Below are 144,179 nucleotides of genomic sequence, written 5' to 3' on the forward strand. Positions count from 1 at the left end.
TATTTTCCATCTTGCAGTTAGGTAATTAAGACACAAGAGATTCATTGCCCAATCTTTAAAGCTTTTCTACTAATAGAGGAAAAAGAATGAATAGTATTTGCATTATCGTAGAACTGGAAAAAAAAACTTAAAGAAAATTGTTCATAGGAAACTTAGAAATTAAATCAAATGCTCCTGTTATAGTATTAGAATGTATCACATGTCCATGATTTCTCCCCATATCTTAATATATTTTAAAACCTCTTTTACTAATTTTCCATTGTTTGGAAAAGTGTATTTTACACACATTTCAAATTATACAAAATGCTATTTTAGTTTGCTTGATGTATCTGAAAAAATATATTGGGTCATACATTTTATGTAATGCAGGCACAATTGTAGGAAAAATCTGTAAAGCTGGATTATTATTGATCAAAAATAGCATTCCATATATGAAATGTTAAATGTTCTTCAAAAGCCCTTTTAAAAAGTATATTCAAATCCTATTTAGTGTAGATTTATTTTCCATAGCAGTTAACAACCTACATTTAAGAAATGGCAGATGACAGGAGATAATCCTATGTTGCTTAATGTCTCAGTTTACTTAGAACATACACAATAGTACTATGATGGAACTATATATCCTTTGCTAAGAAAACACAAATTAGCATCTACTTGGACATTTTTATTCACAAGGTGATAGAGGAGATATGGGGTACATATGTAATGGCAAGCATTGCTCCTTCCAAATATCATTTCCCATCAATGTGGACTCCGATATAGGACAGACAACTAAGAAGAAACCTCACTTGCATCCAGATGCTAAAATCAAGGTTCTAGATTTTATAAGCCTAAAGCCTGTAATGGAACACAAGCTCAGCAAAGGTAAGGGGGAGATGGTGAATGGAATAGAACTATCACCTTTACATTTGCTCTTCCTCTTCAATTTTTGATTCTTTGCACCATTGAAACATAACGTATTTTTCAGAGTATAAGACACACCTTTTTTCCTCAAAAAAAAAAAAAGCTGAAAATCTGGGTGCGTCTTATACATCGAATACAGCATTTTTACCTCCCGAAGCCCCGCCCCCTTCACAAAAATGGCCGTGCATACTCTTATGGAGGCTTTCAGCGTACTCCTGGGGGCTGGGGAGGGCAGAAATGAGCAAAAAATGGGCCATTTTTTGTCCCCTCCCAGCCCCTAGCAGCACTCTATAAGCCTCCATAAGGCTATGCATGCAATTTTTTTTTGACAAAAAAGGGACCCGTTTTCTGCTTGTTTTTGCCCCGCCCCCCCATGCTATTCATGCCTTTTATTTGAAAAAAAAAATACCCGTTTTCATGAAAAACGGTCCGTTTTGGGGAGGTTTGCAGAGTGCAAAAACTTTTTTTCCCTTTCAGAAAACTCTTTAGTTAGAGTGATTGATGAGAATTACATTGATCAAGTGCTGTGCCAGCAAAAACAAGTCTTCAGTTCTGTAGGTTGTCAGTGATTTCCTTCTCCAGCACAGGGATAAATACACCTGGAAACATCTACCTACCTACCTACTCTCTCCCTACCTACCTACTGTATTTTTCTTTCCCTCTATCTACCTACCTACTCCCTCCCTCCCTCCCTCCCATATTTCTCCATACCTCTACCTCCCTACCCTCCCTCCCTACTGTATTTCTCTATCCCTCTCTCCCCCTCTATCTACCTACCTACTTTTTTTTAAAAAAAATGCCTCTTCAAAACCTTAGTGCGTCTTATACTCCAGTGCGTCTTATACTGTGAAAAATACGGTACATCAGAATTGTCGGCAATATCCTTTTTCAAACCATTAAGAGCATAATTATAGATGACTAGGTAGAATATTTGGTTCATAGTGAAGAATATTTTTTTCTCATAGTATTTGACATTTCTAGTTTGAAATAATTACAAAAAGCTAAATTTAAGAAAAGGAAAATTATGTGAGAAATATGTGATTGCATAATTACTTTGTACAATAGTTATTAGAAAATTCAGTTCTAAGAAGCAAAGATCCAAACAGCAACTAATGTAGGTGGGCCTCACTGATGAGAAAGTCAAAAGGAGAAAATGTATTTTTATTTTTATAAGATCGAGAAAAGATCAGAAAAAGTTGCAAATTAAGAAAATAGGAAAACTCTACAATTAGTGAGATTAAAAGGAACTGAATGAACTTTGAATATTAAGGGAAGTTTATAAATCAAAATTACAAAGATAACCACAAAACCTCACAATTGAGAGAAACAGTATTAGAACTAGTTGAAATCAGTGTTCATAAAAATAGACCTGGAATAATTTTCTCCCTGATACTAAGTATTAATGCATTCCCTGATACTAGGAATCCTTGAAGGTTTTTTTTCTAGAAAAGAGACATTACTTGCATAGCAGGGAACATCTGACTAGAAGCAGGGTAGACAAGTATTTTCTGTTGATGGCAACTCAATAGCATTGTTTGCCTCAGATTAATTTCTCTGGACAAACAATTCCATTTGTGTCATATCACAGTCAAAATTATCTAAAATTACTGCAGCTTTCAGACCTTGGATAGCAGGGATACCTGGATCACTTACTGTTAATATGCAGTTTTCTGTAGCAGAAAATATCCAAGTAACATTAGTCCTGAATTATATAGGGTTTAAAACACCTGTATTTTGAATTAAAACTGAAATTGATCGGTAGCTGGAGAATTTTTAGCAGTGTTAAAGATACTATAAATACAATTATCCATCTCATTTTGAGATTTAAAAAACATGCTGGCGTGAAATGTATGCTGTAAGAAATTTGGCATAACTGTAAATAAGAATTATTAAATATCCACGGCTTTAATAATCCATAAAAGAATTTTACAAAATGTGAGAGGTAGGCATTATTGGAATTTCTCATTTGAAGGTGAAGAGACTAATCCTGAATTTGCCAAAGTATGCATCCATTGTTACCAAAGTATTTTACTGTACGGAGGACGAGGAAAAGAAGGAGCACTCCACTGTCCTACTCTGCTTCCGAAATCCCTTGCTGTGGCATTAAGGGAACAGGAAGACACCAGACTCCACTTTATCATCTGTCTTTCTAATAAGGGAGCAGGTGCTGTTTATCTGCTTCAGCTTTGCATCTCTGCTTTTCTGCTTGAAATAAGTCTCTAGCCAGATGCATTAATGCTTTCACCCTGGGAACCGCTACAGAACGGAAGTTTGAGTGTAACTGCTATGTCAATAGGGATGTCCATCATTATCTTTTGCTTTATTTGCAATCCAGATATATGAAGCAAACATACATTCAACTGCTTATGCTCAGTGCCAACTATTACTTTGCTTACCATCAAGATTTGTTTAGATAAACTTAAATAATTGCTTTCAAGGTAAATGGTTAACATCTTTCAATAAGTATGTGAAAGACTAAAGATCGCAAAAGCTGGTCTTGTTCACAAGATTATGCTTTACTTCCTGGCAAGATTACTAGTCAACCTTCACAAATTTGTATCCAATTTGTATCAATTACTGTATTTTGGCCCTCAGCTAATGCATTCTTGCAGTTTCCGCATCTCCTTTGTTATGACATTTCTCTTTTAAGTAGTTAATTCACTTTATTCATTTTGTTGCAAGTATGTTGCATGTAGCAGACTTAATTCTCATGATGGGTTTTTGTATCATCTAGAATGCTGATATTTTAGGACCCTATTATAAAGAGAAAGTGAAAATTATTAAGCACTCTACAAGTGACTCTATTTAAGAAACCCTTATGGTCTTCTTTAATACAATAATATTTCCTATTACACTTACATAGGTAAAATATAAACAGTTGCACATCATTAAAATGGGCATAACTGGGCAGCTTCATGGAGTTGTACTAGAACATATATACATATTTTGTTACATTTTTAAAACATTGATAAAAAAACAAATTTCTCCATATAAATTAAATTTCTAATAATATGTAATAGTTTCTTTTTCTATAACAAGCCTTCGAATGTCGATGTCTTTTCAGTTAAGCAGGGAGTCTACTATTTTAGCAAAGTTATTTAGATCACAGTGATTAATTTATCCATTACATTTCCATGTTACGTTTCTATATAGTTAGTATTCCTTTAAGCAGACATCACTAGCACAATGTACCAAACATAAACTTTGGTCATTTTTTTTATTTTTGAACCTGATCACTTTTAATGATTCAAATGCTTGAATGTACTATAATTGTTGTCAACTAAAAGAATTTTGTTTTATTATCACACCCATGCACACACAGAAAGCAAAAGTCTCCTGAAAACATGATTATCCAAATAAGCATTCATGAAAAGATAGCATTTATCACTAAGGCTAGTAATTCCTAGCCTACCACATTCCAGATGCCTGGGATTTCACCTTCCATAATCTTCAATTCGGCATATTAATTAACATTTAGAAGATAGCAATTTGGAGAAGGCCATCCTGGCTAGCTCTGATTTTATTTCTTGTTCACTCACAAAATGTAGTTGAAAAATCCATCATTATTACCAAGGTGTAGTGCAGTGATGGTTAATCTTTTCGGCACTTAGTGCTGAAACTGGACTGTGTCCGTGTGCCGGAGCACCAGAACCCGGAAGAGCAGCTGGCGATGATTTCATTTCATTCATTTCATTTCATTTCATTTTATTATATTTATATGCCGCCGTTTCCCCCCGAAGGGGACTCAGGGCGGCTAACAAATCAAATCAGGGAAGGGGGGGTACAGCCAAAAAATAAAAAACGAAACATAACAATACATAATTTAAAAACACACAACAGTCATACCATTCGAAACAGGGGCAACAGCTCTTTAGCCCCAGGCCTGTCAGAACAGCCAGGTTTTAACGGCTTTGCGGAAGGCCTGGAGGGTGGTGAGGGTTCGAATCTCCACGGGGAGTTCGTTCCAAAGTGTCAGAGCAGCCACAGAGAAGGCTCTCCTCCGGGTAGTTGCCAGTCGACACTGGCCGACGGATGGAATTCGGAGGAGGCCTAATCTGTGGGATCTAATCGGTCTAGTGGAGGTAATTGGCAGCAGGCGGTCTCTCAAGTACACATGCCCATAGAGAGGGCTCTGGGTGCCACCTCTAGAACGCATGCCATTAAGTTTGCCATCACAGGTCTAGTGTCACTAATTTAGCCTTAACTGTAAATGCTGAATGTCAAAATAATCCTCATATGCTATATTGAAGGTGAATATTAATATTTTTAGCATGGATTTTTGGCTACCAATGCTTTCTGTTTAAGAGGAAATATGCAGTTCTTAATTTCTGACATATTAGAAAACAAAAAGTCAATTGTGGCTAGGAAAGGCACTGGATTCTTGTTTTTATGATTTTGCTGTTTTAGTTGTATTGCTGGTGAGAGTCACACAGGGTTGTATTATAATACGGCAGCCATGCGGATCTTTTAAATAAATAAATAAAACTAAAAAAGGATGGTATATATACACTCGTTTAGAGTTCAAGTTTTATTCCACTGACCAGATTACTATGCAAAATGTGTGTGTGTGTGTGAGAGAGAGAGACACACACAGAGACAGACAGACAGACAGACAATCTGCATGGAGACAATCTGTAAACATTCCAAAGCTGGAAGGGGGGCTGCAGAGGAGGATGCCTGGACATTTATGGCATCTGGGGAAATACTGTTGGAGCCAAAGGGGGTTAAAAGGGTTGTTTCGACACACGGCTGGAGAATACCAAAGCAACCACCCCAGTGCCGACCAGATGATTGGAGCCTCCCAGACCAACTTGTGCAGCTAAACATGACTGAAATCAACCCTTGCTTTAGCCCAGGACCACCTAATTGGGCCCTGGCTCAACCTACATTCTCCTTCCCTAGCAGAGGCTCTGCAACACACTGGAGTGGAGATTTTTACTCCTTCCACACAGCGACAAGTGAAATGACGCATTACCCTGCAGCTGAGCTGCAGATGGATCCCCCATCAACATGGGGAAATTAATCCAGCCAGCAGAAAGGGGCTTGGGCCACAACTTCCCCTAGCCAGCCATCGATGTTTGGGCTGCAGCCTGTGAATCAAGCACCACCGGGGTGGGCTTTCTTCCCAGATCATGGATGGGAGAGATACCGGTGGCTGCCTGCTTGGCCACCAACATGGGGAAATCAATCCAGTCAGCAGAAAGAGGCTTGGGCCATATCTCTCCCTAGCCAGCCACCGATGTTTGGGCTGCAGCCTGTGAATCAAGCACCACCGGGGTGGGCTTTCTTCACAGATCATGGATGGGAGAGGTGCCAGTGGCTCCTGCCTTCCCTCAGCAGTTGGCACCATGTTAGATAACGGGCAGGGGCCAACCCAGGGATTGACCCCTCCCAACCGATTCCAGTCCCAATGCCCCAACAGGCTCTTACCCCACCTTCCGACAGAGAAATAATATCAACAGTGGCAGAAGGGATGAATGAGGGGAAGGTAGAGGATGGATAGCGGAGCATTGCGATGAGGCTCATAAATATAGAGATGCAACTGGGTTCCTTCCTTCGGGGTGAGGGGGGCAATAAAATGCTACTGTTGCTGTCAATCTGGCCACAGAGCGTCAGAGTGCCTGGCTCCGGTCCCAATCTCACAAACTCGCACACCAACCGCCAGCATGGTAAAGAGAAGGCCCCAGAAGCCACCGGAAAAGAGTCATCTGGGTCAACAACCTCAGAAAGCTGATCCCCAACCTAAGGTGATGAAAAGCCAACCAATGGGGAAACCCCTTCCATCTTGGAGGAAGAGAATAGTATAGATGACCCGATGGTGAGTGCATCCATCCGTCCCTTCGCCATCCAAGCCAAGCTCCAAGTACCCAAAGCGGGGGTGGAAGGGGAAGTTGAAGCAGTTGTGGACACTGTCAGCACCTGTTACTTAATCAGCATGCCATTAGGAAATTGATTATTGTATTTAGGCCGCTATCACCAGTAAAACCAAAGGGCCACGCAGGGACGATTGAATCCAATAGCCCAGAACCTGCAGCACCTGCAGCAGAGACAAAACCTCCAGGGATCCAACAAGTTCCCAAAAGACTATTGGGACTTGGTGGAGGTGTTCAGTGAGGAAGATTGCAACTATCTTCCCCTTCACCAGCCCACAGATTGCACAATAAAATTCAAACCTGGGGCTACCCTACCAAAGCCGAAAATGTACTCCATAACTCCCAAGGAGATGGTTGAATTGAGGAAGTACATCAACACCAATTTGAAGTGGAGCTTTATTGAACCAGCGAAGTCGAAAGTAGTGGCCCCAGTGCTCTTCAGAGAAAAGAAAGATGGCAGTGTTCATCTCTATATTGACCTGCAAGCCTTGAACGCGGTATGCATGAAGAACACCTACCCCCTCCCTCTCATGACAGATATATTGAACCACTTGGCTAAAGGCAATGTGTTCACCAAGTTGGACTTGAGAGAGGCGTATTACAGCATATGAATCAGAGAGGGAGATGAGTGGAAGACTGCTTTTAACTGCCCCCTCGGCAGCTTTTAATTCAAAGTCTTGCCATTTGGGCTACAAGGAGTACCCGCAGTCTTCATGCAGTACATAAATGAGGTGCTACATGAGCACCTGTACCGCGGAGTGCTCATTTATCTCGATGACATCTTGATCTCTAAAACTCTGGAACAACACGTGAAGCCAATACGGCAAGTCCTGGAAAAACTTCTAGCCGTCAAACTATACACAAAATTATCGAAGTGTGAGATCCACAAAACCTCACTAGATTACCTGGGTTATCTCCAATGAGGTGATAGAAATGGATCCAGGAAAAGTGAAAGCTGTGTTACACTGGAAACCTCAAAGGACTTGCAGACAACTACAGAGCTTTCTTGGATTTGCAAATTTCTACAGGCAGTTCATTCCGGCTATCGCAGAGATTGCCCTCCCATTTACTGAACTATTAAAAACGGGACCTTCCCTGACAAAGCCAAAAGCAAACCAACCCCTAAAGTGGACAATGGACTGTCAAAAAGCCTTTGAGAAATTAAAATGGCTCTTTGCCCAAGAGCCCATACTGCAACACCCTGACCCAGAGTGACAATTCATAATCCAGATGGATGCCAGTGATATAGCAGTAGTGGCAGTGCTATTGCAAAAGAATAAAGAAGGCCACCTCTTGCCGTGTGCTTACGTCTCCAAAAAACTCACCACTACTGAAAGGAGGTGGGCCATTTGGGAGAAAGAGGCCTATGCGATCTGGTGGTCCCTGCTCACTTGGAGACATTTCCTGGAAGTGGGGAATGTGCCGTTCGAGGTCTGGACTGACCATAAAAACCTCAAAGCCCATCAAAGACTATCCCCAAAACAAGTTCCCTGGGCATAATACTTCCAAATGTTTCAGTTCGAACTGAAACACATCCCTGAAGGGAAGAACTTGTTGGTGGATGCCTTGTCAAGAAAACTGCAGTACAACAGTAAGAAGGAAAAAGTTGATCACCCCATCCTTTCTTCCTCCCACCAAAAGGCGGCCCAAGTTACCACCTGAAGCCAGGATAAGCTGATGACAGTGATGAAATCGGTGCTCCCGGCAGACCCATGGCTCAATAATAACAAGGACATCCTAACGATGAAAGATGGCTTAGCCTGGAAGGGGTCCAAACTTTATGTCCCCGCGGGGTTGAGGCTGGAAGTTCTACAACGAAGAATGATGTGAAACTAGGAGGCCACTTTGGATTCCTAAAAACACTCCACCTCGCCAGGCGCCAATTTTGGTGGCCAAAGATGAAATCGGAAGTGGAAGATTATGTAAAAAGCTGTGCTACTTGTGCAACAATGAAAATACGGCTGGGGATGCCCCCTGGGGTTCCCTGGTCATAGTACTACAATGAGTGGCCAGCTCTAGCTGACCATGGGAAGAGATCGCAAAGGACTTCATCATCAAGATCCCAGACAGCAGTGGGAATAGAGTAATCTGGACAGTTATTGATTTGTTTTCCAAGCAGGCGCATTTCATCGCTTGCTCGGTGTTGCTGTCAGCAAATAAATTACTGAAAATGTTTATGAAAAATATTTATCGCCTGCACGGAGTGCCCAGGAGGATCATTTCAGACCATGGAGTCCAGTTCACCGCCAAGTTCTGGAGAGAGTTCCTGAGGTCCATTGGGTCCACACAAGGACTGAGTTCAGCATTTCATCCCAGCACGAACGGTGCAGCAGAGGGGGTCAGTGCAATGGTGGAACAATACATCCCGGCACGAATGGCGCAGCAGAGGGGGTCAATGCGATGGTGGAACAATACATCCCGTGTTATGTGGATTATCAGCAAGACAACTAGTCAGACTTGCTACCCTTTGCCAAAGTGGCATACAACAACATGGTCCACGGTAGCACTGGATTAACTCATTTCAAAATTACCAGTGGCATGGAATTCGTTCCCATGCCTGAGCTGTCTAGAGAACCTCCCTCCTCCATGTCTCTGACTGAATGGATGGACATGCTAAAGAAAGGATGGGAAAATATGAAAAAAGCTCTAGCAGAAGTGGCAGAAGCCTACAAGAAGCAAGCTGATAAACACTGCTCGCTCCAATCTCCCTTTCATGTGGAGGACAAAGTTTTCGTATCTACCAAATACATAAGACTAAGAATGCCTAGCAAGAAATTTGGCCCAAAATTTCTAGATTCATTCCCAATAGTGAAGATAATTAACCCAGTTACATTTCAACTCAGTCTACCCAGAATTCTAGGGAAAATTTACTCAGTATTTCATTGTAGCTTGTTGAAGCCAGTAATTGGGTCCAGCATAAGACCGTCCACCCAAGCTCCCCCTCCTCCTGTAGTGATAGAAGGGGAAACACATTATGAGGTGAAAAAAATCTTAGACTCCAGGCTGTGTAGGGGTCGCTTACAGTATTTAGTGCAATGGAAGGGGTACCCTTTGTCCGAAGTTACTTGGGTGAACAGCTGGAACTTAAGAGTGAATAAGTTAGTAAAACAATTCCATGATAAGTTTCCCAATAAGCCAAAGGGTCTCCCTGGGGCGGGGAGGTGGCTAATTCTGTTATGTTAACCCCTACATTATTCTCTTTTCAGGAAATGTTTTTCTTCTGGGGAGAGGCCGCCTGTCAGGCCTGCAGCCGGTTCCTTTTGGGATCTTTGGCCTGCCACATTTCTATTCTACTATGCTGTTTCATTAGTGGGGAATTGGGAGGGGGAATAGTAAGGAGTAGAATGTGATGTTGCCAAAATAAAATTCCTTTCTAGAATCCAAGGTCATCCTTTGTCTCTGCACCTGACCAGAAATGGATGGGTGGAACTGCCAGCATGGCAGTAGAAGATTGGACCATGTGATGGACTTGTGGGTGTGGGGGCAAGATCTTGAACGTTCAACTGGGTGGGGAAAACTGGGAAGCTTTCACATTCTGGTTTTCCCAGATGTGCCAACATGACTCTTAATAAATTGGAACTTCGAGCATACTTTGCCTTGGACCCTGATTTAATTTTGGATGTTATTTGGAACCCTGACACTATCTTTCTATCTATCAATCTATCTGCTGATTAAGAATTTAAAACTAAATTAGATGACTTCAAAAGTACACTATGTAAAATAGTTTGCTTAGACTTCTTTTATTATGATTTATACATGTCGGAAGCATTGAAGTTAGCTGTTCAACTCTCATCTTTCTTTGGGCAAGTGTTTAGGAAATCAAACGATTAATCCTATACATGTGTACAGTGGTACATAAAATATTTTTCTAGCAAAATCTAAAGAAACCTAGTAGAAGTGACAAGGAGAACATGATTGAAAATGACAAGGTAGCTTGTCATGCATGAATGAAACTTGAAAATAAATTTGGAATATTAGGATTTTAGAAAAGTCTGTTGTTGAACTACGAATGCTTAAGGCAAGGTTAAGGTGACTTCGTTCACCAGCAAATCATTTATCACTTGAAAATCCAAGTGATCCATAGTGGATTTTGAACTCTGTTGTGGCCAAGAGGGTCTTGACCCATCTAACATGCCAATTGCACCCATTCCTAGAGTAGGAGCATATTTAATTACTTACATCCAGACTCCTGCAATGGTCTCTATGTTGAGCTGCCCTTGAAAATTACTGATTCAGAATACAGCAAAACATCAGTGACATGCCAAAATATTCCCGTGAGCCAGCACTGCTTTGTAAAATAAGCTGGTTACCATTTGGCTTCCAGGTGCATTTCAAAGTTTGAGTTATCACTTTCAAAGCCCTTCATTGCATACGCCTCTTATTTGAGAGACTTCCCACTTTCAAAAATTTCTACACATAAGATTAGGCAGAGTGGATGCATTCCGGATTCTTTCAACCAATGTGTCCTATCAGACTCTACACTTTTCTGTACTATGAGAGTCCCAGTCTGCAATCATTTTAAGAGTCTTTGGAAACAGGATTTTATCCCCATGTTTAGTTATCCTTCTGTTGTCATTTTCAGTCAATTCGCAACTCAGTTTAATTATCATGTATAAAAGTGAAAAACAAACCTCTGCTTTACAATTTTCCCCAGGCCCCCCTCACAAGAGTATTTTATAATTTCAATTTTCTTTATTTCACTAACAACCTCCAAAACCACTTTTGTCTGCGTTTTATTTCCTTTTGTTGGGACACCTCCTCTTTTTACAGTTTTCCCTATACCACTGCCAAGACTGATGGAATTTTTTGTCTGCTTTTTATTTCTCTCCGTTTCTCCCCCTTTGTCTTGCCCCCCATTCTTCTTTAAATTCTTCTTTAGATCTCTGCTTCCCTGGGTTCAGAATTCTGTTTAGGCTTGATTTTAATGATTTATGCATATTTTTTATAATTTCACATAGTTCTAATTCCCAGTTTTCCATGATGTCCAGTTCCAAAGTTATAGTTAGTTATACAATTCTTGTTTCAGAGTTCTAATCCACCTTAAGTTTATCTAATTTACCTGCTGTGAAGAAAAGCAATGGGAGCTTTGTTCTTCCTTATTATCCAGTTCTAAGATTGCAGTTAGTTATACAAATGTTATTTCAAAGTTCTAGTCCATCTTAAATTTAGTAAATCCAACTACTTTGAAACCAGAAGAGAAGCTGATGCCATCTTAAACTTTTGCAGAAGAGAAGGGGGAAAAAAGAAGAGAGAGGAGAAGGAAAAAAAACCCTTCATATTTCCCAGGTTGAGTCCAATGTTTATTCTTTCCTTTAATAACTGCTCAACATAAATCAGTTATAGCAAGCTTGTAATCAGCCAGAAATTTCTCTTTGCCTCCTGCTTTTCCAAATTCTGATTTATGACAGTTGGTTAATTAAAACTTCCTGCACAGTCAAGGTTAAGTTATCCGTTATCAGTAAGAAGACGTGCTTTTTTCTTGATTATATTGGCTAGAAGGAATTCAAACAAAAAAAGTAAACCCTCTGGGGTATTGGTTTCTATTTCCGATCCATACTTTGAAGTATGCGCTGAAAAGTTGGGGAATTTCAGAAGATTTGAGATGCACATAGGGAGAGTAATGGAATTCCAGCTGTAGGAGGTGAAGTCCTCATGGATGTTAGATGTAGCTCTATAACAAGTAAAGTATTACAAGATGCACAAAATTTGTAAAGATCAAACCAGATCAAATCTTTATTTGATCATAGACCAACAAATAAAATGCAATTTCTAAAAAAAGTCTGAATTTCTGATTCATCTCTTAATTTACTGAGATTTGATGGTTTTTTAAAAGAAACTTTTGCAACTAATCATAATCAATGACTGCTGTTAGAAGTGCCAGGATTTTAAAAGGAAATTAAATGGCTTATATAAAATACAAAGAAAACAAACAGGATATTAACTATAGTTCCTCTCTTTAGATTTTGATAAAGGAAATGCAAGATATTATATCAAACTTAACTTTTGTTCTACTTTTTAATATGAATAATTCATTTATACTTTTTTTACATGCTGTTTTTATTTTTTTCCAAGTTAGTTGTTTTAATACATTACAAAAATATGAATAATACATTATAGAATACAAATAGTAACTAAATATAGTGTTTATACAATGGAAACTGGAAGTATTAGCTCTGTGATTATTTATATCAATTAAATATTAAAAAATGAGTCAGAAATTAGATCAGCATTAATATGGCTTCTAGGACATTGATTAACATAAGTTTAATTGTATTAATGTTACATGTGATTGATCAAAAGTTGCAAAATGTGTTATATTAGATGTTTAAACTTAATACTAAGTCTCTGCTATGTTAATATTTATTGTTGGGCAAAATATGGCGGGGGAAAGGAAATTAAAAAAGGAGCTATTTGAAATTTATCCCTAACTTCCCTTTCTTTATACTTCAACTGATTTACAATGTAGCAATACATATATATATATTTCAGCTGGACTCATTTGAAGAGTATAAAGAGGTTCTGCTCTACATTGACAATTATAGGGAATCCTCAGTTAACAATGGCAGCTGGGATTGAAATTTCTATTGCTAAGCAATGTTGCCATAAAGTGTGAAGTCACATGGCCATGCTGCTTAGTAATGGGAGTTCAACAGCTGTTGATAAACCTGTTGTTCTGTGGTTGCAACTTCCTGCAACCAAATGACATCATGCTTAACAACAGCTTCCCAGCAAGTTTCCCCAGTGACACTGCTTGTTGCAAAGGGTGATCACATGACCATGGGACAGTGAAACATCTTAATTGTGAGTGGGTTGCAAAGCACCCAAATAACAATCATGTGACTGTATGTTGCTAACAACTACGAATATTGGTCAGAAGTGCCACTTGTTCAGTGCTGTTGTAAGTTCAAATGGTTGCTAAACAAGTGATCATTAAGTGAGAATCACCTAGATTTAATACTGATAAATGTATGTTTATTAAACAGTTTATTTTCAATTAATGATAAGATTGTGAAAAAGTATTAAAATCCATATTTACCAATAAATAATGCTACTCTGCATAATGCTAAACTGCGTTGGACCTATTAAGTATTTTTGTATGGGAGAACATCAGGGATTTCAGGACCATAGGATAGACTAAGAAGTTGAAAAATATTCTAAAAAAAGCTAACAGCAAACCACAACTATGCTGCTGCCAAGAAAACAACATGGACATATTTATAGAGTCATCAAGAGTTGACTTTGATCCGAAGTTGTCTCTATCTTTAAATTAAGCACAACAAATTATTCATATTTCCATCAGTTTTGAATGGGAATTCCTTTTGAAATTAATGGGTTTGCTTCTGAATAATTATGTTTATGATATATTGCTTGATAAATTATTCACATTACGATTTCATTTTATTCTAGGTTCATCAGGTAATTTTCTACCTAGAAAAAATTTCAAACTGGAAAATTGTTCCAAATTATGAAAACTTAAGTAAAAGTCATTGATTTTAACATAATTTCTGTAGTTAAATGCTCAAAAAGTGATGGAGGCCTTGAACAAAAGCTAAAAACTTTTATTGCTTTTTAAAAATTCTAATTCATCTCACCTAACATTTGAGGACTTGATGTCTTTTTCAGTTCAGAATTCAGGACAAGAAGTACTTATCCACCCAACCCTCTGATGGCACTGTGAACATATGATGCATTACAGTGGCATTGACTTAATAACTTAAAAAAATAGTATGATCATTTACTCTGCAAAGAATAAATTTATATATAGGTAAAATGCTTCACTTTTTGGATAAAAAATACAACTGAAATTAAAAAAAAGAGGCAGAAGCAGCAGATTGCAATTTTAAAACTATGTTTGCAGTTGCATAATACAGATATTCTCTGTTATTAGTTCATTTATGTAAATACACTGAACAAGTGAAGAAATAAGCTTTGAATATAAATGCAGCAATTAAGACTATCACGGAAACTTCCAATATAGATAAAGGAGCAGTTGAGAGGCTGCTCCTTCTTATTAGTGCATGGACATGTGTGGTTAAGACAAGGACAACCTTCGCACATTGATTAAACACACACATTTAAAATACTATGTTTGAAGTGGCCAATAGGGATAACACATATATTACTGTATTTTGTTCATATGTGAAATATATCACTAGTTTTACAATATTTTTGCACTGAAAATTTATCTCTAATATTTAACCTGTAACATGCACTAAATATTAAAAGCACAGTCCTTTAGAAACATTTTCTTTAGTATGCCTATTACACAATAAGTATAAAACAAAAATACTAAAATAGTTATTAGGACAAGTCATCATTGAGATCAAACTAAATGTTCTCAGAATTTCTTCAATATTCTAGGGCAACTTTAAAGATATATAAATATAACGGTTTTTTTACATTATTTAGGTCAGATGATTGTCTAACAAGCTTTAATGGGTAGATAACCCCATATATAATTGATTTCACAATGACTGTAGGAGTTAAATCTCCAAAGACAGCAAATGTAAACAATAGAGCCAATAGCAACTGATTTTTTTTCTACAAATATTTTGTAAATCTTATAATAAAGTACTCTTGCTTTATTATTTGTGATATATATTTTATATTTATTTTTGCTTTTATTTAACAAACACATAAGCTTCATATTTAAAGATACACTAATCTTTTAGTGTTTTAATGAATTCTAAAATAATTAAAATGGACTTCAAGTCTTCTGGCATATATCTTAGAATAGGTGACTTGTAAGAAGTTTGGTTAGATAGAATCAATTTGTTATATATGTATGTATGTATGTATGTATGTATGTATGTATATACATACATACATACATACATACATATAAAAAAACTTACTTTGGAATAAGATATAAACTAGAGTAATTATTTGATTACACTAATGTTACTAAGGGAAAAAATGAAACCAGGCTTCTTCAAACATTTGACTGGTCTTGAAAATGTGAAGGTTGGTATATAATTTGATGGTGAAATCTGCAATAAATAATCCTTCTATTAATGCTTACAAGCACCTCCTAAGTATGTAAAACTGTGGAAACATTTCTTCTCAAGAAATACCTCACCATGTCTATAGAAAATGCTACATTTATTTATTATTTCAATTTTCTGTTCCTCTCCTCAAATCCAGGCAGTTTAAAAGTAAAATTTAAAAAAATAACAAACAGTTCAAGATGAAAAAAAGAAGATAGTTAATTAGACTGTGTGCCCTAAATCTCAACATTTGAAAGTTTAATGCAGAATCAGAAAAGTGAACCACCAATGTTTATAATCTTTATTTTTGAATAGATTAAGACTATTAAGAGGAGTTTTGGGATCTTATAAGCACACTAGTGCCCATTCTGGGGCCCTCCCAAAGTTTTTGATGTTGTTTTACCCTTCTCCCAGAGTTTCCACAGGAAGACAATTTCAAATGTAGCAAAAATATAATAATCATATTAATTGTATTTAATTATATTTAAGACAATGCTTGCATGGTCCTCACCTTTCTGGAATGCAGTGTAAGCTTCACTAAAATGTAACTGGCAACTTCTATCTGAAAATGATTGTCTCTGTTCTATACACTATAATTATCTTTCCAAAAAGCTATCTATATGTATGAATCTTGATATAGAAAGTCTAACCATTTACAGAATGAAGGAATAAAACACACTTGAAAGATAGATCAGATAGTTAATTCTTCCTAAATTAATCGGGGTTATAATGATTGTTTCCTCCTTCTTCCTATCTCCACTTGTATATTAGCTCAGAGGCTTCAGTCTGAACATATGTTAACCAAAATTGATAACCAAGAAATTCTGGCTTAAAATTTCATATAGGCAATTTATGATGTTGAGATAACAGAAGTTGAAGCAATAAACAGATTATATGACAATTGTGTGAACAAACTTAAATCACAATAATAGTGCATAACTGTTATTTGCTAATGGCATACAATGGAAACTATTGATATATGTAATAGCAGCATAAAATATCATAATGTTCTATTGCATGATACTACAGCTAAATGATTGCATTATTGGGCAGGCCATTTTTCAACCCTTAAATGCTACATAAATGTGATGATTATTTTAAAATATTTAAAATTATCATCCTTTTGTGAAAGATAAATAAGTTTCACTTCTTAGATAAGGCTACGTTTTTTGAAAACGCTTTCTGGACCCATTGGAATATTTTAAAAATGATTCCAAAGTGATTCTCAATAACTCAAAAGCTATGCAATAAATTTTCAAATGATGTTCTATGGCTCATTAAGTTTTATAAGCTAAGAACTAGATAAATTTCACTTGTTTTGTTCATTGTATTTATTGGATAGAAGTGTATGATTTCATTTGCCCAGAGAAAACTTAATGGAATTACACAATAAACAAATAGATAAAAGGACCAAAATTTTAAATTGTATTGCTATGAGTAACATTTTATGACTATTATTGAAACTACCATAATAGTTTTAATTTGGGATTCCCCTCAGAATCTTGTGTTAGTAAAGAAAATTCCCCTCTTCTAAAAAAAATAAAAATAAAATAGAAACTTAATCTTGATTTTAAAAGCAGACATGCTGAATCAGGAAACATCAGGAACATTTTATTATACACTTAAGTCTTTATCATTACAATGTTTCATAATATTGGTTTACTGTAAGCTATAATACACTGCTGTTTCTTAAATTGTCATGAAGTTTTTGTTCCTTCTGCTTTTTTTGGTAAACACAGTGAAATATGGTAGGCAATTGCAAGAGGCAAAAAATAGCATGAATCACAATCACTCTTCACAGATGCATCAAAATGTAAAATGTAGATCACCTGGTTTACATATTGCATTCAAATGCATCACCTTGCAAAGAGAAAAATAATATAAAAAAATAATATAAAAGATAATTGAGAAAATAAAAGCAATTGGTATCATACCTGATTGCATAATTTATTTCTTGAAAATAAAATCATATCTCTAAAATAATACTTCCAGGTATCCTTAGTTTGATTGTTTTGAACTTTGCAGATTGATTATCACTTGTTCTTCATTATAAAATGTAGAAATTAAAAAAATGTAATTCATTTCAGGTAAAAGATAATTTTTTTGCAAAAATATTTTAAACAATTTTAAAGCATTTATTGCAAGAATCTTCATTTCACAGTTTTATAAAGGATTCTTTCTTACAAAAACCTTATCCTCAAAATATCCATTTTACTTATTAAAGTTCATAATTATGTAGAAATATTTTCTCAGAAGTATTAGAAGTGATTTTGACAGTTCAAGTCTTGAACAACTGTTTAAAGTATATACTGTACAGCCATTTGCAATTTTTAACTACTGTAATTTCTCTAGATTAAATCAAATGTCCTAGAGGCTGAATTGAAAAGGACAAGCAGTTGCTACACACAGAACAGGGAAGCATAATTGATTCTCTCTGGACTAGGCAAACATCTGGTAGAGAAAGTTAGACATTTTCTAAAACAGCATGGGATATAGAGCAAAAATGTTGGAGGGAGGTGGAATTGGCAACAAATATCTCTCTTCATTGTCCCTTCAGGATTTGCTAATGTATCAAAATTCTTCCCTTCACAAAAAGACTTTTTATCCCATATATTTAATAGTTCACTGCTAATATCCTATTCATATTTGTAAAGCAAATCCAAATAAATTAGGTCCTGCAAGTTCCTTATTACAAAGCAAGCCATAAAAACTGTGATATAATTACTTCTGCACTGGAAAGCAAATCATGCAATGCAAAATTGCATAAATCCCTAATTTTCTGTAAGACTTCTACAATAGACAAAGTATTTAAACCAACATTTATTCCTATATGTGGCCCTACAGAACTATCATATGATTAAATACATCATATTTAGATACTATGCTATAGTTTAGATAATATGTTTTGCATGACAGATCGGATATTAACGAAAGAGTTCATATAATGGTCCTAATTAAGTGAATGCAAGTTCATTCATGAACTTTATCCTAATATTCTTCAGAAAATATCCAAAATCAATTATTCACCATGAATAGTTAGGAGAAATAAAAAATAGTAAATGTTATTTTATGATTAATATTTCTAATTTCTTACTAAAAATAAGTCATTTTCTTTATAAAGTAAGCTGTTATCCTCTAGCAGTACTATCATGGATTGGGAGATGATAAATTTCCTGAGTATATTAATGACTCCAAAAATGAGATGCTCATATTTAGCAAAGTTAAAACAAAATCACATGTCAACAATAGATTCCCATTAATTACAACATGATTTTGTAGAAAATTATAAAATCACAATTACAACATACTATATTTTGAGCAGCCATTTTAATTTAAAAGAGACAATGTTCTTCATATAAAGCAAGGCTCATTTATAACAGAATTGGCTCACAAAGAATCATCTCATCACAATGAACCAGTACAACTAAAACAATGATGATAGAAATGAAAATTCAAAAGCAATACTTTGTACGGAAAGCTGGAAAATCTTACTGAGATTAAGTACTTTACACTACTAAATTACATTGAAAACTGAATTAATATAATATAGTTGTAATTTCAGAACTGAATAATATCACTAGTAATCTTAGTTTCTTACAATACCAAAATAATACTTGACCTTCTATGAAAGAAAAAAGAAGCTTGCATACAAGAATAATAAAGAATAAAAGTTCAACTTGTCTGTAACTCTTCACTTATATGATTAGTATTTTTGATACAGAATCATTTTTGTATATTAATTCAGATTATGCAATATGAATTCAAATAGAATTATTATGCAACATGCAATACTAAAATAGTAATTTCAGAGTAAAAAAAATCCATATTAAATAATGAAATATACCCTCAATCTGACATAGTTTGTTAGAACAAGCTTATTTTGCATCCATAAGCAATTAAAAAAGCAGGTATGACCATTTTTTTAAATTTATCCACAATTTCTGAGAATTGCTTTTTATATTCTGTATCATAAACAAAAGAGTTACAGAATACTTTATTAAAAGTAAATCTTAATGGAAAAAGAGCAGTGGAAGTAACATTTGTATTCATTTGAACATTATAGGCAGATATTAGAACCTAGAATCAAATGGAATCCATAAAACGGTAGTACAAAAATGATTGATATAATAGGTTTATTATACTACCAAAACTAGTTAAAATGTCACAAAAGTAACAATCAAAATGCATGTAACTTTAGTTTATATTATCATATTGATCAAAGTACCATGAATGCAATGTAACCTAAATTGTGTTGGACTAGCTACATGCAATAGTTTATTTAATTTTCCTGTACATATTTTCTAGTGTAAAATGAAGCTGAAACATTATTGCTATAATTCCTCTTAAAGCAACAGTTTTATGCTAAAACAAGCATTTATGTAGTAACTGTTTCCTTTTGTGGGCCCAGTTCTGAGTAACTTGATCTATAACTTCATTTTAAATCATCGCAAACAGGCTGCAACACTATAACTGGTTATTAATTAAATGCTATTTGGCTTGCATCAGTTAAACACTTTTCTAGTAAGGAAAAAAGAACATTTTAGCTTAGTTTTACTGTTAAGTATCAAAATGTATGTGTAATTGGCCTATAACTAAAGTAACCCAATTATTCCAATGGCTACGTATCATTCTTATTGCAGGCAGAATACATACACAAGTATATATTATTTTCAATCTCCAGTCATTGATTCTTCACACAATCAATAGGTACCGGTATGGTTTTGGCAGAACATAAACCTGCTCTTTACAATGAAACAGAACGGGTCATTTTTGGCAGATTTAAGTCCATTCATTGCATGAAAGACAAAAAGGAAATGTGACTATTAAGCTTGCCTAACGCTTCTGTTTGTTATTGATCCAGCTGTAAATTACCTCACCTCAAATCCAACCATACTTGCATCTCATTCCATTCTTCTCAATGTATTCATTTTCATAAAACTGTATTGTTTGTACAAAATGGGGGGGAGAGCCCACCATCTCCCATTACTAAACTGGCAGCGACTAGGAAGAATATTGAAGCTAAAATTAAGCACAACTGATAACAACAGGATATTTATTCATCATCTCAACCAGAGAGAGAAAAACAACAACAACAAAGGACTATTTACAGAGAAAACGCTTAGCAAAACTAGACATTTTATTTTGTCACTCACCCCGATTCTCCCATTCATACTGAGGAACACTCACACAGGAATATATACATATAACTATATACATATATATGTATATATTTATACATGACATGGTAACTTACAAGCAGATGGAAAGCTGTACCATATAAAGGCGGCAAGGAGGGCCATGAAAGCAAGAGCGCCTGGCAGGACTCTGCTCAACCTTCCTCCCTCCCTCTTTTCAAAAGGCCCCTGATAACGAGGGCTAAGTGGAGCTCCTCATGCCCGCCTCACCCAGTGAGGCCTACGATCCCTGGGGGCATTTTTGCCTCATTTGGTTCCTATTTCGGCTACATTGAAACTAAGCAACTTCCAGCGCCACCACCGCCAACGGGCCTCTTCCCCTCCCCCTCTCGCGCGAGGTATCCCTCCGCCGAGGCCTCCCAGCTCTTCACAGAGAAAGCGCTTTCTGCCGAGCGAGCTTTACCCGCCCACCCTCCACCCCGCCTCTGCTGCTCCGACATCTTCTTCTTCCCTCCGGTTTTGGAGCCGGCACCCCCCCCTCGTCCTTCTCGCCTGCCCCAGCACGCCGAGGACCGGCACCCGAGCCCCTTGGGAGGGCGGCTGGGAGGTGGAAGGCGAGGCGGGCCAGGGGTTCGCGGCCAAGGGGGTGTGCGCGCCCTGAGGGAGGGGGCCGGGACTCTTTGTCGCGGCGGAAGGATCGCGCTCGCTGGCGCTGAGGCAAACGGTCAGGAGCAGCAGCAGCGGCGGCGGCGGGTTTTGCTGCGAGTTGTTGTTTCCTCCTCCTCCTGCCCGGGGCTCGAATGGTGGAGCTCCGACTCTCGTTGCTGCTGAAGAAACCGTGACAGCCACTGGGGGAGCGTGCTTTTCAGCTGCAGGGCCCCATCGCCGAGGAGCTCGGCCTGAGAGAGCCGGGCTCCTCCGCTCGCCATGTCCGGGGACGGCGGCTCCAGCAGCGGCGGCGGCGGCAGGCACTCGGCGGAGCTGCGAGCGGGTAAGTGGGGTAGCCGGGCCGGGACTGCCGCCTTACAGGCCGCCTCGCCTCGCCCGGGCTTTCACGCTGTGTGTGTGTTTTCCCCCCCTTCTCCCCCTCCCCGCTGCAGAGCTCTATTTCCTCATCGCTCGCTTTCTCGAGGACGGACCCTGCCAGCAAGCCGCGCAGGTAAGGAATCGCCTCCGGGGCCGGGCCTGGGAATATGGCTCCTTCCCCCGCGCTGCCCCCTGACCCTCTTCCCCTCTTTTTTTGTTGCTCCTCCAGGTCCTGATCCGAGAAGTCGCCGAGAAGGAGGTAAGTGGTGCGGCGCCTTCCCCGCGTTGCTTCCCTTGCCCGCCCGCTTGCCGGAGTGCCAGCGGCTGCGGCGGCCTCGCCTCCTCCCCCCCTCGCCGGGGGGCGGGCGAGCGCTCCGGGGGCTGCTTTCTGGGCGGGGGGGGAGGAGAGCAAGGAAGGGGGTCCCTTTTAGTGACCGGCGATATCTTTTTTCCCCTCCCCAGCTGCTGCCCAAGCGCACGGACTGGACTGGAAAGGAGCATCCCAGGAGCTACGAGAGCCTAGTAAGAGAAGCGGCCAGGCGGCGTGTTTCGGTGTGATGTGCTGGGGAAAGTTTGCAAGCAGCCCTTTAAAAATTGAATTTCCCGCAATTTTTTTTTTAACAACTTTAAAAAAAAAAATAAGGGCAATTTTTTTTTTTAAACTCCTGCTTTCTGCCCGAGAACAGGCGAGTTTGTTTTGTTAAGTCGGGCAGGTGTTGTCTCTGGAGTCATCTGTCTGGGGTCCTGCAGTTAGGGTAAATAATAATAATCCTACTAATGCGAGAGAGCCGTAGAGTCACTATGCTAGAAATAAAGGTACGTCATGGATGTTGTGCAGGGAGAGCAGGAGGCGGGAGGGGAGGAGCGAACGAGGCAGAGCTTGTGTGAGCCAACGGGGCCTGTAGGAGCGCTCTCTTGTATGCAGTCCTATTCCACATAACACAATAGGGCTGTGCAATTATTGAGGAACTATAAGCAGTCTTTATAGACGAAATCTCTGTTTTCCATTTCTTATTTTGCTGAGAAACAAAGCAAAACAAGCTGGAAGAAAAACTGCTTGTTTAACCCTGGCGGATAATGTTTAAATTATGATCGCACAGCCAACAATTTCTGTCTGAATTTGGTGGGGGGCAGAATGTTGTTCTTAAACTGATATCGGTTTGACAAAAACAAACACGTGAACTGTTGTGTTGTTTTGAGACACAGTATGTTGTGTTGTTTAGTTTTCAGTATGCACAATTGATCGGTTTATGGTTCTATTTGTCCGTTTTTGATTAGAGACATTTTTTTGTTCCACATTCAGGAAGGAATATCTATGGAACTAAACTAGAAAACTTATGGATCTGTGTTAGACTATTGTTTGGGATAGTTTTGAGGGGGATTTTTTTGGATATTTCAAGGAAGTTTTTACTGGCATACAGAATGTATTTCTCTTTACCCCCTGTGCAGCAGAAATGTCAGGAGTTTGATTTTAAATGAAGGGGAAAAGCAAAAGGATAAAAGCAAAATATCTCATTCACTTGTAGAGCAGGCAGGGAAATCTGATTATGGATTTCTTAGCACTTTCCCCCTTGAATTATAATTAGTCATATGTCACATTTTTAGCCAAATAAATTTTATTTTATCATATATAGACAAGCAATGGATTGGATCTAGACTTCTTTCAAGAATCAAGAAAGAGACAAATTTTGCTTGATTCTTTTTCATATGAGTATACCAATGCCTTTAGTTTTTTTTGGTATATGTTGGACAGCGAATTGTGGAAGAATTCTCTCATGGGACATACTGTTAAAAGCCACTAGCCTGACTAGATTCAGTTTCTTCCTCCATCCTCCCTCTGATTCATTATAATGTCCTTGTCTGACAATTGGAAGAAAGTCGCCTGAGTATAAGCTCACATAGAGATATAATGATCTGGCACTTTTGAAGACAGATACAATGTTTCTGAAGCCAATACCTTTAGGTAATTTAATAATATTCACATGAATTTTGTGGTAGTAAAGGCTGATTGTAGAATATATGGCAAAGCAGAAAATTATAGTTTAAAGGGCCTTCTTTCCAATTGGGCATCCTTCTCACAAAAGCTTTTAATTTATTGTTTGTGACAAAGTAGTTTCCTATGAACTAAGTTTGGGCATTGTTGGTAGAAAATATTTGTAGAACATGAACTGCTTGCTAAAAATTGGTAAAGATTAAGGGATTGGGTTTATTTTATATTACATCTAAACTTAAGTATGAAGTTAAACTACATGACTTTTCATATATTGGTCTAATTTTAAGGGTTGTACAATTTCACACATTTAGAAGAGGTAGTTTTTGAAATATATTGCCTAGTGATACTACGACTTGAATAGAGTACATAAGTACTGTAAAAAGGAAAGCGAGAAGATAAATGCAAGGTAAAATTTATGTACAGCTGCTTACATTTTTAAAGCAATATTTCGTTGCTGGTTACCTGCTTCAATTTCAGAAATCAGTGATCAATAAGGTGCTTATTTAGTAAAAGATACATTTTAATTTTATTTAGGAATTGTATCACTTCAGTCTAGTTCGCTTAGCCAAGCTGATTGCAGAGCATATTTTAATGGTTATTTAAAACTTAATTTATTAAGAATTGTTAGAACAAAATCTGTAACTAAAGTAATATATTTAGGTCAGAAGTTGTACATAGAAGATTTATCTTTTGATTTTTTAAAAATGCATCTTATAAATAAATGCTACTAAAAGTGGTTTTAATCATTGAACATTTTTATGCATTTTTGAGACATCAATCTCTATTCTTATATAAATGTTATAATTTATCATTGATTTAACTTAGTGCTAAATTGTGCAGTTCATGTTAAAAGTTTATTTCAGTTGAACAGCAGTATTATGATCTTTCTTATATAAATAGCATAGTTCTGACTATAAAAATCAAACGAAAGAGCATATATTGCTTTTTAAACAGATTATTTCAGTTTAGCCAACATCTTAATTGGTGTTTGGATTGTCACAAATGAATTAATGTATTCTTGGGCAGTAATACTCAGCTTTACTAGCAAACTTTAGAAAAGTTAAAAGAATAGTGCTGTGTTACATCTATTAATTTCTTTTCACATTTATAAGTATTTTATTGATCATATTACAAAGGAATCATGTTGCAGAAAACCATAAATCTTAGCATGCTACTTAAAATATTGATAAGAACCAGTTATCAGTTCCAAGTTAAGTCAGTGGAACGTTTAGAATATTAGGACAGCTGTTTTTATTATTATAGCTCCAAAATTATAGAAATCTGCAGAATTAAAGTATACATTGTTAATAGATGTTCATCTTCTCATAGATCTGAATGTTTTACTTAATTTTTTAGCTTAGTGATCTGGTTCACATGACCTGCTGAGCAATAATACGAGTTATCTGGGTTGATATGTTGTCGAATTCAGCCACTATAATTTGTAGATCATGGTATAGTGTTTTTATGTTATGTAGTAGTTTTGTCCCTTAAAATTATTCAAATGCTGAAAGTATTCTAATTTTTTAGAGGATTTGGACACCCATTTTTCTCTTCTTTGTCTTTCAAACTTGGTATGATCACCCCCTCCAGGACATGTTACTTTTTTTAAAAAGCAGCAATGTGTGTGTGCATTCCACCTTTTTCCAAAAGTTCAAGGTGACATACATACTTTCCATAGTTCTACAGGTCTTCGTATGTCACCATTGTAGAGGCTGAAATTCAGAAGGGATTATATAACATACCAATCCAAAACAGTCCTTTTTTTTTTCTTTCTTTCTTTTTGAAGCGTTGGAAAAATTCCACATGCACTGAAGTACTTGTCTTGAAGTGTTAGATAAACAGTTGCATGGTTTTAATGCAACATCTACATTAAATATTGATAGTTTTCTTCTGTAGGCAGGAAATATGTATTCTTTCTTAAGACTGGGTACTTTAAAGTGGTGAAAATGAAACTAATGTAAAATAAGCTTTTAGGAACTGTTATCAAAGTTAATAAAGACAAAAAGTATGAAGAGAGCTTAGGTGTGAAAGCTAAAAATCAGAGTATATAAAGCCTAGTGGAAAATCCATTTTACAGAAAGTACATTGTTGATAATCTGAAAAACACAGTGAGGCAAAATACGTACTACCACTAAAACCAAACATGACTGCATAGACATGGTCTCCCCCTATGCATCATTTTTAAGCTTTCAAAATATTTCCTAGTATTTCCCAGTGTGTTTTGTTGTCTATGTGCATTTTAAAGCAAAAGGCTTGTTCATATTCACCTACCTTTTTTATATTCTAAAATAGTTTGAGGCTCCATGTGGGATCTGGTAGCATGGTTGGAAGTAAACAGCTTTAGACTTGAGCTTCACTTTGATGTATTCCAATTACTGCCTAGTTATTTTAATTTCAAGAAAAAAGAAATGGTTCAGGAACTCTATTAGAACCTAGGGGGAAGTACAGAGATGCAGTATTGCCCATAGACACCAGATTAGGTCTGTATGTTTGTGAATTGGAGGCTTGTTACTTTTTATGTAGTGTTCACTGCTGTTAAATTCTTTACAGATATGTTACATTGTAATAAAAGGAAATTGTGATATGGAGAGTAATTTACTTATTCTAAATGAATAAAATACTGCTACTGTGAAATATTGCTAAGAATACTTTTTATCTGCCAGTCAGTGGAAGTACAATATTAATTTAAATGTAACTCCCTGGACACTTAAAGTTTGAGGTTTCAAGAGATCATTTTCGCCATATTTTGAGAGTGTATGTAAGGAAGAAATAATTATTCTGTCTGGTTCCGTGAGTAGATTTGGCTTTACAGATATTTAGCTTCAATTCTTGACTTAGAACTTTTTGAATAGCTAGCAACTTTTTTATAACTTAAAAGGTAAATATAGAATAAGTACAATCTTGCACATGCTCACATTATTTAGAGCCAATTTCTTGTAAAATGTGATTTAATACTATGCATGCATCATGATTTCATTTTTCTTAAATGATTCACAGTCTACAACTATTCTTGCTTATTATAACAGCAATTGATAAATGAAATCCAAACCATCAGCTTACATTTATAATTTGGACCTCTTGATTATGTTTCCTGAGGAAAAAAAAGTTTTCAAAGTGCATCTCAGATCTTGTATATTAGTTGCCAAATTTTGGGAATAGACATGGACAACAGGTAGTTGAGCTGGCCAGAAAGGAAAACTTAATCCTTTGGTCTGGAGTTTGTGCAATAGAAAGAACATATTGGACCAAATTCACACTAGAACGTTTCATTATGTCCCCCTTATTGTGAACAAAATATGAACAAATGGCATATCCATAGCATTTCTTCAGATCAGCTAGCTATTTACATATTCACAATCCTGCTTTGCAAGGAAATCCAACAGCATCTGACAATTTGGATTTATGTAGGGAAAATCTGATCCTAGTAGAGACCCTAATTAGGTGAAATGCTAAATAGATAGGACCTGGGCAAGAAAAAAATTAAGACTGGCAAGCTAAGCTGAGGATAGCTGAAAATATAACTAAGGGCAAAACTTGTAGTTCACTGAATTTCTATCATATAATGAGACATTGTTTCAATGCAAAAATAATCTCAGTTGGATTATATGTTGGGCCATAATCTGCAGTTTATACTTCCACTTCCTCTGGAGGATGTGGCTGGATTGTTTAAAGGACCCTTATCTGATTTTATTATTAAGCTTCCCTGAATCTTGGTAGAAGATTAAAAAAATCTAAAAAATAAAAAAGTATTATTGTCATAATAGAAGATTTTAAAAATCCTTTCATATGCTTGGAAGGACCCTCAATATGGCAGAAACCATCTTGAGAAAATGATGGGAACCTTCTCCGACATAGTATTTTGCTTTACTATGGAATGTCCAATAGCTAAAACTTAAGGGATAATTAATTCAGTAACTCACAAATCATATTAACTATGAGAGATTGGGGAAAGTCAGGGAAGGAATTGGTCAAAAATAAAGAGATGGTCATTGGCAGCTTATTTCATAAACTATGTAGCCCAGGTAGAAAGAAGTCTGGAATAAACATAACTCGTTATGAATGTAAGTGTGAAATTCCTTTTTCAGTTTCTAAAATTCTATTTTACCCTATATTGACACAGTAGTTCCTGCTATTTTGGTCGTGACAACTGTAGGATTTGACACTAATTCTGACATTTATTTGAGTGTATGAAACCAGCTACCATGGTTTGTAAATTTGTATATTTAAATTTGTGCAATAGTGGTTTATTTAAGTAATCTAGTCCTTTTTTATTTCTTGGAGATGTGTGTTAAAATTTCAGATATACATTAAAATATTTGATTATCTTTAAATCATGGATGGACACCCTTTAATTTTACTTCTTTGTGAGTCTGGTAGGAGCTCATCCCACTTTTTCTCAATGTCTAACAGAACAGTCATTAGCTTGACTTTGGAAAAATATCCAGCAGTGTAATGGGTGAGGTGGGGTGTAATGAAGCGCCATAATCACTACTGAGGCCTAGAAGTTACAATTTGCTTCATCTAGGAGAGTTGAGCAGGGATGACTGAAAGGAGCAGCACCCTTCTCCCATGTACAACAGAAGTTCTGTTAGTACAGCCATAGCATGCTATGGTCATGGATGGTTGCATTATTTAAAAAGTCCCCCCCCTTCTTTTTTTTTTTAAAAAAATCCTACTTTAGGACAGCCTTTTGGCATGCCTGGGCTTCAATGAGTGAAGAGGAATTAAATAAGGCGTATAAAATACATATTAGAGTTAATGTATGTAAATAACAAATGTATATGTGTCTGGGTTTGTGTGCATACATATACATTCACATACACAATATACATATACATCAGGAATGGAGACTATAGCTAGGGAAAGATGGGAATAGATGTGACAGTGTGAAAAAAGTATGTAGAGTTAACGCATAAATTTCTGCTGGCCTGGGACCAACTTTTTTCTTCTGGCCTCTCTTGCTACATGGTTATGTTTGGGAAGAAAGAATTAGTATAGAAAACAAAAATATTTTTCTAATGAAAACTTATGGCATGTTCTAAGAAGAGTATGGCTCAATAGAAAATGCCAATGGTCAACAGCTGACTCTTAAATTGCATATTTTGAATATTGAAAATAGTTTTCATTATCTTGACCTGAAGAAACACTATGTAGATGTGTTTCTTATTACAGTATAAGTAGTACAACTTGTCTTACGACTGCTGTTGAACCCAAAATTTCTATTGCTAAGTGAATTTTACCCCATTTTATGACCTTTCTTGCCACAATTATTAAGTGAATCATTGCTGTTGCTAAATTAGTAATGAGATGGTTAAGTGAACATAGCTTCCATATTATCTGCTTGTCAGAAGATCATAAAAGGTGATCACATGACCCCGGGATACTGCAACTGTCATATAAATATGAATCAATTGTCAGTTGGCATCTGAAATTTGATCAAATGACCATGGAGATGCTGCAATGGTTTAAGTGTAAAATGGTCATAAATAACTTTTTTCAATGCTGTTGTAACTTTGACTGGTCCACTAAATGAACTGTTGTAAATCAAAGAGTACTGTACTGGAATTCAGCCTTATTAAGCAATTTATTACTAAGTAGATAGTGTAGATTATTCCTGTACTATATAGCAGTCCCAATTTCACTCCCCCCCCAATCCATTTCTCTTCAAAGTTAATTCTAATATGTGAGTATGGCTTGCCTACCAGCTTACAGCTTATCGTGTGTGTATGTGTGTGTGTGTGTGTGTGTGTGTATACATGTTTAGCACCAATATGTATCTGAAATAAAAATAATATTTATTGAATGTATGGATATAGATCAAAATAGTCAGTGAGAAATCCCATTAAGAAAATTAACTGACTCCTCATGGGTCAATTAATTTTGTCTATACAGAAACAAATGTATATGTGCATGCTCTACAATAACTCTCATTGAGATTAATAAGTCCAGCTGCTTTTATGTTGGGAGTGTATTAGGTTAACACAGATTTCCCTTTTAGTCACTCTTTTGAAGTTCAAGAAGAGGATGCAGAAATGCCTAAGTGATTTATTTGAATTTGTCTAATTTATGGTATTCCTGTTCTAAAGAAAATATTTACTCCAAATGACATGGCAGAATAGAAAAGATAAGGAAAAGAGAGAAAACAAGTAAATGTGCTATATTTTAAGTTTTGAAAGCAGTTTGTTTTGTAGTTTACATGATAAGAAGAAAAGTTGATGTTTCATATTCTTGAAAAATGTAATGTGTTACAGATGGTTAGAATCCTGCAGTATTCTTGTCATCTTAAACTAGCAGAAGAAATAATTGAAGGCTTGTTTTGGGTTTGAAGTCATAATAGCAAAGATTGGATTTTCATGTATGGCAGAGCAAAAACTAGCTTTCAGTAAAGAGTCAGTGGAATGTGCGTCTGTATGTGTGCTTTTTAACCCGCCTCCTCATGGCAGCATTTTGGAGGATTTGTAGTATTTCCTTCTATACTTTTATATACCACATCAATAAGGGTCATTCCTATCTCTTCCCACTTGGCAGTCTGACTTAAAAAAGTGAATAAGTGAAAAAAAAACTCTTTGATTGATATGTGTAAAAGAGACCTGAGATGAGTTGAGAATAGCTATCTATATCTGTTGTTACTTTTCCATCGATATTTAGTTCAAAAACTACCATTGCTTGAGATGGTTCTGCCTTCAGAGAGGTGGCTCACCATCTTTGCCATCCTACAGTTGTTGTTTATCTGAGTCTGGCAATCGTGCTCTTTTTTCTTCTTCAAGCACTTGATAAAGGCTGGATAAATGGATGCTATGATTATAATTGCTTAGATGTACAGATGTGCGCCAATGATACTTTAAAGTCTATGGTCGAATATTATTTTTCATTCTATACCAGATTTTACTTAGCACCAACCAGGAAGCTGTATCCCATATCAGAGGTCTTTTGGTGTTGGAATAATGGCAGGATGTTCAGTAGAGAGTTACAAAACTTGGCTCTGTTGGAAAGTCAGTTGGTATTTTGGCCTGTGGGAAATTGAGCCTTTTCAGAGTGATGAAAAGTTGTTTTCATTCATGCAAAGTTATCAGTGTGCTAGTAGTGTTTGTTGAGCCCAAGTATCTAGCATTTTTTTCCATCAGTGTGTACCAGCTAATGCTGCCTACATCATGCTCCTACTTACAGTCCTATCAGGTTTCTTGTATTTACTTTTGTCAGTGAATTTTCTTCTTTGTTGAGATCACTCCTGGTTTTGCTTAAGGTTTCTGAAATGAGTTGAAATTTAAGCATCATGGTGGATTCCAATGTTTTTGAACATTGGTATTAGATCAAATTTATCTTCTAGGGGTCACTTGGCATATTCATATTGGTTTCAGACATGGAAAAGGGAATATTTTAAAGTAAAGAGGTAGATTGCTTTAAACTCTGAGTTATGGGAAAAATCCTTCAAGGAAGGGAATTCAGGAAAAACAAAACAATGTGGAACAGAAAGTATACACAGTTTTAAAGATACAAATGCATCTTCAGAGATCTTCCATAGTCTTGTGCTTTGAGGCTTGTTTGCATTTGGGAAGAGAAGCCTACGAACAAACTTAAAAGATTGGGTTCTTCCGCCCCTTGTGAATACTTAGTACGATTGCCCTTGCATTCAGAGGTTTTACCAAAATGTTTGACAACATGTATGGGAATTTTTTGATGTTGTACTGTTAAAATTCTAGTTATATCATTTTGGTTATGTACTATATAAACATTTTATATCTTTTATGTATCACTTAATAGAAAGTACTATTTTCCTAAATTTGCTTTTTTTGTGGAAAAAATAGAGAATACCAAAGAAAATAATTCCCTTTCCCAGTGTTTTCATAGCAGACAAATCTTGATTTCCATTTTTCTTGTGGCTGAATCTGTTCGCTTTCCAGTTTTTGTGCTTTTTACCACAAGAGCTGGAATAACTCTTCCTCCATGCTGTATTTTTGGGAGTATGAAATTCTGTTCAAAAGACATCTCTAGTTTATGTTTTGGACATCTGTATCTACATTTTTAAAATGTAAAGAAAACTTGTAATAAAATCTTACTTGATTTTATTGGATTGAGATTAGCAAAGTTAGCCTCTGTGTACAGCAATTTAAATTTTCAGCTGCCAGGCCTGCTTGTCTTTTGACGATCTCTTCTTCATCTGATGGTGCTAATCCCAATTGTCATGGGTCATATGATCAATATTTTTGTATTTTTTTTAAAATGTACAAATTCTTTACATTTCATTCATTGTACAGCATTCTAAAAAGAAGCTATTTATATGTCATGTGATTTATATGCACATGAGTTTGTGGTAGTTTGCACAGATTTCAATAGAAACATAGCCAACATGTTTTAAAGAAGTAGCTATTTTGAATGAGCTTTACTTATTTTGCTCTTAATATTCATTTGGTTTGATCAAATTGGGTCATTTGGGCATACAATTCAATGATAAATTTAAAGAAAATTGGATTACAAAAGCAATAAATAATAATAATAATCTGTTAGATATTCCCTTTTGCTTCAGTTCTGCAGTGTGAGAGAGCTTAACACAGCCAAACCCTTGGGAGGGAAAAGCCCTTAAAGAAAAGGCATAACACTTCTGGAGAAGAGAGTTTCTGATTATAATGTAAACTGACTTCACTAGATATCTGATCCACTTGGATAATTACATTTCCATGTGACAATTAAAATAATAATGAACATTTTTTTAATCTGGAAAGAAGTGTTGCATTTTCTTGGATTCAAAATACATTAACCTTAGAACTAAAATGCTGTTGGGAAAAGAGACATGCAGATGTGCACACATTTTTTAATATTTGTTTTTTTATATAATTGTTCACTCAGGGAAGCCATTTGTTAAAAGAATATCAAACCAAATATTGCTCAATGTATACGACTGGTATGATGCCAAAGGGAACGAGAGAAAAAGTATTTCTATAGAACCCAGTATTGATACAAATTTCACCCTTTTTGTTATTACATTGTAGCATAACATGTACATAAAGGGGTAGTGCATGGTTTATGACATCACAATGCACATTTTTTTTTACTTTAACAATTCCTTGACTTGCTGTAATGCCTTGAATAAATGGATAATATCTACCATTACAGTTCACAGAATTCTAGACTGTGAATGAATGTAATGGATGTAAATTAAACTTTCACTTATGTAGGAAATTGTACAACTCAAATAGATACATTTAAATAAATTCGTTTCTGCCATTTTAATTGCTGTTGAGTCTTATATATATATACCCCAAGTTAGTAACCTCCTTAGTGTAATCATCTACCTCCTTTTCTTCTGAAATTTGGGAAGATATGTCTCTACAGAAGAGGTAGATATGCCAGCAGATATTGTCTAATTCTATCTTAAAAAGTATGCAATTAATACAAATGTTAACTGCTAATAATGTTTAGAACTTAAATAAAAGTGAGTCTAAATTCTGGTTCCTTTGTAATTAGTTATGTAAAATTTTGTTCATATGGCACGTTTATAATATATAAAACTTTTATAAGTGTTACGCATCCAGAATCAGGCAGGATTTACAGACCTTGTTCAGCCATGAAGACTTCCTTAAAATATCTTGCCTGTCAGAAATTTAATATAGTTAATCTGTAGAGAAGTAGTTTAGCCAGCAAATGTAACTTCATTCTGCTGAAAATCCCCCACAATTTTATTGGTACTTTACTTCTTCAGATAAAAGGTTTTTCTAAAAAAAAAAAAAAAAAATCAGTGTTTTCCTATTCTAGATTATAAAGGGCAAAAATCTAATCTCAAATGGGCTCCTGAGTCAAAGGAAGTAACTTGCAATTTAGTTTGAGTAAAATTCTGCTTATTCACATTGGGTCTGATTGAAATTACCTAGTCAACACAAAGTTTTAACCATAGAATTTGTATGTCTTCATATAAGAGAAAATTCACTTATAATAGTAACTATTAGAATATGTTATGGTATTATATCATGCAAAATGTCTTATAAGAATTTATTTACCTTTATAGCTTACACTTTAATATTTCTTGCGAACATTGTCAAAAGGATTTAAACTGAATCTTGAAAAAGGAGTTTTATTTTCAAGAAAACAATTTATAAAATATTAGAGAAACGCAAGCATCCTTTTATTATGTAGGATTGTCATTAATATAGTGTAATTACTTGGAATGTGTAATAGAAACTAGGAACTTCGTAGTTAAAATTCATGAATTTCCATGAATTTATTAGATTATTAGTAACTATCTTAACTCCAGTTGTTGTTATGTAATAAAGCAATGGGACTGCTAATGAATGTGCATCATTTTATAAAGATTATGCACATTCTTTTAATGATACAAATATTGTCAATTAATGTTATCCTATATTTGTTACTACTTTTGTAATGATTAAAATGAAAATGATGTTATGATTTCTGAACTGTTAAAATAATGGTTTTTAGCAAATTATTTATTTAATATGTATCCTGACTTTATTATTTTTACAAATAACTCAAGGCAGTGAATATATTCAATACAACTCCTCCTATTTTCCCAACAACAATCCTACAAAGTGGGTTGATTAAATCACTGAGAGAGTGTATAGTTTGTTTAAAAATGGATGTTTTAAATTGTTCTCTCTGCAAGATGTAAAAACAATGTCTTAAGTACCAAATACACATATTCATTTTCAAAATATTTGGTTTTTTCACTTTAAAAAGTGAGAGTAAAACATTGTACAAATAATTTTTGGTTTATTAACAGGTAAAATATTATAGACACTTGGCACCTGATCATCTCCTGCAAATATGCCATCGACTTGGACCTCTTCTAGAGCAAGAAATTCCTCAAAGTGTCCCAGGAGTTCAAACACTATTAGGAGCTGGAAGACAGTCTTTGCTCCGCACAAATAAAAGTATGAGTATGCAAAAAAAAAAAATGGCTTGATCATCTTTTTCACTATGTTTTTATGCTTATATTTGTTTTTTTTAATATTTAAATAGGCTGCAAACATGTTGTGTGGAAGGGTTCTGCTCTTGCCGCATTGCATTGTGGGAGACCTCCAGAGTCACCAATAAATTATGGCAGTCCTCCCAGTACAGGTAAGAATGCTATTACATAATTGTAGAATGTTGGCAATGTAATACTGTATCTGTGGTGATAGTTTTTAGCATGTACTTTCTCCTATGTACAGTAGGTTTCTTTAAAAACTTGTGTATGTTAAATCTGATTTTAGGTTTTAAGAAACAGTCTTAAGCAACCAAAACTGACTGGATATTTCTGTATGTATTTAGGAAGCCTATCTGGGCAGTATAGAATTCTGACACCTCTCCCCCAAAAAACATTTTGGTATCGGGAGCCTTTTATAACATTCTGGTTTTTTTGTTGTCATATTATTGCTAAAAGTTTTTGAAGGATTGTTGAAATGAAGTTTATACCAATTTTTTCCTCTTGTTTTGGAAGGATCAGGCCTTGATTCTGAAGTTCCCCGAACTCTATAAGAATTGGGTTATATTTCACTACCACTCATTCAGCAATCATTTGAAGTTATGATGTTGTTGAACAAGGGGCACTTACAATTGTTTTTGTAGTTGCATCCATTGCAGTATTATCACATGTCCTGTGATTGGGTATTTGGCTATTGGCATCTTGCTCACAATTACAACATGCAGCATCCTATTATCACACGATTGCCATTTACACCCTTCACTGCCAGCTTCCAACAAGCGAAGTCAATAAGGAAATTGGCAATAGTTGCAATTGGCAATCATGGCACTTTGGGATGCTGGGATTACACATGATTCGTCTAACAGCTACTGAAACTGCTGGAACTGTCAGAAGTTGGTGCAATGATATGTCACCCCTTACAACTATGTAGTTTAACTTAGTTTCTGGTCCCAATTACTATTAGTAAACAAGGACTATCTGTACCTAGAACATTTCAGTTGGGTGTCTAACCTGGGTTAGCAAGATTTTAGATTTAATTTTAGATTTCAGGGCTCACTAGATCTGAGTATATTCCCTCCATAGTTCTGGATGAGGTTGCACTAATCCAAATGGAACCAGTGCACAACATGGAGGGCCTCCTGGATTCATAGCTCCTGCTTGAGTAGTAGGTGGCAACCATGGCCAGGAGGACTTTTTCCTGGACCAGGAGGTATTGTCATGATTACTTATGCCTTGATCCCAAGTAGATTTCTCAAAAGTGTTGCACATGGGGTTGTCCTTGAAGAACATGCAAAAGCTGCAGTGGCATGGGCAGTTGAGGGTAAACCTCAGTGTGCTTGGGCTATCCATCTGCTCTATGCGATACATTGGCTTTCATTGTGCTTCTGGATGCAAATCAAGGGGCTAATCAGCTGATTGTTTCTACTGATTGGCCAATGGGCAACTATATAAACTGAATTTAAAAAAAGACTCTGGAAAAATACTAGTAGTAAAATAAAGTAAATGTCCTAATGATATAAGAGCATGGTTTCATGTAACTTTACAGATCTGGTGTTCATGATCCCAAGATTTTTCTGTTCCATAAAGGATCAGGAAAGATATGACAAGTTAATAATTTCCTTAATAATTTTAACTGGGGAGGTAAAAAGAGGATTGTGCCTTTAGAATGCTTTCTTACACTGCAGAGAAACCTTCCTTGATATGCCTTAGAGCAGATTGTTCACTCCTGGTTTAAAAAACAACCAGAATTCATGTTTATGTCTGAATTGCAAGAATTACTTAATACAGAAATGACTTCCAATGACTGGTATTCCTGCCTTGGCTGAACTGAAGTTAAACTATGTTTAACTAATCACAATTTATTAAGCTTAGATATTCAGAACTTCATTTTGTAAAAAATTATAATATTTTGATTTTTTTTATCTTTGCACATGGCAGAAAAAGTTGGGGAAAAGTATTGTATCTTCATAATGGTTTGTGACTTCTGAATTATACTTTAAATTATATCTGAATAGTCTCTTGAGTAAGAAAACAGTTGGTTGCTGTTGTTGCTGCATTTATTTGTGGTTTTAATAACATTGAATTGGCATATTAATTACATTAGAATTTGCTATACAATTTGAGTTATAGAGGATTAATTAAAATTTGTCTGCTCTTAAAAAATTAAAATTACTAGCTGAGATAGTTGACATAAATTTCTTAACATATAAATGTGCCACTGGAGCATTCTATTTTAATCAATTTTGAACAAAAATATTTTAAGATTTTTTTAGAAATTAACAATAAATTAACAGAATAACATTGTTGGAAGGAACCTTGAAGATCTTCTGGTTCAAACCCCTGCTCAAGCAGGAGACCCTAACATTTCAGACAGTGTTGGGTTCCTGTATGCTGTGATCGGGCCAGATGTCCACCTTGGGCACGCACACTGCACACGTATGCGCACGTGACTGCCCTGCGAAGCCCCAGTGGCTTGGCGAGGTTGTGCAGGTGCCATACGCTTTTTCCCTAAAAAAGAGGTAACGAATGCAGGTGAGTGGATGGGCCCACCGAAACATTGTTCCGGTACGGTGGCCGCTGCTCCCAGCGGCCACTGGTACATCATACTGCCCGGAACCCACCACTGATTTCAGACAAAGGGTTGTCCAATCCCTTCTTAAAAAGCTCCAGTATAAATCTGGTTTTACTAGGCTTTATAAAGTGCTGCTAACATTCCATGTGATCTTGATTCTATTCCTCTATTAATGCAATCTTGGACTGCATTTGGCTTTTTTGTAACATATAGCAACAGTTTATATTGTATGTCAATATGGGATATGTACAGAATACATTACAGTTATGAAGTCAAATACGTTAATTGTAGAATATTTGATAATGTAACATATAAACATTGATCTATGACACTATTGTTTGGAAAAGTGGAAATGTAAAAGATCATTTTGCAAATGGGACATGTCAAAGGCACGGTGATTATTTCTACTGAACAACCAAAATAATAAATTGTCGCAACCATTTTAAAGAATAATTTCATGAAATTATCAGAATAGTTTGTCTTCAAATAGCTATTCTTTGCTTAAAACTAGGAAATGCTTTATTCTGGTTTTGGTAGTTTTTATTTGGTAAATACAAAAGCTGTGAATTTGCTCTTTGTCCTGATAAGATATCAACTAAGTATGATTATGATGATTTGCTAATACAATCAAGAATATATTGAGTTACATTAAAACTTATATAATTAATAAAATATTTTGATTTGTTAGTAATTATGCATTATTGTTGATATCTATCTATCTATCATTGGTCATATAGAAAAATCATAATATATCACTATGAAATAACCTGGGATTCATGATTTAAAATATATGAATTAGCAGATGGCAGTATTTGAAAAATTGTTTCTAACTTTGCATAAGTAATTAAAGAAAGCCGGAAGAAATAGTTTCATTTGTTTTATCCCAGGATTATGTGAAGTATGTTTAAAGAAGCAGAATTACAGAAGCCATCAGAAAAATTAGATTATGATCTTAATATAAGCTTAGATATAATATAAAACATTGTTTTTGGTGCTTTAACCAGGAATGCTTAAGGTAAGGCTCTATAGCCCACATGTGCTTGTTTATTAAACAAGGAGTTTTGGCTTGATATGGCATGCAAGTATATAAATAAAAAACCTTTTTATCTCCATTGAGCAAATTCAATCAGTTACAGTAATTATAATGGCATCATAAGTAGTAGGAGAAAAAACTGGTAATAATCACTAAATATTTAGTGATTTGACAAATCAAAGTGCCATACAGGTAGGCCTTAAATTACAATTCTAATTGGGACCACTAAGTGATGCACATGACTGAATTACTAAGCAATGGCGATCCCATCCACTCCCTTTTCCTTGTTAACTAAATCCCACCAGTCATTAAGTGAGGACACGCCATTATATTAGCCATTCCAGGCTTGGTTGCTTCCTGCCCTGAGCCTTGGTAAAGCAGGGACTGCATCCCTTGCCTCCTCTTCCATTCCACCCCCTCCCCCCCAAACTACCTATGTGCTTGTCTGGTAATCAAGATTTTAATCAGACAATCTGTATTGAAATAATTGCACACATATCCAGGCCAAATTAAGCTGTGGTTTTACTTGCAAACCTCAAGTCTAAAAGAGCATAGGCATCTATATAGGCAAAAGTACTTCCTTAAGTTGTCTTGGACTTGATCAAATAGAACAAGAATTTAATTGTTACATTTTAGTTACATGCATTATTCATTGAATTATACTCAAAGGTATTTTCACATTATTGCAGTCTATTTAGAAGTTGATAATTGTTTCTAGTCCCAAGTTCTCCTTACACAGATGACTGCTAATAACTGAGCATCTTTCACTCTAAGGGAAATATATTGGACAGATCTGTGATTTTTTGAAGTGCAATAATTTTTCTGTTTATTTCCATTGTTGAGACCTATGAAGTGGTATGTATAGGTAGTCCTCGACTTACACCAGTTCATTTAGTGATCGTTCAAAGTTACAACAGCACTGAAAAAAGTGACTTAAGACCATTAGTTACAATTATGACCTTTGAAGCATCCCCATGATCATCATGCGATCGAAGTTCAGATGCTTAGCAACTGACTCATAGTTATGACCGTTGTAATCACCTTTTGCAACCTTCTGACAAGCAAAGTCAATGGGGAGGCAGAGATTAACTTAACAACCAGGTTACTAACTTATCAACTAGCAGTGATTCACTTAACAATTGTGGCAAGAAAGGTTGTAAAATGAGGCAAAACTCACTTAAATGTCTCACTTAACAACATAAATTTTGGGCTCAATTGTGGTGGTAAGTTGAGGACTACCTGTATTTGTTACATTCTGACAAATTACTGTGTAACAATATGTTTAATGACAGAGATTTGGGGGAGATAAGATGCCTTCCTAGAATGAAGTTATGATAGATTTTATTCGTAATCTACTGCGGTGCTTATTGTAATTGTTCATTACAAACATAATTTATTTACATGAATTATGCATACAAATAACACCTGAAATCTTTATTTATTACTTAACAAATATATCTCTTTTTGAATATATATCTAAATATACATATTTTTTATAGCTGAAACTATCTTTTCAAGAAAACTTAATGGAAAATACAGACTGGAACACCTTATTCCAACTGCTGTGTATCAGCATATGAAAATGCATAAGCGAATCCTGGGACATTTGTCTTCAGTGTATTGTGTAACTTTTGATCGGACTGGTAGACGGATATTCACAGTAAGTGCAGATTCATTAAAATATTTAAAAATGTATTTCTGCAGTGTAAGAGAAGTAGAGTGATGAGTACGAATTAAGAAATAAAATGAAAGAAAAATAAATGTTTTGTTTGACAAACCACCAGAAAGAGGGAGAATGTAATTGATGAGAATTAGTGGAATTGAGAACAAAAGGGCTGAAATAGACATTACAATATTTTTATTGACAATTTGAACTTACAAACAATATGTTCTGAAACTCAATGCATCCCTTGGGTCTCCTTTACTTTTCTTAACCAATATTATATTCTTCTTTCCCATACCTGTTTGGAGAGAGATATAATAAGCTTGAACCATTTGCTTTGGATAGTTGAAGTAAATGATGGTGGTTATAGTAGCAGCTGATGATGCTTCCAGCCAGCATTTTCTTCTGCAGTAAATGAGAGCAATGCTTGAGATGATTTTATTGTAATTTTTACTAGGTATCATTAAGATAGGTAAACAACATTTTCAATAAAGAACAAACGTAACACTCTTATTGAACATTGTACTGCTTTCCAGTGAAAGAATTAAAATGTACTGTCTGTCTGAAAAAAACATTTGTTATTCTTTGCTGAGCTACTTTCTACTTATCTGTTAAGAATGTATAAATAATAGTAGTGATGGGAAATCTTTGCCTTAATATACTGAGAAAAAAATATTTGCAGCCCTTCTTGGACAGAGTTTCTGACAATTAATGCAGTATTTGGAATTAACAGTATTTTTCTTCCCTAGTTTTTAGCATGTGTAATAGCTGTAATGAGGCAGGTCAGTGTTATATAAATAACTTTTTCTTTTATTTCCATGTAATTAGATTTAAGAAAATCATAATACTTCAAGGCATTTAAAGTACTTAAATTCAAACAGACCTTTATCTGTGTGCTCTTTTGAACACTCAAAAGTGAGAGAAAGGAGTCTAGTATATTGGGGAGGTTAAAATTATGCTATACAGTATACATGTGGGAGGATTTCAAGTAATCTTTCTTATCTAAAGGATTCCTTGGATCTAACGGAAGATCTCATAGTCTAGCTAACCTTATAAATAAATACATATTGATGATTAATCTCTTTATAGGGTTCTGATGACTGTCTTGTGAAAATCTGGGCAACAGATGATGGACGTTTGCTTGCTACTTTAAGAGGACATGCAGCCGAAATATCAGACATGGCTGTTAATTATGAGAATACCATGATTGCTTCAGGGAGCTGTGACAAGATGATCAGAGTATGGTGTCTACGAACATGTGCTCCTTTGGCTGTTCTACAAGGACACAGTGCATCTATAACATCTCTACAGGTAAAATCGATGAAATAGATGAATAGATTTAAAATTTTGGAGGCAAGTTAACCAATAAGGAAGTAAAACAGTTTATGCTACCTAATTCGTATTCTTTTTCATGTACAGTAGTGTAATTAAGTATTATGCATTGTCTAGACAAATTTATAATTGAATTACTTTTTTCCACTATTGTGAAAAAAATGAAACTAGGAAAGAAGGAAAAGCGTATGTGTGGTCATACATTAAAATATTATCCATGGGAGAGAGAACTATTGCAAAGAGTTTTCGGAGAGAGCATTGCATTTGGTTACTGCTAAATTTTTATAGAAGTGGTGGTAATGACACTTTAGTATATTCCAAATGACTTGATTATTCATTTCCTTGCTTATTATAAGTAAAAAAATTACCTAACAGCTTTTTTTTTTTTTTGCAGTTTTCTCCCCTGTGCAGCGGCTCAAAGCGATACTTGTCTTCAACTGGTGCAGATGGCACAATATGTTTTTGGTTGTGGGATGCTGGCACACTTAAAATCAAGTTAGTTTATATCTTCTATTCCTGTACGATTACATGTAGTATTTTGAAGAAACTGTTCAAAATCTGGAAGTTTTTATCAATAAATATTGATAAAATATTTTATCAAAAAGAGCAAAATTGGCTTTTTTTCTGTAGAAAAATGGGGGAAATTTCTGAATTACAAGGTTAGGATTTATAAATGCAGTAGACCATGCATTGATATTAGTAGTTGATATTATATCAACTATTGTGTCATATTGGTTACTTCTGTGCCTTGGAAAACACAAATGCAACTTAATTATCTGAAGGGCTGTGGAGCACTTCAGGTACGGCATCCAAAATATACTTTTGAAGGATGTCGAGTATGGATGTAGCACCTTAAATCAGCTGCCTTTGCATGATCAAATAGATCTGTTGCAGATTAAATGCTAAGCATTTTATAGCCTATTCTTTCTCCTGAAAACTTTTTGATGCTCAGCCAACCATTCAATATTGCTAAGTGGCAACACCTAGCTAACCTTGTTTGCTCTTGAAAATGAAATCAGAATTGGATCTGATTAATACTTGTAAAAGAAGATTGTCAGAAAAAAACATAAGTCTGTTGACTAGTCATATATTCTAGAAAAAACTTCCATTATGTTGCCAAGAAATCTATGTGGATGTGTGCATGAAATCATTAATTTATCTTAACTCTAAGTGGAGAGCCATTAGTATTTTTAGCTTAAACTCTTTTCAGTTTCTTGAAAATGCTGTGCAGTTTAAACGGAATGTCAACTGCATGACCATAGAGTTTAGTTTACACTCATTCTTTAGAAATATCTTAATTGCAAAGCAATACACTTATAGTATGCATTCCTGCTCAGGATGTATACTAATTATGAAATAGACTAAGTTGAACATAATTTAAATTAATGATTTAAATATATTTAAATGAGTAGACTTTAGTTTTCCTATGATAGAGCACTGAAAAGGTGGGGTTTAGATATATGTCAACAGATATTCAGAGATATACAATAGATAGACATATCAGAGAATATAAAAAGGCTGAAATCCTTTGTGGGTGTGCAGTGTATATAGTTCAATAGTTTTTATATCCTGCAGAGGTCCATGGGGTTTTAGTTTAATTCAATGGGAATAAATCAAAATGTTAATGCCAGTTGGGGATATTGAAGTTTCCTCCAGTCATAAAATATCTTTAAATCTAAGCTATTTTGAGTATAAAAATATTTCTAGTCCTTCTTGGACAATTAATGCAGTATTTGGAATTAACAGTGTTGCTCTTCCTTAGTTTTTAGCATATGTAATAGCTGTAATGAGGCATGTAATGTAATGAAATCCAAGCTATTTTGACTATAAAATACACTGGCTTTTGCTGTCTGTCTGTCTACCGTGCTTCCCCCAAAATAAGGCTCAATCTTATTTTCTTTTGCCCGATCCCAAAGCACTAGGTCTTATTTTTGGGGAAACATGCTTTCAGGGTGATCAGCCCAGCTGAGTGCCTCACTCCCTGGCACACAGACAATAGCCAGCAAGCACACAGGGATTGACGGTATCTGGCAGCAGCTACAGCAGCCTACCGGTCCCTTGGTTGGCGCACTCTAGGACTGCACAGAGCGGAGGGCATGGAGTGGAAGGCAGGCAGTCCCAACGCACTGTGCAGGCTGCAGGCAAGCTAAGAGATATGAAGATGAGCTTGTGTCTGCTTGCCGCTCTGGCCCACCACCACTTGGCTTTCTTACCTACACAGTATGTTTGGATCTCCTGCGCCTCTACTTCTGTCTACTGCTTTATAGGTACTCAGTTCGCTTGTGTTGCATAGGCTGCAGTTGCTGCCAGACACTATTGGCCCACGCCTGCTTATCGCCTGCTATGTTGACCACACCCACCCCTTTACTAGGGTTTATTTTTGGGATAGGTCTGATTTTCAGGGAAACTGTCTGTCTGTCTGTCTATATCTATCTATCTATCTATCTATCTATCTATCTATCTATCTATCTATCTATCTATCTATCACATTTTTATCTATAATAAATCCTATTATAAATGATAAACAAATCTAAAACAGAAACTTTGAAAGAGGTTCTCATTCACTTTCTCTCAGAAATGTTTGCTCATATTTAGTTTACTCTTGTAATAATTACTGTTTAATTCAGTTATTTTAAATCACTTTAATATATTTAATTATATATATTTAAATCTTTGCAGTCCAAGGCCAACAAAGTTTACAGAACGGCCAAGACCTGGAGTCCAAATGATCTGCTCTTCATTTAGCGCTGGTAAATTGCACAATTATTCTCCCCAAAATTAATTGTATTACCTGAATATAATGAAAAAATATAATTATTTATAATATATAATATTTATAATTCAAAAATTCCCACTATGATCTTATTCCTGTTAATCCCCAAATGATTCTTAACTGATGCATAAGCGCTTTACCTGCATTTCTATCCTGCTTTTCTTTGGACAGCTGAAAGTGACATACATATAGTCCTTCCACAGTTTTTTCACAACAATCCTATTTGGTAGGTTGTTTGACCAAGAGAAAGGCCCACCCATTGCGTTTTCACTTAACCTTCTGCTGGTTCTCAATTAGCTGGTGCCTATGAAAGTTTAGAAATAATTATGTAATAGTATCTGAATCCATCTTGCTATCTTGAATTCTAATACTTAGCTGAAAACCCATTGTGTAATAAAAATAATTTTAGTCATGTTTTGTTTCTTCATGGGAGAAGCACCCTGGAATAAATTAGGGGAAACAGATGTATGATTGTAGTAGAGAGTCAGTGTGATATACTGCATGTTTGCAGTTGAATGGAACTAATATTAAAAGAACATGGTTTGAGATTATAGTATTATAGTAAATCTCCTTGGCAAATTGATATAGTGATATTTCTTTTATGTTTGCTTTTCTTTAGGTGGAATGTTTCTGGCCACCGGAAGTACAGATCATATCATTAGGGTTTATTTCTTTGGATCAGGTCAGCCAGAGAAGATCTCAGAGTTGGAGTTTCATACTGTAAATACCTTCTCTAAATTGTTTAGCTCTTTGTTTGAAGTAAATTAATAACCTATAGTTATGTTGTTAATTTTTTTCTTGTTCACACAGGACAAAGTGGACAGCATTCAGTTTTCTAATACCAGTAATCGGTAAGCAAATTATTTATATATGAATCTCATGTTCTCTTGAACTACCTTTATGAAAACTGTACTGTTACATAATTGTTAACGTTCAACATGCTGATTTAATTATCAAATTATATAATTAGATATACTTTGAGCATTTTTTTAATTTTGCATACTGCAACATAGTTTATATAGTATGGAAGTTATTTCCCATTACATGTACGTGATATTGTGCTTTACTTAATAATTGATAGATTCAGTGTCTGATTTTGGCTGAATTACTGAAGTAGCCTAAGGTTTGTTTATGAGAAAGATACTTATAGATACATATTTCACAACAAACTTTGTTTCTGAAAGGTGTTGTAAGAAAGCCTTCATTAATTTTATTGATACTTTCTTTTTATTCTTGCATGGATAGGTAGGATTGTGCCAAGCTTGAAAAGGTGCTTTGATTTGAAAAAGCTTCAATAAAAGCATACTGTTAAAGCAGAAACCTGTTTTGAAGTCATACATCAAATCGGGTAGCTATAAAATGATATGAAGATTTGAGATCTTCAGTACACCAGGATTTGCAGTAGGCACAAAAAACATTGTAACATCATTTCTTTATTTAAAGGATGCCAAGGGGATTTGAATGATTTGATCAGTTTTATCACCTTGTTAAATCCTGCTTTGGTCTTCATTCAATTTTTCAGCTTACAACTTCTTTTCGGCAGCCTGTTACAAATCCTAATTTTGCTCTCTCTTGTGCTAATGGAATATTACACAACTGGGAATTTAATTTAACCCTCACTCTGAATATGGGTTGAAGGCTGTTAAACCTAGTCCATGCTATTGGATGAAGCCTCATTTGGCATGATTATGTTTGACCTTCTACCACTGTACCATAGTTTATTTTATATTATATATAAATATATTTTATATATTTTAACTTACTGCACCTGTGTATGGTTTGCCAATTGCGCAGTGGCAGATAGGACAGCACTCCAGAGGGTTAACATTATTGTCCAGATGATCATTGGTTGCCCTCTCCCCTCTTTGGGAGAGCTTTATATAGATCCCGCTGCCTTAAGAAAGTTCAAAACATTCTTAAAGATCCCTCTCACCCTGGTCACCTTTTTTTGAACTATTACCATTTGGCAGACGGTACAGGATAATAAAAACAAGGACAAATACGCTGAAAAACAGCTTCTATCCCAAGGCAGTAACTATATTGAATTCTACCGTATAGTGCAATATTAATGCAATATCGGGTTTTCAATTCAATTATATAGAATGTGAAGGATGTGTATTTGTGTTGTTATTTTTATAGTTATAATGTACACTAAAGATGGCATTTAACTTCATTGTACGAGATGCAATGACAAAGTAAATTAAACTATGACAAGGTTTATTTCTTATGGCTGTTCGTTTTTTAAAATATTTTTTAAGATTAGGGGTAACAAGGTTGTGAAATCTACTTTCTCTGTTCCACCTTCTTTGGATTACCTATATTTGTGAGATATTTTCATGATGCCATTCTATTAAAATATTACCATTGAGTCATGATTGCATATTTGAAGTATAATAGTGATGAAGGGATTTTCTCCCAAGAAGGTATTTGCCAAGCCAACTACCCCAAGTTTGTAATACAGGTAGTCCTTGACATATGACCACAATTGAGCCAAAAATTTCTATTGATAAGTGAGACATTTGTTAAGTGAGTTTTGTTCCATTTTGCAACCTTTCTTACCATGGTTGTTAAGTGAATCACTGCAAGTGTTAAGTTAGTAACACGGTTGTCAAGTGAATCTAGTTTCCCCATTGACTTTGCTTGTCAGAAGTTTTCAAAAGGTGATCACATGACCCCAGGACACCACAACCGTCATAAATATGAGCTAGTTGCTGAGTGTCTGAATTTTGATCACATGATCATGGGATGCTGCAGTGGTCGTAAATTTGAAAAATGGACAATCACTTTTTTCAGTACTGTTGTAACTTTAATGATCACTAAGTGGACTGTTGTAAGTCAGGGACAACCTTAATTGCCTAGTTTTTTATCCAATGGTGTCACGTTTCTAAATTATTGAACACTATTCTAGAAAAGCAAGGTAACTATTCACTCTCATGCCTAATGGTCACTTTCTTTCAGCCCAATTCACCTGACAGTTGTTATTGTGACAAAACTAGGAGGAAAGAGTATTGTATGTGCTCACCACCTTCAATTATTTTTTAAAATAAAAAGGCGGGAAATAAATGCTACTGTTACAAATCAAGTGGAAAATAATTTTTCACATTGGTTTTGAAAACGTTTGCTTTTAATTTGGAATTTTCTGCATCGTTTCTGCACAATTTTAATTTGCTGGTCAATTTCCAGACAATTTATCTTAGAAGATGTTAGGGAATGTTTTCAAAATCTATTCCAGGAAACCTGGAATATAGCAATAGCAATAGCAATAGCAGTAGACTTATATACCGCTTCATAGGCCTTTCAGGCCTCTCTAAGCGGTTTACAGAGAGTCAGCATATTGCCCCCAACAATCTGGGTCCTCATTTTACCCACCTCGGAAGGATGGAAGGCTGAGTCAACCCTGAGCCGGTGAGATTTGAACCGCTGACCTGCTGATCTAGCAGTAGCCTGCAGTGCTGCATTTAACCACTGCGCCACCTTGGTACCAAATAAGCAAGCTTATTTGGTACTTTTTTCATGCCAAAGTATAAGGCAACTAAATGTGTTTTACTGTTTCCTCAATATATCTTTCCAATGAATATTTTTCCCCCAAATTGAATGTTCAAGCAATTTGAATTGAATAAGTTTGCCTTCAAAACAGGAATCAAAACATGCCCTTTTCATATCTTGAATCATAGTTAATCAGGTCCCATTTACATGGACCTAGGAACATTTCTCTCCATATAGGGAAAATTATGTATTTTGTGAGTAAGAATTTTTCAAGTGGTTCATGCATGCTGTAGTTTGTGTTGTTTTACACGTGCATGTGCGCACACACACACTTTAAGAAGGATTATGATCCTTCTTTAAAAATGGGAAATGGAAATGATCTATGTGTGGGGAGTGTTATGCAAGAAACACATATTAACTACATGTGAATATGTAAAATTAAATTAAAAACTATTATGTTTTTTTTCTGCTGGTTTGTTCTTTTAAGTAGAAGGAATAGCAGTATTATATAAACATTGATAATAACATATTCTGTTAAAAATCTTTTTAATGTCTATAGTTGATTAGATACTTAAATAAATAATAATACTCTTGACTATAGTTTCAAGGTCACCAAACACAGGATAATCAATAGGCAAGAGTATTTCCCTATCAGCATTTCACAGCTTTAAAATATCTGGTGTGTTATTTTCTCATTTTCAAAAACCAAAATAATACTGGTCATGATTTCTAGTGAAGTGTTTAATAATAGTGTAGGTTTATTTGTAACAGGCAGTCTTTCATGAACCTTAGTATCAAAGCCACGATATGAAAAGCTGTTGAGGGCTTTGTGGGATAACACCTGCACTTTGAAATAGAAAGAAATGGAACCCAGGGATAATGATAAAGAATTGATCTTGAATTCTGTTGCTGGTAATTTTTCTGAACTAGCAACAGTTTCCTTATAATTACTATTTATAAACTAATTTTAAAAAGTTGTAGCTGCTGTCATTTAAGTAATTACCAAAGTCCATATGTAGTTTAATATCCTTACCAATTTCATAAATTATTGAAAAATAATAACAATTTAAAAAACTGTAATACAGGTAGTCCTCAACTTACAACCACAATTAAGCCCAAAATCTATGTTGCTAAAAGAGAAATTTGTTAAGTGAGTTTTGCTCCGTATTATGACTTTTATTGCCACATTTGTGAAGTGAATCTCTGCAGTTGTTACATTAAGTCATAAGATTAAAAATGGTCATGGCACTTTTTTCAGTGCCATTGTAGCTTGGAATAGTCATTAAGTGGACTGTTGTAAGTCTAGGACTACCTGTACTCTGTTGCCTTTTATGTTTCTGAATTCTTTTCTACACAGAGTCACTGACTCATTTCCTGGTACTTGTCTGTATTACCTTCTTTGATTTCCTACTTTTCTTCCAGGAGTTTCACTTCACCAGAAAACACTTGGATATCCTTGTGTTTTAATCCCACTCATTTGGTTCCTAAAATTTATGAACCTGTAAATTAATTATATGGCCTAATATCACTAGACTACATTTTGGATTTCTATGATCAGTTCTAAATGTTTTCACAGGAAAACATACACTGTATGAGGATATATTTTATCTCTCTTTTTAGATTTGTGAGTGGAAGTCGTGATGGAACAGCACGTATCTGGATGTTCAAGAGAAGGGAATGGAAAAGCATTTTACTGGATATGGCTACCCGCCCCTCAGGGTAAACTATTTTTGTATTTACCTACATATAATATAGTTTTCTGTTACTGATGTTAAGGTAGAAATAATTTTGTGATAAGGGAACAAACTAGGACTATTTCCAAGAGTTCTTTCAATTTTGAGTTTGTAGTTGGTGTAGTGAATTCCTGACTCTTAGGAAACAAGGTTGTTATCTTGAAAGCATGATGGGTGAGATGGAGAGATAAGTAGATGAGATTTTACAGAATTTAGAAGTTTTGTTCTACTTCTAGAATCACAGTTCCCTTGCTGTCATTTCAAGAAGAAAGAAAATAAGAAGGACCAAATATGACACAGCTTTTAGTTATGGGTGATTTAGTTAGCAGTAACACAAAGATGGGTTTACTGTCAATTTCATGGTGATGTAAAAAATACAAATAAACACAGACTGTTTAGATACGCTGCCGGGTAAAGATGGGTAGGAGGCAGTAGTTCTGTTACACAAATGCATTGGGGGCCCTGGAAGATATAGTTGACCAGTTCTCAAAGCCAGGTTTTGCCTGAAACCCAGCAGATTGAATTGCAAACTTGCCAAGTGCTCCAGTTCCTCTCACATAGGGCCATAGATAGGCACAGGTGTGAACAGATAGATAAGAACCTACTCTTCTACAGTAGCTTTATGAATGAATAAAAGTGCTAGTCTTGCTTAAGTCTCCATTTGCCATCTCTTGGGTAATAGGGCACAGTAATTACTGTATTTTTCGGAGTATAAGACTCCTCTCCCCCCCTAAAAGAGGGTGAAAATTTGGGTGTGTCTTATATACTGAATGTAACCCCACCCACCCACCAGCCCCAACCCTTTGGCCTCTGCCTCCCAACAATTTACCTCCTTGAAGCAAATGGGGGCTTGCGGAGGCTGCAATAGGCTATAGCAATCCCTGCAGCTTGAAACAGCTGATGATCTGGAGAAATTGAAAGTGAAACTTGCTGTTTGCTTCATGAGGCAAATTGCTTGGAGGCAGAGGCAGATATTTTTTCTTGTGCTAATCAGGCTGTTTGCTGCAAGGAGGTAAGTCAATAACTATAAATACCTATAGAATGTTCAAATTATTAGACCTATTTTTTAAAGACTGCTTTATTATTATTCTAGCCAGCTTAACAAAATGAAGAAGCTTTTTAAAATAAATGCTTGATCTGCAGAGGCCCAGTATTATTGTCTCTTCTTTTAAATAGCAGAGAATAATGTATACTTCCAGAAAGCCACATCAATTTTAACAGCATCTGTACAAGTATAGTCTGAAATGTAACACTACAAACAGTGTATATATTGTCTATACTGTTTGTTGTTTGTTGCAAGGAGGGAAATTGCTGGGAGACAGAGACAGATATTTTCCCCTTGTTTTCCTCCCCAAAAGCTAGGTGCGTCTTATACACCGAAAAATAAGGTACAAATTGTAAGCCATGGCAGCAGGGAACTAAATGCTTCCCTACTTTGATCCATATGAACTAGTGGGACTTGCATAGTTATGGTGATTGTTCTGTCCAGTAATCTTTTGTATCTCATTCCTAATATTGATATTGTTATAATCATCAACTAAAACTTTTAAAAATTTAAATATATTTTGGAAATTTTCTCATTGGTATAATGCTTCTATTTTCTGTTAATTCTTCATTGTAGACAAACCCTACAAGGAGTAGAAGACAAAATTACAAAATTGAAAGTCACTATGGTGGCATGGGATCGTCATGACAACTCTGTTATTACTGCAGTTAACAACATGACTTTGAAAGTTTGGAATTCCTTCACTGGTCAACTTACTCATGTTTTACTGGTAATGAAATAATAAGAGGATTTATTTTCTGGAAATAGCTGTCTTCAAACAGTAATTATAATCAATTAAAATGAGGTGTTTTGATTGTACATTTAGTATAGAATTTAAATTTCAAAGTATTATACAGTAAAATCTTTTTAAAAAAACAACACATTCTTGAGTTTTTTGCATGATTTTTTGGAGGTACAGTATGATAAACTTAACAGTTTATGTGTTTATGCATGAAAATAAACATTTTAGATATTGTATATATTGGAGGCAAAGCTAATTTACATGTAATGATAAACTAGCATTCTTTAGAATTCTAGCTTATTGTGATAAAATAAACATGTTAGTGTACACTGTTTGTTTGATTCTTTTTGGTGGTTCTTGCCAGCAGGTATAATTAAATGAATTGAGAATCCTTGCAATGGATGAGAATTAATGCTGGAGACCTGGTTTCAAATTCTGTCCTTTTACTAGAGAAACTGGATAGAGATTATGGTTTACCTTATTATTGAACTATTGATAGATTTTCTCTTATTTGTTTGGACAGTCCTGCTGGCAGGGGAACCAAGTTGGGGTAATTGTACATTTTACATCAGGTTATAGTGGAGGGTTCAAAGAACATTCACTATTAGAAATCCTACTATTTAATTATATTCTAGTAGTTCCTACAGCTGAAGTTCTTGCTGAACTGAACAGCATTTTGTTGATAAAAATTTGTATATTGCAAATAGGGAAAATTGACAATTGATACTTTTCTTCTATTCTTCTATCCTGCAATATCCCTTCTTTGGTTTATTGGCTGACTGGTTATTTTTTGATTTAGTAAAATAGTTCAATGTCTTTAACTGAATTTTATTTCTAACTTATAAAACATTATTCTAGGGTCATGAAGATGAAGTATTTGTACTTGAAAGTCACCCTTTTGATCCCAGGGTTCTCTTCTCTGCTGGTCATGATGGAAATGTTATAGTATGGGATTTGGCAAAGGGAACAAAAATTCGTTCATACTTCAATATGGTAAATATATTATTTGTATTAATGTCTTACAAAAGCTTGTTCTATCTGTTATTAATCTAATGCAAAATGACAGAGTTGTATGGTAAATGTTTAATCATTCATAGTAAACAATTTAAAAAGTATCTTTTTTTCTTTAAATATTTTGAATAGGCGATTAAACAGTTCAAATTATTAATAATAGTAATCCCAAGAATAAAATTTAATGCTACTCCTCTTGGGAGATCCTCTTTATCATTTGGGTAATAAGATATACCAGTAGAATAGCTAGCTCCAATTTTGTGTTCTCCCAAAATTGCCAGAATATCTGGAATGTGCAAAAGGAGGAATAATGGCTTTAGTCATAGTATTAGTTGAACTTTTGCATCCTGCTATGTATATTTAATCCCCAGTCTATTCAGATATAATTTATAGCTTGGATTAAATATGGACAATGTAAACTTTGGGCCTTTTTGTGTGTGAAAGAAATTGGGGAAAAAGTTGTGAAGCCCTCCCCCATCCTTGCCCAGTAAGTGATGAGGAGGAACTTCATAATTTTGCTCACTCTGTGAAGACCTGAACGGAGTGTCTTCATTTAAGTTGCACATCAATTAGCAATGTTTATAATTAACCCCAACTATAAGCACAACCACAATTCAATATATAATCATAAAAGTACAGTTTAACCCCTCACAACAATTTCAATTATCTTGGGAATGTGAAAGCATGTATTTTCCTGAGCCCAGGCAGCTGCCTAAAAGTTCAGGAAAAGATGCAGTTCTTCAAAAGGATTGTTGACAGATAAATACTGGGTCTGGTTATGAGCATGTCCATACCAGACCAATAGCATTTTTGTTTGCTTTAGATCCAAAGACTTTACACCTCTATTTGATAGCCATGGTTTAGGTGGAGCCAAGAAATTATAAATTGTTTAGGTTTCCTGTATTAACCATTGCTTACTCAAAGAATAAAGCAAATTAGCTCAATATATACAAAAAAAATAGTTCATGCTATGGCTTATTAAGCTGAGATATAATAGACAAAAATTGTCATGTTCTATTTGTCTAGCACAATTTTATTTCTAACGGTTTTAATCCAGGCACGTAAAGAACCACAACTATGTGTCCCCTTTCTAGTTTGTATATATGTATCTTGTATCTTGATGAATTCCATATTTAAAAAAGTGTTGAAATGTTATAATTTTAAATTGTCCTTGGATTGTACACTATCTACTAATTCAGAGCAAATGGGTTTTTGTAAATCAAGCAGAAGCTTCTGGTGCACAAGGTAATTCCTTATCTCATTGTTACTGACAAAATAGTTTGCATTTTTCACTATTTTGTTTTTTTGTTGTTGAGAAATATATACATATGAATAGGCAAAATAAAATTGTGTTTTTAATTGTAGGGTTTTGCTTTTGCAGTTGGGGGGTGTTATCATAAATTTGATGTAAATGTAGCAGTACAATTTGCTTTAGGCATGAACTATTCAATATTTTGATTGCTAATCAGTGTTATTAGCGCATTAATAATTGTAAGACATCACTTGACCTTAGTTCTGTACCTCTATTTATATTCCACATAAAGGGAAGGCCTGTTGCATTGAATATTTATGGTAAAGATGTCGTACTAAGTAGCTTGTATCCCAGTGGCTCAATGGTTATGACCATGTGATTTTCTTGGCAACAGTATAGAAGTGGTTTGCTGGTACTTTCTTTCCAGTATGTTTGTTTGCTTCCTAAACTGGTTTACAACCCCTGTATCCTCTGTTAGTCTCTCCCATTAGATCAGTAGTGTCAATAGGGTTTTGCTGTTTTCGACAAAAGCTGTTTTGCAAGCTCCACACAATACAAGTGGAAAGGTAGCTTATCCGGTGATACTGCTTACATTACGCTGGCTCTAGCCAGGCCTGACCTAGTTTTATCTTTCAAGCTATAAAGTTAGCCAGATGTGCCAAATAAATGTGCATCATCTTCATATGGCAAACGTCACATGAAGTTAAACTTATTAAACTGGGCAATCAGATGTATCTTCTGAGTACCACCTCAGTTGAAAATAGGAACTCTGAAATATGAAGTAGAAAAAAGTTCTTAATGGTTTTTTTCCCTTGGATTCAGCACTGTGAATATAAATGTATCATAGAGGAGAAATATGCTTCATAAACTCATCTGGATTCATGTCGTCATGAATCTGTTGAGTTTAGATCAAATTTGCTTGTTTTTTAAACATTTCTTTAGAAATGGATACTTGAAAAAGTCAATCATTTTAAGAAATAGCAGGATGCTTAGAGTCACAACAGGCTGAGTTTTGGAGAACACCACTACATTAAAATCTTGCCCTTATAATGTTTAGTCATACATATTACTTATGCTGGTGGCAATAGAATAGTTTAAGCTGTCAATATTACTTATAATACATCTTTATATTTTAATAATGGCTTTCCAAATAAATTACTGCAGTTATGAGCCCTAGCTTTTATATTAAAAATATGAACATTTCTTAAGTTCTTCACTACTTTTTATATTTATAAAGTTAATTCATTAGATTGCATTATAACAAGAATTTCTTAAATTTTACTGTAGCAGTAGTCACTATTTAGAAAAAGAAGCAGAAAGTAAAAAAATTAGTACCATATTTTTTGAACTATAAATTGCTCTGGACTAGAAGTGACACATCTAGCTTTTGGGGAGGAAAACAACAAAAAAACATCTGTCTCTGCTTCCCAGCAATTGGCCTCCTTGCAGCAAACAGCCTGGTCAGCTTCAGCACAGCCTGATTTAGCATGAGCAGCTGATTGGCGATTGGATCAGCCTCCCAGAATACTACTGACCAGCTGTTTCAGGCAGCAGGGATTGCTACCTCCCATTGCGGCCACCTCCCTGGCACCCCATTTTCGACCCCGCCGAATCTCATTTTTGGCCGCAGCGTGGAACAGCTGATTGTCGGTATTCCGGGAGGCCAATCCAACTGCCAATCAGCTGTTCGTGCTAAATCGGGCTGTGTTGAAGCTCACCAGGCTGTTTGCTGCAAGGAGACAAATTGGTGGGAGGCAGAGGCCAAAGGGTGGGGACTGGCAGTTGGGTGGGGCTTCAACAACATTCAAACTATAAGATGCACAGACATTTCCATCCAGTTTTTTGGGAGGGAGGAGAAAGTATGTCTTATAGACTGAAAAATACGGTATATGGAATGCAGTCAGTCTTAACAAGCTGAGACATGAATAAGCTTCCTGTATGTAGACTTATTTTCCTTATGTGTGAATATGCATTTACTTGGTTCATGTTGTAGGAGAAGAGAAGGAACTTGTTGATATCTCAATTTTAGTTTCTAAGAATAAAAAATTATTTTCATGACTTTTAAGAACCTTTCTAAGGTGTGTCCATAAACAATGCACTATTATTGAAAAACTGTTCTTTCTGCACTTTATTCACCAATCAGTACAGAAGATATAATGAAGCAATTTGATAGAAGGCAGTTTCTTGCATTATAACTTTTTAAATCTGGAGGATACTGAGAAGAGCATTTTAGGGTTTGTTTTTAAAAATTCATGGAAGAAGTTAGCCATTTTTATTTTTATTTTTTTTCATCTAAGAAAGCTCAGGGTATGTATAATTTTAAGAGATGAGGGAAGGACATTAAACTTGCCTTATTTTTCTTCATCTTTTGTTTCATTTTCTATGTGCGAGTTATAGTGGATATAAAAAGCTACATCCTTATTAAAATACCAGGTTTTTGAGATGTAAAAAAATTAATTACTTCAGAATTTTTTTATTTCTTTAACATAACATTGAAGCTTTACAATCCAATTTCAATTTTAAAAACTGAAATCTTTTAAGGATAACAATAATATATAATAATTCATTTGCATGAATGTGCATACTTAAATTAATACTTTATTGAAACACCTTTTGGTTTTGTGACAACATTCAATCTTCTGGGGTAGGAATCTTATCAGCATGCCACATCTTGCCTTTGGAATCTTTGCCCACTTTTTCTTGCAAAAGCACTACATGTTACATAGTGAGAACATCTCCTGTGCACAGCTCTCTTTAGGTCACCCCGCTGTTTTTCAATTGGATTCAAATCCAAGATCTGGCTGAGCCATTCCAAAACTTAGATGTTTTTCTTTGTTGATTCTTTGTTGATTTGGAGGTATGCTTTGGGTTGCTGTTGTGTTGAAAGTTGAAATTCCTCTTCAGCATTTTAGCACAGGCCTGGATGTTTTGTGCCCAATTTGACTAATATTTGGAACTGTTCATAACTCCTTCCACTTTGCCTAAAGCCCCAATTCCCATTGAGAAAAGCAGCTCCAAGTATAATGTTGCCACGATTGTGCTTCACTGTGGGTATGGTGTACTTTTGGTGATGTGCAGTGTTGGTTTCTATGCCTAACATACTTTTGGAATTAGGGCAGTGGATTGCAGGCAGTACACCCCGGTACGGGCATGCGGGAGCCTTCCTGGAGCACTGGGTACCGTTCCAGTACGGAGCTCCAGAGGGCCCGCCTGCCCGAGCTCCTTACCTGTCCTTTAAGCCTTCGGTGCTTCCGCACATGCACATGGCATGTACAGCGCTCCACTCCGCTGAGTAGCTGGAGTATCGCAGAGGCTTGCGGAGGCATCGCAGGCAAGTATGATGCATGCGCGCACCTTGCGTGTCCATGTGGGTGATGCCGAGCCCGTTGCAACCGTACCGGTTGGAACTTGATCCGGAACCCACCATTGAATTAGCGCCAAAAAGTTCAACCTTGGTCTCATCCAACCATAACACATTTTCTTATAGGTTTTTGTTGGACTTGAGGTAGGGTTTTGCAAAATGTAGACAAGCTTGGATGTTTATTCTTTGTAAGAAAAAAACTTTGATCTTTCCACCTTACCCTACAGCCTGGGTATATGAGGAATATCAGAGATTGTTACATAGTATATAACTAGTACTTGCCAAAAAATCCTGCAGCTGCTGTAATGTTGTAGGCCTCTTGATAACCTCTTGGACCAGTTTTTTCTTTTTCTTCATCAATTTTGGAGGGACATCCAGTTCTTGGTAATGTCATTGTTGTGCCATATTTTCTCTACTTCTTGATGGCCATCTTCATTGTGTTCCATGATATATCAAATGCATTGGGGGGGGGGGTGTTGTACCCTTCTCCTGACTGATACTTTCCAATAATGAGAGCCCTTTGATGATTTGTAAACTGTTTGCACACCATGGCTTTCCTGTAAAATGCAACTGAGAGTAGATGTCAGAAAAATCCTGACACAACAGCTGAACTTTTATGGATTTGATCAGAGTCACTTTAATTGTTGGCAGATGTATACTGACTATTTACCATCAGTTTGAATGTGATTGGTTAGTTCTGAACATAGCCATGTCCCTGATTGTAAGAGAGTATGCACACTTATGCAACTACACTATTGTACATTTTTTATTGCTGTTTAGCCCCCTAAAAGATTCCAGTTTGTTTTTCGGTTGAATTATACAACCTATATGTTACATTAAAGGTGGAAAAATTCTAAAGTGATTTATTTTGGTTTGATTTTTTTTAACATCTCAAAAAAACCCGGCATTTTAATAGGGTGTGTAGACTTTATATATCCACTGTAGTTCTCAATAGAAAGTTGTAAATTGTATGACAGATTGGACTGAATCTTTGGTACTTGGAACAATTTTTAAACTCCATCTTATAGATTAGAGTAATATAATGTGATCTATCTGCTCTTTCAACTTTTTTTTTTTTTTTTGGCAAAAATACTTTTCTATGATTTGCTAGGGTTTTTTTTGCAACTCCAAAATAAGTAAAAATAGCCATACAACTTTTATACAAATATGTGTACTGTAACAAAACCAACACAGATCACTTCTTGTTTTGTTATAGAGAGATAATTATTTGATTTTATTGATTTGTTGGAGCTATATTAAAATAAAGTAATACCTGGGCTCCAAATTATTTAAAAATAGGAAATTAATTACATTGCATAAGATGCGGCATAGGAAAACCTATACGACATGCACAGCGCATTTTATAGGCAAAAATGCTACAATTTTAAGGGATTTTTAAAAACTTCTGGTACACAAGGGAAAAATAAATCAAAATATGCCCCTTTCTTCCTATTAGGGATTTTTTTTGTCTGAGTCACAACTGGGAACTACATGGACAAGACTTGTAAAGAATAATGAATAGGAACTTTTTTTAAATCCATACTGTATTACTTGGAAATCAGTTCCATTTGATACAAGTAGAAATATGGTCTCTTTGTTACTTTGATTTATTGTTAACTTTGAAGCACACCTAACTTTCTTGCAAACTTCTATATATTCAGATATAATCTAGCATTATTAAAATCATGAGGTTTTAGTAGACTACCTGAATCTCACATAATATATAACCTAGTACAGTTTATTTTGTCAAATCCTTAACTTTATAGTAAGAGAAAGGATTCCTTATCATCCCCCCCCCCTGGGATTTTAATACGCACTTGATTAGAAGGAAATTTTTACTCCCTTTTAAGTGCATTTCTGCATTTCACAGCCTTTCCACAGATAGGCAGAACAAATACTTGCTTACTGCTACCAAAATTATTGGCAGCTAGGAATATTAGTAGGGTATGAAAGTTCAGAGTGGTGATTGGTCACCTGTGCTTGATTGACAGGTTACAGGGAAAAACAAAAACCCATTTGTTCTGGATTAATGGAAGTGGAAAACAGAAAATCAGGTATCAGGTAAAATTCTTTTTAAAATATTTGGAGTTCTTTAGATGGGTTGCAAGCAGTCAAATATAGAACTTGTATTAAACTGAAAAAACAACTAGTTCAGCTATGTACTTACCATCTCACTGGAAACATTGGGAAGGAGTAAATTATACAGCATTCCATGGGTTGTGTTTTTTTAACCAGAAAGGCAAATTGCTATTAATAATTGAATTCTGGCTAGAGTTTTCATTCAAGTATACAAAAACAAAATAAGAAATAGGCAATGGTTCTTTTAGGTTTAGGACAACTCACTGTGGCCACCTTACTATGGCCAACTCACTGTGTAACAGTTCATTGGAGCCATCTCGCAAGGAATAATTCCACGAAGGAAAACTGTTGTCCACCACAATTCTTTTGACATTATTTCCATTGAAAAAAATAAAAAGAATGTCAAAGAAACAAGGGGAGATTGAGTTGTGTTGTCCCATGGTGAGTTGGCCATGGCGAGTTGCCCGCAGCAAGTTGGCCATGGTGAGATGACTATGGCAAGATGGCCACAGCAAATTGTCCCATTCCAAGTTATATTAATCAAGGATGAATCCTCACCTTTTACAGCTTCTTATTTTAATAATGAATTAAATAACCTGATTCTAAACATGTTTACTTTGAAATAAATTTAGTGAGATAGGTTTGGTCAGAAGTTAATTTGATGAGTCTCCTCAATAGTTAATTAATTTTCAGATTTCTTACGCTATACATAATCAAATATAAGCATAGTTTTCCTGATTCTGGGAACTCGATTTCATTTACAAATCAAAATGAATGATATATTGATTGTTTCTATTTAATAGGATTTTCTTTTTAATAGGTTGCATCACATTTTTGAAAATGAGATAGATTTCTGGTGCTTAGTACTAATGCATGTGCTGCTGTATTTCAGATTGAAGGACAAGGACACGGAGCTGTTTTTGACTGCAAGTGCTCTCCTGATGGCCAGCATTTTGCATGTACAGATTCCCATGGGCACCTCTTAATATTTGGATTTGGTTCCAGTAGCAAATATGATAAGGTATTATACAAGAAACTGTTTGATTTGTAATTTTTGCATAAGATTTACAAGCTAGTTTTAATCAAATGACTGTAGATTTCCAGTATGAATGAAAGTTACATTCAAATTCTGTTCAAATTAAATCTTATTTTTTTTCTTTTTATAATGAATGGCTCAGAAATATGCTTCTGAAGTTCCACCTGACATCTCAAAATTATTTTGTTATATAATATTGAATAATAAATATTAGATTTAATTTACTATTACAGGAATGCTGTGTCCTATTACAGGAATGCTTTAGGGAAATTCTATGTTCTAGGCTGGAGTTGGGCAACTTAACGTCTTTCAAATGTAGTGCCTTCAAACCATAAAGAAAGGAATTACTAATGATATTTTAGAACAGTTTTTAAAAAAAAGATCTTTAAATACACAAACTGACCTCCATGCAGAAATAAGATGATTGGAAGAATCAGGTTCCAATTCTAAATCCAAACTGACTGACACTCTGGATTCTTAGGTTCTCTAAAGGAAGAAAAATATGCAAACATGGAAATAAATTCCCAATTACAAAATCCTTCCAAAAGAATCAAGAATTAATCAGGATCTCTCTTCTGCCCTCAGTTTATGAAGAAGAATTGCCTGAATGTGTTATACCAAGGATTTTTATAAAATTCAAACTGTTTTTAACCTTTGTTATAAAAAGATCACATCCTTATAAATGAAATGTCATTTCCCCCTATCTTGGAAACTGAACTTTTATTGATTTCTTTTTAATGACATAGTTAATTCAAAATGTCTACATCTCTAAAAATAAAAAAACACAATAATTTAGAAACTCCATTTTGCTCAAAAAGTTTGCAACTATGGAAAACAGGTTGTAATAAAGCTTGAATTTCTTTCATTGGCTACCCTCCTAATTCCCTAGGATAACTAATGCACAACTTTAAAACAAAACTTGATAAGCAAAACTTTAAAACTTTTATTTGATTATCATTATTGAAATATGCCAACTGAATTACAATTTTTTTAGGGAGCTAGTCTTACCTGTAACTATATTGAAACTTTTAAAAAAATGATAAGTAATTAAAATTCATCTACACTAATAGATGTAAGATTACTTGTTACTAAGATCCATTATATCACTTATAGCAATTTGCCATATTTTTCTTGCCAGAAATACTTTTTTAATATAAGGTTTTTTAATGTACAGATATATCATTATTCCATTATAAAATAAGATGCTAACAAAGATGTGAAAAAGGAGCTCACTAGGAACAAATTTTGCTACTATACAAGTTTATATCTTTATGGAGAATTAATAAGTATTTATTTATGTATCCCTGTGCAGAACTATTTCTCATTGTCTTGGAAGACCTTGGCTCTCAAATGTATAATTTCAATTTTAAAAACTGTTTTATAAAAGAATTGTGTAATTAATTCAGCTGCTATACTATAATTAGCAGTTTTTTGATCTGATGGCAATCTATATTTAATCATTTCTTAAATCTTAACTAGATTTGGTTTTTACAAAAGAAAGTTATCTATAAAAGGTTACTTTAGCAATATAACTATTTTGATGTTGAGTCACAGATGTACTTTATTAAATTTTCTTTCAATTACATATAGTCTATAATTCTAAAAATGTATTTTTATTTACAGATAGCAGATCAGATGTTCTTTCACAGTGATTATCGGCCTCTCATTCGTGATGCCAATAATTTTGTATTGGATGAACAGACACAACAGGCACCACATCTCATGCCACCTCCATTTTTGGTTGATGTTGATGGTAACCCTCATCCATCAAGATTTCAGAGATTAGTTCCAGGACGTGAAAACTGTAGAGAAGAGCAGCTTATTCCTCAGATGGGGGTAACATCCTCAGGTATGTACAACTTCTAACTTTGTATGGTACCTTACTATTTTCCAGGATTTTTGAGAGGGGCTTTTTTCCAGGATTTTTGAGAGGGGCATTCTTACTAGCTTCAGTTCCAAAGGCATAAGAATAAAGGTAAAGGTTTCCCCTGTCCAGTCTGATTCTAAGAGTGTGTGTGTGTTAGCTCAGCTTTGTTTCTTAGCCGAGGGAGCCACAGTTGTCTGAAGGCACTTCCATATCATGTGGGCAGCATGACTATACACCAAGGCACATAGAACATTGTTACTTTCCCACCAAAGTGGTACCTACTGTGTTTCCCTGAAAATAAGACAGACATGAAATATGGCCTTGGGATTATTATAAGGGAGGGTTTATTATTTTCTGGGGCAGGCGAGAAGCAAGGTACGCCTTTTACCTTTCCAGCTCCTCGCCATTGTGTCCAGGGAAGCCGCTGGTAAAAAAAAACCCCTTCTCAAGAGTTCAAACTACTTGAAGTTGCGAGAAGGATTTTTTTTACCAGGGCTTCCATGGACACAATGGCAAGAACTGTGATGGACCTGGAAAGGTAAGAGGCGTGCCTCGCGGCCCAACACTGCCCATCTCGCCCCAATGGTAAAGGCAGCCTGCCTGGTTCCCTTCCCCGCTGTCCCTTTAGCGAAGGGGGAGGAGAAGAGGCGCGCCTTTTACCTTTCCAGCTCTGTCGTGTTCCACCCCCCATCCTTCCCTCCTGTGCATAAACCCCGCTGCAAAAAGCTGCAGGCCAGCAATGCGATCACCCCCTCCTGCAGCTCCTGTAGCGAGGGGTGGCAGGTGGGGGGGAGAAGCAAGGCGCGCCTCTTACCTTTCCAGGTCCGTTGCAAACTAAGAAGTGCGCCTCACTTCCCACCCCTCACCTGCCACCCCTCACTAAATGGACCGCAGGGAAGGGAATCAGGCAGGCTGCCTTACCATTGGAGTGGGGTGGGTGGTGTTTTTTTGCATAAGAAGGAACAGATGGGAGGGGGTGATAGGATTGCTGGCCTGCCACTCTTTTTGCGGTGTGCTCTTTGCGCGGGAGGGAAGGGCAGGGGGTGGAAGCACTTTTCTTCGCCTGCCACTCTTTTTGCGGCAGGCCCTCTTTTTGCCCCGCAAGCTGTACTAATAGGTGGTACAGTGGTAATGGCGGGGACTGGTTGCACATACGCTCGAATAGTTGGGGGCGGGCTTATTTTCAGGGGAGGGCTTATTATGGCGCATGCTCTGAAAAGCCCGATTGGGCTTATTAGCAGGGCATGTCTTATTTTGGGGGAAACACGGTATTTATCACTGGGTCACTGAAAAAATGACAAGTTTCTTATTCATAAATCTCTTCCACAGTTTTTGAAAGAGAAAATTAATACAATTGATGTTAATGTATTAATTTAGTGGTATTAAAGAGGAAGTTTTGAAGGAATAGTGTTCATTTTCTCCAGTGTGTAAATAACAAGTACTTGATTCATTAACATTTTGACATATGAAAAAATGAACATAGTAGTGGATGGGTGAATTTGTATCTAAAACTATTTTATATATTTTTTCACAATTTTCACTAGATCAGGACCTGTTGAATAATATAAATTAGCCTATGTTATTGAAAGATTAATTACCATTTTTTGTTAAAATATATAAACATGTGTACAAGCTTAATTTGTACAATTGGTACTGATTTCTTAAAGATGGAAAAGGAATGTTTATTTTGTTTACAGACTTGTATCCCATTTACTGAGACAAGGTTTCATAGAACTTCAGTTTCAGGCAGTTCCAACAACCTATTTGGTGTAAGATATAAAGGATTAGAAAGTACATATCATTTATTCATTTGTGATAATTCACAGGTGGAAAATCTGAACAATTACACTACAAATTCTATCAGAAACTCAGATCTAGTTTATTGTGTCTTAGTGAACTCAAGTGAATTAGTCCAACATAGGAGAAAAAAGATCTATGTGTTACTTATTGATATAGATGAGCAACAAAACAAGTTGCATTGTTTGCATGACCTTAAGAAAGATACAAATTCAGGTGTTGAAGCTGTGCTGTTAATTTTAGTGGGCATGAATTGAATTGATATGGATTGTATAATTTTAAGAGAATTATGATAAAAACATTCATTCCAAATAAATGTTTTTAACAGTTGAACTCTTATAGACTTTATGCACTGTAATGGACTACATGCACTTTAAATGTAAAAGATATATTTTAAATTAACCAAATTCTACTTTTAATAGGACTGAATCAAGTTTTGAGTCAACAAGTTAGTCCTTTGGATAGCATGATACAGAGACTTCAACAAGAACAAGATCAGCGTCGGTCTGGAGAAGCTGGAAACAGTAATACAAATAGAATTGGCAGAGGTATTAAAAAATCCTTGTTTCATTAACTTTAATAATTTAATACAGTATTTTTCAACTTTGGCAATTTTAAGATGTATAGACTTCAATTCCCAAATTCATGCTGGGAAATTCTGAAGTCCACATATCTTAAAGTTGCCAAGGTTGAAAAACATGGATCTAAATTGACATGATTTTATCATGGAAATAGTATTTTAGCCTATTAATAGAATTTAAATTATTTTTCAATAATAAAATATGTGTGTGTTTATTAAGACATTTGTTCACAAAAATTTTTTATTCAGTAATAGTTTTAAATTTCCTCTTGGTTAATCAATACATTGTTTAAAAATGTTCATTTTTGTTTTGTTCTCTCTATTTATCCTCAGTAAACTCTACCTCAGAAGTACATTCACCACCAAATGTAGGATTAAGACGCAGTGGACAAATTGAAGGAGTTCGCCAGATGCATAGCAATGCTCCAAGAAGTGAAATGGCAACAGAACGGGATCTGGTAGCATGGAGTCGAAGGGTTGTGGTACCAGAATTATCAGCAGGAGTATCCAGGTAATAGATAAATCTAATGGTATTGTATTTGTAAGCTTGCACTATGAACAACAGTGATGCTTTATTTATGTTGGCACACAGCACAGTGTTCTAATTTTCCAGGCAGATTCCCCTGCTTTCCTCAATTCTCCCATAATGTTGAAAACTGTGTCATCTGATTTCTTTCTCTCTGGGCTTAGATTTAAATCTTGATAAGCATTCTGTTTAACAAGCACAAAATTAATGCTAGATTTCATGGTATGCTTTATGCTTAGTTTCATCAAACAAGTGATAACAAATATATTCGGTTAAAAGCAATTGCTGCAAATATATTTTTCTTTTCAGTTTGGTGTGAGGATAGTTCTGGTGAAACTTAATAACCTCATTTGCTCAAGAAGGCAAGAATCACATGACCCACATTTTGTTTCTAGCTTTCTTCAAATACTAGATCTTGAGTATTTGAATCTTTTCTTGTAACTATTACTCTTTTCCTGATTATATTTTCTATGTTTCCATGTTGGTATTTTCATTTCTAATAGGCCCTTTCTCTCAACTAACAGGAAGGGTATTTTAAGATTAGTTTAGCTTAGGACTCCAATATGTATTTTGTGCTACAATGTTATAGATAGGATTACATAGCCACTTTACTTAGGGTATGTACAGGTTTTTATATTTAGATAGAATTACACAAAATATGATATTTTAGAATTGTAAAGCAACCCTTGTTGCTGTTTGGTTTATGTAGATATCATTATTATGAAGCTGTGTACTCTCAAGGAGATTGGGATGCAAATGTGTGGCTCCTGATACAAAAATTGGAATAACGCATCTAATTCTAATACATTTAAATTAACTTTGTTGCTTGAATTTTTGGCCTGCAGTAGGCAAGAAGAATGGCGAACAGCAAAGGGAGAAGAAGAAATAAGAACATACAGAGCAGAAGAGAGAAGAAAGCACATTATAAGTCATGTTCCTAGAGAAAATAAGATACCAACTTTGCCCAAAGTAAGCAGTGTACTCTTGGCAAGAATGTAGAGTACAGGTAATCCTTGGCTTACGACCACAATTGAGCCCAAAATTTCTGATGCCAAGCAAGACAGGTTTTAAGTGAATTTTGCCCCATTTTACTACCTTTCTTGCCACAGTTAAGAGAATCACTGCAGTTGTTAATTAGAGAATCTGGCTTCCCCATTGACTTTGCTAGTCAGAAGGTGATTTGCTAGGCAAAAGATGATCATATGAACTGCAACTGTCATATAAACGAGTCAGTTACTAAGCGTCTGAATTTTGATCATGTGATCATAAGGATGCTGCAGTGGTTGTAAGTGTGAATAATGGGCATAAGGAACTTTTTTCAGTGCTACTGTGTCTTTGAACGATCACTGAATGGTTGTAAATTGAGGATTACCTGTATCATAAGCTTGAAAGCAAACAGTCTGGATGTGCCTAGCTTTGACCTCAAACTTCTGCTCTGCACAAATTGCTGCTCAGTCCTGTTACCTTCCCAGCTGAGCCCAGTGAGCAACACTTAGCAGATGAGGCTCCACTGCCCAGCTGCACTCACTCTGCTTCAACTCTTTCCACCAGCTTATTTATTGGTCCCTCTCCTGCCTTTTGATTGCCCTGCACTCTTCCATTGCTGCTGTCTGCTGCACCTCACTGACCTTCTTCCTCCTGTTTCCTCCTCCATGTACATCCAGACCTGAGAGCACATGGCAAGTCTCGCAGGGTGACAGAGCCTTGTCTGCCAAAGGCAGCTTGCCTGACCTAGCCATGGAGAAGGCAGGAAGACAGTGCAGGTCGCAGCCGAAAAGCAGAGATAGCGGGAAGATAGGGTGGGGGGAGTTGAAGCTCACGGTTTGCTTGTAAATGCATACAACAGCCATAATTGTGAGGATCAGTTCAGAGGTGGTATTCAGCAGGTTCCAACCAATTCTAGAATACCGGTATCAGAAATTTTGAGTATTTCGGAAAACTGGTAAATATCACCTCTGGCTGGCCCCACCCCCATCTATTCTCTGCCTCCAGAGTCCCAGCTGATCGGGAGGAAATGGGGATTTTGCAGTAACCTTCCCCTGGAGTGGGGAGGGAATGGAGATTTTTCAGTATCCTTCCCATGCCATGCCTGCCAAGCCATGCCACACCCACAGAACCTGTAATATTTTTTTTTAAATCCCACTGCTGGATCAGTTCATTCATTAAGTGCCATCATTAAGGTGACTGAACAAATGGTTATTCAGAGAGAACAACCTATAGTAGGAGGGTGCCTCTTGCCCTATATGAAAACCTTTTTCATGTGTTACTGTTTGCATCTCTATAGTTAACTAATGGAAGCTGGGGATTTTCAAATTGTGATCCACAGAGCTGAGAGTTCGTAAGAACTTGATGAGATCCCCTGAAAGAACAAGGGCAAAAAGAAGAAAAAGTTGAATATAGTTTTCTAGCATAAGGACTTTTCTGTTTAATCAGGGGTTCCAGGAATTTTCTTTTCTTTTAATTAACAAGTTCTTCAGCCTGAAAAATGATGAAAGATCCTGAATAGCTCTTTAGGATTTAAACATCTTTGCTGTCAGCTTGGAGAAAAAAACCTTTCAATTACCTGCAGTATCATTTCCATTTTTATTTATACTGAAAAGTTTAAGAAATGGACAAACTATTGGAAACGATAGAAAGTTGTAAAACGTTCTACAACCAAAGGACTAGTAGGGTGGTTTTTTAAATTGTACAAGGAATTAATCTCATAAGTATTTTAAAATATTTTTGCAGATATTTATTATGTTATATTTACATTTTTGCTCTTTTGGAGGTTGTTTAGTGAATTCTAATGAGAAGCCATTCAGATTGTAATATTAATGTCAGAATGTATAAGGAAGAGGAGACTTAGTTTATCTAAAGCTTTTTTATTTCCACTGATAAGCTCTACCTCTGTACTGTTTCACAGAGATTTTTCATGGTCCTGATTAATGGTCATTTTGTGTGTTTCTAGAACCATTCACATGATCATTTGTTGGATGTTGGTGATTCGAAAAAGCAACAGGCCAACCAACATAACTATCGAACCAGATATGCCTTAGAGGAAACTGTCAGGCCAAATGAAGACAATGAAAATGGAAGCAGTTCCTCAGAGGTAAGAGTTATATTGTGTTTCATTTTAAATGAAATGAACATGACTATTCATTGAATTCTGATACGTTAGATCGGGCTTTTCCAAGCTGAGATGTTCCTCTCTTTGAGAGCTGCAAGGAATCCAGGGAAGCGTGAAGATTTTTATTTTTTATGTTTCTATTAAAATTAAGCTTTGTTGTATTCTTTTCATTGCCCATTTTGGTGTCTGGACTTTTAGGGAAGGTGTGCACATTGAAATTACGTCACAGGGAGGTGTATTAACAGAAAGTTTAGGCACCTAGGTTGTTTGCATGCGAAATCATTCATAATTTCTCAGGTTACTTGACATTCCTTTCTTAAATACAAAAATGAGTGTTTTTCCTAGATCTAGTCATATATTACACATGTTAAACGCAACTTGCCTTTTTCAGGAAGAGCTTTTTAGTAAATGTTCAGAGACGCTTTGTTTTCCTAATGCCATTCGTGGAAAATCTGACTTCTTTTAGCAGAGAATTATTTATTGATCATATAAGTGGCAAGGCAGTTATGGTGATTTAAACTAAAAATATTGTAACTAAAGAAGCAAAAATCAAATAACATAAAAAAGAACTCAGCAGTCACAGATAATATGAAAATTCCAGTGCTGTGGAACCTTCTACTGCAGGTTCAAAGACGGTGTAGAACAGTGCGTCTCAACCTTCCTAATGTCGCGACCCTTTAATACACTGCCTCATGTTGTGACCCCCAACCATAAAATTATTTTATGTATTTTTTTGAAAATATGTGTTTTCCAATGGTCTTAGATGACCCCTGTGAAAGGGTCGTTCGACCCCCAAAGTTGTCCCGACCCACAGGTTGAGAACCACTGGGGTAGAAGTATTTCTCCTGAAATGGGCATTTTATGTGTTTTGTGTTGTAACCAAACCCTTGCTGTTTACAGTATGTTATACCCTGATTTATACCAAAGAAGACAGCCTTTCCGATGCTCTAGTTCCAAACTGCTTCAACTTTTCTATATTAATTACCTTTGGAAATCAATTATATAAGCTAATTATCTGTTGTGAGTCTGTGGGTAATAATTAAAGAAACAGTGTTTGGTTAAATCTTCTTTTTCAAGAAAGTTGTTTAGTGGTTACTTTTTAAAAAAATAAACTTTCAATGGTCAATTTTACTGGGTTTTTTTCTTTTTTTTTTTGGTGAGCCACCCAAAGTAGCATTAAAATTGAGTGAAATGAAGTCACTGAATAACTGCATTCTTAATCAAAAGTACTTAGTTTATTTATTAAAGAAATGCGAAGTACTTCATTACTTTTAAAGAAAATCTTAGCATGTCAGAAGAAATACCTAAATATTATATTGTTCTTAGGAAGGAGAAATTGTTGTCGCCAGTGGTGGAACATCAGAAGATGAAAGAAAAGCATGGCATAGTGATGGCAGTTCTAGGTAAGTGATGGAATATCAGGAACTATGCTGTTTGAACTTAAATGGGAGATTTAAGTGGTAAGATATATGTTAATTATTCCGATTCATAAAATATACTTTGAGTAAAAAAAATGTAAAACAAGGAGTTTAAGAAACCTTTATGGAAGAAAGAATCCAGTAAAAAATAAAAAAACATACATGTACAGAGATCTTTCAGCCACGTTTCTGTCCACCTTGAAGATCGGAGTCTCCTTTGGAATGACCTTCTGTCACATGGGAAAGGGCCACCATTAAACTCTCTCCTGAAAATCTCTCTCTCTAGGACTTAGTGTTGATATGTAATTACGTTTTCATTCATCACATTGAAAAATACAGTTCCCAGGTTAAGAATGTCTTAAGAATGTTTCAAACAACCCTGAGATACAAACAGACTGCCCATTACTAAAAATGGTGTACAGCGTTCTTTCGTGAATGAATGAAACACTGAAACCACACAACGTTTTCAAGAACCATTGAAGTGGTGCCCTTTTTAATATACACCCTATTTCTTCTGTAACTAATTTTAGTGGAAACACTAGCAACTACTTATTAAATAGCAACATTTGGACTTTGCACAAAGGTTTGTGGAATTTTGCTGGTGTCTCTTTTTACTTTAATTTTTTTACATTTGTTTTGTCAGACAGCGGGCTTGAACACATTTTTTTAGGGAAAAATGTCTTCTCTGCTATATTACAGCCTGTTTTTTCACGTTCATCTTTGCTTCAAAGAAAGCAGCATGTCATATAATTTAATCCTTTCTTGTGCTGGTCTTTGACCATAATAAAGATTGAATGAAAAAAAATGTTTTCTTTTTGACAAAACTGACTTCAAAATTCCCTCCTTGGGAGTATAATGATAATAATGAGGAGTTTATGAGCATCAAATTAACATTATTAGCTAATTCTTGTTTTGATTATTTTAGTTCTGGCCCACCTCGTTTTATGCTTACATTTATACTTTATGGTTCTATATGAAGTTGCAAGTAACATTTGTTTTAGTGCTTTTCATCTAAATGCATTCTAATTCCAGAAGAATTAAGGCAAAAATTATTTGTTTCATCATAGTTTGGTTAGCTAGTTTTTTAGTAACACACTGAAACATACTTTTTCTGATAGATATTAAATTTGCACATTAGTGCATATCTATGTACTGATTAATTATTTCTCTTCTAGTGATTATTCCAGTGATTATTCAGACTGGACAGCAGATGCTGGAATTAATTTGCAACCACCAAAGAAAGTTCCTAAAATTAAGACCAAGAAAGTAGAGAGCAGTTCAGAAGATGAAGAGGGTCCTGAAAAACAGAGACAAAAACAAATCAGAAAAGAAAGGAAAAAAGGTATTGAAGATAAAGATGGTCCATCATCTCCAAAGAAAAGGAAACCGAAAGAAAGGAAACAAAAGGTTGTACTATAATTATAAAATACTAATTTAAAATGCTTCTTTTCAGTAATGCTTATTCTTCACTACTGTAAATGCATGTGATTATACTTTTAATTATCCAGATAGCTAATATATTAAAATTACAAGTTAAGGAATATGCATTTTGCAAGATCTTTGATTCAAAGTTTGCCTATGAGGAAAAGTGTGTAGCGTTTGCTAATATGCTCTTTTATTCTGTTCATGAACTAGCAAAATTCCTCCATATATCCCTTACCCTGATGTCGTTCTCTCAAGGTGAACTCTTGTCCTTTTTATAGAAGAAGGAATATAGTAAATGCTTAGTTACTGTGTTTTCCCCAAAATACGAAACTTAACGCCTTGCCACATTTTTCGAGTAGGCTAAGATATAAGCCCACCCCTGAAAATAAACCCCCTGGACAATCCCCCCCCTCCGGCCAGGCAGAAGACCGCTCACCGACTTAGCGGTATCCTGAAGGCGCCAAGGCGCGGGAGCTGGAGGGGGAAAGGTGCTCATGTTGCTTGGTGCCTTCAGGATACTGCTAGGTTGGGGAGTGGCGTTCTGCTTGGCCGGAGGAGGGAGTTGCCGGGTGGCTGCTCCCTTGCGAGTGGGCTTCCGAAGAACTGGGCACAGCCTCAGGGGCAAAGCAGCCATGAGGTGACCATGCTCACGAGCAGCCACCCAGAAAATCCCCTCTCCAGCCGGAGAGAGCGCCATTCACTGACCTATGAGGTATCACTAAGGCACCAAGCCACGTGGCGCTCTGCCTGCCCCCCAGCTCCCACGGCTTGGCACATTCGGGATACCCCCTAGGTCAGTGCATGGAGCTCTGCCCGGCTGGAGAGGGGGGTTGCACGAGTGCCTGTTCCGCCCCCAGCCTCACCAAGCCCTTGCGCAGCTCTCCCAGGGCACCCCCACTGCTGCCATGCTCCGAGCATAACTTCCAAACTCCAAAACTCTGCTGCCGAGTCTTCCAGCATTGGCCACTCAAGGAGTGCTCTCTATGGTGGGCCAGCTGCTGAAGACTCTGTCCGGAAGACACTCCGTCCGGCAGCCAGCTCACCATAGAGAGCACTCCTAGAGCGGCCAATGCTGGAAGACTCGGCAGTGGAGTTTTGGAGTTTGGAAGTTATGCTCGGAGCGTGGTGGTGGGGGGGTGGTGGTGGTGCCCTGGGAGAGCTGCACAAGGGCTTGGGGCACTCGCAAGCCTTAGTGATACCCCCTAGGTCAGTGAATGGTACTCTGCCTGGCTGGAGAGGGGATTTGCCGGGCGGCTGCTCATGAGCATGGTTACCTCAGGGCTGCTTCGCCCCTGAGGCTGTGCTCGGCTCTTTGGGAGTCCGCTCGCAAGGGAGCAGCCGCCCAGCAACCCCAAAACAATAAGCCCTCCCTGATAATAAGCCCAAGGCCATATTTCGTGGGGCAAAAAAAAAAAAAGATCCTGTCATATTTTCGGGGAAACACGGTATTAGTCAAATAACATGAAGGATGCTGACATTTTCTATCAAATACTTAACACAGTTCACAAGTGATGGGCATATTTATTTATTTTGCTAATAGAAAATTGATTGTGATGCTTTAATATGCATGAGCCTCATGCATACCTTCCTATTCCAGTATGGCTGCAATGAAAAATTAAACATTTCATTCTCATTACATGAGTAGCTGATAAACTGTATTGGAATAGGAAAGAGAAATAAGCAGATCTGAGGTTCATTCCTGTATTGCTAAAACTGTGAATTCAAATGCTTTTGAGAACAGCTAAGCTCAAGTAAACCTTAAAATTGCATAACAAGTCCTAGAGTTTAATGTAGATATATGTGCATATTTCTTTTAGAGGTTGGCTATGGGAGTACTAACCGAAAATGGCTTAACATTAGAAGAGTGGCTTCCTTCAGTGTGGATTACAGATCCTGTTCCTCGACGATGCCCTTTTGTACCACAAATGGGAGATGAGGTATTTACTTTTTCTTTCATTTTTATGCATCACCTTTAGTTGCACATTCATCTTCAGTTTATTAAATGGCCAAGTAAGAATCTCTTCCCCTCTCTTTGTCAAATACTTTAGAATATTTTTTTAAAAAAATCCTGAAATAAGGCAGAATTTGATGGTCATTTTAAAATAAAAAGTTTTTTGTACAAATGTTTGTACTATAGTTATATCTCCCCCTATTTTTGAAACACAAGAGTCATGAATTAATGCCACTGTTAACATAGCTGTTCACTAATTCATTTTGTACTCTCATTTGGAGAGGAAACTAGGTATTTGCTCTTTAACTTAATTTAGGTTTTTCTATTTCTTTTATATCCACCCCATTTGCCTTCCTCTGTTACTTATTTACTCTCGTTTATTTCATTCTGCATCTTTTTTTAAAACTTTTTTTGTCTGTTGGATGATCCCATGGAGTATCTTTCCCGCAAATACTGGACAGAGAGTAAGAATTATAGAACTATAATTTGGTTGGCATCATGACCTCTGAGCAAGGAAACCTAGGTTCAAGTCTACCCTCGGCTGGGTGACTTGGGCCAGTTCCAGTCTCTAAGCTTGAACTATCTGACAGCATTGCTTTTGTGGGGAAAATGAAGTGAAATCTCAGAATGAACTACCTTAAGTTTCTTGAGTGAAAAAGTTGCCTATAAATTAAAGAAAGAATTATGAATAAGAAGAATTGCCAAGAAGGAGGTGGCAGTTTTTTGTACTCCTCCAAAGAGAATCTGAGTTGGCTTTCTATTGAATGTAAGAAATAGTAGGGAGCCATAGGCATTCATTGCTAAGTCTGGTAATTTCAGTTGAGGTGGTGACCTGAGGGAGACTCAACTCACTTTCCATGTTGATTAGGCAAGACTGTACCAGTAGTGGGGTTCCAGGCGGTACGATCCGGTATGGGTGTACCGGTGGTAGCTGGGAGTAGCGGCTACTGTACCAGAATGGTGGGCTGTTTGGCCTACCTGCCTGCCCGCTTTCCTTACTGCTTTTTGAGGCAAACAGGCCATTTGTGCTGTGCGCGTAGCATGTGTGTCCACCGAGGACGCCCAGCCCCATCGCAGAGTACCGTTTACGACTATCCGGAACCCACTACTGCTCTGCACCTTTGAAAAATGAGTGCCTTTTAAAAAACTTGCCGTAACATTAACAATATTGAGAAATGGCAATGTTCCAAGTTTTAAACACAATTAATTATATCAGCTATCGAGACTTCCAATGAATATGGCCAACTGACCAGTCGAAGTTTCTTCCAGACCAAAGGTTCTTCAACTACTAAGAAGAAACTGAGTTCCCTTTGTTGTTATGACTTTCAAAGTATCTTTGATAGTGAAATATAAGGAGAGAAATTGAAATTCGATTGTTTTGTTTTGAGTGGTTTAAGTTTTCCGATTTTTATGGCCAGAATTAACTGATTTGTAAAAAAATCTATTCTTTGACCACAAGAGGGAGCCAAGAGGTTTAAAAGTGTTTTAAAAGAAAAGTTTAGTGTTTTAAAATGGATGTTTAAAAAATGGTTTTTCTTTTAAGGTTAAAAGAATTTTAAAAAATAGAGTGAATTTTGCTAATATAAATGATGGCAGTCTATAAAGATTAATAAGTGTAAAGAGAAATGTTACTTTCCAAAACAAAGAAAACAAAAGTAGAGGTGGTTAAATTGATTGCCTCATCCAAAGAAGAGAATATATCTAATTTTGTTTTTATTTGGAAATTGCTTCTGGATTTTGTGTTTGTGATGGAAAAAAAATGACATTTTGGCTTTTCTGATTAGATAGGTTTGTTGTTATAGAAATGGCTAATATATACTCCTGTGCATACTACAGTTTGGAAACATTTGCATTAGATATATTTGTAAATCCGTATGCCCCAGGGGTGGGTTCCTACCAGTGTTGGTGCCAGTGGCTTTACGTGCTCTTCTCAATCAATCCTTCTGATCAATCAGTGGTCACACACATTAGGATAATTTTATTTCTGATGTTTTGTATGCTAATAAACAGAATGCATTGTAAAAGCCATGTAAGTATAAAATTCTCAGACAATTGAATCTTGGTTAATTTATAGTAACTGCTTTATGTTATATTATTAATGAAAATGTGCCATAAATATGCTACTCTAAACTAAACAAAGCTTCAAATCTTAAAATATATTCTCATAAAATGCTACGGAGGATTATAACATTCTAAAAGTTACTTGGCAACAGGTTACTACTTTTAATTGAAAGATTGAAAAATAACTGGTTTTGCTGAATACTTCCAGTTAGAGTTGTTTTAGATTTATAGGTATTTCATGCATTAATTGTGATATTTAATTTCTGAAGGTTTACTATTTTCGGCAAGGTCATGAAGCTTATGTTCTAATGGCAAAGAAAAACAAAATATACAGCATTAATCCTAAAAAACAGCCATGGCATAAGATGGAGTTACGGGTATGTGTCCTCCTTGCTCTTTCCTTTTTACATTCTTTGTATATATAAAGTTCAGATCTTATAGGTTCTTAGTTGGGAATAAATTCTACTGAACTAATATTTAACAGATGAATACCCCACATCAGGGGTGTCAAACTCAATTTCATTGAAGGCTGCATCAGGGTTGTGTTTGACCTTAGGGGGGGGGGCTGAGGGGTGTAGCCAAGCCCCCCCCCCAGCTCGATGTCACTCATGTTGGCGCCTGTGGTGGCCCTAGCACTCTGCCAGTGAAAATGGGCTCCCACTCCCACGCAGGAAGTTAGGCATTGTGGTCAAAGGAGATCCTCACTTAATGTCCTGCATGATCCTCATTAAATGATGGCAACAAGCAGCCTGCCAAATTGCAGAAATAGAGAATACAGATTATTTTAGGAACATTTTTGAAAACTGTTACTTTAGAAACTGTATAGAGACTATTTGTTTCTTATATATTTTGTCTTATGCAAGTACTAATTAATAAGAACGTTAGAAAAGATTAGTGTTCTATTCGATTATACTCTTCAGGGCTGCCAGACAGACTGATAGAAAATGAATTTCAGTCACACTACTAATATAATTTGGTATGCTATATATTACCGAAGCATTGCAAACAGTCAGCAACATCTGTTGCAGATGTATTTACAGTTGGCGTTTTTTTGGGGGGAGGGGCAACATATTAACTGGCTGGTTTCTAAAATCCCCAAAAGCTACAATTTCTGCTTGGTGGATGAGAATATTAGCGGGGAAGAGAGACAATTCGTGGTGTTATCTAGAAGAGAACCCTTTCCTATTTACCTGGATTTATGTGTAATAAAACTTTTAACTTTGTAAAAAAGAGCTGATTTGGGGTCATGGAGTGACCGTTGCATAGTGAAGGATTTTTTTAAAAAAAAAATAGCTGTAATATGAAAAGGATGCTTCAATTTATATTTATTATATTTAAGTACCTTTTTATGTCTGATTAGGTTTCAAGCAAAGTTATAGTGATGATATCATACACAATGATCAGCAGCCTCCTAGTAAGGGAGGATAGAACATAGTGTTCACCAGCTGCTCTTGCTCTATTAGTTGTTTAGTTTTTTCTGTTTGATTCAGAAGTGTAAGTTACATGAATTTCTTCTTTTTCTCTCCCCTTCTTTTTTTTCTACCTGAAAATTACTATCAATATTTTTATTTTTGTTTAAGGAACAAGAGTTGATGAAAATAGTTGGAATAAAATACGAAGTTGGGTTGCCTACACTTTGCTGCCTTAAACTTGCTTTTCTTGACCCTGATACGGGTAAATTGACCGGAGGATCATTTACAATGAAGTAAGAAAAATCTATGATCATATATACAATTTTGCTTATGTGTCTCTCTGTCTTTCTCTTTCACCCCCCTCTCCCACATATCACCTTTGAAACATATTTTATGCATATTCAAAATAAAATGTGTATCTAAAATTAATCTCACTTAATGAGCTTAAATAGTAATTTTGGGGTGTAGATTTGGAGATTTAAGAATATCTAATTACACAGTTTCCATTCCTATGCTTCGTCCCCCCATCCTCCAAGGCATTTCAAGTCCCCAAGATAGATTTGGGAAACAGATTGGGAAGAGAATCTCATCTTGCTATGATAGTTAAATGGGGTAAACATTTTATTATCTATTTAAGTTAATAGCATGGTGTCCAAAATACTCCTAAATCAGGGTGTCAAACTCGATTTCATGGAGGACGGATCAGCATTGTGGTTGTCCTCCAGTGGGGGGGTGGCGGGGATGACTGGGTGTGGCCTGGGGATGTGGCCAGCTTGACATCGCTCGTCAAGCTGGCCACATCCTGTGAGAGCTGGGTGGGGTTGGGAAGGGAATCCAGGGGTCTGCAGTGGATGGGGCGGAGGGTGGGAGGCTTGCCCCATGGGATGAGATGAGGCAAGGCAGGGGGCAGGGCAGCTACAGCCAGTGTGCCTTTAGCTGCTTTTGGCATCGCTTGGTTTCCCACCCCATCCCCACCTGGCTGATGTGTCTAGTGGGGGGAGATTGCCTTCCACTTTCACTGTGCCATTAAAGGGCCATCCCCCCAAGCCCTGCATAAAAGACCATCCTCCCAAGCCCTGCCACTGTCAAAGTAAATCCTGGGCGCTGCGCTGCAATGGACAGATGAAAAGTGCAGTTTTTGTCTTAAGGAGGAGGAAGAGCATTGAGAAGAAAGAGGGAAAGTGGCTGAGTAAGAAGCGCCTGCTGGTATGGGATGAGCTAGGCTGAAGCAATGTGGGCTGGCCCCTTACAATTTCCAGGATGGCCGCTTTGGCTGGATCTGACCTCATTGCGGGTAGGATTCGGCCCGCGGCCCTTGAGTTTGACACCCCTGTCCTAAATGGTTCCAGATACCCCCACATTTAATAAACAATATTTTTATTTTTTATTTAAAATGCTGAAGTCTGTATAATCCCAGGTGAGATTACTGAAATCTTTAAGGGATCAGGATTGGATCATTTTGGCGAGCAGCAGACAGCACCTAAAAATATTGCCCAGCCCTCAGTTTAGCATAGACAGAATTGGATACAGGCAATTACTGTTTGATAATAGAAATGTATTTGAGAGCATTGTTTATTAAAGCAAATGTCTAAAATGTGCTTTAAGAAGTTTTATTTGATTGTAATTATTATGCCTTTTTTCCAATACAGAGGGAACTCTCAGCAGGATAGATTTCTGTTCTTCCTGCAGCACTCAATAGTCCTGCTTTGGGGGATGAAAAATCTTTGAAATGACAGAATTTTCCATTCTTGCATGACTAGACATATCTACTTGTACAACATAAGATTTTACCTACAGAACTTTTCCCTAATATTGGACCATGTTTATGCTGAAAATGTATAACAGGATAGAATTAGAATAATAGCTGGCTTGAGAACTCAGGTTTGTGACTGATCAGGGAAAGGATAATAGGACGAAAAAGCCATTATTCTTATTCCAAAATTTATATCTATAAATAAGGAATTCTTGTTGGAAAAAAACCTGGCTGCTAGCCAAATTTTGGATAAGAAATTAGATGGTAAAAGTTAGCTATGGTTTTTCCTTTTATCCCCCACCCCCAAGAAAACAACAAATTTAGCTGCTTTTTCATTGAACATTATTATCAAATAAATGCTTTAGTCTCTAATAAAAATTAGTTGAGATTGTTCCACTATTTCTTTATATGTCTTTGAATGGATGAGTTCTCCAAAGTATTTGTTATGATAGGTAATACATTTTCCATACTATTTCATTTTGATTATATCTAGGTATCACGATATGCCAGATGTGATAGATTTCCTCGTCTTACGACAGCAGTTTGATGATGCAAAGCACAGAAGATGGAATATAGGTAGGTTCTCTAGAATACTTTTCAATGATTTCATGATCAAAATTCCCCGTGATTTCAATAGAACGTATGATAAACACCCTTTGGAACCTCACAGACTTCCATGTGTTATGAGTTTAGAAAACAAGATTAAAAATCTTTGCTATTTTAAGAAATGCTTGCCATAAGAATTTTCATTATATTCCCAAGTGAATAATATTTTTGATTCCAGTTGTAGTTCCTAGATTAGAAATAGCAGGCTGTTGCCATATGTATCTGGAATAAGTAGTACGAATGTGTAATATTTTCAGACACAAAATTTATAGAATTCAGATTTCACTGTCATTGGAGACTCCTCTTAGCTTTCTTCTTTTTCCTTATTTCTTTCATACTGAAATATCAGCCAGCCAGTTAAAAAACCTGCTTTTTAAAAATTAATCCCATAAGGTTTTGATCTTTAAACCCGGTCACAACACAAGAATAGGTTATTTGAGGAACTGCCCCTTCCCTATTACATCTACCCATTCCATCAGGTTGAGCAGGATGGATATCCTATCTACGAAGGAGTTCCATCTGGCAGGATCTTTTTTGCTGTGGCCCCCACCCTTTGGAACATCAACCCTATGAGGTTGGCCCCATTTCTGTTGTTCTTCTGGGGAAAAAATCTGATGTGGTTTCTTCATGAATAGTTCTCAGTGTTCAATTTAGTTTTACAACTTTTTAAAATTTGAATTGGTTTTATCTTTCTTTATATTTCATAAACAACATTTTAACAAAGAAAATGCTAACCTTGTTGGATCAAAGAAAAATAAAGGACTTTGGATATTTAAATTCTTTTTGAAAACCCAAGTTAATAAATCAAAAGTAGAAGTACCCAGGCTTGAAAATATTACACAGAATTAAAATAGTTTTTTAAATTGTGTACAGAATACAGACTAGTAGACCTATATTATTATCTTTCTGTATAAGCACAAAATATCAGTGGGAAAATTTGTATCAGATGCTTGAATGGTTGTAAAATAAAGCTGTATAATGGCAAAATAATTAAGTATGACTTGTCCAATGGTGCTGCTCATCTGTCTTGTTGCTGCTAAAATTATACCCCAAATTATTGTCAGTTTTTTAAAATCTGTTTTACCTCTTTTACTTAGAGGTAAAGCTATTCTATTCCTTTTCATTTTAAAGTATGAAAAAGAAGTATGGATTTTTTCCCTCTCAAATGAAAAGAGACCTTATAGTATCTTATCTTCTATTTATAGGCACCTGGTAAAAGCCACATACATAGAAAATGTATTTAGTCTATAATTAGTCTTTAGTGTATAATTCATGTTGCAGATTGGTGTCATGGCATAGGCACAATCACCCTCAGTCCCAGAGATTCCTGTGCTTAGAAAATTGTCCTTGTTTTTTGAAATAATGTTTCTGGGCCAACTCGATTTACCTTTATAGCGCATTTGAGTTTTTAATTGTATGAATCTTTGCTTGAAAGATTGCCGGCATTCTGTATCTTCCTATTCATGCAATTGTTGTCAAACCTATATTAAAAATAGTAATGCATATAAAGATGGTTAATTGTATAGTTTGGTATGCCTGTCCAGGTGATCGATTTAGATCAGTAATTGATGATGCATGGTGGTTCGGAACAATAGAAAGTCAAGAACCTCTTCAGCCTGATTATCCTGACAGCTTGTTTCAGTGCTACAATGTCTGGTTAGTATGTTGCCAATATAGTAATATTTAATTTCTCAGATTTTTTAAATTCAAGTGCATTTAATTGTAAAATAATGAATGTAATTGCAATAATTGATATCTACTTTTAAATTGGGAAAATGTATTCTCAATAAATATCTAGATAAATATTTAGATATTGTCCAAAATGCTTTTTTATCTTTTTTCCCTTGAAGTTGGGACAATGGAGATACTGAGAAAATGAGCCCATGGGATATGGAGCCTATACCAAACAATGGTATGTGCCTACTTTCTCCTAGATGTACAGAAAGAGGATATAGAACTTAATGTGTGCAAATGTGATAATTTGGAAAGGTGATTTTTCTTTAAAAGAAGAGAACTAGTTTTGGTTAGTGAAATGATTGTAGGAAAGTTCAGTAATTATATTTTGTTTAAAATGTCTGGTTTTCAGGACTGTTGAGGTTCATTGGGCCAAAGTATTGTGAACTCTTTAGAAGCAGTAGGAAGAAAGTAATAATTTTAATTGTTAAACCCCTGTTTTGTATGTTTAGATTAGTATGATTCGTAAATTGCCTAAAAGGTGTGAAAACCTACACATAGATGTGCTGGGCTTATTGGTTAAGCCAAAAATTCTGGTCCTGTATTGTTTTTATCTTTATAACATCATCTGATTAGCGTCCCCAATTTAGTTGCTGGAAAATGATAAAGAATTATTGGTGTAGCCTATTCAGTTACAAAATCATGAGGGAAATTAGCTATCTACCTTGGTAAAAATTACAAATGAAACATAGAAACTTGTTCAGTAATAGATTTCTAATTAAAACAATTCCTACATTTTTACAGAAATAATCCATAATTCAGTATCTCATGTGTAGAAGTGTGGGAACTGTTAGAAAGGAACAGTGATTCATTATAAGTTCTAAACAATACTTTACATTATTTAAAGTTGGGAAATTTTGCTATTACCTTTCCAAACTATGTTTTTTTTTTGGTCTGCTATTGTTATCCTTCAGGCTATTAAGGGATTTCTTTTAGTCAAAAATGATAAACTGAATTTGGCCTAAGGATCAAATCCAACTCCTGTGGGACCATAGGAGTAGGATAACAACTTCACATGTTATTTAAATTTAAAACTTTGATATTCATTTCTCTGGAGAGGACACAGGGAGCCATTGCTTCCCATTTTCTCTGGACAGTAATTGGATTTGCGTGTACTTTCTACACAAGTGGGGAAGGGCTGCTGCCAAAATTTTCCCCACTAGTTAACTTGTTAGTTCCTTCAGGCTTTGCCTAGAGTATACCTTTTCTGTAGTGTTTCAACTAGAGGCCCGCCCATCAGGATTCTTGATTGAGAAATAAGAAGGAAGCTTCTGTAGATTTCTCATAGTGAGTAAATTTTCAAGTAGAGAGAAACACACAAAACCTGCTCAGCCAGAAACAGTCAGGTGTGGTTCATTGTCAGGAGCCACACACTGGGCAATCTCTACTTCAACCATGGGAAAGTAAGTTTTGAATTTGGGTAAAGCAGATCAGATCCTGCAGAGAACAGACAAAATCTGGAAGACCATTGACTTGACAGGGAAGAGATCCTCTTTCTTATGCTAGGAGGATCTAGGTTTTTAACCTCTTTATCCAAAGTCCTCAGTATTTATCATCAGATGCCAAAGTTTTTGGCAATAATGTTTAACAGTATATTTGTTTCATATTGAGATAATTTGTTCGGATATGTTTCATCTTGCAATACCTTGCGCGCGCGCACATACACACAAAAGTGTATTTGATTATCATGATTTACATCATTTTAACTTTGTTGTTGCTTAAGTTAAAAAAAGCATAGTTTAGTTTTAATGCAGGTTGGGACAGTTTCTAACTTCAAGGCTACATATATCCTAAAAAAAACCTTTTCCAGTGTATGAGGTTCCTTTTAATAGGAACACCATTTTTCATGGCATAGATGTGGAATATCAACAATACAGTTTATTGTAATTTTGACTGGAAAAGCATGCAATTTTAATTGTTTTCATATCTCCATTTTTACTATATTGTAAGCTGCTCAAATTTGCCTTGGACAGCGAGATGGCAGTCATGTAAATTTAATACATAAATGCAATTTAATACATGGACTGTATTAACAGTTCCTTCTTAAAGAGTCATCTCCCACCTTTATTTTAACATGAAAAGTTTTGATTAAATTGTATGTTACTGGCAGAGGTTGGATAATACAGACTTATATGCTGAATGCATTTGCAATATTTCTATCACATGGCTATTATTGAGATAATACTGTGCTCAGTATTAACAACATTGCATTTTTTTAATTGTTTACTTTAGCATTAATAGTTACTATTACATCTCATGCTTTATTACAGCTGTGTTTCCAGAGGAACTTGGAAATAGTGTTCCTTTAACTAATACTGAAAGCAGATCTTTAATATACAAACCTCTGGATGGAGAATGGGGTTCTAGAACTCGTGATGATGAATGTGAAAGAATAATTTCAGGAATAAATCAACTGATGACTTTAGGTAATAATTTTAGTATGGCAGAAGCAATAAACACACAAACACACCAAACAAACAAACATCCTCCCCCCCCATATCTCTAAATGAATATTTCAGTACAGACACTTTCAAATCAAATTTAACTCCTGCTAACTTAGATGAAGATATCCATAAAGGTTTTTTTGGCATTAGAAAGAAATGGTTTGCAATTCCTTTTTCCAAAATCTGTACTATCTCCCAATTTAACCTTCATCCCTGGAAGTTTGTCCCATCCAATGCTAACACAACCAACTCTGCTAAACTTTGTGGATTACCAAGGTTGGCTAAACACTGCCACCTCTGGGCAAGTAACTATTTTTCTTATATCAGATAGTTATAAAATCCAAATCTAGCTGTGTTTAATTCTCTCTTTTTTTTAAAAGTTCTTAATTATTAACTGTTCTTTTTATTTTCATTTTCATTTTATACAATCACTTATATACTGTGCAATTAAAAAAACAATAAACACAACTCATCTATTCCACTATAGAAAACCAACATAACACTTCATCCTCCACACACCCTTTCTTCTCCCCCTCCAACTTTCATTTCTCTCCTCCAACATTCCCCTCTTCTACTTCCCCTCCCCCTCAAACATTCCTTTCTCCCCTTCCCTCCATCTCACCCTCCTTACATTCCCCTCTCACTCCCTCTCTACTCCTCCCTCTTCTGTGTTTAATTCTCTTGTTGCTTTCACATACAATCATTTGTTTATTTATTTGTCAAAGTGTTGTTTTTCTGAAATCTAAGAACATTTTATTGTAGATATTGCTTCTGCTTTTGTGGCACCAGTGGATTTCCAGGCGTATCCAATGTACTGCACTGTTGTTGCATACCCCACTGATCTCAGTACAATTAAGCAGAGATTGGAAAATAGATTTTACAGGTTTGTTCTAAAGTTCATTTTATTCAAACTTTATTTATGCCACTTGTTTTATATGCATTAAAACATTTATTATTGGTCTACCGCAGAGGTGTCAAACCCATCTCATCGCAGGCCGTATAGTGATGCTTCAGGATTATTTTTGCCCTTGTGGAGCTGGGGTCGACATGGCCTGTGCAGGCCGTATCTGGCCCACCAGCCATGTGTTTGACACCCCTGGTTCACAGCATAGATTTATAACTATAATATTTGCCACAATATCACGTAGGGGTATTCTTGACCTTGTATTTAATTTTTTTCCCATGTGATTTTGCTAGGATCCATTGATCCTAAAAGCAATGTTTTGAAACTGCTTAAAAGGTGATAGGAAGAAGGCTTTTTCAATGACACTGTTAAAGCAGGATTGTCAAACTCACGGCCCGTGGGACGGATGTGTCACGTGCTGGCCACACCCACCACAGCTCCTCAAAGGGGAAAAAAGTCACAAGCCATGACGATGCAAGATTTTCAGCCCTGTGTTAAAGCTTTAGAATTTCATTCTTATGGAAGCCTGTTGCATTTCCTCATTAATGAATTTCCAAAAATTGGTAAAGACCTTAATTTTTATATCTACTTTTAATTTGGTTTCCCTCCCAAATGTCATAAGTAGACCAACTTATATTGCCAGTTTATTATCCTGAAACTGGTTTTTGTGTTAAGGTTTAGTAAATAATGTTTTACTAAATGGTAAACAATGCTTTTAAATTGTAAAGTCTGTTGATACAAAAATGATTAAAAAGCTCTGTTCCCTAACTTTATTTAGCAACCTAATGTCATTTACCTAAGAGACTTCATTAACAGTATTTTCAGAAAACTCTTTTATATCAGCTTTGCACAATCTCAAAAGTCCCTTTTGAAGTGCTACCTTTAAATCACTTTGTGAATTTTAACAAATAGTATTCAAGAACACTTGAAGCTGTTCATATTTGCACATATATTTTATTCTTCTGGCTATTAGGAGAACACTTTTAGTTCTGTCACATCAGATAGGCAATGTTCTCACCAATAAAGCAGAACATTTGTAGCTCCGGATTGAAATGAGGGGTCCTTGATGCTCTCTGAGCTTGGTTGTTTTCTTGCAGACGTTTCATTACCTTAACTAGGTAACATTATCAGTGCTAGTAAGGAGTGCTGAGAAATTTTCTCAGTTTGCCAGATATTAGCTTTATAGTATTTCCAGTACACATTTTTCTTGCAAACTTTATTTTCAAATTTTATTCTTTTTATGTTTTAGGAACTATGAATGATGATGTATATCTCAGGGAATAAGAACAATATATAAAACACTTAAGTCAAAACATGTAGCTACATTTTACTTAGATTTCCTAGTTTTTGAAATATATAAATAAATCTGTAGCTATATTCTAAGTTTTTAGTAATTAAAGGGACACAAAATAACATATTAAACATTTGTATCATGAGTCACTGAAATTGTTTTTTTTTTTAAGTTCCAACAATGTAGAATTTTAAGTGTATAGTAATACTGTTTTTTGTTTAATTTCAAAGGCGACTTTCTTCCCTTATGTGGGAAGTTAGGTATATAGAATATAATACACGGACATTCAATGAACCAGGAAGTCCTATTGTCAAGTCTGCCAAATTTGTCACAGATCTTTTGCTGCACTTCATGAAGTAAGTTAATAAAGTTTAAAGAACAAATTTTAATTTAATTTAACATTTTTAATTTTTGTGGGAGGTGTATATTTTACATATTTCTAGTTTATAATATTTATGTTTACAAAGGAGACAATGCACTAACTGTGCTGATGAATACCTTGGGTATACTAGCACTTTCAACATGCAGACAGGTAAACTGAGATAATTCACACAGGCCTTAATCAAAGTCTTCTTTATTCCAGATTTGTCTCTCACAGTCAGTCAGAGCTTCAAGAAATGTCCACTTTCCTTCAATATTAGAGGAAAGAGAAAAAATAAGATGTTATTTATTCAGAAACTCCCCGATTCTTTAATAGTAGTAGAATCAAATAATTATTTGATCTTGTACAGAATCAATAAAGACTATTATACAGATTATTCCACTCCCATTACCACCAGTGAATGGATACAGACTACATTGCATCGTTAGACTAAGAAATCTAGTGTGAATTGCTATAATAGTATGTTTTGCCTTCTTGCTGTTATAGGTTCATTGAATTTCTTGGGCTCAGCAGATTCAGATTTTGGTGTAGCACAGGCCTTTAACTCATCAAGACACACAGTATCTACATTACTGTTTATTCTCTTAAAAGTACAACTTTCTGAAACTATCTCTGTATTCCTCCCAGATACGATTATTGCTCTTTGCACTTTTGTTTAATATATCACCTCTGGTAAAGGATGAAGATGCTGCCTAATGAAGCATTTATTGAGCATCTTGAATTGGTGAATATCACACATTTTCCACAACTGAATGGAATTGGTTCATCTTTTACTTTCAGCATTGCAGTTGCTTTCAATATTTATGGTTAAATAAAAGTTGCTAATAGCAGGTCAATTTCAGATGGAGTAACTGTGTCCCTTATCTCTTCTTCTGAAGGCCTCAAAGCCTTCAACTCTTGAGTAATGCATATTATGACCAGTGTACTTTGGGACATAAGGATATACTAATGTTGTTATTTTTTTCCTTGAAAATTTTTCATGTGAATCAAATGCTTTTTCCCCACCATTCTTTCTTAAATCCAGGGATAAACGTATATGTTTCCATAGGACCTCTACTCTTAAAATGCATGCAGGTTGTTTTTTTTTGTTGTTAAAAAAGACTAGTTTTTTTTAGTGTTTGTCAGAGACAAATATTGCTACTATTCACATTTGCTAAGCAAATACTTTTGAAGATTATTCCTGATTACTCTAGAATCTTTGGCAATATTAAGAGTGTCTTGCTACTGGAACTTTCCATGTTTGACTAGAACTTGGTTGTTACTGTCTTTTTTCATTCATTATTGCATCATATCTTTTGGAATGACTGTTTTGTGCCTTATTTGTGATAATTCTTAATACTTACATCTTGGTTACATTTTAAAAAACAAGGACTTGATTTCTTTCCTTTGGCTGAGTCTTTTGGTGATTTTGTTCAAAACTCAATCACTGCCCTGTGGCAAGTATATTAACTTGGAGCAGTTATGTATCAGTTATTGAAACATATCGATTTTTTAAAAACTGTAGTATACTGGAATACAAAAATATAAAGTAGTGGATGCAGATAAGTTCATTAATGCCTAGTATTTGTTTTAAACAGGGATCAGGCCTGTTATGATATAATCCCACTCTACAATACCATGAAGAAAAAAGTCTTGTCTGATTCAGAAGAGGTAAGCTAATTCAACATGCAATACATTCTTAAAGAAAGTGGTGGTTTTGTTTAAATATTGTATAATCTATTCTGCTTTTCAGCCAATACTGCAACCTAAAATTAATATTGGCAATAGAAATAAAATACAATACCTCATACAACAATCTATACTATAAACATTTAATGCAATATAAAATATGTATTGGGAATACAACTTTAGATAAGAATGCCAGTTATTTGTCATTTATAAATACCTGTTAATAGTTTAAGTCCAGTCCTTATTCACATGTATGGCTGTGCCAAATCTGATTTTAGGGACTACAACTGGGACAGAAGATCCCATGACCACAACTGTGCTAAGGATTTTATTTCAGTTTTCCTTCTGTTACCTTGCTGAGTGGAAAGCTCACCCCAGGGTTGGAAAATTAATAAGGAGGAAATTAATGTTTGTATTTACATTAATCAAAGAGGAAGGGGTTATAGGCCACAATGAAAGATACATATAGAAAGGAAACTGTCTGCCTAGTGCTCGCTCTCTCGCTCTCTCGCTCTCTCTCTCTCTCTCTCTCTCCCTCCCTCCCTCCCTCCCTCTCTCTCTCTCTCTCTCTCACACACACACACACACACACACCTTTACTAGACAAACAAAAGCTAAAGCTGTGATATGATTAAAATCTTACAAGCAGTAGCTGTGAGGTGGCTAATTAAGGTTACAGAGCTGAGCTTGTTAACTTGCACTTAGCACCTCTGAGAGAAGTGCTGGGGAGAAAAGCAGCTCAGGAGGAGATCACTTGTCTAAACAATTTATGCAAGGTAGGAAGAAAAGAAAAAAATGGGTCAGGCACAAGGTATTGTGCATTAGTTGACTGCAGTGGTGAACATATGACAAAAGTTGCAAAGGTTATAAATGTGTGTCTGGGTTGCAAAGTTATGGTTTTCAGAGCTATTGCAACTAGTGTTGCGGCACAAGGTAGTAGAAAAGTGGTAAGTCGGGAAAATCTGTATTACATCCCCAAGTATGTGAGCCTTAGGGGTTCTATCAGCAAACTGATTTTATTTCTTAGAATCTTATCTTTCAGATAGAATAGAGTAAAATAAAAAAATAGATGATCTGTAATTCCACCATTTCCACATGCAGAGTATAAATGTTCACAAAGGCCACATCACTTTGAAACAAATTACATGCACAGACACAGACACACACAGACACACACACACACGAGTCAGTACAGGCATTTATAAGAATTTCAAATTTTAAAATAATACTTATTTATACATTTATACATATTTTTAAAATAGTTTTTAAAAAACATAGAAACTGTAAACTCAGAAATGGCTTTAATTTGCCATGTATTTTTAAAAAATTGGCTCTATAGAATCCCAGAGTTAAGAAACCTGGAAGAAACCTTGAATGTTTATTCTGCATATTCACAATGTTATTTTCACATAGTCAATGTCTGCAATGATTATTGCAGATGAATTATTGCTTTATTATTCTTTATGGTGGTGTAAAGAAAATTAGATTAGTACCAAAGATCCATGTTATTTTTAGCCATAAACTAGTTTCTGGAATCCACATGTTGAAACTTTAGGAAGGCATTCCCTTGTTTTAGAATTAGAGAGTTAGAAGGGATCTTGCAGGCATTCTAGTCCAACCCCCTTCTCAGGGAGGAAACCCTATATCTTATATGTGTCAAAGTGAAATATTTTTCAAATGCTGATGTTTTCTACATCATATAATGGATATTTTGTTGCCCAAAGGAAGAAGAGAAAGATGCTGACATGCCAGGAACTTCCACTAGAAAGAGGAAGGTAACCTTTGTTCTAAATCTGTATTTCCGGTTTGATGATGTCCATTTATATCTTGTAAGCTGCCCCAAGTCACCTTGTAGGGGAGATTGGCATTAAAAACTTAATAAATAAAATAAAATTTGACATGGTAGGTCTCACATACCATGAATAACCCACCCGTTTCATATCTCAAGCATTTGACTAGTTTTATATACCAAGAACACAGAAGATAATAGTATTAGAAGTAACCTCAGAAGTTAATCCTTTCTCAGTGTGACTTCCACAAAGGCATTGTAATAGATGGCTATCCAGCTTCTGCCTGGTGAAACAGAGTTTGGGAACATAGAAGAGGCAGTATAACTGTTAAGGGACGGCTGTAAACAGTTATTACAGAACACGAATCAAGGGAAGGATAGAAGTGTGAACCAGTGTCAGGTGCCCAATAAACAGAGACCAAACGTAACTCTGTCTTAATTGCACTTGCTATAGGTTGTGTAGGAGAATTATTTTAATAGGCTTTCAAATTATATTATCCTAGCATTTAAGATATTTTCAGAAATCCAAATGATTCTTGTTTTCTGAGGTTGCAGCCTTGCTTTTGATATTTTTCTTCAAAGATGCCCAGGAACACAAATTATTCCACTGGTTTGTAACTCTTACAGCCAAGTGTCTATGGAGATTCTCAGTCATCCAGGTCATGGTTGTCCCAAAGGTGCTTTTTCAAGAGGCAACTTAAAAAAAACACACCAAAAAGTCAATTTGCCTCTTGAAAAAAAAGCACCTTTGGGTTTTTCAATCAATATATTTTCCTAGTTTCAATCCATTAGTTCTGATTCTACCCTCTGGGGCAACAGAAAATAACATGCATCTCTCTGTCTTCTTTAAACCGAACTTTATTCATTTAATCATCCTTCCTAGGATTTGGTTTCTAGTTTCCCCATAAACTTGCTCAGGTGTATTGATGTCTCTTTTATGCAGAACTTTAGGACAGTTTGTAATCTGGACCCCATGCTGCTTTAATACAATCCAAAATAGCATTTTCCATAGCAAATCGTTTGGTTCATATTTTTGGTTCATGTTCAACTACCAGAACATATAGATCTTTTTCACATGTACTACTTGTCTGTTTCTATATTTTGCCTTTGGTTTCCTTTCTCCCCAAATGCAAGACTTTTCTTCCTATTTTAGCCCAATATGCAAGCTGTTTTTTTAAAAAAAAATGTTATCTCTCTATTGTAGGGTGTTAATTTGGTCCTTGCAGTGTCGTGTCTCCTGTGGATTTAATAATTATCCCCTGAATGCTTTCATTTAATCCTTTAATAACATGTTTAAAAGCATATTACTTAGAACAACTGGCCAGAGTTACTTTTCAGAATGAGACAGGTCATATAAATTTAATAAATACTTTCTGCTCTCTGCCCACATCTGATATGGAGCTACTTAAAAGTACTTTGTAGTAATGACCAAGATGTCTCAATCAAGTGTTCCACCAACCAAGATTTTAATCCTTCGAACTGCTACAAAGGAGGTGGTGAGGCCTTCTCTTTAAAGAAAAAATATGTATTAAAGATTTTTTACACACTAAATATCTGAAACTCAAAGGCATATTTTTATGGTATCCCCAAAGAATCTATATAATTCAGAAGGAGCCATTAACTGTCACATCATATGGAGCGGCTTAGTAAAACTACAAATAAAGCTGAGTTAATTTTAGCCTAAATCAAACCTCTTTATTTAATTGGTTGAGTCAGCTAATAGCTTGAGTCTGTATGACATGCCTTCCTACTCCACATCTTTGCCTTTTCATATCTCATATTTATGTGTTTAGTAATTATAAAAGTAATTGTTATATGATAACTTGGATAATTATAAATTGGAATCTCAGCAAGGGAATGTGTAATAAAAAATAGTAATACAAAGCTGTTTGAAATTGCCATTACAGGATCATCAGCCAAAGAGAAGGCTGCGTAACAGAGCTCAGTCATATGATATTCAGGCATGGAAGAGGCAGTGTCAGGAATTGTTAAATCTGATTTTTCAGTGTGAAGATTCTGAACCTTTTCGCCAACCAGTGGATCTTATTGAGTATCCAGTGAGTATTGAAAAAAGCATTATACTGAAACATTCCTCTTAAAAATTGAAGTAGAAGAATATCCTATTTTTAAAGCAATCAACAAATATTTAAATTTGAAGAATTGTCAAGTATTTTACATGTGGATTTTGCTCTTGGACTTCCAAGGTTTGATTAAAGATTTTGTGATCTTTACAAAGATTTTAAATAACAGTGTTTTGCACTATTCTTACTATCTTATTTTTTGATATTAATTATTGACATTTGTGCTTTTTAAAAGGATTACCGAGACATTATTGATACACCAATGGATTTTGCAACAGTGCGAGAAACCTTAGAAGCAGGAAACTATGAATCGCCAACGGAGCTATGTAAAGATGTCAGACTGATCTTCAGTAATTCCAAAGTTTATACACCATGCAAAAGATCAAGGGTATAGCTTCACAGTTTATATCTAAAATGTATTAATATTGTGAAAAACCAAGAGATAATATTAATAGAATCGGAGAAAAGCAACTTTTCATCCAAGAAGCACCTCTAATAATTAAAATGGAAATGTTTTCCTTCTTTTAAAGATTTAGTTTTTAACTTCCCAGAATCTGGAAAAGGTTCTGCTCAGGTAGTCCTAAATTTGATAGTGAAGGTTTCTGAGCCTGTTTTGTGAGTTTGTACATTCTTTTCAGAGATAGAAGCTTTCTGTTTATATACACTCATTTTCTGAAACTACATTACTTCATTATCTTTATCTTCAATGTTGAATTCATTTAAATTGGAGTAATTAATAAGTATGAAGTTACTTCTGAATTAGACATCACAAAAAATTAAAATCGGGTTAGTTTGGGTCAGCTGCTTAATGCATAATACAGTAAAAACAGTTATGTGACTGCTCAAAATGATATCACATGAAACATCATATGAGCCAAATGATAAAAAATATTAAAGAACTCTAGAGCCAAAAGCATTTTCATTGCCCAAGATACTGTGGTAGGGTTGACCCAAGATCAGTCTGAAATATTTCCTGAAATGTTTCACATTGAAATGTTAACGGCCTGACAAATGTTAAGGACCTAACAATAGTTAACTATTAAAAATTATCCAAACTCAAATGAGTTACTGCAACTGTAAAATAGGTTAGAGTGGTCATTCTTGGCTGCTTCTGGCACTGTCAGAATGAAGTTTGAACACTTTCTTGTGGTTTTAGTAGGACTGATAAGGGTGAGAATGTTTTGACCTTGAAACATATTGCACATAAATAATTATTATAGCTACATGAATCATTTTACATTAATTCCTTTACACAGAATTATTCTATTTACTGGAATACTGTAAATTTTAAATTTATATCACTGTGTTAGTGTTTAACGTGGCACTGACAAATATAAGCAGTTAAATTAGAAAATAGGTCAAGACTCAGTATGTGTTTTATTTATGAAATGTCTCTCCCACATTTTCATCACTGAAAACATTCTGACACCATGTATTGAATTGAATTGTATAGTAAATATGTTTGTAATGGTCTATTGAGGATGTCACTGATATTAACAACATCAGCCTATTTTGCTATGTTCATGGAAGTTTGGAGCAGGAGAGAGATAACGGGGATCTCTTGAACTCTGGAGAATATGTATGTGTGTGTGTATACATACACACAGACACAGTGAATTTTGTAGGCAGTAATTAAAATTGTATGCATCCATTCAAGATTTATGTCATCATTTCTTGTTTAATTTTTTTAATAGATTTATAGTATGAGCCTACGCCTGTCTGCTTTCTTTGAGGAGCACATTAGTTCAATTTTATCTGACTACAAATCTGCCTTACGCTTTCATAAAAGAAGTACAATTCAAAAGAAAAGGAGTAAAAGAAGTAGAAGCAGTTCTCTTTCAAGTAGTGCTGCATCAAGGTAGGATACAGTTCCTTCAATTGTATCTGAGTTGTATCAGTATTTTAATGCTACTTTCTATAAGCCCTATATAATGTTTCAAAAGTGTGATGCCAATTTATTTCCTTGATTCAAGTCAAGTCCCCTTTCTATTTATTTAGGTACCACTATAATAGTAGAGATTTTGAAGGGTAGAAGGGAATCCTCACCCTTTTTAATCCTTTTATGAATAACATAAAAATAATATAAAGATATTATGAACACACCTAATACACCTCCTTCCTCCTGTTTTCTCCACAACAACCCTGTGAGGTGAGTTGGGCCGAGAGAGTGTGACTGGACCAAAGTCACCCAGCCGGCTTTCATGCCTAAGGTGGGACTAGAACTTCTAGCGTGATGCCTTAGTTACTAGACTTTCATATCATAACTAGCATTTCTGACCATTGACTCACCAAAGCTCAAAATACAGACACCGATGTAAATATATTTTAAGATATTTGAGTGGCAGAGTTCAGTGAGGAGATGGAATTGTTCTGAAATTGTCCCAAGTGATAAAAAATACGTTCAATCTCGGCAGCATTGGAAGGATAAAAAGCCTTATAATGGAAAGTTTAACATCTTAAGTTTGTGAATTACATTCCTGGGAACCCTTCTTAGATGGAGCAGTCTACAGGGAACGATAGTCTAGATGATTCTTTCTAATTGCTGTTAGCTGTCTTTCAATATCTTCCAATTAATCAATTAGGATAGGTTTTTTTAGGGTGAGCGTGAGGGACAAACATAATTCTAAGCCAGATATTGTGTAGTTGAGAGCATTTTGAAGTCTAGGGAGAACATAAGGAGAAAATTATTCTTAAGTTCTAAAGTGGACCACATCTGAATTAAATCTCCACTGGAATTTCCCATGGATTAAATTGGTTTATGACCAAAGCATATTATTAATATAAATAAATAAATAGATAGATAGATAGATAGATAGATAGATAGATAGATAGATAGATAGATAGATAGATAGATAAATATTGTTTTTATTTTGCTCTGTAAAATAGCATCAGTTATTGGACTTGTCATCTATTTTTAGTCCGGATAGGAAACGAAGATTAATAAAGCCGCAGCTGAAAGCTGAGCTCACTCCTACACCTTCTTCTTCTTCTTCTGCGCCTGCACGTCCTACTTTATTGAGAAACATAGCAGCTCAGATGAATGGGAAAGTAGTTGACTCTGCAAGTTTGGTCCGAACAAGAAGTACTAGAGCGGTAACTGAAACAACTACCAATGAACAACCTTCTACTTCTTCAGGTGCAAAGCCTGTAACTTTGAAACCTAACAGTGCTGCTACACCAGGAAAAACAGGTGAACTAATTGATAAAATAATTTTATCAAGATTTCTATTATAGAATCAGAATGTGTAGCGTATGGTTGTATTCATGATGTTCACTTACAAGGGATGATTGTTTTTGGAGATGGTAACTTTCTTAGAGAAGTTTATCAGGAACTTTTAAAATGGTTTTGGTTGGGACATTTCTTTGCCTACACTAGACCTTCTATTGTTGCTGTTATTACTAATTATTTCCTAATGGGCACCCTTACTATGAACCCATTGTAGTTTCTTAAAGGGGGTATTTTCCTGAGCTTTAAGGAAGCACTAACAACCTGATCCTGCCTCTATAATATCTCCTGAACTCAAATAATTTCCTGAACCTGCATATACTGTATGAGCTCAGGACAGGTTCAGCAAGAATGCTGGATTTGAAGCCCCTTTGCTTATTTTGGATCCAAATACTATATTCTACAACAATACAGTAATATAAAAATGTAATTGTGTAAATAGTAAAGTTTTAATAAAACTTATGAAAAGAGGATGAGGAAGAACAGCATCTTACTTTGTATGTACTTTATATGTATTCCATACATATATGAAAGAGCCAAGGTGGCGCAGTGGTTAAATGCAGCACTGCAGGCTACTGCTAGATCAGCAGGTCAGCGGTTCAAATCTCACCGGCTCAGGGTTGACTCAGCCTTCCATCCTTCCGAGGTGGGTAAAATGAGGACCCAGATTGTTGGGGGCAATATGCTGACTCTCTGTAAACCGCTTAGAGAGGCCTGAAAGGCCTATGAAGCGGTATATAAGTCTACTGCTATTGCTATTAAAATATTACTTTATTAGTGAGCAGATATATATTAGATTCTAATGAAAACTTACCCTCTTTTTTTGTCTAATAGTACTAGAAAATTCTACCAAACATTCCAAGAACCAGAATGTTTTGCCAGTCCCTAATCAAACCAATTATATCCATAACACTAGGAATAATACTGCAAGAGAAAATTTAGAAAAAGATAAACAAATTAAACGTAAACCAAAATCAGCTATGGTCAATACACAAGGTAAGTTTGTTTGAATTTCATTGGTTTGATCATTGTTTATTTGTAATATCTATTAAAAATATAGTAACAACAGAAACAACCAGAAAGGAGAAACATTACAAAATGGTGCTTTCTTCTCCCAGACTTTTACAGATGAACTAGAAGGACATATATGATCATTAATATTAAAGGCCACCCGGGGTCATACTGCCTTTTGTATCCTGGTGCAATTCCTCTTCAAGGAACCAGTTATCTACCTCTATGAATATCCTCCCTCTTTTCCTTTCTGTTAGATACAGGTCTTTCACAATCCTCAAATCTCTCAAGGGGCTGCATTTGCTGTAATTAGGTGATGGCATATGATGGTGAAAAATAGATCAATAGATTCAGTAGGTTGATCACACCAATTCTACATTTTAACCTGTAAATTTAATTAAGGCTTTGAAAGTTGTCTGTGCTGTTAAAAATGGCTGCTGTGAGTAACATTATTTTGTTGTTATAGCAGATTGCAAGAATAATGCAATGGCTTTGACCTTTGGAAGCATCCAAGTAAATGGACATGGCGAGCAATCTTCAAAACCTGTATTTAAGAGGGGCCCTGGGCGGAAACCCAAGATTGAGACCAATAATACATGTGAAGTGGTAGTGCACAAGAAAAGAGGGAGAAAACCAAAAACCCTGTTACTTGCTGAACAGAAACTTTCAGAGGAGCACAGAAACCAGACTACGAAAGGTTTGACAATAGAAGAAGCCTCTGTTTCTACTGCATGCAATTCTGTCTCTGAAAATAATGTGAAGGAAGACTTGTTACAAAAAAAAGGACGTGGTGGGAGAAAGCCTAAAAGAAAACTACAGGAAGATCAGCCAGAATTTGAACTTACTTTTACTCCCGATCCTAAGATTCAGACAAGAAGCAGGAGGAAAAAGATAGATGAGCCTGTTGAAGAAGAGGCTGAGGAATTTAAAGATTCTGAACCACATATGAGAACTAGAAACCAAGGTAGGAGGACAGCCTTTTACAATGAAGATGATTCAGAAGAAGAACAAAGACAGCTGTTGTTTGAGGACACTTCTTTGACTTTTGGAACATCTAGCAGAGGCAGAGTCCGAAAGTTGACTGAAAAAGCAAAGGCTAATCTGATTGGTTGGTAATTTTGGCATTTAAAAAATGCTAATAAATAGGTACAGTTGAGGAATTCATAGACCTAGGGGTATCTGCTTTCTGCTGCTATTTACGGATGAGAATATGTTCTAGTATGATAAAATATAGCAAAAACAAACTGAAAATTTCTTGAAAGAAGTATGTATTTTAAACAATTGCTATTTATTGTTCTCTAAATAGGTTATGCATTTCAATTCAGTATGTTCAGTTGGTATAAATGAAATTCTTGATTTCCAGAAATGTTACTGTAATTTTGAGCAGTACATAAACCTCTATTTGAATAGTAGAATTTTTAATGTAAAGATTGAGAACAGAACTCCTATTTTTGAATGAGCAAAGTACAGTGCATTTGTATAGATTGTAGAAATTGTATTTGCAAGATGATAGAGTATGGCACTAAATGCCATTGAGAACAAAACAAAATTACCAAATTTGCTAATTAGGTACCACTAATTCAATAGTGATTGGGCACAGTTTTATACAAACACAGGGCAGATCATTTTATCTAAGTTCTGCCAGAGAGAGAGAGAGAGAGAGAGATCACATATATAGATATAGAGATAAATATATAAATATATATATATCCACATTGGAAAAAGTTTGACTAATACGTCTAATTTTTCAGACCTTCATTCTTGTACCAATCATATATATCTGTTTATTGTGCCAAAGACAGAACCAGAATAGAGAAAAACTTTTAGTATGAGTGCAACATGATATTTTCAATTATATTTATCACTCCCTGTTCAAAGTATACATTATTCTGGAATATTACCTCTACTGGTACATTGTAATAAGAGCAGTTAATGCACTGGTAGGCTCTTTTGACAGATATTGAAATAAAATATAATTTGATTAAAGGGTTCAGTTAAGCTGCTGGAAAAGTGTGAGACTCTGATGTTTATGTTATAATCAGATCGATTGCTTCTATGAATTGTGTTAAACTGACAAAAATTATTTTCAATGGAAGTTGACGTGTATGTATGTATTGACTATATACATGAGCACATAAACATAAAATTACCCCGGTATAATTTTAGATTACTTTAGAATATTAAAAAATTTTAAATATCAAACTTTAAGGGGAAGATTGGTTGTTTTCCATTATTAAAGATAAAAAAGGCCAAATCAATTTTTATGCAATCATATTTTATACAGTGTTCTCATTGCACATTGTTTTTCTGCACTTTTTACAGTATACTTAACCAAGCTGACATCAGTCAATATATCCATCCTAAAGGAAAATCCCACTTTATGATTGTGCCTTGTATTCTATTATTTTGTGCATCTTTAGTAACCTTAAGTTGTCTATTGTAAATGATGACTGTATGACTTAGGGGAATGTATTGCTGTATGTACTGCTATGGAAAAAAAACAGTTATTTATTTGTTTATGGTACATTTACTTATTTTATCCCTTTTAAAACCTTAATACAATTCTTATTGTTTAAAATCATAGTCCATTTAAAATACAGAGTAAAACAGTTGTATGGTACAAAAATGTAACCACACTTTTACTTTGACATTCTTGCAGGAAATGGGACATGTGCAAAGATGCAATTTAATTTTGTTTGATTTTATTTAGAAATACATTATCTAAAAATGCAGATGTACAGCAGTGTGTTGCCTGTTCCAAAGATGCTTGGTATGCTTAATTTTGACAGTACAGTTTGAAGAGTAAGGATCTGAATTTAAGCTTCTATGTTTTCACCGAATTCAGTGTTTCATTCCAAATAGATTATTGGCACTACCAAAGATTGTGGTATTGATCAGCTACTTGATCTTACACACAGTTGGAGAATTGTAGGTAGTTTTAGTCACCACAGCGCACAGTCACCTGTGCGAAGGAAATTTCAATTGAATAAAGTTCAGCACAGATGCAGGAAAGTTGCTTGCTTGGAATGCAAGTATATTTAATATTCATCTTGAAGCTCAGCCAATTATGTGGCAACTCAACTTTGAAGTATATTTGTAGTTTAACCATAGAACTTAAAATGTAATTTTTTTCACTTTCTTTTAAACTAACCATCTTTATAAGAATTATTTAGAAATGTGCATCATGTAAAGAACTTGTTTTCCTAAAAAGTACTGTCATCATCATATGGAATTGTTAAAAGGTTCCATAGCACTTCATAGTTCCACATTGTGAGGTTTTGGGCAATCTTCATATTATACTGGCAGAGGTCTCTGTATGTTTATTTTCTTTAATATTTTAAAGAATCGCACAAGCATATTTTAATACTGATTTTTAAGGGGAATGGACTTTTCTACCTGTTTTAAAAAATGTGTATTCTTGGTAACATTGGAGGCATTACCCATGAAGGCATGACAAGTTATGTACAAAGAAAACTCATTTTACAACTTACAGTGAAAAACATTAAATTATACATTTTAGATGTATAATTTATACATTTAAGATTTTGTTACAGAAGATAGGAAGTTTAAATTACCTGATTTTCTGATATTATCCATACTGGCGTATAATAGAAAGTTCAAACCAAATAGGAAATTATAGGAAACCCTACTGCATTTATCATGTCCCACTTGGCATGTTTACGTTGGTATAATTTTGGGACAACGAATAATATACATTATTATTACAGGACCTGAAAAGTAAATTTTTTACAAATGACAAAAATCTTATTTGTAATGCTTTCCTATTCCTGAAGAATTTATTATAGTACTAAGAGGCCCTACTGACTTTATCTTTTTTCTAATATTATTTGGGAATTTTCTTCAAAAAATAATGTCTATAACACTGTAGCTATGCTACTTTCCCTAAATAAGATTAAGCTTGACTTGACTTCAGTTTTTTTAACTGATTTGGTTATACCGATTTACAAGATTCTTGCTGTATCAACAAAAACAAGTTTCATTTAAAACCTAGATAAGCAATAATTCATGGTTCGGTAATTTGTGATGATCTATAATAAAATGTATTATGGATTATATTATGCTATCTTTAGAAAAATATATTTCTTGGCACATTTGCATAAATATTTATGTACATATCATCTCTTGGTGCTTATGGATATTCATACAAATTATTATAATGTTACAAACTTGACAGTAATAAAAGCAAATGTTTAATATAGCCTAAAAGGATTCTGATACAGCATGGACCATTAGTTTCAAAATGCTAGTTACTCCATTATTTCATTGTTAACTATGATTAATATGCTGTGGTCTGGTAGAAAAGCATTCCATATTCATATCAAAATAACAGTTTTTCACTTTAAAAATTGAAAAAATCCAAATTTAATAAAAAAAACTAGCAGGCTTTGAGTTTTGTTTCCCAGCAGTTATAATAATCACCAGCCTAATAGTAGATATCAAACAATGTTCATTTTTGTTGGTGAGAAATAATGAAGTGTGGAATGAATTGTCTTCCTATATTGAATTGATTGCTCTAAGGTACATTTGCGCCTAAGAGCAATTGATAGTATGATTTGTACCATTTTGTCAATTTTATCAGTGTATATTACTTTAAAGTATCTTTGTCAAACATTCTATATGTATTACATATCAGCTTTTGTGTACACACAAAAATCTGTCACATGCTATAATACAAATGTTCTTGAAGTACCAATTTAGGATTTCAGTTACACAAGCTTTAATAGTCTTAACTAAATTTACCAAGGGTCTTGAATTTTGCTGTCTGTAAAGAGAGTTGGTCCAGGGAGCTAAAGATTGTCACCTCTGCTCTGACATAAACTCTCTTCCCCTTGATATACTATATATAATGAAGGTTTAGGGCACAACCAAGTCCACTTTGTATTTCCACTCTGCGGCGAGAGGCATACAGAGGACTATGCTTTGACCCCCCTCCCTGGCATCTGCAAAACCCCCTCAGGTGAACAGTTTAGTTGTGGGAATCCTGCATAGATGTAACAGGAACCGACTGGATCGGGCTTTTATTCTACATTTTCATATGTCTGTTAATCTTGCACTTCATATAATTGGACCTAAGGATTCATCTGATAAAAGGGCTGCTCAGTTTCTACTGTAAATAATGTACATATGTTTATATTTTGAAAAAAGATGTACATTTCGTATATGATGGCCAAGTCTGAATATCATTTCTAATATAAATCACTGGTATTGCATTTTTAAGGTGTTATCTTTACACAATTTGTATTTAAGTTACAATTGGCTACAGAAAAACATTTTTTTATGTTTTTTTTCAGCTCAGAGCTCTTTGAAGAGAGAACTTTAATTTCAGAAAGGTTGAAAGATAAAATCTAATGTTATTGTAAACTTTTGAAAGTGCTGATGTTGGTTTATTAGTGGTTTATGTTGTGCAAGGGCAACTAAGATATTGAATTTGCCTGTTATGTATGTTTCAGAACAGTTCCCACTAGCAGAAGAGTCTACATTTCTGGAGGGATATGATGGGATTCAACTCAATATAGATTTTTAAGAATCTAAAAGGAATAGGGTGGAGTGAAGACACTAATGCAGTGTTTCTCAACCTTGACAACTTGAAGTCCTGTGGACTTCAACTCCCAGAATTCCCCAGCCAGCTGGCTGGGGGATTCTGGGAGTTGAAGTCCACAGGACTTCAAGTTGTCAAGGTTGAGAAACACTGCACTAATGGCATTATTTGTGGAATTACAAAAACCAAGCCCCAAATCTGTTCTAAATGTATAAGTTTAGGAAATACTTCTGTTAACAAAACAAAATTAAGCAATGACTTATTTTGCATAGATAATGGAATACTGAGTTTTTAGAAAATACAATTTTTAAAAATACGTCAATTTTTAAACACATCAAGAAACTGCTGTGATAGAAAATAAATTGTTGACAAAGTGCTTGCTGTAGAAATTACTTATGAAATATTTGCACAGAGTTTGTACACTTGCACAGATGGCATTTAACATTTGTATCAGACATACATCTAAAAAAACAAGTTGTCACACATTTGTTACATTTTTGGACCATCACTGCAAAAAAATCTGAAAAATAAATTTGAATAATCAGTTCACATGACTTTATTTTTAAGTAAAAAGTTTGTCACTTAAAATGTGAAATATATAAAATAGGACAATATAAGGAAATTGTCTTGGAACATTTAGTTTTAAAACTGACATGTTTAAAGCTGTACTTGTTTTGTACAATATGTAAATCCCAAATATGTTTTATAATATCTTTAGGTTTTTTTCAAGGTTAATTTCCCTAGAAATCTTAATTATACTATAAAGTGCAGTCTCTCACCTGGATGAACAGTGCCCTTTCTTTTTGTATATATTGATTGAAACTTTTATTGTTATGTGAAACACTTATGTTGGTTTTGATGAATACTACTTGGAATCCTTTTATACAAACTAGAATGTAAGTGTAAGAATTACTGTCACTGCAATGTAGTAACAAACCTATTTTTAAATAAATAGAAAACTCGTTTTTCTAAGTTATGTTGATTTCTGTCATTAATGAAGTCCTTGCAGGAGGAATACAATCAAAATTTTGCAAATACAATTGCACAGATAATGAATCAATTAAAAAAAAATTCCCTTCATGCTGCAGATCTCATCTACTTTAATGGAATGGAGCAACATCCACAGAGAGGATTTAAAACTATAAAGATAGTAACTCTGAAACTACGTTTGAACTACGTTTCAATATCTGTCATGTCGGTAGTGCACTTTTTAAAAAGGGGGGTTTGATCACTCACCATCTTGATTTTGTTTACCCGCTCCCCATGGAGCCCCTGAATGGGAGATTCCCACAGAACAATGTGAGTGGAAATATTGAGTATTAGGTTGAATAGAAAAACAATGATTCTCCTGTGCGCTGCTTGGAGAATCCAAGCATGGGTTAAATTCAGTCTATTTGCCCAAGGACTGAGTTGCTTTTTTTAGCCACGCCTCCTCTCCTCATTGAAGACCAGTTCAAAAACTCAGTCCAGCCCAGTTCGGATGCGTTTTTGGGGAGTTCCTCAGTTTTTGGGTGAATAGACTGGGACTCTCCCTAGTTAGAGATTTTCTTATTTTTGTATTTGTTGTCGTCAGGAGCAAAGTTTCCTTTTAAATTGCTGTTGCTGTTGTACTGCTGGGAGGACTTCGGGGCTTCTCGGCTCTTCATAACTGAGGGAGCCTAGGTTCGTTGGGGTGCTTGTCCAGCAGCTGCTGGCGAGCGCAGGGGCAGCAGGAGGCTTCTCCCTGGCTGTCAGTTTGATTCTTCTTCGCCCAGAGACCTCACCGGAGGCTTCGGATTGCATCTGACAACTCCCTTATTGCCCGAAGAAGCGCAGCAGCCATTTTTGAAGCCATTTTGCTGCACTTTTAAATTCTGGCCGTTACAGCTTGCTGCGCTTTTCCCTCCTAGCCAGCAGATCGCCACGGGGGAGTTCTTAGCCTTTGTTCGGGGCTCCAGCAAGGCTTCCTCCTCCAAGAAGACCTAAATCGGATGGCTTAGGCGAGCTTTGGCCCTTGGGTCATACTCCTGTCCGGAGGACACATCTGTGAGGTGCGCAGCTCCTGTCAACTCACGCCAGTGCCAGGCCTACTGTTTGCAGCATTGAAGACTCCAGCTAAAGACATCATGGCTAAGAGAGGCAAGAGGGCGCCAGAGGACCATCCAGACCCCTCATCGAAATGAAGTAGGCCAGACCCACCTGAGGTGGAGAAGGGCACCAAAGGGGACCCCTAACCCCAGAGGTGGCAAGGACTTATCCAAGGCTGACGCCCGCAGGCATAAAGCTTTAGAAAAGACCTTTGAAAGGACCTGAAGACTGTCCCTTTCATCTGGACAGCCATCTAGGGATCCTAGTCCCTTAATCCAGCCTCAGGAGGTTTTTCCCCAGGACTCTCCAAGGGGGGATGATTCTCCCCCAGTAGTTGAAGAGGGATTTTAGGCTTCTTCACCTGCAGGTTCCCTGGGGTACCCAGAGTCATCTTCCATCTGGGAATATGTCCTTTTGCCTGCTCAATTGTTGAGGAAGATCTGGTTTCCTCTCAACAGGCTGGCAGGGAAGGGTCAGGGACATCAAGCCCCCTTGAGGATCAGGGACCCAACCTGTCATCTGAGATGCAAAAGGCCATTGAACAGGTCATTGAGAGAGGCATCGAGGCTGGTATTCGAAAGAAGCTCCAGGCCTCCAGAGGTACTTCTGCCAAGACTGCCCAGAAGGAGGTACAGGGTCCTCCTTCTCCAGGCACCTCTATTGCCACAGAGGAATCCATCCTAGAGGAGGACAATGCAGAGGAGCAGGAATTTTCAGAGGATGAGAATAATCCTCCTGATAAACCTGCCTTTGCTGGCTTATTCCGGCCTTCTATATTTAAGTGGATATGGCATAAGGTTAAAGCTTCCACCCAATTGAGTATTACTACCCAAGGGACCCTTACCCCCCTCTGGATCTCAGGATCCAAAAGAGCTTTTTGATGAGAACACTCCAGCACAGGAACTAGTTCCAGCGCCGGACATGTTTGTCAATGTGATTCAACGCCAGTGGGCGCAGCCGGGTTTCCTGACAAATCCCAGCGGGGTAGATAAAAATCTTTACTCTGTGGAAAGCAAACTAGACGATTTGTTGCAACTTCCACAGGTAGATACCCCAATCATATCCCTTACTTCTAATTCTGTTCTTCCGGCTGACCACCTTGAGGGTCTCAAAGCCGAGGACAAAAAGGCAGAGAAAGCCTTCCACAAGACCCACAAGACCTTTGGGAGGAGGGTGTTATAATGGGTTGTAGCGACTCCGCGGACCCTGGACGTTTCTGTTTTCCTCCCTGGGACTTCATAGCTTGGGTATGTCCCATGCTTGGACTCTCCAAGCAGCACACAGGAGAATGACTGTTGGCTTACCTGAACGGTCATTCTCTGGGCGCTGCGGGAGAGTCCAACCCCGCCCTGGGTTTATGCCCTCTACTAGATCGCATCAGACTGTGGCGCAAAGACACTTTTAACAAGACTGGAAGAGACACTGTGCACACGTCCATCACAGAGCAACACCTTCATTTTTGAACTGGTCCTCAATGAGGAGAGGTGTGGCTAAGAAAATCAACTCAGTCCTTGGGTGAAGACTGAATTTAACCCATGTTTGGACTCTCCCGCAGTGCCCAGAGAACGACTGTTCAGGTAAGCCAACAGTCAATTACTGTTCCTCTGCTTTATCTCAATTCTACTGAGCATTCTCTGGAGGCACAAATGTGGGTCCAATCTTGGTTACCCAAAAAAGGGCTACCCATTTCTGGAATAAGATTCTTTGGACTTATGAAATCATAGCAAGATTAACTTGTACCAGAATGATAGAAAGAAAAAATGGAGAAAGAAAGCAACAGCTCATCTGAAGCATAAATCATCCATCATATATGGTGGAGGCAGTGTTATGGCATAAGTATGGATGGCCGCCAATGGAACTGGATCCTGGTGTTTATTGATGACCTGACTGCTGATAAAAGTAGTAGGATAAATTCCCGGCTATATTGTGCTCAGATTCAGCCAAATGCTGCAAAACTGATAGGACGTGTTATATAAAAAACATATAGCAAAAGAAATCAGAGTTTCTCAAGGCAAAGAACTGGGATGTTCCACATTGGCCAAGTCAGTAACCTGATCATAACCCAATAGAGTATGCTGTCCACTTACTGAAGACAAGACTGAAGGCAAAAAGACCCACAAACAAGCAATAGCTGAAGGCAACTACAGTAAAGACATGGCAAAGCATCTCAAAGGAGACTTAGCATTTTGTCGTGTCTATGATTCCAGACTTCAGTCAATGGCTGCAAAAGATTTTCATCCAAGTCAGTGTTTCTCAACCTTGGCAACTTGAAGATGTCCGGACTTCAACTCCCAGAATTCCCCAGCCAGCATTCACTGGCTGGGGAATTCTGGGAGTTGAAGTCCGGACATCTTCAAGTTGCCAAGGTTGAGAAACACTGATCCAAGTATTAAAAACAATCCTGACGTTATATCTACTCTCAGGCTTAGATCCCTACTTGAAAAAACTGCCCACTGGGATCTAAATTGCATAGTCCTTACTTCCTTCTGGGCAAATGTGTACATTGTGAGCAGAATTGCTAAATTTATGGTTAAGGAAGTTGAGCGAAGAACCTGTTAGTTTTGAGCAGACTGGGGTATCCTGTTAAAGATATTGTATTTATCTGAGGGTTGAGTCTTTAGCACGTGTATTTTATTACTGTATTTTCTTTTATCCACTTTAGACCCTATATTTTTATATGGAACAAGTCATCTATCATATCTAATAGTAAATAATCATTTCTGAAAGCAAAATATTCCATCAATCCCCCCCTCCCCCATTTTGCAAATAGAACCTAATTTTCTGGATTAGGGTAAGAAGTGACTTAAGGAAATTACCATAAAGTATGCAAATTAATCCATAAATTGTCTTGGGGAGCCAACTGTGTTAGCATAATGCCAACATCTATTATTTATTAATGTGTGTTCCTTTTTCTTCTCCCTATTCAGTGGTAAGCACAATGTGGTGACCCAGTCCAAAGTACTGCACCAATTTGATTGTATTTATAAAGCATTGAGAAAAGCAACCTCCTTAATACTGTATTGAACAAAGCCTAATTATAAACAATTTCCAACTTAACAGTCAGAAAGCCACAATGAAACTGTTGTACAAATATTTTATTTAAAAAGCATATTGCTTTGGACCAAACCAGACATATGTACTGCTGCATGAATAATAGAATAAATTTTTAAGTCTTAAAGTTGTACATAATAGGACAACTGGCTGCTATATAAAGGTAATTCTGTGCATTTTAGATTACAATTTCCCAGAAGTTGTAATCTAAAAAGGCAGAACCCACTGACAAAGGGACTGTAAGGTACATCTACCTATGTTTGCCTTGTCGAGCAACAGAATGGGTCAGTAATTATTTCAAATCATGCTCAATGAGCATTTTCTTGCACTATATGATCGCGAAATAAAGCTTTCCCTTAATTTTAGACACATCTGAATAGCAATGACTTTTTAAAAACACTGGCAGGGTTCAAAATTTTTCACCCTTCAATAGAAGGAGTTTCTACTTCAACTGTAATTTTAAATGTAAGACTATGGAAAATCAAAATCTGTCCCCACCCGAATGAAGAATGTTGTGTACTATTTTACTCCTATGTATTGTTTTATGTTTATTGTCTATACCCCCCCTCCCTATTTTATGTAAGCCGCCCTGAGTCCCCGCGGGGAAAAGGGCGGCCTATAAATATTTATAAAATACCTTAAAAATACCTTAAAAAAAAATCAAGTAGAGCTTCCTGAGTACATTCTTCTTCATAAAGAAAGTCTAATTAATGGCTTCAGGGGTTAATTAGTTGCCTTTTATAAGAGCAATCTTTTTCCTCTTCTTCTCTCCCTTTATTTCAAAAATAGCAAATACTCTTGAAGAAACGTGGATGGTGGCACTTTGGAGTTTCTGCTGAAAACTGAATAAATCTGAAGAATTGTCTGTATGATCCTCAATATGACCTTCTGACTCCTTTACCTCTTCTTCCTTGATTAGCAAAGGCTTCCCCAGGGCGTGTCCAAACAACTGGCAAACTTCTTGAGCTTTTTGCTGAGCACTTCTAACCGCAGAAACGCATACCTGCCTCCTGAAAACAAAGAGCAGCAAGATTCAGTTAATCAGTTCTTATTTAAATTGCAGTTTTATGCTTGTCAAACTTGATGACATTTTTTTCAGATAAAGTGAAGCCTTCAGTATCACATAATTGCACATCTAGGCACATAATTACACAAATTTCCGCATAGTTACAAGTTTTTCCTTAATAGTATTTGTTTAAAAATTTGTTCTTTTCTGAATGAAAGCCAAACTAATTTTTAGGAACTAAACTTGCCTTTTTCCTTACTTATTTCATTTTCTTTGCAAACTATGATAGTTGTATAGTTGAGGGCAAGGCTATCTTACCACTGTTCTGCATACAATCCTGGAGGTATGAAGAGGATATTAAAAAATACTTCAAATATGTACAACCTCAAAAATTTATTGCTATTCCTTAATTTAGTTACATGCTACAATACTACAAAGCAATCAATAGGTGGATTGATGAGTTGGGCCACTCCCTTTTTTTCAGCCCACCCTACCTCACAGGATTTTTCTTGTGGGGAAAATAGGAGACAACATTATCCAACTTTCAGTAGTACAAAAAAACAAAGATGGTTTATAAGAAGCATGACAATAGTAATAAAAATAATCTTATTTGTTGCAATATTACTATTTATTCCTTATATTATTCTCTTCCTTAAATTAAGGCAGGAAGTTTGGGGAGATGAAAAATGTGTCCAACTTGTCTGACACTAATTCAGTATTTCATTCTGACATTCCGCAACCTTTCCCAATCTCTCCCGCCTCCAAGACTTGACAGGACAGAAATACACATTACAGTAGTAACTTCCCATAGTAACTCCAGTCTTTTTATTAGTAAACATAGTGGTGATGGCACTCCTCTGCCATCTCTATGTGGAGATGCTGGTATGAACTGGATGATCAGTTTTAGGTCTGACAACACTGGTCCAAAGGATAGCTATTAAAGCTGCAATCTCTATGTTATTGCACAGTCAGTTCTCTTCAAGAAAACATTTTTACTTATGTAGTTTGGAACACATATTCACAATGAAATAAGCAAGCCAGAAATATACATCTTCTTGAGAAATGTATTGAGAAACTTACCGAAGGGCATCTACAGCCTCCATCGTATGGTAAAAGTGAGGTGAGCTGATGATAACTGATTTATCTAGTTTCTCAACTAGATGATTACATGTATCTTGCATTTTCCCAAAATCAGTAAATATAATGCAAACCTGTAAATGAATATAAAAATGTAGCAGCCTTTTTTCAGTGGCTTAATTGCAAGAGGACCAAAATAAAAGATAGCGGTATATATGGATCTTTTCCAGCCTCTCACTTTTTTTTATTTACTCTTATTATTTTATTTATTTATTATTATAAAGCTGGCTCACAATCTGCAAAGTAAACTGAGTACAGTGAATTAAAAATCAAGTACTGGCTAGGGTATTATCTGAAAATACCTTATTTTGTTAGTATCTACTAATATTAGATTAGGACCAAAGTAATCTATCAGAGAGATATTCATTAGATAAGCCATAGTTTAAATAAAGGTATGCACTTTCAAATATGAATCTATGTTAGAGTTCAGCAATACATCTCTTCAACAGTGGTGTCTCTCTACTCACTTCATTACACTATTTGAAAATACTACTCATTCTTAATTGATGAAGATATGTAGAAGAGACATTTGTCCCAAGATACCACAGCAATTAATGACATATTTTCAGAATACTTCCATTAAGTTTTCCATTAAAATTCTAAATTAGCTTTAACACGATACAATGCTAAATGAAAAAGCAAATGAGTGAATTTAATAAATTTAAGAATGCATATGTAGATGGTTTTAAAAGTTTTGTCAAATCAAAACAAACATATTTAAGACTAATAGTTCTCTTATTTAAGATACTTACCTCGGCTTCCATCTTATACGCATTGTCTATCCTACTGAAGTTTTTTGTCACAGTCACATCATTTTCCTTGGGGAGGAAAAATGATCATTTTAAGTCCACTACTTAAAAACAATGGTTTTTTAGGCACATTAAACAACAGAACAGAACAATGCATTTCAAAACAGTAAAAGTGAGTTAGAGCTGGAAGAGACTTACTAAAATTAACAGAGTTATACTAATAAGAATCAAGTCCAGGTCCAAACTTAACACCCTTTCTTAACCAATGTTTTAACTCATATTTTACCATGAAAATATGTAACCATGTATTTGAATCAAAAGTAAAAAAAAGTGCTTCAAAGTAGAAGTTTCTTAAAGCAGTTGTGCCCCTTCCTGGAATCATGTAAAAAATTATTTTTGCCTTGAAATTCAAAGGGCTAAACAATCCTAATAAGCATGATTGAGTGAACAATTTCCTAAAATACTTATGCTTTGAAAGACTGCAATATCAGAAATATCCTAAATTACCTGGTACCTATAAATTCCTGATAATCTGCTAAAATGCCACTTGTAGGACAGAAATAAGGTGTTACTCATAGCATCACAAACCATTCAAAAGAAACATAATTATTCTCTATGGTTTTTAAAACTCTTATTAAGAACTGTGGTTAACATAAATGCAAATAAAAATACTGGCTAGTATCAATTGGCTGACTTTAGGCTATCACCTTCTCAGCGCTAGAAAGAAGGCAATGGAAAAGCACCTCTGAAAATGTTGCCTAAAAATTGCATGAATTTGACTATGAAGTGACTAGGGAGTCCTAACTGACTTGAAGGCCACATATTTTTTATTTTACTTGTGTGCTTTTTCCTTCAAAACTGTTTCCACAGTGTTATATCTTATTTCTAGGTTAGATTAGGTTTCATAACTATTACTAATCCAGAGGAACTGAGTAAATTTCACAACTGAGGGAGGTCTGAAAACGGGTTGGAATTACATCCATATAAACTCAGAAGGAATGACTTTTAGACCAGTAGTACATAACTCTGTTGCTAGTTACCCAATGACACTCTTTCATGATGGCTAAGCAATATGTATTGTCACAGGAACCGTATTTTTTGGAGTATAAGACGCACCAGAGTATAAGACGCACCAAGGTTTTGAAGAGGCAAATAAAAAAAAAGTATTTGCACTCTGCAAACCTCCCCAAAACAACTCATTTTTCGGGAAAATGGGCCCGTTTATTTAAAAAGAAAAAAGGCATGAACAGCCTTTAGAGGGGGTTGGAGTGGGCCAAAAACGGTCCATTTTTCACGAAGATGGGCCCATTTTCTGTAAAAAAAATTGCATGCATAGCCTTATGGAGGCTTATAGGGTGCTCCTGGGGGCTGGGGGGCGGAATTGAGCAAAAAACGGTCCATTTTTCGCTCATTTCTGCCCTCTCCAGCCCCCAGGAGCACTCTGAAAGCCTTCTAAAGGCTATGCACGGCTATTTTGGTGAAGGGGGTGGGGTTTTGGGAGGCACAAATGCTGTATTCAGTGTATAAGACGCACCCAGATTTTCAGCCTCTTTTTTGAGGGAAAAAAGTGCGTCTTACACTCTGAAAAATATGATAAATATCTATGGAGACTCTCAGTCAACCAAGTCATGGTTATCCCAAAGGTGCTTTTTCACGAGGCAACTGGACTTTCTGGTTTTCTTTGAAGACATTTCACTTCTCAACCAAGAAGCTTCTTCAGCTCTGAAGAAGAACTGAGGAAGCTTTTTGGACGAGAAGCAAAACATCTTCAAAGAAAAACCAGAATGTCCAGTTGCCTCTTGAAAAAGCACCTTTGGTACTGGACTACTAGCAAGGAGATTCGCTCTTTAGTCCAACCCCAGCTCCCTGGTGATTCTGAGTCAACGAACCTCCCTAAATTCAATCTACTTCACATCCTTGCTAATGCAGTTAAAAATTGTTATGCTTCCTGTTCTGACCCCCCTTCTCCGTCCAGGAATGAAAGCCAAAAGCCACGTAACTCAACAGGTTTCTTTTAATCAGTCCAAGCTCTTGTTGGCTGCAAGCCCAAATAAACAAAGATAATAGCTCTGGCAAAAGTCCTATAACTCACAAAACACTGCAAGCCACTTATCCAAGTTAGCTTCTCTCGATGTGTGAACGCAAACAAGAACAATCACTAGAACAGGAACGTTGACTTCTGCAACCAGGGCGTGGCACTAGCAGTCTCTTTATACTCAGGAGAGGATCCCAATGAGCAACAGCTGCTCGCAATCATCTCCTGTATGTACTCAGTTGTTCCTTCCTCAAGTAACCCTTCGACGGGGTGCATCCTGCAACAACTCCCAAATGTTTCCCTGAACACTCCCTCTGATCCAATGCTCTGCGGCTACCTGGTGGCCAACGGCTCCTGCCGGGCCACAACAGCTTCCTATGTTGGCATGGGCTCCTGAATGAAAAGCTAGTTTAAAATCAAAATAAGTTGAGATCAACTACAGTCAACTGGTGACTGTAGCCAGGCAGCATTATAAAAATGATTTACGACTGCCTACCTCTGGAATGGATCGGGAACTATCCAGACGATCCCTTTATCCAAGTTATTTTGATGCATACAGCACACCGAGACACCCATTAGCATAAAACATAGTTTAGCCTATTTCAGCCACTAGGCAGGACGGCTAGAGGTTCCCCATGCTAGATGTGTATGGGGGTTCTCAGTCATCTAGGTCTTGTTTGTCCCAAAGGTGCTTTTTTCAAGAGGCAGCTGGACTTTTCTTTGTTTTTCCTTGAACACGTTTTGCTTCTCATCCAAGAAGCTTCTTCAGCTCTTGGAAGAAGCTTCTTGGATGAGAAGGGAAATGTCCTCAAAGAAAAAAAATCCAGAAAGTTTAGCTGCCTCAAGAAAAAAGCACAGGTGGGCATGAAGCACAGAGGATGGCTTTTAGTGGATGGCGGCACCAAAATTCTCCAAAACATACTTAACCGGACTCCCTGGCTAAGACGCAGCTTCTCTGTCAAAGGGACAGAGGGACTAAATTGATTGTTGGGGGCAATTATGCTGACTCTGTAAACTGCCCAGAGAGGGCTGTAAAAAGCACCGCGAAGCGATATATAAGTCTAAGTGCTATTTGCAGGGCTCCCCAAACTTGGCAACTTTTAAGACTTGAGGACTTCAACTCCCAGAATTCTGGCTGGAGAATTCTGGGAGTTGAAGTCCACAAGTCTTTAAAGTTGCCAAGTTTGAAGACCACTGTGCAAAGAATTGAGCACGCTCGCAAAGGGCAGGAGACCACTGCGGCTGCGCGGGCGAGGGGCTTTTTTAAAAAAAATCTCACCCACCGAGATGCCTCCGCGCTGCCGAACCGTCTGAGCGACGTAGTCGAGTCTGCGAGTGACGCTGCCCCGCGCTGCGCCGGCTTCCCCTTTCCTGCTTCTCAAATAAACCGTGACTTTGGCCCGATCGGGTCCGGCGCTGAGTTCAGCGCTGCCGCTCACGTGAACCTCCCTCCCAAACGGCCCTCCTTCGGCGGCTCTGGGCGGCTCGTCGTCTGCCGTGCCGGAGGCGACGGGCGGGGACACCAACTCAGCGAACACCCGAGCTGGAGAGAGCGGCAGCGGCGGCGGCATTTGGCTGGGAAAGGAAAAGGACCGTTAGGAGAGCCTAGCAACGGAGGCGACGCCGCGAGCCCTCGCGCCCAAGGCCTGATGGTCCTTGTAGTTCTGACGGGAAAATCGCCTGGAGGCCACAGCCCCGCCCCGAATTGAAGAGGGGCGGCCTCTGCCGCGTCTTGTCTTATCACTCGCACAGTGTTAAGCCCCGCCTGGCGCTTGTGTGGGGATGTCCTTGGCCGCTTGTCAATCAGGATTTATGACCTGGCGTGGTTACAAACGGCAGTGATGTTGTCAGAGAAACAGACTTTATTTGATAAAGCATTGAGAGTAATGATGTTTTGCTCAATAACTTTTTATTATTTTATTATTTTATTATTTTTTATTTTACTTTTTATTTTTTATTTTACTTTTTATTTTTTATTTTTTATTTTACTTTTTATTTTTTATTTTTTATTTTACTTTTTATTTTTTTACTTTTTATTTTTTTTACTTTTTATTTTTTATTTTACTTTTACTTTTTTATTTTACTTTTACTTTTTTATTTTACTTTTTATTTTTACTATAAAGGGTTATCAGACTGCATAGCATAGCAGATCTAAGGAAACTTAGCATTCAATGCCTAGGTTAAATTGTGCTTACACTTTGGTCTATGTACCAAGATGCTCAGCCTTTATTTCTCTTTTTTTTCTTTTTATTTACAAACATACAAAACACACACACACACAGAACTTGGACGTACACTACATTTACACAATACAGTACAAACAGGAACTTCCTGTTCTTTCTAATAGCAATTTCAAATCGATACAATTCTCCTTATGTTATTTCCCCTTCTAATATATTTCATTTGAGTTTCACCATTTTTAACCCTCATATTTTATTCATCTATATGCTATATTGGGTGATTACCTCTAATAAATTTAAACTTTTGAGTATTTATGTGTGTGTGTGTGTGTGTGTGTGTGTGTGTGTGTGTATATATATACATATACACATATATACACACACACACACACACACACACACACACACACACACACACACACACACACACACACACACATATATATATATATATATATATATATATATGTTGTATTTGTGCTGATAAATAAATAAAGGGAGACTAGTATAGATCTATTTCAAGCTATTTAGCTCTCATCAGCTAGCCCAGTAAGGGTATGGCTAGCTGATGAGAGCTAAATAGCTTGAAATAGATCTATAATAGTCTCCCTTTATTTATTTATCAGCACAAATACAACATATATATATATATATATATATATATATATATATATATGTATGTATGTATGTATGTATGTATGTATGTATGTATGTATGTATGTATGTATACATACATACATACACACATATACACACATACATACACACACATATGTATGTATGTTAATTATCCTTAACTTCTATTTTTGGGCTTTATTGACTTCTTTCATTGATCCTTGTTTCTTTCCTCCATCCATCTATACCATTTTCCCCATATCTGATAATATTCTGTTTCTTCTTTTCTCTGGATTTCTTTTGTCAATATGTCCATTTTGGCACAGTCCATAACCTTTCTTATTATTTAATCTTAATCTAATCAATTTATTTTTCCATTTCTGAGCAAAAGCAATCCTCGCCGCCATAATTATGTGTAAAATTAAATATTGGATTTCTTTTTTATATTTCGTCGTCATTATTCCTACTAAAAAAAACTTCTGGTTTCCAATCAATTTTGACACCTGTTATTGATTCTAGCCAATTTTTAATCCTTTTCCAATACTTTTTAGGCTCCTCACACGTCCACCATACGTGATAATATGTTCCGTGTATTAATTCACATTTCCAACATTTTGGTGTCATATTTATTGAGATTTTTGCTAACCTTGCTGGTGATAGGTGCCATCTGTAAAACATTTTGTACTGGTTTTCCTTGTATGCAACTGATAGTGTCATTTTTAAATTTGTCCCCCCCAAATTTTTTCCCCATTTATCTAATTCAATATTGTAGCCAAAGTTCTGTGCCCATTTTACCATTTGTTCTTTCACAATTTCTTATTCTATTTTATACTTCAGAAGAAATTTATATATTCTCCCTATCATCTTTCTTTCTAAGTTTTGGATTATTTTATCTAATTCATGTGGTTCCATTTGGATGCCATATAATTTAGTATCGTTATTGTGTTTACTTTTGATTTGCAAGTAGGTTAGTCAGTCAACTTTCATCTTTTGTTCTGCCAATTCTAATATTGTTTTTAAATTTCCCTGTCCATTAATTAAGTCTCTGTATCTTAACACTTTATTCATATCTGTAAAATAGCAATAGCAATAGCAGTTAGACTTATATACCGCTTCATAGGGCTTTCGGCCCTCTCTAAGCCGTTTACAGAGTCAGCGTATCACCTCCACAGTCTGGGTCCTCATTTTACCCACCTCGGAAGGATGGAAGGCTGAGTCAACCTTGAGCCGGTGAGATTTGAACCGCTGAACTGCAGATAACAGTCAGCTGAAGTGGTTGCAGTACAGCACTCTAACCACTGCGCCACCTCGGCTCAAAATTTGGGTGAGTCGTCCTTTCTGTTGGGGATAGCCAATTTGGGATTTTCACATAGTGTTTTTTTTAATTTTGAGCCAGTTTTGCAATAACACATTTCTAATTAGATGTTTTTGAAAGTATTTGTGCATTTTATGTTTATCATCCCATAGGAATGTATGCCAACCTGCTTGCAGCTTATGGCCTCCTAAGGTCAAGATTCTTTTATTCTTCAACTCTATCCAGTTCTTCACCCATGTTATTGTTACTGCTAGTGCGTATAACTCCCAGTTATACACTGGGAGTTATAAGCCTTTATTTCTCAATCCTCAATGTAACGAGCTACTTTGAAGATCACCTGGAACATGGAAGATGTGTCATTGAATGAATGGATGGGTATGTACAAGCCAGCCATAGATAGAAGCACTGAGCTGTTCCTTCTTGGATTGTGCAGTTAGCCAGCATTTGCCTTCTGTACATGTTTTAATTGAAATCACTCCAAAATAAACCAGTTCTCAACCAAGAGTTGGAAAATATTGTCTCCATATATTAAGAATTCATACCCCTCAATAGGTGAGAATTGAGCTGACACATTAAGGATCCTAATTGGAAAATTGCAGGACATCAATATTGCCACAGAGGGCATTTTATAGGACTTTCAGCCACCACGACAACCACAGAGCTGTCTCAGTATGTTGGCAGACAGGTACATTTTGGTGGGCATGTATTTGAGCTAGTGAATAGGAGCCCGAAGGTCCAGAATTGGAGATGCTGGATTTTATTGCGTTTATTCATTAAATCCATTTGCATGCAGCTGCAATCAAAAGCAAGTCTTGGCAGCTCGCATTTTGTACTACTGTCCAACTTAGCAGGATTACAGATGTGCTTTGCACAGCAAACATATTTTTTTAAAGGTCAAGATACCCTCAAATCAAGCTTGACATTTGTTGAACACATTCTTTTCTTGGCAGTGTTAGAGATGCTTTTCAATTCTATTCTCCCAGATTCCTTTTCTCCCTTCCCATTCTAGCCAACACCCTTGAATTCCCAGGCAGTTCCCCATCCAAATCTCCCTGCTTAGTTATCAGCATTGCCAAAGTCAGCTAGGTGTTGACACTTGCCCATTTAGCATTTCAAAAACCACAATAATCAGGGCTGGACAGTGTCCACAATTACCACAGGGAAATACACTGTTGAATTCATTCTTGGAGAAAATGTTTAGTGCCCCCATTCATGTTTATTCAAAAATAATACAGAGGGCACTTGTCTCCACATTTATTCACAAGGAAAACCGACTGCTTAGCCCTAGGAAAACTGGCATAAGAAAACTGGCACAGAATTGGCTCTTTCTACTGCAATGCCTGTTACTATGATACTGAGGTTTTGTGCCATCCCAGCAGAAAGTTGTTAGGCTCTTGTGCTGTAGTGAGTGTCCAGCAAATGCCAGTGATGATTAATTGAACTTCCTGAGTGGATCTCAAATCAACTACCGTATGTACTGGATTCTGATTTTTCTGTGATTTTCAAAGGGAGCCCTCAGTCTTGAAATAAAGTGCATTTTAATGAACGGGAGTGTGGGAGCTCCGGTCAACTTTCAGGAAAATGCGTTGTGTTTTCCCTGTCTACTTCTGGAGCCCAAATCATCCCTGGCTAGCCTAAGCTGACAAAAAGTGTTGAATGCAAATAATGCAACTTGGATGGCCCAAAATGACAAGCAGATCTAGCATTGCGGCACAGCAGACCAGTCAACTGGTGACTGCAAACAGCAACAGAACAGCTGTTAGTGGTGTTTCAATATTTGAGGGGCTGCCACAGAGAGGAGGAGGTCAAGCTATTTTCTAAAGCACCTGAAGGCCAGACAGGTAATAATGGATGGAAACTAACCAAGGAGAGATTCAACCTAGAAATAAGGAGAAATGTTCTGACAGTGAGAACAATCAACCAATGGGACAGCTTGCATTCGGAAGTTATGAGGGCTTCATCACTGGAGGCTTTCAAGAAGAGATTGAACTGCCCTTTGTCAGAAATGGTGTCGGGTCCCCTTCTTGGGTTAGGCTAGAAGATTTACAAGGTCCCTTCCAACTCTCTTAATCTGTTAATTATTCCCACACATAAATTGTAATCTCTTAGGGAAGAAGGCAAGCCCACTCCAAACATCTGATCCTGCCCACTTGATTGCAATCTTTTGACTTTCCACCAACACAACCTTCGTTTCCTCTGCATTATGGTTCAGTCAATCAGACTACATCCTATCTGTTATGAACCCCAAGCCTATTTTGACTAGAATCCACTGACAGGAAATGATTCTGAAATGGGGCTTTGGGATCCTCTTGAAGTGGACGGAAAAGGGCAATAGGATTGCTGCTGCCAGTTATAAAATTGACAAGAGGAGGAGAGATAAAGCAAACAAATATGCACATTATTCCTATAATTTATCCTGCATTTAAACTGTAAAGACAGCACCAGCCTCATGCCCAAAGCAGAATGCATCAAGCATTGCAATCAAGGACTGGAGCATCACACATAAATATTATCATGGGGAAGAATCTTCAGAGGGCTAACTTCATAGTTAACTTATAGAGAGCTGAAAAGCACTTAAAAGGATAGGGGCCATTGTTCAAGTCTGTCAAGATTTCTTTTTTTAGATCTGGGTTTTCATTTCACCAACCTCGGAAGGATGGAAGGCCAAGTCAACCTTGAACCAGTCAGGATTGAACTCCTGGCTGGGCAGCCTGCAATGCTGCATTGTAACCACATTGGTATTAAGCTCTCATCAAACTCTACCTTGGCCGTGAATGACATAAGTAGATCGGATTTCAAAATGATCATGCTCCTAATTGCAAATAAGCACTTAGATGCCACTGAATAGAGTTGAGGTACTCTCCTGCATAATCCAAAAATGGAGGGGGGAGAAGACAGATGGCAATAGTTATAAATGCACGTTTCTTTTGTGTAATAACTATCACATTTTTCTTTCCTGGAGATATTTTAAATTCCTTGCACCTGTTCTTTTTTTTAAATATAATTCTGTTTTATATCTGTGTAGGCTTGACTCAGCTGTTCAGAATTTGCCAACTTTAAACCCACTGCCAACCTTATATATTCTCACAAAGGTTTTTTGTTTTGTTTTTTAAAAAAACACCTTTTTTTACTTGGTACAATACATTAAATGAAGAATGAAAGTTATAGTTCAAGCATAAATTAGGATATTTGATGTGAAATTATATTCCTATGAGTTGCTTCAACCAGCTATACAAAAGATTAGGGAGAGAAGAGCTAAATTTTTAATTGTCAACCCTCTTTTATGGAATTTGATCATCTTTTTCTGGCTTCCTGTACGTAACTTGTCTTGAACACTAAGTTAGTGTGTCTTCTAAATTCACTGAAAATCCAAGTGGCCATTAATTTCTCCTCTTTTTGAAGCATTTCTCCTCCTGCCTCCTTCCTTTGACTGAAGTGAGGATTAGAACTGGATTTGAATTAAAAAGTACTGGCCGTGCTCAGTTTATAACTGTTCATTTAGTGACATTCGAAGTTACAGTAGCAGTGAAAAAAGTGACTTGTGACCAATTTTTCAAACAAGCATTACAGCATCTCCATAGTCACGCGATCAAAAATTGGAAACTTGACAACTAGCATGTATTTATGATAGTTGCAGTGTCCCTGGGTCATGTGATCAACTTTTGAGCTATGGTGGCACAGTGGTTAAAGTGCAGTACTGCAGGCTACTTCTGCTGCCTGCCGGCTGCCTGCAGTTTTGGCAGTTCAAATCTCACCAGACTCAAGGTTGACTTAACCTTCCATCCCGCTGAGGTGGGTAAAATGAGGACCTAGATTGTTGGGGGCAATATGCTGACTCTGTAAACCACTTAGAGAAGGCTATAAAGTGCTGTAAAGGGGTATATAAGTCTAAGTGCTATTGTTCTTGCTATTTTGTGAGCTTTCGACAAGCAAAATAAATGGGGGAAGTCAGATTCACTTAACCATGTTACTAACAACTGCAGTGATTCATTAACAACCGTTGCAAGAAAAGTTGTTAAATGAGGAAAAGTTTGCTTAACAATCTTTCTATTAGATCTATTAACTAGGGAGAGACATTATATTGGATATTACCCAGGGGTGAAATTCAGCAAGTTCTGACAGGTTCTGGAGAACTGGTAGCTGAATTTTTGAGAAGTTCAGAGAACCCATAAATATCACCTCTAACTGGCCCTGCCCCCATGTATTCTCTGCCTCCCAAGTCCCAGCTGATTTGGGGGGAAATGGGGATTTTGCAGTATCCTTCCCCTACCACGCCCACCAAGCCACGCCTATAGAAGCAAAAAAGAATTGAATCCCACCACTGCATGTTAACATTTTCAAGTTAGTGCTGTTAAAGTCTTTAAAGAAATTCATGGCATTAACTATTCATTTATTACCAAGCATTTAAAAAGAATTCATCACAAAAGTTGGGAAAAAGTGAGAACCAGGAGTAATATTTCCATCTGGATTATTTGAAAGTATAAAAACACTCAATTTGTCTACCTCATTGTCATAAAGTTGCAAATAAAAAGAAAATTAATTCTTGCCAGAGCTTTCCATAATAACTAATTTTTAAAGTATGTCTTTGGCTTTGCTTCTTGATTATGTATATAATTTGTGGATTATAAACAGCTACAGTATTTGTTCATATGTGAAGAACTGTGAATACATGTATGTTCGACGGTATTATTTTTCTCTCTGTTATTCTGAATCTTTAATGTAAAAATATATCAGTTCTCAAGGGTAGTGACAAAGTGAGAAGTAAGTCCAATAATTATAGAATAGGACTTGTTTAAGAATTCGTGGAAGCTAACTGAGTTTTCTGAACATGAAGTAGCTATATATCAGGGAAAAAATAATCCTAGATGACAGATAAAAGCTGCACAGAATGACAGATAAAAGCTATATGACAGATAAAATCCTCAGTGTTCCCAGCATGGAAATAAAATCAAAGCAAAGCAGAACATTTTGAAATTCAAGTTTTGAAATGCAAACATTTGAAATTTGCAAGTAATTAAAGCTACAAAGATTTGTTTGGTGCAGGGAGAGAAAAATGCCCTCTGTATACAAATACTGTAAAGTTCAGAAACAGGAAGTAGAAAACCAGGGAACTGTCCAAATTCATAGGATACACACTAAGAACTGTTCTTATGGATAGGATATTTGACCAGCAAAGAATTCATGGAAAGATCTTGGTAAGTGATGGGACTTTAAGGCAGGAAGCTGGAAAATATTGTTTCTTGTGGTTTGAAACCGAAATACATTTGTATCCCTATTTCACATCTCCTTTGAAACATAGTAAGTGTTGGTGTTGGTTAGTGTTTTTTTCTGGTGGGACCAGTCTATCAGGGTAACCTGGTCTACCCAATTATGGGATGGAGCATACTACTTCCATTTTCTCCTTTCAGCCCCAGTCCAGGAGCCTTCACAGGCAGTTGCTTTTACAACAAAATATTTTTGTGTTGAATTTATGTTTACTGACAAAGAACGGTTGCAGGAATTAGGTATGGCCAATAGAGAAAAGAAGGATTAGGGGGTGACATTAGCTGTATTCCAGTGTTTGAGGGGCTGTCACGAAGAAGAGAGGGTCAACCTATTCTCCAAAGCACCAGAGGGCGGGACAAGAAACAATGGATGGAAACTAATCAAGGAGAGAAGCAACCTGGAATTGAGGATAAACTTTCTAACAGTGGGGCCAATTAACCAGTGGAACAGCTTGCATTCAGACGTTGTGGGTGCTTCATGCCTGGAGGTTTTTAAGAAGAGACTGAACAGCCACCTGTCCAGTCTTAGTCAGTAGTTAATCCATAGCAAGTTTTGTGTAACCCACTGACACCCCTGGAACCACACAGAATTTGTATTACATCAGCAAGGCTGGATGACACAAAGATATTAAAGAGAGTAACATCACTGATAAACTTAATCAAGAAACCTATTGCACATAAAATTTAACTAACGGAATCCTAGAAAGGTTTATTCTGAAATACGTTCCATCAAGTTCACTTAAAGGCTTGAATTCATGACATAAATTACAGTACTAGCATGTTGAGAAAGTGAATAATTATATCAAATTGAACAGGTTGCAGCAAAACCCATTTCTTTACAGAGCTACGTATAATAGAGATGAACACCAGAACTTTCTCACGGTTATTGCTAATGAAATGTCGAGGCAGATAAAAGGCAGCCAGAGGGATCTCAAGCACAGCATAGACAACACATTGATGTCCTTCACAGATTATGGAGATGCATTTCCATGAGGGGAAAAAAAAGAGAGCACATTATATCCAGCTTTCTGCCAAAAGTTATACTTTGCGACTGAAAAGCATTGAATCCCAGTGATGAGCGCATAACACGGTTTGCATTTTGATGTGCTAGATGGGACTGAATTTTAGTCAGCCATGCACAGATTCATAGCACACAGCTCACCTTGCATACTTCCCTCCCCAAAACTCAGGTGAATATATCAGGTGGCCAAGTGTTGTTGGGAAAGAACATCCATATAGTTGAATAGGTTGTCAAAGTACTCTGAAATACTCTGTCCAGAGGTGGGTTCCTACCAGTTCGCACCTATTCGGTAGAACCGGTTCATCAAATCTACCGAACCGGTTAGAAGAGGTTCCACCAGTGGACCCGGAAAGCAGGCCACACCTACAGAAGAGGTTCCAAAAAATTTTGAAACCCACCACTGACTCTGTCCAAGGCATTCTGTCCAAGACTTAATCTGTCCAAAACATTCTTGATTGATACTTCATACCCAGCTAGCATAACGGCTCTGATTCTCACTGTTCCTCATTTTTGATGAAACTACAGATGTTTTTATCTAGATTTGCCAAGCATCCTGCTTCTTTAAGTTTCACGCGCGTACTGCTTGATTTCTCCCACTAGGCGGCAGTACTTGACCATTCTTGGCTGTTCTATAAAACTACCTACGATACATTGGATTTGGTTGATTGAGGTCCGTGAATTTAAAAGTATTATTTTCATGTTGGATGGTAAGACATGGATTTAAATAATGTTCAGATTCTTTGGTCAATCCTGATGTACATCCTTCATATTCCACTTCAGCTATGCTGAGTAACTTTCTCTGTTCTTCGCTCCTTTCCTGCTTTTCTATCGCAGTATTTACTGTTTTCTGTAGCTGCGAGAAATTACAGCCATTTTCACTGTGTTATGAAAATCTTGTAAATACGCTTATTATGTACACCTGTTCACTTGGCTCAAATTATTGTTTAATATCAATTTAGATGATTTCTGCACCCTACATTCACTTTGTTAAAATCTCTGGGATAATCATGGCATAAAACTCTTTGGAATTGATCTCTCCCGAGCCTGTGAAATAAGTAGTTCTGTTTTTTCTTTTCACAATTTTGCTCTGAACTAAAAGAATCTGTTGGAAGAAATGCCCTTCTGGGTTCGGCTCCAAGTGGGGAAAAAGACACTGGAGACATGGAGACTGCTTGGGAAGATGGTTTTAATGGTGGACAGGACCACATGGCTTGAGTCCTGAACAGAAAAGGTGATCACATGCTTCAATGTTGGTGGAGAAGAGAAGAGAAGGGGAAGCAGGGAGGAAGAGAAGCTGAGCCCCTGGTTTTATGCCCTCTCTGGCCTTTGATCTTGAGCTTGTATTCTGATTGGTTGTCAGACTCCCATGGGACCATGCAGGGGCAACTCTCTAGGCTGCATTTTGAATCCAGGTTTGGTTGAGTTCTCAGATGCCATGTGGTCAGTTGGGGCCAATATTATCATGCTTTAATCCCATCCCCCTGGAGCTGAAGTGGAGAAGTCTTTATTATGTAAAGTGGACTAGCTTGGCCTTCTTAATGGCCCATTGACAAAGTGGGGATGGGCAGGAAGCTACAGGGAGCTATTCTGCCTTTTAAAGCATGTTTCTTTCTTTTCACATCCAGAGAAATATTCTGCCTTTTCAATATTTCCTAGGATATTTCATTTTTCTGGGAGAGGGCTGGGTGATAACTTCCTACAAATCCTTGCAAGTATTTTAAAAGGCCTCATTCTCCGTTCCTCTATTTGCCTTAAATTTATATTCTTTGGAGTTCAGTGTCCCCCAATTTTCATAAAACGTTTGCTTTCGGTTAACTTGTCCATATCTAACTTGAACCTTCTTCCAATATTCACGTCAATATATTTTTAAATAAGTTTCAGAATGATAAACATTTCTGTTATGCACATTGGCCAGCAAATATACAAAATATATCCATATAGAAGCTATAATAGTTGAATTCAGAGGTGGCATTCATCGGATCCATTTGCCCAAACCAGTAACTGAAATCACAGGTGGGCCCCGCTCACCTGCCCCGGCTCTATGCCATCCTATTTAGGCACATTTTCAAGCCCCGTGCATGCGGGCAAGCGCCCCCCCCCAGTGTATTCACATTTGTGAACCGGTCGGGAAAATAAGTGAATACTACCCCTGGTTGAATTTCTCTATAACATTATCTACCTAACTAGAATTCCCTTGGTTTTTCCAGAGAAGAAATGAAGAATGTTGTAAGTCTACCACCAGATAACATTCTTCATAATTTCATCTGCCACAGTCATTTCTCTGAATATCTTTGGTTTTAGCCTACTGCTGGATCAATCCACATTTCCGCTATGGTCTAAAAGCAACTACAGACTACAGTATACCTCTTTTGACAGGGAACACATTGGCAATGTTTTACAGCATACTCCTACAATGTATGGCAGAGAATCAACACCTATGAGCTCATATGAAGCATTCATGTTTTTTTATGCTGGAACACCAGGGATGAATGCAAATGGTTTCATAAAGAAGAAAAACGATGAAGCTACTTTAAAATATAACTAGGGAGTATTCTCATTCAAGCTCCATCACTGCAATGCAAAAATGTTGCCTGTCTTTCTCAACATAAAAATGATGTTTCAATATCCTCTCTTTCCACTGAAAATTTCTTCCCATAAAATGGAATTGCTGTAAAAACTGATTGATATGTATATTGCCAACCCAACAATATATGGCATAAAGATAGCTCCATCCGGATAGCAATGGGTTTCCTTCGCTTCTGGAGGAGGGGGGAATTTTCTCAGGGGATTCCAAGACAATATTTAAGCCCGCCGTTCAGGCAGAGTTATAGCTCCTGTTTATTGTTTGTTTTGCAACACTGTCAAATATGATTAAATTACAAAGTGTGCTTTTGGCAAAACTTTTGATGACTGCTTTTTATATATGCCCATTACATTTGATAGAACATAATCTTCAAAACAGAAAGCATGACTGCCTTTAATGTTCATGTCTGTATAGCAAAAACACACCTCCCACTGAATGAGCAGACAGGACTTGTGCTTCATAAACAATGCAACGAAATTTAAGCTACAAGTTTCGATTTAAGCTTTCTGCAGAAAAGAGATCAGAAGACTAGGTTCTGAAAGCTGAAGTAATAATTCAGATCTGCACTTGTAAAATGAGAATGATTTTAACATTAACATCAACATGCAGTTTATTCAACAAAGTTGTCAGTTAGCTCTTAAATGATTCCCTCCCCATTATATTTGCTTTTCCTTTATTGTATTATCTTTCCCTTTCCTTCCATTTAGCCAATATAATTATGGGACTTTTAAGCCAAGGGCTATAGGTATTCCCATAGGTAAACGCTGTGTAGGGCAAGAAGGAACATTTTTACATCATAACTTTAATCAGAGAGCTGTTGCTTATGTTGGAAGTTGAAAATACCAATCAATCAAGAGAGAAAATTCAAAATTGAGTTGAAGGCTTGGAGGCAAGATGTTATATGGAGCTGCTTAGAAATGATAATGAAATCCATCAGGCTTAGACGTTTCAGAATGACAACACAGCAAGAAGGAGACATGAGGTGGCGCAGTGGTTAGAGTGCAGTAGTGCAGGCTACTTCAGCTGACTGCTAGCTGCAGTTCGGGGGTTCAAATCTCACCGGCTCAAGGTTGACTCAGCCTTCCATCCTTCCGAGGTGGGTAAAATGAGGACCCAGACTGTGGGGGCAATATGCTGACCCTGTAAACTGCTTAGAGAGGGCTGAAAGCCCTATGAAACGGTATATAAGTCTAACTGCTATTGCTATTGCTATTGCTATGAATGGAGCTAAAGTAAGAAAAAGGCTAATGTGAAAGGGCTGTAACTCCGAGTGTGTAAGGGGAGGTGTATGCTCTTACTCTGCCAACAAATGGATTGGAAGCAGCTCCCATTTCAAGCAGAACTTTATTAATTTAATAGATGCCACCATCCCATATTCCTAATGCTTCTTCATCTTACAATTTTACTCATGGAAACCTTAAAAGGAAGAACCATTGCACGTTTTAGAACAGGGGTCTCCAAACTTGGCAATTTTAAGTTTTGTGGACTTCAATTCCCAGCATAGCTAGCTGAGGAATTCTGGGAGTTGAGGTCCACAAGTCTGGGTCCTCATTTTACCCACCTCGGAAGGATGGAAGGCTGAGTCAACCCTGAGCCGGTGAGATTTGAACCGCTGAACTGCTGAACTAGCAGTCAGCTGAAGTGGCCTGCAGTACTGCACTCTACCCACTGCACCACCTTGGCTCTTAAGGGATACCTGCAGTATCGCACCTCTGGGTCATACGTTGAAGACTACCAGCACACAACTTTAAAAAGGAACTTTACAAAGGCTATGATTTCATTTCCTTCTTTGTGTTTGATAGCGTGCAGAAATAAAGGTTAAGCATTTTCTGCCATGATAATCCCTGAAATGACAGGACTGAAGCTACTTGTGGAACATATTGAAAGCTCCCCAGGCCAGCAAATGGGATCTTAACCACCTAATCCACGAGTCAAAATGCTGAGCCAGGGTGTGTCCTGCCTGCCAATTGCTGCAATTATCTGATTTGTTTGACTGCAAAGGAGATATAATCTGAACAAAATACTGCAATTTAATTAACAAATGCATTAAGGCCGAATGAAAAGAGAAAAACGCAGCCATGGAAAATTGCCACCAAAAGCTGTAAAGGGATTGTGATTCTTCATTTGGGGCTTTCGGCCCACAGTCAGAACACGACGTTACCAGCAGATGGCGCCCTCGCTTCAGACACTAAGAGAAAAACCCGTCCGCTCCCTTCAGTTTCTTCTTCCCCGGCATCAGTGCTGGGATTAGAACAGGAAAGTATTAGAAGCCTTTGGCTGAGCTCCTGTCCAATATGCTTTCTTGATAATATTGCTTGATCTGTCCCCTTGGAGAGGATTTGACAGCAGCTACTCAAGCACAGAATGGCAGAGAAATAAAGCTGGGGTGGCTGCGATCCAGGATTACTGGTAGCTTTCTTTTACATGGCTTTGCAAAAATGATTTTTTATATGTTTTCATTTGTTGCCAAGTGCGCATGGTGCAGAAGGCCCTCTAAAATTTACAGTGTCATTGTGATGTGCCAGCTGCTTGGACAACTGGATTTGTTGACCTTGTACAGTTTGAGCGTGAGCCTTATCTTGTCCAGAGTCTATAGGTGGCTCGGAAAGATGAATTCTGAAGTGCCTTCTGCTTTTCAGGCAAGGTTTTTCTTACTGTCACTGGTCTTCTAGTTAAGGGATTTTTTTTCAGAAGCTCCTGAAGAAAACAGAATAGTGGGCTTCGAGGGGAGGGGCTGCCGCCGTCGGGAGCTAAGTAAAGCTCCTGCCAGGACTCTGGTTCGTATATCTTATAAGATCTATAGATATCTCCCCTTTCTGGCAGAAAGGGGCAGGGAGAAGGTCAGTCGTTAGGATCTCTTTGTAATTCATAGCTTTTTTTTTGCTGTGAATGGAGAAGAGGTTCAACATTAGCTGAGCCTTTACTCCGGCCAGTTTTCCGCGCTGCTTTTTTTTGCAGCCTAGGCAGATTGCCTCCCCCCCAGGACAAAACTAAGCTATTTAAAAGCCAATTCGGGCGGGGAACATTCCCGAGGAACTTTCTCTATTACTATTTAAAATACCAGCTTCAATCTCGCAAAAGGCTCCCTTTCTTCTTTTTTTAACTGCGTCACAAGATGGCGATCTCGTAGCTTTTGTGTTTGATCTGACGCAGCTAGCTGACCCTACCCTCCTGAAGGCTTCTCCGTACTAATTGCTAAAAGATTATCTGAGGGGAGCACAGACTTTGATTTTTGGCTCGCTGGATTGCTTGTCTCTTATTTTTATTCTGGAATGGCTCCCAAACTTAAACAGAAGCGCCTCCTTAATAATATATCTCCAAAAAATGCCATGAAGCCGCTACCCTTGTCTCCTACACCCTCCACGGGAGATTTGCTAACACAAGAATTCCTTCTTAAAACGCTTAATGATTTCAGACAGGAGATTAATCAACTGATTTCGGATTTATCTGATGAATTTGATGCTAAAATTGCTCAGGCAAAGCAGGATATAATCGGAGTAATGACAGTCATGACAGATTATATTGCTGAAACGGAGGACAAATTGGAACTTTTGGAAGAAAGTAACCTTAATCTGATATCAAAAATTCAAACGTTAGAACAGGAAATTGAATCTGCACAAAAAGAACTTGTCAAATTAAATTATAACAAGTCTGCCTTTGCTATACGTGTTAGAGGGCTGCGTGAAAACCAACAGGAGAATTTGAAACAGACATTCTTTGAGGCTTTCAGCCGCTTGGTGGGAAGTCCGGGACTTAACTTTGATTGGCAGATTCAAAGAATTTACCGCCAGAATTCCTGGGTAGCAAAACAGCGACAGCTTCCGAGGGACATAATAATATACTTTACTACAAGGGAATCTAGAAATGAGATAACACAGAGGCTCTACGGAAAGAGGTTGAGAATTGACGGGGACGACTTGATTGTTTTTAAGGAGATACCATTTCAAATGTTAAGAACAAGGAGACAGTATGCTTTCTTAACCGAAGAACTCAGAAACTCTCAGATTTCATATAGATGGGAAGTCCCAGCTGGTATTACAGTTACATTTGGCGACCAAAAACACCGCATTAACTCTGTCTGTGAAGCCCGAAAATTTTACTACGAGACCCTGAAGGCGGGACTTCCTGATTCATCCGGATCTGGGGAGAGACAGGGAGAAGGAGAAGACAAACAGCGAGACACGTGGCTACAAGGTGGAGCGTGTTGCTTTTCTCTTCCGGAAGGGCAGAAGACTAAAGAATAAAGACTAGCGATGTTTTTAAAGCTTTATGATTTCCGTCTGGGATAAAATGGAAAAGTGGCATATCGATGATGAGACATGGAGACTGAAAGAAGCGTTGCTGATTGGGGACATATATTGTACAGAAATTTTGTTTGAACTCTAACTTTAATTGTGCATGAACTATTCTTTTAGGTGAAGAGAGCGGAAATTGTGATCTTTTTGAGTTGTGGTTTGGGACAAACGGAGTTGGGAGGTGCGTGGGAGAGGGAAGGGCAGCGAAAGTTTAATTAGATTACATGGGGCTAGAACGTAAGCTGATGTTTGTTTGAGTTGCTATATCAATATAAGGTTAAGAAAGTTTGGTCGGAGAATCTTCAGGAAAGTGGAGTAAATATGGGAGGAGCAACGAATATGGATAAAATATATATGTGGATATGGATAAAGGCAGGGTGGAAGGTTAAAAATTTATATGTGGAGGTGGGTAAGGATAGAAAGGGAGGTGTTGGAAATGAAAAATGAAAGAAGTATTTGAGTTAATGGTGTTATAGAAAGGTTTGGATACTTGGATAAAAAAGGAGATAAATTAAAGGTTTGAATAGATAGACAAAGCAAGGAGATTTTTAGTTGGGGAATTCTAACTGATCAACTTACCTGGCTCTAATATAGTTTGAAACCCTGCAAGTAGTAAAATAATCGAAATTTGGAATGAGTCACATTGATTAAGATTTATAGATAATGGGAAGCTGTGGTAACGTAGTGGGCTTATGACCCTTTTTGTTTCTTTCTCCTTTTTGTGTGTGAGTGTGGGTGTTTTTTTTTTTTTATTATTTCTTATTTTCTACTATTTTTCCTTTTTCTTTTTGGCTACTTTTATCTTACTTTTTTTTAAATTTTAAAGTTAGTTGGCCTTATTATACTTAAATGCTTGTTAAAGAATTATGCCGGGCATGGGACCTGCGAAGCCGTAAGGGGGTTAGGGAGGGGGGATTATAGGGGGGAGGGGGGAGGGTGGAATTACAGTTTCAATCCTTAGAACAATAAGAATTCACTTGTGTACTGCCGTTTTTTTTTTCTTTTTCTTTTTTTCTTTTTCTACTTTTATTGTAAAAAACAAATTGAATTGTATGGATACACCAAAGTGGGGAGAAGAGGGAAAGAGAAGGGAGAAGTAAAGAGGGAGTGAGAGGGAATGTAAGGAGGGTAAATGGAGGGAGGGGGAGATGTCTGAGGGGGAAGGGAAGTAGAAGAGGGGAATGTTGGAGGGGTGAAAGGAAAGTTGGAGGGGGAGAAGAGAGGGTGTATGGGGGAATGAAGTGTTATGTTGGGGGTTTTTTTTTTTTTCCTTTTTTCTTTGCACAGTATATAAGTGATTGTACAAAATGAAAATGAAAATGAAAATGAAATAAAATATTTAAAAAAAAAAGAAAACAGAATAGTCAGAAACAGCTGGAAAACCAGTGCCATTTCAAACACATAGCTAGATGAATATAGCTGCCATATCAGTGGTGGGATTCAGCCAGTTCGCACCTATTCGGGAGAACCAGTTGGTAACTTTCTAAGCAGTTCGGAGGACCAGTTTTGGGAAGAAATCTCTCAAACCCCCCCCCCACTTTACAGGGCTAATCCTGTAAGGAAGGCAGGAAGGAAACATTCTGGTGTTGTTTCTAGCCTAATCTTTATTGCCCTGCTTACAGAAACTGCCTCTCCAGTTAACCCTTATGACCATTGTAACAACTAAGGCGAAGCGCCCATCGGCCTGAGTGACATTGACTTGGCCACACCTGTGGCACGACAAAACCGCGGTCCACTAAAGAGCGCCCGATTAAAGCGCGTACCTGACGTCATCAGCAGCACGACAAATACGACCGCGGAGAAAAAAGGCGCTTTAAAAAGCGCTTTTAAAGCAAGCCGATTCACGTAAAGGTAAGGGTTAGGTTTAGGGTTAGGTTTAGGGTTAGGTTAAGGGTTAGGGTTAGGTTTAGGGTTACGTTAAGCATTAGGGTTAGGTTTAGGGTTAGGTTTAGGGTTAGCGTTAGGTTTAGCGTTAGGTTAAGGGTTAGGTTTAGGGTTAGGTTTAGGGTTAGGTTTAGGGTTAGGTTTGGGGGGGTTAGGGTAAGGTTTTCGCATTAATTTTAACTTTACCGCTCACAGCGTGATGTTTTCGTCGCGCTGTGATGACGTCAGGTACGCGCTTTCGTCGAGCGCGCTTTAGTCTACCGCGGTTTTGTGGTGGAACCGGCCACGCCCACATGATCACATGACCACCGAGCCCCGCCTACCCAGCTGGTCATTAGGGCAGAGAACTGGTTGGTAAATTATTTGAATCCCACCACTGTGCCATACGATAAATTCTCTGGGCGGTTCCATCAAACAGCAGTATAAGATCACAATATGAAAAAGAATATAACTATTAAAAGCTAAAACGCAATTAAAGTACAATCCAGGATCCCCAAATATATTATTATAAAGATCCACGTGAAGCAGAACGTTTGCTTCAAAAAGGATACAAAGAACATGCCAGGATGTCCAGGATGACAGACAATTTGACTTCTGCTAAAGGGCTATCAAAAAACTTTGAACTGAGCCAGTTGTATATGAAAGACTAGCATGTAAGCTTCATGACCTTCTAATGACAAGGGGGCAGCAAAGTGTTGATACAGAGCAGTGGTGGGTTGCTAACCAGTTTACTACCGGTTCGCTTGTGCTCGCACACATGTTTGGTGCTCATGCGCAATGCTTCTGCGCATGTGCAAAAGTGTCCGGGTGGGTGAGTGGTGGGTGTAGCCTCCTGTCGCCGCCACTACTGGTTCAGACAAACCGGGCTGAACGGGAAGCAGCCCCCCTCTGATACAGAGTTATGGATTTACTCTGTATTCCCTTTCCTATCCCTAAATTTTCCCTTTGTCGTAAAGATTGCTAATTTGAGTTGCTTCCTTCTGCTCCGTGTGTATGTGAAAGAGAGGGTGGGAGGAGGGTGGGAGAGAGATATTTCCTCCTGATAGGCTGTACTGCACCTATGTCAATGCTTGTCTTTGCCTAGCCTAGAATACATTGTCTGCACATATACAGTATATTCTTTCTGATATAATGATAAATACTGGGCTCACTAATCATTGTTCAGGCCAGATTCCAGGTTTCAGAAATACTCAATGGAAGCACAGAATGCTTCCACCTCAACAGACAGGAGGAAGCAGTAACTTAGGGGTGCCTAGACAAAGAAATGTTGGGAAGAATGAAGAATAGAGAGAGAGACAATGGAGACAGCAAAGATGAATTCAGCATCACTACAGCGGGACAGTAGCATGCCAGTGGTGGGTTGCTTATCCCGTTCCAACCGGTTTGGTTGGAACGGGGCCAGCGGCGTCCTCGTGCACGCGCGCAGTTCACACATGCGTCTTAGCGCCTGCGTGATGCTCCAGCTGCTCGCGGAGAATCGCGCAGGTGCTGTATGTGCCATCCAGCAGCTTGCGGAGAACCGCGCAGGCGCTGTATGTGCCATGCCCCTGCGTGGAAGCGCAGAAGCCTTTAAAGACCCATAAGGGGCAGGTGGGCCCTTCGCTGTTCCCGGAAGTTACTTACTTCCGGGTTCGCCGACCAACCGGTTCGCGGGGACTGCCGCGAACCGGTTGAAACCCACCCCTGTAGTATGCCCTAAGTATCCTAAATGTCATTCTTTTTCTCCTTGCACCAGAGGCAGCAACTGATTGTTTGATGTAGTGCATATAAAGTATGATCATTATTACTTAGGGGGTATAAATGCCTCTTTTTGGGTATCGGCATAAAGTGACATGAATCCATTAGCATCCCCAAGAAATTAGGAGAGGTCTCCCCACATAGGCTATTGAGCTAGATTTATTGAGCTAAATCTAAGCTAATTTTGAAAACTTTGTAGAGCCATCAGATAGCTTCAGCACCTCTGACTCTGATAAGTATTACCTAGCTGGGTAATGAAACATCTGCAAGAAAATAACCAAGCTCAGAGAGCACCAAGGTCCCCACAAATGAATCAGTATTTGCAAACAGTTTTTTTTCCCATATTTACACATTACTCTACAGCTTTCCTGACTTATTCCTAAAAAGTGTGAAGCAACTATGAATGACAAATAAGCAAAATGCTGGCAGAAGCCCAGTAGATTTGTACTGTACAATTATTCCACATGGAGAATGTAGTCTTCCCACAATGTGGGAAGTAAGATACAAGGTGATTTTCCAGATGATGGTATTAGTTTAGAAGATTAACATAACACAATGTGGGGAAAAGGCTGTATATTCCTGTTAGGTTATATATTGCCAACGGTTGGGTTGGCAATATATATATCATGTAACAATGCTGTACCTGTTTCTTTAAATCATACTGTAAATGTGATTGGTTGCTGTTTCCTCAATCGGCCATAAGATGGAGCCAGAATCACTGTTAGATGCTGATCTGACCTGAGTGTTTGGAAGCTGGCTGTTAGAAGTGCCATATAGTGATCAGCGTGAGCTATTGTATATATATTATATATTGTATACATTGTGTGTATGTATGTATGTATGTATGTATGTATGTATGTATGTATGTATGTATGTATGTGTATATATATATGTACATATATATATGTATGTATGTATGTATGTGTGTGTGTGTATGTGTATATATATATGATCATCTCTTATTTTTAGGAAGTCATTGTCATAAGTGAAAAGTAGTTTAGGAAAGACATTCCACATGCCAGGAGTTAGAGTATATACTAGAACAGTGATGACAAACCTGTGACCCCATGTCAAAAGTGACACACCAGTGTTTATCAACACCCAAGAACTATTCTTGAAAGCAATTCCTGGTCTTGTGTGATTGTTGGAGGCCACGTGAGAAAGGGGTTGTGCTCTTGTGTTGCCTTTGGACCCTCTGAAAATTAGTTTGTTTTATTTGTATTTCATTTTTGTAATTATTTGACATTTCTTTATATATTATATAACACCACATGAGATTGGGGTGTATTTTTTACCCCGAAATCAACGAATATGTAAATAATTGTTTCTCCTGTGTGTGTGTGTGTGTGTGTGTGTGTGTGTGAGAGAGAGAGAGAGAGAGAGAGAGAGAGAGAGAGATAGAGATAGAGAGATAGAGAGATAGAGAGATAGAGAGATAGAGAGAGAGAGAGAGAGAGAGAGAGAGAGAGAGAGAGAGAGAGAGATAACACACCAGTAGAATCAAGTTAGGCATTTTCTGAATTTTTGACATGCTGAGCTCAAACAGTTTGTCCACACTGTGCTGAAGTATCTGTAGAAACAACAAGGGAAGCTGCTCTTGGCTATCTCACTGCGGAGAAACCACATTTTGCAAAGTTTCTTTCTTTGGGAATTGAAATGTAACAACTTAATTCTCTGCTTCTGGTCCAAAATAGGTGGTCAAGATGAAGGCTGTCCATCCAATCAGCATGTTTAGCATTATCCTGTTCGCTTGCTCTCCATCACTTCCAGTTTCTATCTCTCTCTCTCTCTCTCTCTTTTGCCATCTCCTTTTCTTATGATTGATTGCCTTGTCATATCTTTTTACTTGTTCATTCTGCATCACTGTTTCTCATTAATGAATTTAAGTACACTCATTACAGCATGTCATTCCATCATCTCTTTCAAAACTCTACACCATTGCAAGAAGAAACAGTAATGAAGCCAGCCCTCCAACGTATGGTAAATATTGCAATTCATCATGCAAGGTTTTGCCTTTTCTAGCCAAGAAGACAGAAAAGGATTTTCCTCCCTCCCCCTCCCCCCCCGACCTTCTAACACTCCCGTAACAGTTGGGTTTTGAAATAGTAATTTGTTCTTGTGAGGATAAATTATTTAAGCCTCTCCCTTTGATTGATTTCCTCAGAATCCTGATGAAGGCCTTTTGGGAGAAAATTCTATTAAAATAGTAATATATTCTGATGCTTGCTTGTCTCTCTTCTTTGTGTGGTGAGAAGCTCTGGTGGTGAAGAGCTTATCTGGATATTGTTTCCTTTACAAAAAGATAATTGGAGACTGATGGTGTTTTATAATATTTAAGTTACCAATATATTGGTATAGCAGTAAGGGAGACCCTGTAACAGACAGTTCACTCTCTGGTCGTATAAGATTTCAGAGATGGAAATTCCTCAAGTTGTTAACTAATGTTGAAAGAAATGTCCTTCTGGGTTCAGCTCTAAGTGGGGAAGAAGGCACTAGAGACATGGAGGCTGCTTGGAAAGATGGTTTATTGTTGGACAGGGCCACATGGCTTGAGCCCTGACCCAGAAAAGGGTGATCACATGCTTCAATGTTGATGGAGAAGAAGAGAAGGGTTGAGGAAGGGGCTTGCTAGGCTTTTTGTACCCTGTTTAGTCCCACCTCTCTGTTTCCTGTTCCTGTGTAAGAAATGTATTCTGATTGGTTGTCAGACTCCCATGATGCCATGCAGCGGGCTACTCTCTAGGCTGTGATGAGTTCTCAGATGCCTTGTGGTCAGTTGAGTATATTATCATGCCTTTCTGTAGCTGCTGCTGAAGTCTTTATTATGTAAAGTGGGCTAGCCTGGCTAGTCTTAATGGGCCTATTGACAAAGTGGGGGTAGGCAGGAAGCTACAGGCAACTATTCTGTCTTTTAAAACATGCTTCTTTTCACATCCAGAGAAACATTCTGCCTTTTCAATATTTCCTAGGATATTTCATTTTTTCTGGGAGAGGGCTGGATGATAACTTCCCACACTAATATATACTAATATAAAACATAACTGTTTATCAAACTCTCCTCTTCACACTACAGTTAGTCCTCATTCTTTCCACACATACTTCTATGGTAAATTATTTTAGTAAAGAACAATGCCCCATATTCCTGCTCTGATTGCTTTTTCTTGTTCAAACATTTCAAACTGTTCAAGTAACTCAGTCAGAGAAGCCATCCAAATATCACTGACCATTAACACTCCCATATCACACCTAGGAAGATTTCAATCGTGCAGAAAAGATTTAATGTCTGAACTGGCGCACTAAGACCCATCAATAAGAGCCTGGTGTGAAGATTTCATTTAAAATTCTAAGTCAGTGTTTCTCAACCTTGTCAACTTGAAGTCCTGTGGACTTCAACTCCCAGAATCCCCCAGCCAGCACACCTGGCTGGGGTATTCTGGGAGTTGAAGTCCACAGGACTTCAAGTCGCCAAGGTTGAGAAACATTGTTCTAAGTCCAGGAACATTATATTTTATTTAAACCTATTCTGATAAATTTACCTTTTCTTATTTCAGTAGATGGACTTTGAAGAAAAAGGGACCATTTGCCTTCAGAGGATGTGGGGGCTCCAACACTGGAGGTTTTTAAGAAGAGGTTGGACAATTATTATTGGACAGTTATTCTGTTATTTTTGGATAGAAACACCACTGATATTTTTTTGGGAAAATTGCTGTTGTGGAATACCATGGACGACCAAGAAAACGACAAAATAGATCATTGAGCAAATCAATCCAGAGTTCTCACTCGAGACACAAATGACTAGGCTCAAATACTTGAGACACATTGTGTAAAGATCTTATTGCTTTCTGAAGAAGGCAGGAAAGTTGGAATGAAAGGGATGAGGAAAAGCAGCAGCAAGGTGAATTAATTCAGTTATAGTGGTAATGGATGTACATTTAGAACAGTTCAAAGACCAGCCTAGCTACAGATCTCATGGCAAAAATGTCTACATTTATTGATCTATGAATCAGTGGTTCCCAAACTTGGCAACTTTAAGACTTGTGGACTTCAACTCCCAGAATTCTCCAGCTGGCTGGAGAATTCTGGGAGTTGAAGTCCACAAGTCTTAAAGTTGCCAAGTTTGGGAACCTCTGATCTATGTGGTCAATAAAAATTATTTCACAACCCCCTCTCCCCCCGTCTCCTATCTATCTCTTATCTATCTCTCATCTATAATCTATCTCTTGTATAATTTAAAATAGGGAATCTCTTTGTTGAAACTCTGGAAGTAAAAAAAACAATAACTGCAGATTTACTGCAAATCATTCAAAGACCTGTTTTCTTTCAGTATTGCTCAGTGAGGATACAATTCTCAATTTAGTAACAAAATCCATTTCAAACCAATAAGCAGCCTGGAGTTTCACCTTTATTTTCTCATTGTTAATAAATTAGAAATACAGATTTTTTTTTTAAAAAAATGCTTAATTAGCTATAGTTTCAAAATGAGCAAAATGCACCAAATGTGCAATAAAGCCATAATAGGATCACACAGAGTGCAGAAGCAGTGAACCAATAAAAGCAAGATTAAAATAAATATAATTACTGTCCTCTCTCCATTGTGACAGGTTTCTGTGCTCCGATCAGTACTAACATCTCCCATGAGGCTTGAACTGAGAAACGTGAATCCTTCCTGGCTATTGCATCAACAATTAAACTAAAATTTTGGGTACTGAATAATGGCACAGCCATTGTCCAATTTTAATCTAGCTGCAATTGCTTGTAAATATCTTGAACGCGAAGGGCATGTAGGCTTTGATGCTTGTTTGTGCTACAGCCACAGTGGTTAAAAGCCTGGAGGTTTGATTGATTAGCCCACGAAGTTAGCATAGAGAAGGATCCTGCAGTGATGATCCATCCAGTTAAGGAAATTAAATAGACTGCAGGTTTTTGTAATTATTGTGGCACAGTAAAGACAAGACTTGTAGCAAGACTAACAGGAACTTATATATTTAAGCCAAAGACCTCTGCAAAGATCTCTCTCTCTCTCTCTCCCTCCCTCTCTCCCTCCCTCTCTCCCTCTCTCCCTCTCTCTATAACTATATCTGTCTGTCTATCTATCTATCTATCTATCTATCTATCTATCTATCTATCTATCTATCTATCTATCTATCTATCTATCTATCATCTATCTATATACCTCCCTACCTCCTACCTATCATCCATCCATCCACCCATCCACCCATCCACCCATCCACCCATCCACCCATCCACCCATCCACCCACCCACCCACCCACCCACCCACCCACCCACCCACCCACCCATCCATCCATCCATCCATCCATCCATCCATCTATCTATCTATCTATCTATCTATCTATCTATCTATCTATCTATCTATCTATCATCTATCTATTTACCTACCTACCTACCTACCTACTTACCTACCTACCTACCTACCTACCTACCTACCTATCATCTATCTATCTATCTATCTATCTATCTATCTATCTATCTACCTACCTACCTACCTACCTACCTACCTACCTACCTACCTATCATCCATCCATCCATCCACCCACCCACCCACCCACCCACCCACCCACCCACCTACCTACCTACCTATCTACCTACCTACCTACGTCTGTCTGTCTGTCTACCTACCTACCTACGTCTGTCTCTCTGTCTGTCTACCTACCTACCTACCTACCTACCTACCTACCTACCTACGTCTGTCTGTCTGTCTGTCTGTCTGTCTGTCTGTCTGTCTACCTACCTACCTACCTACCTACCTACCTACCTACCTACCTACCTATCATCCATCCATCCATCCATCCTTGAAACTTTTCTATTTAGCTTTAGCCATCCTTTTACTCTTTGCTTTTAATGGAATAAACCGATAGGCACATTTCAGTGAAGTAGCCCGTATTTTGCAAATGTTCTCTTTTATGCCAAGAGGGACTTTTGATTCACGACCATGGAGTGAAGTACTGTTTCCCATTTGATCAAGTGCACAACCCTCAACACCTATTTGTCTTCTGCGGTGTCGCAGGGAACAAGCGAAAGGCTGTAAGATGTATTCTTCTTCTTCTAACATGAAGGCAGCAGGGCATAGCAAAGAATTGCAGATCCTCCTGCCTCAAGACTTTTCTCTGCTGGCATCTCTGAGCATGGTAGCAAACCCAGCTTGTGACATCGTTGTTGTTCCTTGCCAAATCTCCCGTCAATGAAGGAAGCAGGCTTAACCATCCTTCACAGTCCAATCTGCTGCCGTTCTGTCTTGTTTCCCTGAAGGCTAGGATGCTGCGCTCTTCCTCCATGAGTGCCAAAGAGCTTCAGCTGAATTTCTCATCACAGTGCTCTGGCAGCCGTGCTCTAGCATGGTTTCTTGCCCTAAGCCATAGATCTGTCCTGCCTTTCCAACATGAGTTAAAGTTCTCACCGCTGCATTTCCACTATGGGATGGAGGACACAGCAAGCAGCTAGTTAAATTGGCCAGAGAGGTCAGTCAGAACGAGCATCTGAGCATTTTCACACTATGGTCTTCTTGGATTTAATAAGAACCTGAAACAGTCCAACTGTGAAATTGTAGGACAATGCTACTGCTCCCTGTTTGCTCAAACTGGTTTTTAATTTTCGTTCAACTCAGAGATGACAGTGTAGGACACAGTTTCAAACCTGCGGTGTCACGTTGCTGTCACGTGACATTTCGCAATGTTTTTTCCCTTCACAGAGCTGGGGCGGGCATAGCCTGCTCCAGTGGTGGGTTCCTACTGGTTTGGACCAGTTTGGCCGAGCCGGTAGTGGCTTGGCAGCCTGGGTTGCTGGAACCGGCAGAGACCCAGACGTGCAATGTCCCTGAACCGATTCTCCCTATGGCACCATCTTGTTTTTGGCTTCTGCACATGTGCAGAGCAATCCCTGAAAAAAATGACAGGAGCGGCTACTGGAAACCACCACTGGCCTGTGCGTGACTCATCCAGCCCATAGGCCACCAATTTGGCATTCTGAGTATCAGTGACGTGCGGTGAGCTTCATGGCTGGTGAGGCAAGCGCAAAAGCCCTGCCGAAGCCCCGGCGCCACGTCCGCCATAGAGCGGGACCCTCACCGGCCATCAAGTTCACCGCACGTCACTGATCTATAACCACCCTTGGCAGGACCTCCTGCCTCCCCTCCCTCACCCCAGGACCTCCCCCCATGTCCCTCCACAAGCCTCCACCCCGCCCCCCGGGCATCCCTCTCCTTCCCCCGGCCCTGAAGCCCCCCACCCTCCCGGGAGGAGTGCTCACCTGACGCCAGGGCCGGCGGGCTGCCGCCTTCTCCCTCTGCACCTGCCGCCATGGCCGCCGCGCCCATGTGGAGCCGCCGAGGCAGCGCCAAATGAGCGCCAATCAAGCTACGCCGGCTAGAGGAGCACCGAGCCGCCGATGGGCAGAGGCGACGGGCTCCTGAGTGCATGCAGAGCGCCTTCGGGATCGCCGGGGAAGAAGTTGGGGAGCGAGGGTCGCCCGGACCTCGCAGCCTCCCCACAATTGCTCCCACAGCGACTGCTACTGCTTGGGGACTCTAGCAAAGAAGGAATACAATCAGCATTTTAGAGTGCCAGCAGGCAGGGCTTGGCCGCCATTCAGCGAAACATGTTTCGCTGAATGGCGGCCGAGCTCTAAAGTGCCGGCATGCCTTTAAAGTGTTGGCTTGCCATCCTGCAGTCATACAATTGAGACTGAATTTGGCATCGGCTGGGGCTTAGTTAGGTCTTATTTGGGAGTATAAGCTATGATCAGGTTAGTGTAAACAGAGTAATGATGTAAGCCCGATCCTTGTCAAACGCAAAGCACCTCATAAATATTGAGAACATAGAACAAGGACTGAATTGAAGGGCTGGTGAGCTTTATTGTAGAACATCTCCAAGTGGGGTGCAAAAACCAAAGATGGCAGCCATGACTGTCTAATCAAAGCCTGATCCTTTTGCACATGCCTTGCAATGCAGGTAACAAAGGCTGTAGCTTTGATCTCACAATTGCAGATGTCGCTTTGACTTATTAAGGCATATTATTAAGGTCTCCCCTTTCATTTTCCAATGCAGAACAGCAGCCTATGTTGCAGGGTTTTTATTAGCCATGGCAACAGATCATATTACCAAATACAAGTATATATCCAAAAGGTTTCCGGAGTTTCTCTCTGAAAGGATTATGCTATTTAATTATACTAGTTTCATTAGCAGGAACATAACCCTTGCTGCAATTTTTCATGCTGCAAAGTTGTTAATAATTGATAATTTGCTTATTCCTACAGCAGCTGCATGAGTCACGCATTGTTATTGTGTTCCACAGAAAAGAGAAGAAAGAAAAAAAGAAATGAAGGAAGGAAGGAAGGAAGAAAGGGATTGCTGAGATAGTTTGTTTTTCTGTCACTTTATTGAATACTTTTGAATAAAGTATTCAATAAAGTGAATACTGTTGTTTTCAAATTTTGGAGGAAATAATTGAACGTGATTTGAATGGGTAAACTTTAGTCCTGTCAGCAGAAGCCAAAAATATTTGAGTAAATCACTTATGCTAGATATCTAGGACTGAGGCCATACTAGATATGAAAAGTATCCTGACATTCATATGGCACATTAATTTCAAGAATTCATTGTCCTTTGATAATTGATAATTCTCCACATTTAGAGTGGCTGCTTGTAAAGATAAATTTGGTTGTTTTTTTTTTACTTTGAATCTGAATTCTAACCAATTAATTAAAAAATCCATAATGGTTTTTTATTTACCTTCTTTTGAGAATTTGGTAGCTCACTATAGTTGGTGAGGGGTTATTATAGACCAGGTTGAGCCATCGAGCCTAAAATTCTGTTTCTGTTGAGCTATAAACATTTTGGTCTTTCTTGCATGTAAATCACCAATCCCTGAATACATTTGCTGTAAGTAGTTTCTAAATTTAAGGCAGTAATTTATGACAGGCAGGTTGAACTAATACATTTCTGAGAGGAACTCAACAGTGGCAAGACATAGGCAAGAACAACAAACTCACCCTGCCCGCCCGCCCCAGCTCTAAGTTGCCCTATTTAGGCACGTTTTTAAGCCCAAGTGCATGTGTGGAGGGGCGCCCATGTGCTCACATTTATGAACTGGTAGGGAAAGTAAGTGAATATCACCTCTGCTTATAATAATGTTTTAAAGTCAAAAAAAGTGATTCACAGTTAGATTTATTATAACAGTTTTAGTCTCAGTTGCTAAATATGTTTCAGAGATGGGTTTCTACCAGTTCGCATCTATTCGGTAGAACCGGTTCATCAAATATACCGGACCGGTTAGAAGAGGTTCCATCAGTGGACCCGGAAAGCAGGCCACAAAGACAGAAGAGGTTCCAAAATTTTTTGAAACCCACCACTGGTCCTTGGATATGATTATTCTACACTATCATGCTCCTATTTATAAAACTCAGTGCCTCTGTGAAAGATAAGGATGACTCCTGCGTTTGTGGTGCAATCAGAACATTGCGTGTGTTGAAGTTGTTTTAACGCAAACCAAAGATGCCTTTAAAAAAAACAAGTTTACATCATATTCTTATGCATGCCAGTGCTGTGTGTGAGGTAATTTAAGGTGGTTCTGACAAGTGTCGTCGGCATCTTCATATCCGGTCACATGGGCGGCAAGCCACTCCCATCCGGTCACATGGGCAGCAAGCCACTCCCACAAAGGAGGCCACACCCACAGAGTAGGTTCGAACAATTTTTGAAACCCACCACTGATATGTTTCCATTGGAGATTTGAGCATTTGTATTTTCAAATGGGTTGGGTGTATACTGAGCACTTTCACTTGCAAAGCCTATAAGCTACTATTAGCTTCAGCCTGTGCCTGGAAACTTTTTTTGGCAGAAGCAAGTAATTACTCAGTGCATGGATTCACATGTTACACTTAGCTAAGGGCTATTAATCAGAGTGTATTGAACAAGCCACAATTAGCTGCATTAACACAATAAGCTGAACCTTGAATTATTTCATCTATAGTTCTACACTAAGTGTAAACCAATACAGCACATTTCAGTTTCACGTGCTGTGTGACTCCAGCCAAATTTATCTCACTTGGCGGTTGAGTTCTCAGATATGGCTCTGGGTTATCTGATGGCAGAAAGGAAAATTAACAAACCCAATGCGTAGCACTCTGACATTTCCTCACCATTTTTAAAAGGAGCTGACCAGAGTACAGATAAGCCGAGAGCTGCCTCTGGCAAAGGTGAAGGTGGAAAACACAAAAGAATTAAATTACATACATTTCAGCTTTTCAATCCCATATTTTGCGATAACATCAGGCTAACCTTGCCTTATTCGTTTGTATGAATAAAAACAGATTTTGTAAATAGTAAAACGATCCCAAATATTCGTCATCATTAAAAAAAAATACTTCAAGAGGAGCGGATGAAGGAAACGTTGAAAATTATGCTAAAATGCTCAGTGTTAAGGCTCGGTTTTGAAAAAGGGAAAGAAGGAAAGCAATCCATTTGAGAAGAATAATCATAATGTTCTCCCTGTTTTCTCCAGCTGTGCTTCGGCAGACAAGACAAAGTGAGAAATTGACAGGATCTCCTGATATTCTGGTCTAGGACAGGGATGGTGAAGATTTTTCTGCACGGTTGCCAAAATGGCGCACGCGCGCACAATAGCACATTCGTGCGAACTCCCATAATGCAATGCCTCCCCTGAGCATGCATGCACAATGCCCTGCTCTCTCTCCATGCATTTGTGCAGACCTCACTGAAACCTCCGGACTTCCAGTAGGGGCGGAAGTTGGGCCGTTGGGCTGTTTTTCACCATCCACTGGCTCCGGAGGCTTTCCTGAAGGCTGGGGAGGGTGAAAACGGCCTCCCCGTCCTCCGAAAGGCCAAATATCAGCTGGCCAGCACACGCATGCGCGCTGGAGCTGACGTAGGGCAACACCTCTCGTGCCCTCAGATATGGCTCCACATGCCACCTGTGGCACGCGTGCCATAGGTTCGCCATCACGGGTCTGGGACTACCAGATCTTGCCTGAAAAAACCCAGAGAAGACCATTACCTGATGGAAAAAATACAGAGAGCTTGAACCCGTCCCTATCCCGCCACCCCATGAGCTGAACCTCTCCAGTTCTATGAGAGGAAGATGTCTCTCTTCCTTTATCTCCTAGAGACAGTGGCACAGGGAATTATGGGAACATGGAGCAGGACTTTTTTGGTTGTGGCCCCCAATCCTCTGGAATTAATTTCCATAAAGGGCTTTTAAATTGCCTAACATTGAAAAACACACATTTATTATAGTCTTTAATTTTAATACGTACTATTTCTGCTTTTTAGAATTATTATCCCATATTACCCTATTAGGGTATTCATTTTATTGAAATGTATCATCGGCTTTTAATGACCCCCATAATCCCTTTCGGGATGCAGTCTGGGCAACTGAATGGAGCTAGCAGAGTGTTGTAATGGCTGGATGCCCTTCCTATCGCCAATGTGGAGGTTTTGTTCAGCAGATATATTCTCGTGCACAGAGAGGGAGAGAGAAATATGTGCCTCTACCTAGGATTGAACTCACAGCCTCCTGATTGTGAGGCAAGTGCTCCACCACTAGGCCACCACAACACTCCATTTTATTGACATGTATGATATATTAAAAGTGTTTATTACAATGTAGAGAGGCAATCTAAAGCTGTTTCCTCCATGGTGCAGAACACAAGAGGGCCTCCCACTTTCCAGCCTATTCTACTGTCATTCTGTATGTAAAAGGATTACATTTGGATTAACCAAAGGCAGCTCTCTCTGGTGGAATGGCTTTGAAAAGTCTTAAGTTTTTTTAATACGTAACATACATAATATAATATACATTCCCCCCCGCAGTTCACATCTCTCTCTTTCCCTAAATTTGCCTGCCTTTTATCTTGTGGTGCCAGTTAAAATATTTTTGAGAATTTTCGACGCTTAATAAACAAACACATAATCAAAACATTAATAATCATTAAGCTTTTTTTTTGCCAGTTAAATTGCGGGGACTATGTGCTTGCTCTACGTTGGATAGTAGGATTGACAGGGAATACACTGGGTGCAAAGCAGAGATGGGTTCCTATCGGTTTGCACCAGTTCGGAAGAACCGGTTCGTCAAATCCTACCGAACCGGTTAGAAGAGGTTCCACCACTGGTGGAATCCCACCACTGGTGGAATCCCACCACTAGTTGAGCTGGCCATGCCCACCTGGCCCGAGGTCAAACCCAACCCTGATGCAGCCGTCAATTAAATCGAGTTTGACACTCATGCCTTAAGGTGAGATAAAAAGGTAGTTTACTGTTTGAACAAAATGTAAGACAGAGAGGTTCTCCCCTCTCTGCCTCTACCTCCCCCCCCCACACACAGTAATACTAGAGTCTTTGCACAAAGTCACATGTCTGCCCTCCTGTCTCTCTTGCCCTGCCATACGCTAAATAAATAAATAAATCTCTCTTGTCCCCAAATAGTCACTCAAAGCATGGATAGAGAGGGTAGTTTCCTGCTGGGTGTAAATGTTCTTCTTTTCTTCTTTCTCTCTCATCTTCTCTCCCATCACCTTCCCTTCTTCCTCTTCCTTCCTGCCGCATCCAAAACTCAGGTGTGAAATGTGTTTCCAGTGTGTTCACTCCCCACCAGACGTGGGTTCCTACCAGTTTGCACCTATTCGGTAGAACCGGTTCGTCAAATCTACCGAACCGGTTAGAA

General features: G+C 37.1%; 2 protein-coding genes across 5 annotated transcripts; one reads left to right on the top strand and one right to left on the bottom strand.

Annotated features, from left to right (window-relative positions):
- The first annotated feature begins 21,615 nt into the window (after window positions 1-21,615).
- Window positions 21,616-99,744, top strand: PHIP (PHIP subunit of CUL4-Ring ligase complex). Of its 4 annotated transcripts, none has more exons than XM_087718835.1 (40): window positions 21,616-21,889; window positions 21,999-22,057; window positions 22,154-22,183; window positions 22,387-22,446; window positions 34,650-34,800; window positions 34,889-34,987; window positions 39,937-40,097; window positions 41,190-41,411; window positions 41,827-41,927; window positions 44,112-44,182; window positions 44,825-44,925; window positions 45,016-45,056; window positions 49,312-49,410; window positions 51,046-51,199; window positions 52,070-52,204; window positions 59,807-59,935; window positions 61,574-61,799; window positions 64,037-64,162; window positions 64,528-64,705; window positions 65,566-65,689; window positions 67,671-67,811; window positions 69,156-69,232; window positions 70,423-70,654; window positions 72,490-72,609; window positions 74,954-75,061; window positions 76,265-76,389; window positions 78,343-78,425; window positions 79,982-80,111; window positions 80,306-80,367; window positions 82,460-82,615; window positions 83,396-83,516; window positions 85,059-85,184; window positions 86,788-86,860; window positions 88,603-88,653; window positions 90,575-90,724; window positions 90,984-91,136; window positions 92,443-92,606; window positions 93,667-93,938; window positions 94,809-94,970; window positions 95,452-99,744. In XM_087718835.1, exons 1-40 carry the CDS (start codon window positions 21,826-21,828, stop codon window positions 96,099-96,101), a joined length of 5,487 nt encoding a protein of 1,828 aa, XP_087574961.1. In that variant the 5' UTR covers window positions 21,616-21,825; the 3' UTR covers window positions 96,102-99,744. The 4 variants fall into 4 exon arrangements, with proteins under 4 accessions (XP_087574961.1, XP_087574962.1, XP_087574964.1 ...); XM_087718836.1 differs by having other exon boundaries at window positions 95,455-99,744; XM_087718838.1 differs by having other exon boundaries at window positions 80,000-80,111.
- A 6,581-nt stretch (window positions 99,745-106,325) lies between these two features.
- IRAK1BP1 (interleukin 1 receptor associated kinase 1 binding protein 1) lies at window positions 106,326-112,193 on the bottom strand. The gene is made up of 4 exons (XM_014069466.2): window positions 111,874-112,193; window positions 108,559-108,624; window positions 107,750-107,880; window positions 106,326-106,673 (listed from the first exon to the last, which is right to left on the bottom strand). The coding sequence occupies exons 1-4, from the start codon at window positions 112,159-112,161 to the stop codon at window positions 106,391-106,393; spliced, it is 768 nt and encodes a 255-aa protein (XP_013924941.2). The 5' UTR covers window positions 112,162-112,193; the 3' UTR covers window positions 106,326-106,390.
- Between the last annotated feature and the right edge of the window lie 31,986 nt (window positions 112,194-144,179).

The sequence above is a fragment of the Thamnophis sirtalis genome, unplaced genomic scaffold (genome assembly GCF_051295495.1).
Source record: "Thamnophis sirtalis isolate CommonGarterSnake01/CBP01778 unplaced genomic scaffold, rThaSir2_p1.2 scaffold_6, whole genome shotgun sequence".
Taxonomy (NCBI): domain Eukaryota; kingdom Metazoa; phylum Chordata; class Lepidosauria; order Squamata; family Natricidae; genus Thamnophis; species Thamnophis sirtalis.

Bases quoted from the DNA above. Each gene is read 5' to 3' on its own strand.
- PHIP (XM_087718835.1), top strand. From the start codon at position 21,826: ATGTCCGGGGACGGCGGCTCCAGCAGCGGCGGCGGCGGCAGGCACTCG. The intron at 80,112-80,305 runs GTTAGTATGTTG...TTTCCCTTGAAG, and splicing joins TTTCAGTGCTACAATGTCTG to TTGGGACAATGGAGATACTG. The intron at 88,654-90,574 runs GTAACCTTTGTT...TTGCCATTACAG, and splicing joins CTTCCACTAGAAAGAGGAAG to GATCATCAGCCAAAGAGAAG.
- IRAK1BP1 (XM_014069466.2), bottom strand. From the start codon at position 112,161: ATGCCGCCGCCGCTGCCGCTCTCTCCAGCTCGGGTGTTCGCTGAGTTG. The intron at 108,625-111,873 runs GTGGGTGAGATT...TTCCTCCCCAAG, and splicing joins GGCAGCGCGGAGGCATCTCG to GAAAATGATGTGACTGTGAC. The intron at 106,674-107,749 runs GTAAGTTTCTCA...CTTTGTTTTCAG, and splicing joins GAGGCTGTAGATGCCCTTCG to GAGGCAGGTATGCGTTTCTG.